The sequence below is a fragment of the Bos taurus genome, chromosome 19, assembly GCF_002263795.3.
Source record: "Bos taurus isolate L1 Dominette 01449 registration number 42190680 breed Hereford chromosome 19, ARS-UCD2.0, whole genome shotgun sequence".
Taxonomy (NCBI): Eukaryota; Metazoa; Chordata; class Mammalia; order Artiodactyla; family Bovidae; genus Bos; species Bos taurus.
Window position 1 is genome coordinate 24,172,140 of NC_037346.1, and position 143,381 is coordinate 24,315,520.

General features: G+C 45.3%; 5 protein-coding genes across 15 annotated transcripts; 1 reads left to right on the forward strand and 4 right to left on the reverse strand.

Annotated features, from left to right (window-relative positions):
• Positions 1-17,830: 17,830 nt before the first annotated feature.
• OR1E1 (olfactory receptor family 1 subfamily E member 1) lies at positions 17,831-18,775 on the reverse strand. Its single transcript, NM_001390779.1, has one exon. It carries the CDS (start codon positions 18,773-18,775, stop codon positions 17,831-17,833), a length of 945 nt encoding a protein of 314 aa, NP_001377708.1.
• A 6,864-nt stretch (positions 18,776-25,639) lies between these two features.
• Positions 25,640-40,551, reverse strand: SPATA22 (spermatogenesis associated 22). 7 transcript variants are annotated; one of them, XM_059878193.1, is made up of 10 exons: positions 40,432-40,527; positions 39,636-39,714; positions 38,954-39,043; positions 37,774-37,902; positions 34,220-34,280; positions 33,992-34,087; positions 32,232-32,574; positions 31,102-31,234; positions 28,590-28,687; positions 25,640-25,964 (listed from the first exon to the last, which is right to left on the reverse strand). In XM_059878193.1, exons 3-10 carry the CDS (start codon positions 38,994-38,996, stop codon positions 25,773-25,775), a joined length of 1,095 nt encoding a protein of 364 aa, XP_059734176.1. In that variant the 5' UTR covers positions 38,997-39,043; positions 39,636-39,714; positions 40,432-40,527; the 3' UTR covers positions 25,640-25,772.
• Positions 40,552-42,051: 1,500 nt separating this feature from the next.
• ASPA (aspartoacylase) lies at positions 42,052-63,328 on the forward strand. Of its 3 annotated transcripts, none has more exons than XM_010815906.3 (7): positions 42,052-42,150; positions 46,350-46,604; positions 50,446-50,641; positions 52,023-52,116; positions 54,948-55,055; positions 59,629-59,738; positions 62,492-63,328. In XM_010815906.3, exons 2-7 carry the CDS (start codon positions 46,369-46,371, stop codon positions 62,687-62,689), a joined length of 942 nt encoding a protein of 313 aa, XP_010814208.1. In that variant the 5' UTR covers positions 42,052-42,150; positions 46,350-46,368; the 3' UTR covers positions 62,690-63,328.
• A 3,605-nt stretch (positions 63,329-66,933) lies between these two features.
• On the reverse strand, positions 66,934-101,578 carry TRPV3 (transient receptor potential cation channel subfamily V member 3). Of its 2 annotated transcripts, XM_015458625.3 has the most exons (18): positions 101,417-101,578; positions 97,668-97,788; positions 92,859-92,963; positions 92,647-92,733; positions 91,704-91,858; positions 90,740-90,916; positions 87,866-88,006; positions 85,273-85,553; positions 81,827-82,003; positions 80,742-80,900; positions 79,922-80,023; positions 78,820-78,893; positions 76,779-76,944; positions 74,820-74,886; positions 73,017-73,291; positions 71,703-71,815; positions 71,074-71,153; positions 66,934-70,837 (listed from the first exon to the last, which is right to left on the reverse strand). In XM_015458625.3, exons 1-18 carry the CDS (start codon positions 101,433-101,435, stop codon positions 70,740-70,742), a joined length of 2,397 nt encoding a protein of 798 aa, XP_015314111.1. In that variant the 5' UTR covers positions 101,436-101,578; the 3' UTR covers positions 66,934-70,739.
• Positions 101,579-106,258: 4,680 nt separating this feature from the next.
• On the reverse strand, positions 106,259-129,397 carry TRPV1 (transient receptor potential cation channel subfamily V member 1). 2 transcript variants are annotated; one of them, XM_059878467.1, is made up of 16 exons: positions 128,844-129,397; positions 127,943-128,100; positions 127,715-127,867; positions 127,183-127,323; positions 126,747-127,045; positions 125,364-125,543; positions 123,731-123,889; positions 122,254-122,349; positions 120,624-120,694; positions 119,034-119,199; positions 118,575-118,641; positions 116,681-117,000; positions 115,286-115,413; positions 113,945-114,060; positions 113,563-113,625; positions 106,259-107,261 (listed from the first exon to the last, which is right to left on the reverse strand). In XM_059878467.1, the coding sequence occupies exons 1-16, from the start codon at positions 129,146-129,148 to the stop codon at positions 107,089-107,091; spliced, it is 2,595 nt and encodes an 864-aa protein (XP_059734450.1). In that variant the 5' UTR covers positions 129,149-129,397; the 3' UTR covers positions 106,259-107,088. The 2 variants fall into 2 exon arrangements, with proteins under 2 accessions (XP_059734450.1, XP_015314133.1); XM_015458647.3 differs by lacking the exon at positions 113,563-113,625.
• Positions 129,398-143,381: the final 13,984 nt, after the last annotated feature.

The following is a 143,381-nucleotide window of genomic DNA, read 5'->3' on the forward strand; positions in this document are numbered from 1 at the left end:
CACAGGTTCAATCCCTGGATCAGGAAGATCCCCTGGAGGAGGACATGGCAATCCACTACAGCATTCTTGCCTGGTAAATCCCATGGACAGTAAAGCCTGGCAGTCTACAGTCCATGGAGTCACAAAAGAGTCAGACACAACTTAGCAGCTAAACAACAGCAACAACAAATATATACATTTGCAGATCAACATTTCATTGAAGAAATTCATGACCAGACCCCTGCCGCACTCCAAATTCCCTCCACCTCTAGTCTCCCATATCCCCAGAAAAGAGTTTCAGGAGCTCCAGATGAAAACATGAGAGTTGTCTCTTATTCCCTCCTTTCTTTTATCCTCAACATCCAATCTGTCAACACATCCTATATATTAATTTCCTTTCTCACTCATCCATTCTTTATCCCCTTGGGGCTGGTTGATCTAGCCGTGTCAACAGGTTTTACACCAGGACATTGGTACTGGCAGACTTTCCTGGTGGCTCAGTGGTAAAGAGATCTCTAGTCTTTCCCAAGCTATTGTTTTCCTCTATTTCTTTGCATTGATCATTGAAGAAGGCTTTCTTATCTCTCCTTGCTATCCTTTGGAACTCTGCATTCAAATGGGTATATCTTTCCTTTTCTCCTTTGTCTTTCGCTTCTCTTCTTTTCACAGCTATTTGTAAGGCCTCCTCGGACAACCATTTTGCCTTTTTCCATTTCTTTTTCTTTTTGCATTTTTTTCTTAGTCCATCTTAAAGGAGATCAATCCTGAGTATTCATTGGAAGGACTGATGCTGAAGCTGAAACTCCAATACTTTGACCACCTGATGCGAAGAACTGACTCATTGGAAAAGACCCTGATGCTGGGAGGGATTGGGGGCAGGAGGAGAAGGGGACGACAGAGGATGAGATGATTGGATGGCATCACTGACTTAATGGACATGAGTTTGAGCAAGCTCCAGGAGTTGGTGATGGACAGGGAAGCCTGGCGTGCTGCAGTCCATGGGATCGCAAAGAGTCGAACACGACTGACTGACTGAACTGAACTGAAATGAATGCCCATTTCTCAGTCCATGGACTACAAAGTAGTAGCAAGAATACATGATGCTTTAAAAATTAAGATTACTAGACGCTTCAGAAAAATGTAACCACAATCTTTGAGAGGAAGCACATACAAAGCTTTTAAAGCTCCAAGGTGATTCTAAAATAAAGCAAGGGTTCAGAAGTATGGCATCAATTCCTACCTCAAGAGTTTGTTCAGTTCAGTTCAGTTCAGTCGCTCAGTCATGTCCGACTCTTTGCGACCCCCTGAACCGCAGCACGCCAGGCCTCCCTGTCCATCATCAACTCCCGGAATCCACCCAAACCCATGTCCATCGAGTCAGTGATCATCCAACCATCTTATCCTCTGTCGTCCCCTTCTCCTCCTGCCATCATTCTTTCCCAGCATCAGGGTCTTTTCCAATGAGTCAGCTCTTCACATCAGGTGGCCAAAGTATTGGAGTTTCAGCTTCAACATCAGTCCTTCCAATGAACACCCAGGACTGATCGCCTTTAGAATGGACTGGGTGGATCTCCTTGCAGTCCAAGGGACTCTCAAGAGTCTTCTCCAACACCACAGTTCAAAAGCATCAATTCTTCGGTGCTCAGCTTTCTTCACAGTCCAACTCTCACATCCATACATGACCACTGGAAAAACCACAGCCTTGACTAGATGGACCTTTGTTGGCAAAGTAATGTCTGTGCTTTTTAATATGCTATCTAGGTTAGTCATAATTTTCCTTCCAAGGAGTGTAAGAGTCTTTTAATTTCATGGCTGCAATTACCATCTGCAGTGATTTTGGAGCCCAAAAAAATAAACTCTGACACTGTTTCCACTGTTTCCCCATCTATTTCCCATGAAGTGATGGGACCAGATGCCATGATCTTAGCTTTCTGAATGTTGAGCTTTAAGCCAACTTTTTCACTCTCCTCTTTCACTTTCATCAAGAGGCTCTTTAGTTCCTCTTCACTTTCTGCCATAAGGGTGATGTCATCTGCATATCTGAGGTGATTGATATTTCTCCCGGCAATCTTGACTCCAGCTGCTTCTGCTTCTTTCAGCCCAGCATTTCTCATGATGTAGTCTGCATATAAGTTAAATAAGCAGGGTGACAATATACAGCCTTGACGTATTCCTTTTCCTATTTGGAACCAGTCTGTTGTTCCATGTCCAGTTCTAACTGTTGCTTCCTGACCTGCATACAGATTTCTCAAGAGGCAGGTCAGGGGGTCTGGTATTCCCATCTCTTTCAGAATTTTCCACAGTTTATTGTGATCCACACAGTCAAAGGCTTTAGCATAGTCAATAAAGCAGAAATAGATGTTTTTCTGGAACTCTCTTGCTTTTTCGATGATCCAGCGGATCTTGGCAATTTGATCTCTGGTTCCTCTGCCTTTTATAAAACCAGATTGAACATCTGGAAGTTTACGATTCATGTATTGCTGAAGCCTGGCTTGGAGAATTTTAAGCATTACTTTACTAGCGTGTGAGATGAGTGCAATTGTGTGGTAGTTTGAGCACAATTGTTGTTACAAGAGTTGTCTTGTTAACAAGAGTTGTTAGTGTGCTGAAATTACACAATATTGTGGGAATCAATGATATGGTAATACATAAGAATGTTATCATTAATGAAAACAGATCGAATGGGTAAACATTAATAAAAAATTCTCAAAGTTTGGTGGAGGGATGGGTGCAGAGAGGGGGAAAAGAGGAGTGTTACCATACTTGAAGGGCTTCCCTGGTGGCTCAGATGGTAAAGAATCTGCCTGTAATGCAGGAAACCTGGTTTCAATCCCTGGATTGAGAAGACCCCCTGGAGGAGGGCATGGCGAGCCACTCTGGTATTCCTGCCTGGAGAATCCCTGTGGACAGAGAAGCCTGGCAGGCTACAGTCCATGGGGTTACACTTTTGGACACAACTGAGTGACTAAGCACAGCATACTTGGAAAACTCTCCTCTGCAACACCACACGACCTTGGAAGCCCTGATCTGATTCTGTAGACCATTTCTACATTTTTAGTTAGCAGATAATGCCCATGCTGTGGCCCATGGACTATACAATAAGTAATAAGAATAGATGAAGCTTTAATAAATAAGGTTACTAGGCAGTCTCAGAAAAATTTAATCAAAACTTCTGAGAGCAAGACTGTGCAGTTTTTTAAAGCTCCCAGGTGATTCTAAATAAAACAAGGGGATATCTCTGGCTGTCCAGTGGTTAAGACTCCACGCTTCCACTTCAGGGGGCATGGACTCAGTCTCAGGTCAGGGAACTGGGATCCCACATGCCTTGCAACATGGCCAAAAAAAGTAAATAAAAATCAATTTTTAGGAAATAAAATAAGATGCTCAGAACTTTTGTATCAATGCCTACTCCAGAGCTATTATTATGTTGAAATTGTGCAATCTTGTGAAAGTACATTATGCAGTAAGTAATATTTATAAATGCTATCATTAATGAAAAACTAGATTCTAACTGGTGCATGTGTGCTAAGTCGCTTTAGCCATGTCCGACTCTTTGTGACCCTATGGACTGTAGCCCACCAGGCTCCTCTGTCCATGGGATTCTCCAGGCAGGAATACTAAAGTGGCTTGCCAAGCCCTCCTCCAAGGGATCTTCCTGACCCAGGGATTGAACTCAGATCTCATACATCTCCTGCATTGGCAGTGGGATCTTTACCACTAGCACCACTGGGGAAGCCCTCTAACCGGTAAATATTAATAAAAGTATTTCTAGGATGTGGAATAGTTTGGGGAGGGAGAGAGGTGGAAAAGAGGAGGATTATTGTACCTGAAAAACTCTCCTGCAGAACATCACACGACCTGGGAAATCAAGACCCTCAGGTTGGAAAGACTCTAAGGGATTAGTTCATTCACCTTCTGCCCAACTTACCCAGCATGTGAGGGTGACTCCAGGACCCTGACCTGAGATTCTGCTCCCCTCTATTCACTAAGGCATGTGAGATATCAGCCTCTGTAGTCATGACCTGTGTCTTAAACCTCCTCTCACATCTCCCATTCTTTATCCTTGGGCCTAAGGGGCCCTGGATCCCAGAGGAGTCTGGATCCTGGAGGAACTCATTAAAGACAACGTAATTACCCAGGACCTCTTTGGGACAAAGGGCTTCCCTTGTGGCTCAGCTGGTAAAGAATCCGCCTGCAATGTGGGAGACCTGGGTGCGTTCCCTGGGTTGGGAAGATCCCCAGGAGAAGGGAAAGGCTACCCACTCCAGTATTCTGGCCTGGAGAATTCCACGGACTGTATAGTCCATGGGGTCACACAGAGTCAGACACAACTGAGCGACTTTCACACTTTGGGACAAAAGTTCTCAGGGTGCAGGAGCAGTGGCTGATTACAATCACTGAGAACACCTGTCTATACTTCAGGGAATGTAGAGATGGTGAGAAGCTCACATATGGATGCTTAATGGGAACAGACAGTAGTATGTGGGGTTGGAGCTTACATTTTGGAGATGAAGAAGAATGACTGGAGAAACCATTAAAACAGGCAGGAACTAGACTGTGAATATCCTAAAATAGCTTAGGAATTTAGGAGGCTTATTCCATGGCAAAAGGAAGTATTTGGTGGTCTTTGAGCAATGTGATGCATATTTTTGGAAAGATTTTCAGGGTAGTAAATCTTTCACTACCATCCACTTCCCTATAAACACACGACAGAGTAGAGTTAAAAAAGATTAGACTTCTATGAGCCAAATATATGTGCGTATATATATATATATATATATATATATATATATATATAAAGTACAAGAATAAGAGAAAAGTTAAACTCTCCCAGAATATGTTCAATTCTTCTTCTCTTGAAAATAGAAAAGAAACCTAGGTTTTCATTCCACTGAGTTATGTCTAGCTCCTCACCTCCCTAGGAAAAACTTAATAGCACCCTGCCCACCATTGTCTCTGGTAATCTCCATGTGTCAGATTATCTCGGGTCTCTAGCACTTCCTTACCCTGAAATTGACTACAAGGCCATAAAACATTTATAACTCCTTTTTTCACTGCTGATTGCATTTTCTCCTCAGCCGTCATCTCAGCTGTACGGAGTCCTTAGTTGTTTAGTTTCTGAGTTGTGTCTGACTCTTTGCAACCCCATGGACTGTAGCCCTCCAGGCTCGTCTGTCCACGGGACTTCCCAGACAATACTGGATTGGGTAGCCAATTCCTTCTCCAGGGAATCTTCCTGACCAATGGGGCGAACCCACATCTCTTGCATCGGCAGGCAGTTTCTTTACCACTGAGCCAGCACTGAAGCCTTATGGGGCCCTTTACAAGCTGGTATAACACAAACCTTCATTCCTAGGGAACCTGCCTCTTCGTTGGTCTTGCTTTATTGGATTGTTATAGTTTCATTCACGTTTATTATGGTACATGAAAATACAAAGTGGTTCTCAAAGAATTTTCCAGAATTTCAAACATGGGCCTGTCTGCTGCAATTGTGTAGAGCAGCCTAGTTTTCCCTTGGTAATTAATAATGCCACCCCAAGCAGAATGGCAACCCTGTCAGTTCATGTAACAACCACAGTTGTTATATACTAGAAACTAATACAATATTATGTTAATTGCACCTCAGTTTTTAAAAAAGAAATAAGAATAATCATTTTTTTAAATGTCCAGGTGGTTGGCTGAATTTCCAATTCAATGAGAAACCACTGTTCATCCCCTGGTAGAAGGACTCTTCCCTAGAGACCTACATGAGACACTTCTTGTGCACATTTTTAGTTCTCTCAGCCTCATCCCCTATTCCAGGCACAGTTACAGTAACCAACTCTGCACCAGCTTCAGCTAACTTAGCAGAGGCAACCTGATGGCCCCTCACCTTCTCCTCCAAGCTCCCTGCTCTGGGACTTCTCTGACTTCACGAAACACTGTCATGGGAATTTTCTCAGTACTCATACGAGATATTTAGATGGATGATCTGTCTGGAGTGATTTGTTGTTGAGAATGTGAGGTATGGATTGAGGCATTTTATTTTTCATGTGGAAATACAACTTTTTCAGCACCGTTGGTTGAAAAGACTATTTTCCACTGAATTGTCTATACATCTTTGTCAGAAATCAATGGACGATTGAAAATTGCAAATCAATATATTGTACACCTGAAACTTGAGTAATATTGTACGACTGTACCTCAATTTAAAAAAACCAATGGATGATACATGAGTAGATCTCCTTTTGGATTCTATATGCTATTCTACAGTCTCTATACTGATCCATATTTCTACATTTTCACTAATACCACACTTTCCTGATTATTTATCTTAATAGTAAGTCTAGAAATCAGACAACATGGTTCCATTTGTTGTTTCCAAAGTCAAATTTGCTTTTTAATTACTTTGTCTTTATACATTTTACAACAAGATTGTCAATTTGTACCCCCAAGATCCTGTTGGTGTGTTAATTTGAATTGTGTCTAAACTTGGCTGAGTTTTGAAACAATTTCTTAAGAATATTAAGCCTTCAAATTCACAAACACATTCTGTCTATTCACTTCTTTAGACCTTTATTATTTCTTCAATCAGTATTTTGTGATTTTCCACATAGGTCTTGTATATATTGTGTAAGATTCATACCTAAGTATCTAACCACTGGAGGAGGAAATGGCAACCCACTCCAGTATTCTTGCCTGGAAAATTCCACGGATAGAGGAGCCTGGCAGCCTATAGTTCATGGGGTCACAAAGAGTCAGACATGACTAACTGACTGACCGAACACAAGTATTTAATAGTTGGATACTATCATAAAGGGCACTTTAAAGGTTTTTCTTTTAATTTTATACATGTTCATTGCTAGTTGATATAAATATAAATATGTTAATACTATTTTATACACACCCAGGCAATCGCATGTCTTACATTGGTAGGTGGATACTTTACCATTGAACCACCAGGGAAGCCCCATATACTAATATGCAAAAATATAATTTTTAAATATATTGACTTTGTACCTATGATATTATTAAACCCACTTAGTTTAATAATTTAAACTAGTTTAATAAGTTAAATTAGTTACTGGAAACTTTTATTACATTCTTTGGGATTTTCTACACACATAATCATGTTCTTTACAAAAAGAGACGGTTTCTTTTCTTACTTTCCATTCCACATACTTTTTACTTCTTTTTCTTGCCCTTTCTCAATTCCTAGGACTTCTGGTAAAATACTGAATAAGAGTAGTGAGAGTAAACATTTTTACTTTGTTCCTGATCTTAAGGAGAAAAGGACTCAATGTTTTACCTTAACTATGATGTTAGCTATAGTTTTTTTAGAAGTCACTCTTCCATCAAGTTGAGGACATTTTCTTCTATTCCCAATTTGCTGAGAAGTTTTATAAATTTTCCTTCAACACTGCTTTAGCTGCAGCCTACTAATTTTGATATACTGTCCTTTCATCTTAATTCAGAATACTTTCTAATTGTCCTTATGATTTCCTATTTGAACTATAGGTTATTTAGAAATGTATTGCTTACTTTCCAAATATTTGGGATATAACTACTTCATACCAAACAGAAAAACCATTTGTAGGCAAACTGTGGATCTAAAATAAGACTTTCACAGTAGAACAATAAAGCTAATATATAACATAGAATATCATCAGGACTGGGAAAAAGAAAAAAATTTATTACAAAGTAATTAAAAACACTATGACACTAGCAATACAAAGGGATATATTATTTTAAAAAGAATTGCATTTAATTTTTTTTCTTTGTGGAATCTATATTTTGTTTTGTTTTTAATATAAATTTATTTACTTTAATTGGAGGCTAATTACTTTATAATATTGTATTGGTTTTGCCATACATCAACATGAATCCGCCACAGGTATACACATGTTCCCCATCCCGAACCCCCCCTCCCACCTCCCTCCCCGTACCATTCCTCTGGGTCATCCCAGTGCACCAGCCCCAAGCAACCAGTATCATGCATCGAACTTGGACTGGCGACTCATTCCATATATGATATTATACGTATTTAAATGCCATTCTCCCAAATCATCCCACCCTCTCCCTCTCCCACAGAGTCCAAAAGACTGTTCTATACATCAGTGTCTCTTTTGCTGTCTCGTACACAGGGTTATTGTTACCATCTTTCTAAATTCCACATATATGCGTTAGTATACTGTATTGGTGTTTTTCTTTCTGGCTTACTTCACTCTGTATAATAGGCTCCAGTTTCATCCACCTCATTAGAACTGATTCAAATGTATTCTTTTTAATGGCTGAGTAATACTCCATTGTGTATATGTACCACAGCTTTCTTATCCATTCATCTGCTGATGGACATCTAGGTTGCTTCCATGTCCTGGCTATTATAAACAGTGCTGCAATGAACATTGGGGTACACTTGTCTCTTTCCATTTAATGTTTTAAATTCTGTCATCAAAAATACCATAAGAGTGAAAATGCAACAATATATTTACAACACATATAACATACATGGTAATCTACAGCAGCATCCAGAATTAAAAAAACTCCTATAAATCAATAAGAAAAGGAAAGTTTAACAGAAATATTAGAACTGGAGATGAAACAGACTGGTTCTGGACATTAGAACAGTTAGAACTGGACATGGAACAACAGTTCAGTTCAGTTCAGTTCAGTCACTCAGTCATGTCCAACTCTTTGCAACCCCATGGACTGTAGCATGCCAGGCTTCCCTGTCCATCACCAACTCCCGGAGCTTGCTCAAACTCAAGTCTATCAAGTTGGTGATGCCATCCAACCATCTCATCCTCTGTTGTCTCCTTCTCCTCCTGCCTTCAATCTTTCAAAAACATCAGGGTCTTTTCCAATGAGTCAGTTCTTTTCCACTGAGAACCCCATGGAACAACAGACCAGTTCCAAATCGGGAAAAGAGTACATCAAGACTGTATATTGTCACCCAGCTTATATAATTTATATGCAGAGTACATCATGCAAAATGCCAGGTTGGATGGAGCACAAGCTGGAATCAAGATTGCCGGGAGAAATATCAATAACCTCAGATACTCAGATGACACTACTTTTATGGCAGAAAGTGAAGAAGTAAAGAGCCTCTTGATGAAAGTGAAAGAGGAAAGTGAAAAAGTTGGCTTAAAACTCAACATTCAGAAAACTAAGATCATGGCATCTGGTCCCATCACTTCATGGCAAATAGATGGGGAAGCAATGGAAACAGTGACAGACTTTATTTGGGGGGGCATCAAAATCATTGCAGATGGTGACTGCAGCCATGAAATTAAAAGACGCTTGCTCCTTGGAAGAAAAGCTATGACCAACCTAGACAGCACAGTGAAGTGAAGTCACTCAGTTGTGTCCACTGTTTGCGACCCATGGACTGTAGCATATTGGAAAGCAAAGACATTACTTTGCTAACAAAGGTCCATATAGTCAAAGCTATGGTTTTTCCAGTAGTCATGTATGGATATGAGAGTTGGACTATAAAGAAAACTGAATGCCAACGAATTGATGCTTTAGAACTGTGGTGTTGGAGAAGACTCTTGAGAGTCCCTTGGACTGCAAGGAGATCCAACCAGTCCATCCTAAAGGAAATCAGTCCTGTATATTCATTGGAAGTACTGATGCTAAAGCTGAAACTCCAATATTTTGGCCATCTGATGTGAAAAACTTGGAAAAGACCCTGACGCTTTTGAAAGACTGAAGATTGAAGGCAGGAGGAGAAGGGGACAACAGAGGATGAGACAGTTGGATTCAATCACCGACTCAATGGATATAAGTTTGAGCAAGCTCTGGCAGTTGGTGATGGACAGGGAAGCCTGGCGTGCTGCAGTCCATGTCACAAAGAGTTGGACATGACTGAGTGACTGAACTGAACTGAACTGAACAGAAATATTAATAAAAGGTTTGAACAGATGTTTTACAAAAGAGAATATCTGAATGACCAGTAAGCATATGAAAAGATACTCAACTTCATTAAATATCAGAGAACTACAGAAAAGAAACACCACTAAGCACTCACCATAGTAACTAATCAAAAAATATTGTCGATATTATTGTTGGTAAAGATGTGAAGATACTAAACTCTCAGACACTGCTTGTAAGTATGTATTTGGTATGATTACTTTGGAAATACCTTTGGTAATATCTACTATTAGAACATAGGTTCCCTGGTGGCTCAGTTGGTAAAGAGTCTGCCTGCAATGCAGAAGACCCAGGTTTGATCCCTGGGTTGGGAAGATCCCCTGGAGGAGGAAACTGCAACCCACTCCAGTATTCTTGCTTGGAGAATCCCATGGAGAGAGGAGCTTGGCAGGCCACAGTCCATGGGGTTGCAAGAGTCAGACACGACTGAGCTACTAAACCTATGAATGATTTTCAGTCAGATCAGTTGGTTCAGTCGCTCAGTTGTGTCTGACTCTTTGTGACCCCCATGAATCACAGCACGCCAGGCCTCCCTGTCCATCACCAACTCCTGGAGTTCACCCAAACTCATGTCCATCGAGTCGGTGATGTCATCCAGCCTTCTCATCCTCTGTCGGCCCCTTCTCCTCCTGCCCCCAATCCCTCCCAGCATCAGGGTCTTTTCCAATGAGTCAGCTCTTCACATCAGGTGGCCAAAGTATTGGAGTTTCAGCTTTGGCATCAGTCCTTCCAACAAACACCCAGGACTGACCTCCTTTAAGATGGACTGCAGTCCAAGGGACTGTCAAGAGTCTCCTCCAACACCACAGTTCAAAAGCATCAATTCTTTGGCACTCAGATTTCTTCGCAGTCCAACTCTCACATCCATACATGACCAGAGGAAAAACCATAGCCTTGATTAGATGGACCTTTGTTGGCAAAGTACTGTCTCTGCTTTTTAATATGCTATCTAGGTTGGTCATAACTTTCCTTCCAAGGAGTAAGCGTCTTTTAATTTCATGGCTGCAATCACCATCTGCAGTGATTTTGGAGCCCAAAAAAATAAACTCTGACACTGTTTCCACTGTTTCCCCATCTATTTCCCATGAAGTGGTGGGACCAGATGCCATGATCTTCGCTTTCTGAATGTTGAGCTTTAAGCCAACTTTTTCACTCTCCTCTTTCACTTTCATCAAGAGGCTCTTTAGTTCCTCTTCACTTTCTGCCATAAGGGTAGTGTCATCTGCATATCTGAGGTGATTGATATTTCTCCCGGCAATCTTGATTCCAGCTTGTGCTTCTTCCAGCCCAGCGTTTCTCATGATGTAGTCTGCATATAAGTTAAATAAGCAGGGTGACAATATACAGCCTTGACGTACTCCTTCTCCTATAAGGAACCAGTCTGTTGTTCCATGTCCAGTTTTAACTGTTGCTTCCTGACCTGCATATAGGTTTCTCAAGAGGCAGGTCAGGTGGTCTGGCATTCCCATCTTTTTCAGAATTTTCCACAGTTTTTTGTGATCCACACAGTCAAAGGCTTTAGCATAGTCAATAAAGCAGAAATAGATGTTTTTCTGGAACTCTCTTGCTTTTTCGATGATCCAGCAGATGTTGGCAATTTGATCTCTGATTCCTCTGCCTTTTCTAAAACCATGTTGAACATCTGGAAGTTCACGGTTCACATATTGCTGAAGCCTGGCTTGGAGAATTTTGAGCATTACTTTACTAGCGTGTGAGTGCAATTGTGCGGTAGTCTGAGCATTCTTTGGCATTGCCTTTCTTTGAGATTGGAATGAATACTGACCTTTTCCAGTCCTGTGGCCACTGCTGAGTTTTCCAAATTTGCTGGCATATTGAGTGCAGCACTTTCACAGCATCATCTTTCAGGATTTGAAATAGCTCAACTAGAATTCCATCACCTCCACTAGCTTTGTTCATAGTGATTCTTCCTAAGGCCCACTTGACTTCATATTCCAGGATGTCTGGCTCTAGATGAGTGATCACACCATCGTGATTATCTGGATCATGAAGATCTTTTTTGTACAGTTCTTCTGTGTATTCTTGCCACTTCTTCTTAATATCTTCTGCTTCTTTTAGGTCCATACCATTTCTGTCCTTTGTCGAGCCCATCTTTGCATGAAATGTTCCCTTGGTGTCTCTAATTTTCTTGAAGAGATCTCTAGTCTTTCCCATTCTGTTGTTTTCCTCTATTTCTTTGCATTGATTGCTGAGGAAGGTTTTCTTATCTCTCGTTGCTATTCTTTGGAACTCTGCATTCAGATGCTTATATCTTTCCTTTTCTCCTTTGCTTTTCACAGCTATTTGTAAGGGCTCCTCAAACAGCCATTTTGCTTTTTTGCATTTCTTTTTCTTGGGGATGGTCTTGATCCCTGTCTCCTGTACAATGCCATGAACCTCTGTCCATAGTTCATCAGGCACTCTGTCTATCAGATCTAGTCCTTTAAATCTATTTCTCACTTCCCCTGTATAGTCATAAAGGACTTGATTTAGGTCATACCTGAATGGTCTAGTGGTTTTCCCTACTTTCTTCAATTTAAGTCTGAATTTGGCAATAAGGAGTTCATGATCTGAGCTACAGTCAGCTCCCGGTCTTGTTTTTGCTGACTGTATAGAGCTTCTCCATCTTTGGCTGCAAAGAATATAATCAATCTGATTTCAGTGTTGACCATCTGGTGATGTCCATGTGTAGAGTCTTCTCATGTGTTGTTGGAAGAGGGTGTTTGCTATGACCAGTGTGTTCTCTTGGCAAAACTCTATTAGCCTTTGCCCTGCTTCATTCCATACTCCAAGGCCAAATTTGCCTGTTACTCCAAGTGTTTCTTGACTTCCTACTTTTGTATTCCACTGCCCTATAAGGAAAAGGACATCTTTTTTGGGTGTTAGTTTTAAAAGGTCTTGTAGGTCTTCATAGAACCGTTCAACTTCAGCTTCTTCCATGTTACTGGTTGGGGTATAGGCTTGGATTACCATGATATTGAATGGTTTGCCTTGGAAATGAACAGAGACCATTCTGTCGTTTTTGAGATTGCATCCAAGTACTGCGTTTTGGACTCTCATGTTGACCATGATGGCTCCTCCATTTCTTCTAAGGGATTCCTGCCCACAGTAGTAGATATAATGGTCAATGGAGTTAAATTCACCCATTCCAGTCCATTTTAGTTCGCTGATTCCTATAATGTCAACATTCACTCTTGCCATCTCCAGTTTGACCACTTCCAATTTGCCTTGATTCATGGACCTAACATTCCAGGTTCCTATGCAATATTGCTCTTTACAGCATCAGACCTTGCTTTTATCATTAGTCACATCCACAGCTGGGTATTGTTTTTGCTTTGGCCCCATCCCTTCATTCTTTCTGGAGTTATTTCTCCACTGATCTCCAGTAGCATATTGGGCACTCACCAACCTGGGGAGTTCCTCTTTCAGTATCCTAACATTTTGCCTGTTCATAGGTATTTACCCAAAAGAAGTAAAGTGAAAGTCGTGTCTGACTCTTTGCAACCCCATGGACTATAGAGTCCATGGAATTCTCCAGGCCAGAATACTGGAGTGGGTAGCTGTTCCCTTCTCCAGTGGATCTTCCTGACCCAATCAAACCAGGTCTCCTGTATTGCAGCAAATTCTTTATCAACTGAGCTACCAGGGAACCCAAAAGAAATATGTACACATATGCAAGAAAAGACATATACAAAAATATTCATAGTAGCATTATTTGTAAGAGTTACTCAGAAATCAAAAAGAATACATTACCAACACAACAGTATGGATGTATCTCAAAACAGTATACTGATCAAAAGACCACAAAAAAATACAAGGGAGGATATACTATATGACTTTCACTTATATGAAATTCAAAAACAGACAATCTAATCTATAGTGATAGAAAACAGATCAGTAGATGACTGGGCCAGAGGATGGATGACTGATTGCTAAGGATCAGAAGCGAACGGCGGGGTGACAAACACTAGATTTGGACCAGAATTGAGGTCCCCTGAGTGCTCACATTTGTCAAAACTCTTTGAGCAACACCATTAAAAGGGTTCATTTTATTGTATGTAAACTTCTCTTTCAACAAAAATTATCTTCAAAATACATGAGGTTCTGAGCAAGGAAAGTTTTCTGGGATAAAGAGAGGCATTACATAATGGTAAAGGGTCATAACAATCTTAATATGTATGTACCCAACAAAAGGGCATCAAAATGTGTGAGGCAAAAAGCTGCCAGGAACAGTAGATGAATCCACTCATAACTGGAAACTTCAAGATCGCTCTTTCAACATCCCTCCAGAAATGGACAGATCCAGCAGGCATAAGATCAGTAGGAATACAGCTGAACTTGATCAAAACCACCATTGACCAGCTGGATACAATAGGCATCTAAAGACTACTTCATCCAACAACAGCAGATTATACATTTTTCTCAAGTTCATACGGAATATTTACCAAGGTTTACCATATTCTAAGCCACAAAACACACTTCAAAAAATTTTTAAAGGATATGTATCCCACAATGTCTGTTCACAGACTACAGAGGAATTAAACTAGAAATCAACAACCAAAAGATAGCTAGAAAATCCCCAAATATTTGGCAATTAAACACACATTTCTAGATAACACAGGAGTCAAAGAAGATATGGAGAAAGAAATGGCAACCCACTCCAGTATTCTTGCCTGGAGAATCCCGTGGACAGAGGAGCCTGGTGGGCTGCTGTCCATGTGGTCACAGGGAGTCAGACACAACTAAAGCGACTTAGCAGCAAAGAAGATAGCTCAAGATAAATTTTAAAGTATTTTGAACTAAATAAAGTACAATGCATCAAAAACAGAACTTTAAGAGAAGCTTAAAGCACTGAATGCTTATGTTGGAAAAGAAGATTTAAAATCAATAATCTAAGCTTTCACCGTAGAAAACTAGAGAAAGAAGGGCAAGCTAAGTTCAACATATGCAGAAAAAAATAAATAATAAAACTTAGAAGTCAGTGAAATTGAAAATAGGAAATCAAGAGAAAAATAGATGAAATTAAAACTGACTTTATTAAAGAGATCAATAAAAATGGTAAGCCCCTAAGCAAGCTAACTAAGAAAAAAAAAAGAGAGGACATGATTTACTAATTGAGAGAAATATCATTACAGATTCCCTGGACATTAAAAGGATAATAACAGAATGCTATGAATAACTCTATGCCCACAAATTTAATAACCTCAGTGAATAGGACTAATTTCTTGAAAGACAGAATTGGCGAAAACTCACACAAGAAAAACTAGATGGTTTCACTGGTGAATTCCACCAAAACTTAATAAAGAAGAACACCTATCCTTCTGAAAAACTGAAGAGGTGAAGCACTTCAAAACTCCTTTCACGAGGCTAGCATTACCTTGATTTCAAGACCAGAGAAGGACACTACAAGAAAGAAAACTGAATGCTAACATCCCTGATAAATATAGATGCAAAATTGTCAACAAAATATTAGCAAACTGCATTCAATTAAAAGATCATATAATGTGATTAAGTGGAAATAACCCCTGGTTTATTCATTGATTTTATCTCAAACTAAAGCTTCTGCACAGGAAGTAAAACAATCAATAGAGTACAAAGGCATCATGTGGGAAAGGAGAAAATGTGTGCAAATCATCATCTTTACAAGGAGTAAATGTACAAAATGTATAAGACTCTTCTACAACTCAAAATCAAAAAATGAATAATCCTGGACTTCCCTGGTGGTCCAGGGGCTAAGGCTTCATGCTCCCAATGCAGGGGGGTCTGTGTTGGACACCTGGTCAAGCCCCCACATGCAGCCACTGAATTCGCGTGCCACAGCTGAAAGGACCCGCAACTAAGACCTGGCACAGTCAAATATTTAAAAAACAAATAATCCTACTAAAAAATGGGCAAAGGACTTGAAGAGATATTTCTCCAAAGAAGACATGCAAATGGCTGCTACATATATGAAAAGGTGCTCAACATCACTAATCACCAAGGAAATGCAGGTTGAACTATACTGAGATAAAACCACAGATGGGTTGAGATGGATGCTAGTTTTTAAAAAAGATAACAAATGTTGGAGAAGATGTGGAGAAATTGGAAACATTATATACTGTTAGCTATATATCCAAAGGAAGTGAATTCAGGACCTCAAAGTGATATCTGCATTCCAATATTTATTGCAGTATTATTCACAATAGCCAAGATTTCGAATCAACCCAAAGGTCCATCAACAGATGAATGGACTTTTTAAACGCGTATACACATACAGTGGACTATTATTCAGCACTTAAAACAAGAAAGTAATTCTGCCATTTGTGAAGCCATGGATGAACCTAGAGGACTTTATGGTAAGTGAACCTGCTGAGTCATTGGGGAAGCCCATAAGGTGTGTTGATCAATTCCAAATAAGTAAGTAGAGAGAGACACCCTTGAAGAGTGAGGCTGGTAACTAGACTCTGGCTTCCTTCCCCATACCTGAGGGAATAACTTTTAGGACACCAGCTGTGAGTCAGTTCTCAGGTAAAGACAAACTTATAGTAGCAAAGAAAATAGAAAGTTCACTTGAGGTTCAGGTCAGGTCAAAAAGACAATGGAGTCGTGAAAATAAATGAGAGGAGAAAAGGCTAAGAGAGAATAATGTGAACCTTTGCAGAAGAAGATGTAAGGAAGAAACTGTATTCAATAATGAAAAGCTTCTTTTAGCAGAGGAGTGAGAATTTTGAGTTTTGACCTGAGAGGACAGGGTATTATTTAAAGCAGGGTTTGGGTTTAAAAAAAAAAAAAACCACAATAAATTGTAAGGTGAATGCAGAGAAAAAGAGAGCGAGCCAGGCAATCAGGCAAGGAAAGGAAATTTAATAGAGGGAAAAGAGAGGGTGACTGGCTCTTAAGGAGAATCAGCGTCCTCCCTTTCTGACAGAGTCCTTCTTATACCCCACCAACGAAAAATTCTCTGAAAGGATGGTCACGTAGCCAGAGGTCTGGAATCTGGTGGTCTTGCAGCTTTGAGAAGATAGGTGCCAGTGAGACAACAGGATGCCATTAGGGCAATTTGGTCAGTCCTGCAGATCACTGTGATTTTATTCGTTTGCGAGGTTGACATAAGGAGCCATCTTATCAATAAGACCCCTCGAGGGCCCTATCATAAATAGTTGTTTAGTAACTTAAGACAAAGATCAAGTAGAACTTTTTAAATGATGCTTCTTAGAATTACTTGGGAAAAACGAAGAGGAAGCCCTTGCCTGCAGGTCACTGACATCCCCTTTTTGAGTCCAGCTGTTGAAGCCTCGCGTTCCGGGAAACAAATTCAGAAGGACAATGCAGATAGTGGAGTGCAGTTTATTACACCTGCGGGCCTAAGGCAGAGTCTCCTCTTAGCCAAGGAGCCTAACCAGTTTTTCTGCAAACCTTATATACCCTATGTGTACGTGCTCAAACCCACCTCCTCAAATTCCCTGAAACTAGTCTGAACAAAGGAAAAGAAAGATAATATCAAAGTTAACCTGTGATCCATATGCCTTAAGTCTAGGTAGTTGACAATGGACAATTATCAATAGGTCTGTAGTCATACTCCAGTAAGCATAATAGAATGCATGATTCTATTCAGTTACACAGATATTTAGGGCATTCTTCAGAGGGTCTAGGTAGGAGCCCTGGGGCTCTTCCTTCCAGGGGTCCAGTTTTCCAGTTGGTATGTCGTTTTCATAGACACTGGGCATATAGCTCAAAGTCCACAGTCTGGCCCAAGATGGAGTCCTGCTTTCAAGATACAGCCTGTTCTGTCTGTTTCCTCCTTCGAAGCTACATATCTCCACTTTAGCTTTTACTTTGGCAATTTCTAGCTATGTAACTTAACCAAAAGACCATTGGGGAAAACATAAGTCTGGGTTAATATCCCAATTTTAATGTCAATATACCTACTGAATACAATTGTGTAGAAATCTCAGCTCTATCATTACAGAGAAAAAGGAGTTTTCTTTTTGTAAAAAACTCTTCCCAGGGCTCCCTTCATGTCTCTATTCCTCAGGCTGTAGATGAAGGGGTTCAGCATGGGGGTCACCACAGTGTACATCGTAGCCATCACAGTCTCCTTAACAGTAGAATTACTAGCTGACGGGCATAAGTAGAGACCAATAACTGTCCCGTAAAACAGGGACACCACAGTGAGGTGGGAGCCACAGGTAGAGAAGGCTTTGCAGATGCCCTTGGCAGAAGGGACCTTGAGGGTGGAGGACACAATTTGAGCATAGGATGTGATGATGAGTAGAAAAGGGATCACAAGAATGAGCCCTCCAGTGATAAATATCACCAGTTCATTAACTCGAGTGTCAGAGCAGGACAGCTTCAGCAGAGCAGACATGTCACAGAAAAAGTGGGCAATCACGTTGTCTTCACAAAAATGCAGCCTGGACATGAGCAGGGTGTGCAACATGGCATGGAACGTGGTGAGTACCCAGGACAGCACCACCAGGAAGAGACAGAGCCTGGGGCTCATGATGGTGGTGTAGTGCAGGGGGAAGCAGATGGCCACGTAGCGGTCATAGGCCATGGCCACAAGGAGGAAGCTCTCCAGGTCTGCGAAAAACAGGAAGAAGTACATTTGTGTCAGGCAGCCAGCATAGGGGATGGACGGGACATGGCTCTGCATGTCCTGTAACAATTTGGGCATTGTGACAGAGGAGAAGCAGAGGTCAGAGAAAGACAGGTTACTGAGAAACAAATACATGGGTGTGTGGAGGTGGGGGTCCAGTCGAATCAGGAACATTATGAGGAGGTTCCCCAGGACAGTGGTAACATACATGGCCAGGAACAGAGTGTAGAACAGGTCTCGTTGATCAGGTCTAATGGGCAGGCCCAGGAGGAGGAACTCTGAGACAATAGTTTGATTTCTTCCTGTCATGCTCTGTGTTCAGTATCTTTAGGAGAAAATGATGGTGTCCATTAAACACCTGAATAAAAATGAACATTATGTCTGTTAGTTTGTGGTCAATGGTTGATTTCACTGTCATTATCTGTAACAGTTTGTAACCAAAAATACACTACGTCTCCAAATCCAAGCCACTTTTAAGACTTTTCCTTCATTCCTCATCAATTAGCATGTAAAAGAATATTAACTCTAATTTCCCTTCTAAAACACTCTCATCTTCTATATTCTATGTGCTCACATTGGTTCTCCTGATTGTTTCCTTACCATTCATTCTCAGTCACTTTGATTGGTTTCTTCTCCATTCTCATATATTGGTGTTTTCTTGGGTTTTTTCCTAAATACCGTTCTCATACTTTTATATCTACAGGCCTGGAAGAACGCACATATTCCTTTGGCATCCATTACCATCTAAAGCTCATGGGTAGCCTTTTATCACCTTCATCATTGGCTTAGTGATCATGTTCCCCATGGAATACCACAAGGCTCTTCAGCCATCCACAGATCCCATATGAAATTCATGAGCCCACTCTGCCCTTCTCCCGACCCCACTCTGCCCTTCTCCCGACCCACTCCTTCAGGTCTATCATACTTCAGTAAAAGAAATCCAGGCCCAAGATAGAAACCTAGGAGTTTTCTTTCAGTCTCTCCTTTCTGTCACTATCAGGACCCACTCTACCAAGTGCTATAAGATTCTCCCACTCAATTCTCTAATTCATCCACTACTGTCCCAACCCTCACTACCCTGGACCAGGCTAACATTAGAACTTGTCTGTATTACTTAACAGCCTCTTTATCTCCCTGCTTCCATACTTACTCCCCTTCAATCTCTTTACACTGTGGCATTCTAAGATAAAAATCTGATCATTATTCTCATAAGTTCCATGGATTCTCACTGCTCTTTCAGAGTCCAAAAGGTGCTTCATGATCTGACCCTTGCCTCCACATCTTCATCCCATTATGACACACACACCCCACTCTCACCAAGGCTGCACTTAAAAGTTAGTTTCTTGCTCCATCCTTTTGCACTTGCTGTCCTCCTACCTAGCACCTTCCTCCCTTGGCTCCCTCTTCACCTGGTTTGCCTGTATTTATCCATCAGGCATATTACATGTCCCTGGGAAATGGAATATTTCCTGCCATATCAGTAAACAAGGATGTCACAGTCATCAGTAATCCCAGCACCCCAGGGCACTCGGGAAGGAGAACAATACCTGTGCCCTGGCAGCCATCAGGCTTCAGCTACTCCCTATGGTGAGCACTGAAGAACTCAAGATGTGAAAAAATCACAGGACACTGTGTATCCAGATAACTAAGATGCATAAGAAAGGAATGATTTCAGTGAGCCCAGATTCTTGCATCTTCCCATACATAGTTCTAAATTCCTTGAGATAGCTGCTGCTGCTGCGTCACTTCAGTCCTGTCCAACTCAGTGCGACCCCATAGATGGCAGCCCACCAGGCTCCCCCATCCCTGGGATTCTCCAGGCAAGAACACTGGAGTGGTTTGCCATTTCCTTCTCCAATGCACGAAAGTGAAAAGTGAAAGTGAAGTCGCTCAGTTGTGTCCAACTTTAATTCACAAAAATACTTTTTTATTTAAAAATTACTTTTGGCTGTGCTGAGTCTTCGTTGCTGCATAGGCTTTTCTCTAGTTGCGGGGAACAGGGGCTACTTTCTAGCCGTGGTGCATGAGTTTCTCGCTGCGGTGGCTTCTCTTGTTGCGGAGCACAGACCCTAGGAGCACTAGCTTCAGTCATCGCAGCCTGTGGACCCAGTAGTCTCGGCTCCCGGGCTCTAGAGCACAGGCTCAGTAGTTGTGGCACACCATCTTAGTTGCTCTGCGACATGTGGGATCTTCCCGGATCAGAGACAGAGACTGTGTCTCCAGTGTTGGCAGGCAGATTCTTTATTATTGAGCCACCAGAGAAGCCCTACAAAAATGCTTTAATGCTCAGACTACCTGCCCTTTGTTGCAAACTTCTATATAACCTGATTCTTTCTCCCAATCCCCGCCTCCTCAGAGCAGTTCTCTCAGGGTCGCTTAAGATACTGTCTCCTGGGCCTAAAGCCCTAAAAATTCCCACCGAACAAAACGTAATTCAATTTTTAGGTTGTGACTATTTTTAAGTCAACACCGTTTACTCAGCTAAACCCTCCTGTCAGCCTAGACCAGGTAAGAACCGAGTGCTTTGTTTCCACAGCATCCTGTGCTTGTTCCATAGCACACGACGCCCGGGGGTATTATTTGTTTACAGCTGTCTTTCCCCACTGGAGAAGAAAATGGCACCCCACTCCAGTACTCTTGCCTGGAAACTCCTATGGATGGAGGAGCCTGGTATGCTGCAGTCCATGGGGTCGCTAAGAGTCGGACACGACTGAGCGACTTCACTTTCACTTTTCACTTTCATGCATTGGAGAAGGAAATGGCAACCCACTCCAGTGTTTTTGCCTGGAAAATCCCAGGGACGGGGGAGCCTGGTGAGCTGCCGTCTTTTGGGTCACACAGAGTCAGACACAACTGAAGAGACTTAGCAGCAGCAGTCTTTCCCCACCAGATTGTAAATCCCATGCAGGCAAGGCCATATATATGCCTCCACGACTGCAGCAGTGCCGGCATCTGGAATAATGCCTGACTGCAGCCAATGTTTCATTTTTTGAAATATTTATTGGCTGTACTTCAGGATGGGACATGCATTCCTCCAACTTTCAAGACAGAAAACTCCTGTTATTTTAGAGTATCTACTCCTACTTAATCCTCTCAGAACAAGAGCTCACTAGTTTTTTACTTTTTTTTTACAGAATGCCTGGATGTAACCTCAAACTCATGGAAGTATTAGACTATCTCAACCACACTACTCTTTTTTTCTTTTAAACTTTTATTTTGTTTTGGTTTTATAACTGATTGATTCAGCTTCCCTGATGGCTCAGATGGTAAAGAATCCGCCTGCAATGTGGGAGACCTGGGTTCAATCCCTGGGTTGTGAAGATCCCCTGGAGGAGGGCATGGCAACCCACCTCAGTATTCTTGCCTGGGGAATTCCCATGGGCAGAGGAGCCTGGCAGGCAACAGTCCACGGGGTTGCAAAGTCGGACACGACTAAGCAACTAAGCACAGCACAGCACATAACCAATTAACAACCAATGTTGTGATAGTTTTAGGTGAAGAGCAAAGGGATTAATCCATACATATCTATGTATCCATTCTCCCCCAAGTCCCCTTCCCATTCAGGCTACCACTGAGCAGAGTTCCCTGACAGCCATTCCCTGACAGCCTGAACAATCAGAATCTACACCCACACTGTATTCCTTCTATTGATATCCACAGGATTCGGGGAAATCGATTATGAAAAAAAAATTAAATGTGACAGATATGTTAAGTAATTTGGGGAGAAAAGGAAGGAATAAAGATAATTTCTACCCCTGAGACCTTCTTCCAATTTTTTTCCAGATACGATTGTGCCTCAGAGCTGAGAAAACTAAGGAGTGCTAGGAATATGGTTAAGTTCCATCCCTCAAAGAGATCAATTCCAGATGCTGGGATTTCACCCTGCTGATGCTGTTTAATTGAGCCACATTAATAATTTTTTATTTGTGGACTTAATGTGCTAGCTGGTGTGGCAGTAGGGGAAAGCATCGAGTTAGGCTTCATGCACCTGATTTTCCAGAATTTTGCTTCCCTGGAAAACCAGTGCTGCTCATCTCTGGTGTCAAGAGTTTTTATTAGAAATCACAAACCAGAGAGCTGGCACTTGCAGATGCTGCTAGAGATCTAGGATAAGAGCACCAGTGGCTCCATTAACAAGCAATGACTCTCATCTTCAGCGGGTGAATTGGTTCTCAGTCCTTGGTGCCCGTAAGAATCACAAAGGGCAGTGCTTCTAAAAATTAATTTACACATGAATTACACAGGGGTCCTGTTAAATGCTTATTTTGATTTAGCAGGTTTGCTGTGGTGCCTAAAATTCTGTATTTTGAGCACAAATTTTACCTTCAGATCAGATCAGTCACTCAGTCGTGTCCGACTCTTTGCGACCCCATGAATCACAGCACGCCAGGCCTCCCTGTCCAACACCAACTCCCAGAGTTCACTGAGACTCATGTCCATCGAGTCAGTGATGCCATCCAGCCATCTCATCCTCTGTCATCCCCTTCTCCTCCTGCCCCCAATCCCTCCCAGCATCAGAGTCTTTTCCAATGAGTCAAGTCTTCGCATGAGGTGGCCAAAGTACTGGAGTTTCAGCTTTAGCATCATTCCTTCCAAAGAAATCCCAGGGCTGATCTCCTTCAGAATGGACTGGTTGGATCTCCTTGCATTCCAAGGGACTAGTGATTCCCAATTCTGTTGGTCTGTGGACCATGCTGTATTTAAAAGCATAGATTACTGCACCCTCCCCCAGTAAATATAAATCAGAACCTCTGGGGAGAGGGGTTTGCTATCTAAAACTCCTTGCTTGCATGCATGCTAAGTCACTTCAGTCTGACTCTTTGTGACCCTATGGATTGTAGCCCGCCAGGCTCCTCTGTCCATGGGATTCTCCAGGGAAGAATCCTGGAGTGGGTTGCCATGCCCTTCTCCAGGGGATCTTCCCCACCCAAGGACCAAACCCGTGTCTCTTATGTCTCCTACATGGGCAGGTGGGTTGTTTACCACTAATACCATCTGGGACACCTAAAGTTCCTTAAATAATTCCAATAGGTAGTCAAGGGTTATGGACCATTGCATTAAATGCCTGACCTGCAGAGAGGTCTTCTTTTGAAATAATCTGATCTTATGAGTTATAATACATAGTAATATTTATACACTCTATCATTAGTAAAAAAACTAATGAAACTGGTGAACAGTCAAATCATTTCTAGAATGTGGAGAAATCATGGTAAGTTGAGAGGTAAACAGGAGGATTATCATACCTGAAAAACTCTGCTGGAGAACATCACATAACCTGGGAAATCAAGACCCTCAGGTTGGAAGGACCTTAAGTGACTAGCTCATTCACAATCTTACCTAGTGTGTGAGGGTGACTGCAGGACCCTGACCTGAAATCCTGCTCCCCTTTATTCACTAAGGGGCACTATCTGCCCCTGTCGTCATCACCTGTGTCTGAAACCTCCCTTCTCACATCTCCCATTCTGCACATCCTTGGGCCTAAGGGGCCCTGGATCCCAGAGGAGTCTGGATCCTGGAGGAACTCATTAAAGAGAAAGCAATTACCCAGGACCTCTCTAGGACAAATGCTCTCAGGGTCCAGGAGTAGTGACTGATTACAATCACTGATCACACCTGACTATACTTTGGGGAAGATGGTAATGAAGAAAAGCTCCTATATGAAAGCTTGCTGCTGCTGCTGCTGCTGCTGCTAAGTCGCTTCAGTCGTGTCCTACTCTGTGCGACCCCATAGACGGCAGCCCACCAGGTTCCCCCGTCCCTGGGATTCTCCAGGCAAGAACACTGGAATGGGTTGCCATTTCCTTCTCCAATGCATGAAAGTGAAAAGTGAAAGTGATGTTGCTCAGTCATGTCCGACTCCTAGCGACCCCATGGACTGCAGGCTACCAGGCTCCTCCATCCATGGGATTTTCCAGGCAAGAGTACTGGAGTGGGGTGCCATCGCCTTCTCCAATTACTCGCTCTAGGGGAAGCTAACTACCATGTCATGAGGACTCTTAAGCAGCCCTTTGGAAGGCCCCCACAGTAAGGTGCATCCTCTTTCCAACAGCAAGAACCCACCTGGCAATCATGTGCATGAGCCACCTTGGAAATGAATCCTCCTAAGAAACCCAAGCCAGAGCTGCCCAACCAAGCCACTTCATAAATCTTGGCCTACTGAAACTGTGAGATGCTTGTTGTTTAAAGCCACTGATTTGGTGGGCAATTGGTTATGCAACAATAGATAACTAATACATGTTTAAGGCTTTATAATATTTGATAAAACTATCTTCTACTATTCTTTTTCAGAGTATTCCTGACTAGTCTCATTTTCTTATATACATAACTTTTATTATTCATTTGGCTAATGTGTGTGTGTTTGGTTTTGTATACAGAAAGAAAAAAATTACATGTTACAAATTAATCTTAGAAAAATCAACATCTTTGTCTTTCTATCCAAGAAAATGATGTTATTTCTCCATTTGTCCAAGTCTTCTTTTGTGTCCCTCATTAGAAGGTATTCTAAAGTTTTCATATTTTTCCACATTTATTACTTAGTATTGCGGTTAGTCTTAGATATTTTTTAAATGGTATCATTATCCAGTTTACACTCTAATAATGGTTCAGATCATATATATAACATCTACTAATGATTTCTGCATATTAAGTTTTCTATTCCGGTGCCTTACCAAATTATGTCATTTTATAGTAGTTCCTTAGTTGATTTTCTTAGGTTTTCCATATATACAACAGTATCATCTACCAATAGCAATATTTATTATTTCTCTTTTATTTCCCAATTATTTCTATTTTATCTAACAATATTCTATGGGTCCCAGAATATAAATCCCATAAATTCAGAGACTTTTGTTACTTTGTTAACTGCTTTGTTACAAACAAGGACATGAAATAGTGCTTCGCATAGAGTATTTGCCCACTAAATATTTGAATTAAATGAACTGCATAGTCTAGCAACTCCAGTATAATGCTCAATAACAGTACTGACAATGGGCACCTGGTCTTGTTCTTAACTTCAGTGGGAATGTCTGACTCAAATGTATTATTTTCTCATATTGTTAGTATCTACCTATTCCTATTCTTTTGAGCATTTTTATCTGAAATGGTTTTTTAACTTTAGCAAATCCACCACTTTTGTAAAAACAGTAAAATTATTTTTCAAAAATTCTTCCCACATTTAAAAGGATTTAAATATTTTAATTCAACAAGTGAAACACAAAACAGTAGCCAAAAAAACCATGGAGATGATAATTTAAACAATAACAGGAAAATGCTTAATTTATACTATTTAAACTTCCTTCATCACTACTTAAACTTCATTCATTACACTAGTATAATATCTCATTTCAGCATCTACAATTTTAACAAATGCTTGGAAAGTTTTTTGTTCAGAAGCAGATGCTGGTCTGACAGAAACACATTTAAAAATATTCTTTTTCTGGTCGTAGTTTCCAACACATCTATGAACTCGGCCTCTAATCAGTCTGGGAAGTTCACGATCCTGTTTTTCAAAAAATAAATATCGATAAAGTTCATTATTACTCCATTTGAATTTAAATTTTTTTAAACTAATAATATGATCAACTAAATACGAATCACTACAAAATGCCGTTACTTCCCTTATGTCATTTAGGGCCCCCCTGCTGACGAGACATAATAGCTAGGCATAAATGGATGCCCTGTTACAGAAGAAAGACCTTCATTTGGGTAGGGCTTCTTACAAGCAAGTGAGCTGCTGCTTCTTAAACAACTGAATAATTCCCAATATATCAGCACATGAATACTCACTTCTATTAGACTGCCAGAGTTCCTCTTTCAGTAGATGGCAGACAAGCTAGTTCAGACCAACTTTCCCACTAAAACCAATTAGAATAGCTGGATGGAATAATTATTTTAAAATATCCTCCCAGACATCAGAGAGATACCAACGGCAGTGAGGAACTGCAGAGACCCTAACTAGGGGGAGGACAGAAGTCCAGAATGGGCCTGATATCTGGGGATACCTTCCCCCTCTGAGGTAACTGCTGATCACAATCAAGGCAGTTTAAGAGTCTAATACACTGAGCAGAGCTTCTATGGGTTTATAGGGCTAGGAGAAAAAATGGAGTCCAAGGTTCCCCAAAGAAAAGAGATTCTGGAACCATACCACCCCCACCCCAGGCTTAGGGTTGGGAGATTCAAAAGAGCTATGTCCTAAGAGAATTCATAAGCCAGGAAAAGACAAGCCAGCTCCAAAACCTCTCAGTCAAACCACAGGGTATGAGAAGATTTGCAATACACATAATAGACCAAGAACTTGTAGTCAGAACAGATTTTTCAAAAATTCCTACAAATCAGTAGACAAATAATTTATTAGAAAAAAATTATAAAAGACCTGAACAGACTTGTCAGAAGAATGTATCTCACTGGCCAGTAAACAACAAAAGTGCTGAACCTCAATTAGTCACCAGGGAATTGGAGAGAAATGAGATAGCACTAAACTGACCCACTGGAATGGCTAAATTAAAAAAGACTGACAGTACTAAATGTTGATAAGAATGAAGAAAAACTACAACTCTCCTATGCTGATTGAGTTCATAAACTCTTATAACCATCTAGAAATTTCTTTGGCAACAACTCCATGTAGAACATACACATGCAGTACAATTCAGCAATTTTATTTCTAGGTATATACACAATAGAAAGGCATGCATGTGCACACCAAGAATGTTCACAGAGTTATTACTCATAATAACAAAAGAAACTGGAAATCACCAAAAGACATCCATGAACAGTAGAACAGAAAATCAAATTGTGCTATATTTGTATCACATAGAAACATAAATAAAAGAACTTTAGCTACATGCAACAACACAGCTGAATCTTACAACATTTCACTGAGTGAAAGAGATCAGACATATCATATGATACTATTTATAGAAAGTTCAAAAACAAGCAGAATTAACTTATGATATTAAAAGTCACAATAGTTGTTACGTTAATGCAGAAAACAGAGGTAGTGAATGAGAACAGGCACAAGGAAACATAGGGTGAAAGCAATGTTCTATTTCTTAACTTTGGTTATGTTCACTTCTGTGGTAACTTCATAGAATTGTACAGCTTTTCTGTATATGATATGCTTTAATAAAAATCTTTTTAGACTAGAGAAAAATAATGAGCATCAAAGATATTCTAAAAATAACATTCAATTACTATTTCTTGTCATCTGCTATGTGTTAGACGCTATGCATTCATATATTCTATAACCTAATATCCAAAACAACCTTTCAAAGTGGGAATTAGTCTCAATTTACTGATTAGAAAACTGATGCACAGGAAGTGTAACCAACTCACTCAAGGTCATAAAGCTAGTGAATGGTGGGGTACAAACTGGAATCCAAGTGAGATTTCAGAATTAAGCTCAATTTCAGATCTAATACCAAACTCTTTTACAAAGTATGTAAGTTGTATAAGGTTTCCATTCTCCTTTGTTACCAAGCCTCTTCCCTACATCCCAGCCCACTGTTTCTGCCTTCCCCCAAAACGACTACCCTTAACTTACCCTGTCACTTACTAACCGTACACCCTGGTAATTGTAAACTGTTTGCAGTTTCCTGAACAATCTAGGCTTTGTCAGTGCTTCATGTCTTTACAGGAGCTGCTCCCTCAGTTTAGAATGCATTCCTCTCACTTCTTCCCCTACTTTCCAACACTTTGGCTTAATTTATTAGACCTTATATATCTAAGGTCAGATAAGTTACTACATTCTTCAAAAAGCTTTTGCTGATCTCACCTATCCTCCCTATCTACTTCTATAGAACCATGCACACATCTCTGTCATACCACTTATTATGTAAGTGTAATATTTATGTGTCTGTCTCTCTACCTGAGATTATAAACTCTGAGAGAAAGGGCCATTTACCACTTATATTCCACTTTGCACCCCTGCATCTAGCATAGCCCCCATAACATAGTAAGCTCTCCATATCAGTTGAGCAAATAAGCAATTTTAACATCAGAATTGAACCAAACAAAATGTCAAAAGCACTACTAGTTAACAGAATTTCTACTACAGTGAAATTATAGACTGCATTTCTAAGTTTTGTTGGCATAGGCTTTGCAAAGAATACTTAAAACAAATACTCACTATTTCATAAAATACACATGGCAGAGTATGTTTCCCATCTCTCATAAGAAAAGTCTTTGAACAGTATGGGCCAGGTCTAACAGCTGAGTCGAGAACAGCTAAGCAACATTGAAATAGAGGGGGAAAAAATTAGTGCTGGTAAAACACAAATAAAATTTAACAAAGAGAAGTTGATATTTAACCATTCCCATACCAATCTCTCATAGTTTTATTTATACAATACTAAGAAAACATTTTAAAAGGGAAAGATATTCTGAAACCGTTTTATTCTAAGGAAAACAAAATTTCTGACTCTCTCCAACTCGGGAACTGACTATATAACAAAAATATAACTGACAATAATTGGCCATCTGAAATTTTCTCCTTTGTTGTTTGTGTGTTTTTATATTTCTAGTTTTTTGGCCACGCTGTGTAGCATGCGGGATCCTAGTTTCTTGACCAGGGATCAAACCTGTGCCCATACAGCGGAAGAACGGTGTCTTAACCACTGGACCACCAGGAAATCCCTGAAGTTTTGTGAATGTGTTTGATGCAGTGGTTACATCCTCAGACTAATCTACTACATACTACATAACACACATAACAGTGTGTGTGTTAGTTGCTCAGTCATGTCCAACTCTTTGAGACCCCACAGACTGTAGCCTGCCAGGCTCCTCTGTCCATAGAATTCTCCAGGCAAGAATACTGGAGTGGATTGCCATTTCCTTCTCCAGGGGATATTTCCGATCCAAGGATTGAACCCAGGTCTCCTGCACTGCAGGCAGATTCTTTACTGTCTGAGTCACCAGGGAAGTCCACATATTAAATACACACATATAATACATAAACATCATGATTTAATGAAGAAAAAACACTGAATTAGCATCAGAAGTCATGCAATTGAGTCTCAGCTCTTCAACTTACTAAACTGAAAAAACTTAAACCTCTTTCAAATTTGTTTCATTTATAAAATTCAAATGATAATTCAAACTTAATCTTAAGAGTGAGTGAGTGAAGTCGCTCAGTCATGTCCGACTCTTTGCAACCCCATGGACTGTAGCCCACCAGGCTCCTCCATCCATGGGATTCTCCAGGCAAGAGTATTGGAGTGGGCTGCCATTTCCTAGTCACTATCAAGTGAGACCACTATTCATTCCTTTAATAGCCATCTATTGGGTACTGATAGTAAACACTTGTTGTTTTGAGGTCAATCTCCACTTCCCCTAATAATACCCAGATTTTCCTTTAGGAAATTTCCCCTATGCCATCCTTAGCTATATGATTTGGATTAGATGTGTCCCCACCTCCAGACCCAGGAGTGACCTGAGACTAATGTAAGCCAGTCTGTGTATCCCCTTCCCCAGCTACAGAGTTCAGAGTGACAGTGAGAGTCTTGCTGCCCAGTCAGAAACGTTGACATGCAAAGGGTCATTTGCTAGTTTCTGGAAAAGAGCAACCAGAAGAAACTATCAAAGAATGTGACGATGTGGTGTAAAGAAGAATGTATGGTATAGAGAACTTTGATAATCCTCTTAATATCATAAGGGAAGAGTCAGAAGCTGCTGGAAAGACCATAACTGGAGCCTCAGAATGAAGCTAACACTGTGACAGGACAGAAAGATGGTTAAATCTCAAAAACATAATGCCAGATGAAAATGTAAACTCTACAGTTTAAAACACACAAAAACAATAAATAAATATATATAAATTTATGAAATCAGATGTACAGAGCAAAATTATAAAAGCATGGAAAGGCAAGATACCATAGTGACTGTATCTAGAGAAGAATAAAAACAGATGGGGTGTTCAAACACATCTATAAGATAAGATATGTGGATATTTATTATAGTCTCTGTACTTTTCTGTATGCTTAAAATATTTCATAATTTAAATTAAATTGAATATTTTATTTAAACTATGGAAAGAAATGTTTTGAATCTCTACTTGTTGTTTCTCTCTTTATTCTAAGTAAAATTAAATTCCAGAAATTCTATAAAACTCTCCTCCCTTGTGAATATTAATTCAGAAAACTGTAGGGATAAGTTAATTGTTGGGTGTTTACTCATATCAATCAAGGATTCTTCGCAAATGTTCTTTTAGGATATGTAATTTATAATTTAATTTACACAGAAATTGCTACTGGATTTAGGGTAATATAGTAGAAAGAATACTTTGAGAATAAGGAGACTTGGTCCCTAGATTTATTTTTGCTGCTAACTTAGTGATTTTTAGTCAAGTCTATTTTAATTATTTGCCTCATTTCCTCACCTACTTCAAGGGTTGAGCTAGATTACTTGTAAGACTCTTTCCAGTTTTAACATTACAAATTAGAATAATACTAGCATGAATAACCAAGTTCATCTTAAGTCACACAAATCAATGAAGACACCGGAACTGAAGAAAATCCTAAAAAACCATCATCTCCTTTTGTAAAGTTTTATTTTTCTTTAAGAACCCCTAGGTATTCCTAGTAATCATTCAAAATGATTGTCCAAATGATATAACTGAAGTATTTTTGAAGTAGTACACCTACCTAATATTTCAAAAAGAAGTACAGTTTTCTGTACATGTTCACGCCAGTACTTCATGCTTTCAATAACTGCAGATATAATTCTTAAAGAATTATCTTTTTCCCTAAGCTTTAACTGATATGATGAGGCTTCCTTCTGAAAAAAACACAGCAGTAGAAAAACCTGTCATTTTTTTCATCATATTCATTCACTTTCTATGTAAAGATTCTAGGTCCGTATAACAGGCAAAAGTGCAAAATATGTTAATATACTATGTAAAATATGTAAAAAAGAACTACTGAAAATTTTAGTACAGTTACTCCCCTAAATTAAAAGCATCATTAGTACTTTATAAAGGAGAAGAAACTAGAATACATTTGGAGATAATTAAGATTTTTTCTTTTTATCTCTTATTTTACATGAGCATTCATTTACTCATTCATTTGTTGATTCTTTAAATATTTTTAAAGTATCTTGTGCCAATTCTGTGACAAACACAGGTAAGTCAAATACAGTTTCTCTTCCTAACGTGCTCACACTGAGGGAATCCAGACACGTTTATTCATTTATTCCAAAAGCAGTTATTGGCACCTACCATGTGCCAGACATAGCTAATGAGGAAACAACACTGAAGATAGACAACCTATCTACCTTCACAGATTTTACAGTCTAATAGGGGATTCAGAAGATTAATAAAGATATAATAGAATGTCAGAAATTGATATATTCTGTGCATTTTAAAAAAACAGGATAAAAGGATAAAAAGAGACAGGGATTATTATTTTAAATAGGCTGTTGACAGAGGAATAAGGGAATAGTGAGTGTAAAGGCCTTGAGATAGGAATGTTTTGGCACTTTAAAAAATCAACTAAGAGCAGGATGGCCAAGATTGTGGAGTAGGAAGACCCTGAGCTCACATCCTCTCATGGGTACAACAAAATTACATTTATTTACAGAGCAGCCATTCACAACCTTTAAGAAAACATACTGGATAAAAACATCATCTACTCCAGTAGAACTGGCTATTTGTGCTAATCCAGTAATGTATGACATGGAAGTGATTTCAAATGCTCTTATCTCTGTAACTTTCTAAATACTTATCTCACATTTTTTAATTGAAATACAAAAATGCAAGTAATATTGACAAGTTTACCTTGAGGGTGTTTACTTCTTGAAAACCATCCAACATTTTTTTCTTAAATTGATTTTGTTGAAAATTGGGCTTAAATGCCTGCAATGTGCTGTTTTTGTCTAGACTTCTCATTGTGGAGCCAGGTATTTCTGATGACTTTGTTTGTCTGAGTGCTTCACTTTCTCTTTGGTTAGGTAAGTTAGTAGATTCAGATACTCTTAATTGTTTCTGCTGTTGAGCTCCCAAATTAATTGGACCTGAATTTATTCCATTATTTGTCATTAGATTTCTTCTTTTGCACTGAGGCTTAAAATCATTTTTATCCCAAGTTTTTAAACTGGTATTTTTGTTGCCATCTCTGTAGCTGTAATAGTATTTTTAAAAATTGGTATCAGTTTTGTTTCTATATACTTTTTCTTAACTAAGAGAAAATTATTAATTATTTAATTTGCATTTATATGGTAATTTGTACTACTTTGTAACTACTTTGCAACTACTGACCAGTTAGATATTCTAAACACATCATCACAGCAACCCTAAAATATATTAAGCCTCTCTTTTCAGGTGAGGAAACAGAATCTTAAGGAGGAAGTAACTTGCCAAAGTCACATAGCAAGTTACTGACAATCCAAAATCCAGAGAACCCAACTCAAAGTCAAGTGCCAAAGAATTTATTTTTAAACTATACAAGAATATATAAGTAGAAAGATTTTTTTTCAGTGCAGTAAGATTTTGAGTATGTTTGCTTCCTTTTTTGTACATTTATTTTTAAGTTTTCTACAAAATAAATTTTTCAAAAGTTAAACTATGGCTTGTCAGTGATTTTAAATCACAAAGAAAATAGATATAGGCAGGGTGGATAGCTGTCTGATTAGAAATTTTGTACTTTTACTTAATAGCTTAAAAGTCTTACTTATGAATTTATTTCAGCATTTTACTAGCTTCATTAACTTAAGTGAGTTGTACCTGCCAATCAGAACGTGATGCTAATGAGGCTAAAATTTAAAGTATAATTTCAGAGCAGGCTAGGTAAAAGTTCCACAGGAAAAAACTAACCTAAGTCACAAATATCTATTTCTGAATATAATTTTCCTAAAAATATCACAAGTACTACAAGAGGGCAAACAATGCAACCCAACCTTGTTAAGGAAAATAATCCAAAACGATTTCAGTAGTTACCACCTAACCAAGAATACTAAAGTCCAATCTAAAAAACAATCCATGTCCTTTTTCTATCTATTCATTTTTTCACATTATTTAGACATTAAATTTGGATACCTCTGACAAGGGCCCTCACCATCTTAACAGATGCTTATGCATTTCGTGCTCCATCTTTCTTTCTTAATTCCATCCTATTTACCTTGAAGCTGACTATCTTACTAGGGTAAGATTGAGCATTCTATTTGGTTCTCAATTTCTAAATATATCCAACATTTAGATACAGTTATTCTTGACTCTTTACCTATTGTCAATTAGACATTAATGACAAAATCATAAATTCATGGTGATAAATATTTAAAGAAATTTCATTATAACATGAAGTATTCTTTGGAAATATAATCAATGCCAAAGTTGTCTATTTTTAAAGTTTTATATAGCATGTTCTCTTCTCTCATAAAACATAGCTAGTATCACTATAGTTAGTTATTAAGTATAGAAATTTCCTAAATGTCAATTCTGTTTATGAAAGGAAGAAAAGATAGAGGAGGAGAGAAGGGAGTAAAGGAGGAGATGGGACGGAGAAGAAGAAACAGAATAAGAAAAATCTTAAGTAGACTCACCTCCAATCACTCTTGCTGCTCCCAGCATTTGATTGAATAGGTTTAGATAGAGAATCTTGACTTCTCAGGGAATTAGAAACTGAATGTGGTATTTGCCTTTCAAGGAAATATATCTTATTAACTATTAATAATTTGTTCCCCAATTGAGAAATATAAAATATACACAGAAGACTAACATCAATCAGTAACAGACACATGCATTTATTGGTACACATTTTTTTCACATACCCCGTGTTCACTGTTTTTGTTAAAGGAGGCAACTCCGGATTCACAGCTTCCCAGGCCCAATCTCAAAAGATATAAGTAACACAGGTAAGGGTAAGTTAGGTAGTGTTTGGGGGAAATAATTCTTTCATATTTAATTAGTATGTGGGGGAGGCAACCGAAAGCCTGAAGGAGAAAAAAACTTGAATATGTGGACATGTTCTTTAAAAGTACTTTGTTGTGGAATTAGTCACAGTGTGTCTTACTAATTTTTTTAGATATCTCCCTTTCCCACTGTATTCCAAGCAAGGTATTTAATCTGTATATCTTCCACAGTCAATCCTAGTAAAGTATCTTACACTTTGTAACATAAATTTCAGTGTAATCAGTGTTTCTTAATCCCAACCCAACAGCAAGAAATACATCAAAACCCAGAAAATATACACACACAGCATGTGTGTGTGTGTGTATGTGAGTGCCTGTGTGTGTTTGAGAGAGAATATAGCAAATTTACCATCTATTCTTTTTCTTACTTACTATGTATATACACTGACATTTTCCATTTTACTCTATTCCATTCTATTTATTTTTTTTAAAGACTGGTTATTTCCTAAACTACTAATGGATCAAGAAGAAAAATTGAAAAACATTGATCTAGTCCTCTCTCTTACCCATGATAAGATATTTTGTTGTATCTCTGACAGATAGTAATCCTGGTCAGAGCTTGAAAAGTTCAGTACTTCAGGATTATGTACATTTACCTATGCAGCAACTCAAATGGTTATTTTTCAAGATTATCTGTCATTCATGCTACTTATAAAATATTTTAAATAGAGGAACTTTTTTAAATAGCAGCAGATTACCAGATAAATGCCCACTTTCACATATCCACAAGAATTTTTTAACCTTTTATCTATAAAAATGAGAATAATATGAAATTCATACTTTCAATTCCTCAAATGTGGAAGAAAACAAAATAACTATAGATTTAAAATTAGATTAAGGTCTACTGTTGCACACTGGATGAAATTAATAAGTACTGGCATATATATATTAAAGGATTTTTAAATTCTAGTTGCAGAAAATCCTGTTAAAGCATTTTAAATGTGCTGCCGCAAAATGTAAATGTATATAACCAGCAGGTACCAAGTATATTTCAGAATATCTGACTGTCCATGCCTTCTTCCAAACAGAAGTAAAAAGTAAGTAAACATTAAGATCTCCCAGGACAAACCACCACAGCTAATTATTTCAGAGATGAGAGGCCTAACCATAAGGTTAAATTAAAGAATGAAACTGGAACACTCTAACACCATACACAAAAATAAACTCAAAATGGATTAAAGATCTAAATGTAAGACCAGAAACTATAAAACTACTAGAGGAAAACATAGGCAAAACACTCTCTGACATAAGTCACAGCAAGATCCTCTATGATCCACCTCCCAGAGTAATAGAAATAAAAGCAAAAGTAAACAAATGGGATCTGCTGCTGCTAAGTCGCTTCAGTCATGTCCGACTCTGTGCGACCCCAGAGATGACAGCCCACCAGGCTCCCCCGTCCCTGGGATTCTCCAGGCAAGAACACTGGAGTGGGTTGCCATTTCCTTCTCCAATGCATGAAAGTGAAAAGTGAAAGTGAAAGTGAAGTCGTGTCCGACTCTTAGCAACCCCATGGACTGCAGCCTACCAGGCTCCTCCGTCCATGGGATTTTCCAGGCAAGAGTACTGGAGTGGGGTGCCATTGCCTTCTCCAAAATGGGATCTAATTAAACTTAAAAGCTTTTGCACAATGAACTATAAGCAAGGTGAAAAGACAGCCTTCAGAATGGGAGAAAACAATAGCAAATGAAGCAACTAACAAAGAATTAATCTCAAAAATATACAAGCAGCTCCTGCAGCTCAATTACAGAAAAATAAACGACCCAATCAAAAAATGGGCCAAAGAACTAAACAGACATTTCTCCAAAGAAGACATACAGATGGCTAACAAACACATGAAAAAATGCTCAATATCAGTCATTATCAGAGAAATGCAAATCATAACCACAATGAGGTACCATCTCATGCTGGTCAGAATGGCTGCTATCCAAAAGTCTACAAACAATAAATGCTGGTGAGGGTGTGGAGAAAAGGGAACCCTCTTACACTGTTGGTAGGAATGCAAACTAGTACAGCCACTAAGGAGAACAGTGTGGAGATTCCTTAAAAAACTGGAAACAGAACTGCCATATGACCCAGCAATCCCACTGCTGGTCATACACACCGAGGAAACCAGAAATGAAAGAGACACGTGTAGCTCAATGTTCACTGCAGCACTGTTTACAACAGCCAGGACATGGAAGCAACCTAGATGTCCGTTGGCAGATGAATGGATAAGAAAGCTGTGGCACATATACACAATGGAATATTACTTGGCTATCAAAAAGAATGCATTTGAATCAGTTCTAATAAGGTGGATGAAACTGGAGCCTATTACACAGAGTGAAGTCAGAAAGAAAAACACCAACACAGTATATTAACACATATATATGGAATCTAGAAAGATGGTAACAATGAACCTATATGCCAGACAGCTAAAGAGACACAGATGTAAATAACAGACTTTTGGACTATGTGGGAGGTGGGGGTGGGATGATTTGAGAGAATAGCATTGAAACATGTATACTACCATATGTGAAATAGATCACCAGTCCAGGTTTGATGCATGACACAGGGTGCTCAGGGCTGGTGCACTGGATGACCCTGAGGGATGGGATGGGGAGGGAGGTGCGAGGGGGGTTCAGGATGGGGAACACATGTACGTGGCTGATTCATGTCAATGTATGGCAAAAACCACTACAATATTGTAAAGTAATTAGCCTCCAATTAAAATTAGTTAATTAAAAAAAATGATTTCAGTGACCTTTTAAAAACATGAGTTGAAGTAAGGCTCACAGTCTCTAGAATTTGAATCAAGAGAAACAGAGGGCAGCCAACCATGGGCTCTGAGAACTAGAACTAAAAGGCTATGTTAACACCCAGAAAAGGCAACTTAGTTCACATACCAGTGGATGCTAAAAGGAAGCCAGTTGGATGAAACAGTGAAAAGTCAACAAATGAAACAAAGCAAAAATTACGTAAGAAGAGAAAAAAAGACTAGGGTCAAGCACAAGAAATTCCTTGGCTTCTACCTTCTTAAGTTCTATTTTCTTCCATTTTTCCTGTGTTCCCATTCATACCCTTATTCCTGAAGCAACTTGAGTTTCTCCATTCTTTACCACCAAATGTTTAAGTCATAATATCTGTATGTGTTTTGTAATAGGAACAAAAAAAACTCTTTCCAGTATAAGTTACTACTTCACTAGAACAAAGGCTCCAGATTTAAGATACCCCATTTAAATGCTAAGTCACCCTTGTAAACAAGGAAACTCTAACTGTTGTGCTGGAATGCTCAGAAAGAGCCAAGTAATCCCTATAACTGGATAGTGGAAAGAAGAAAAAAATACACTTTCTTTCTGTTTCCATTATAATACAGTAGAAATTGCCATTTTCTATAATCCTCTTATTTACTAAGAATTTTCACTTTATTTTCTTACCTGATGGTAGAGGAGGGAAATCATAATTGTCAGAAGCATTACTGATACCTGGATCATTTGTACATGGATTGGATGTTAACGGCTGTCTATTCCTCTTCTTCTGATTGAATAATGGTACAGGCAAACAGCCTAAATTGAAAGTACCAAAAATTAGTACACAATAGGCAAACAATCAGACCTTAGTTATAGAATAATTATTAGTATATAATAGTATACTATTTGAATTTGTCTATTTCTATATGTTACTTTTATATTCATTACAGATATATTTATATAGATTTGGATTTCTTTTTATACTCTTTTAAAGATCCAAAATAGCCTTATCTGTCTCTCTAAAAAATCCTTTCTTGTTCTATGTTACCATCACCTTAATTCCTCTTATTTGGCAGTAATTCGCATCTCCTTCCTCATCCCCCAACCCTTTCCAAACCCACTTTTTGCTTTGTTTACTTCTCTCCTGTGCCTGCTTATCACCATATCAACTGGAGTACAATACAGGTAAAGGAGAACCAAAATTTGACCTATGCTTTCCAAAATCCTAATCACTCTGACTATAGTAGCAGACCCTTTAAGGCCATGGTTCTTTCACTTTAGTTTGACTAAGATTTATCTGTAATTATGCTTAGCATTCCAGTTCCTAGACCCCACTCTCATAAATTTTATTTCAGTAGATTTGCTTTGGAAGTCAAAACTCTGCAATTTCACCAAGAACTCCAGGGGTCTGTAATATATATTTTCTATGGATCATTCTTGAGAATGACTTAGAGTGATGGTAATATACACAATCTCCCTGGCACATAAATATTTCAAATAAGCACAAAACAAATCAATCACACAGGGTTTTAAAGAGCAAATCCAAGAAAAAATCCAGAGCAAATCCAGGAAAGAGAAAATCCAAGAGCAAATCCACAAACACCTGATTTTACTTACACCTAAGCCAATAAGTGTTTTGTCTTAAGTTATTTCCTTCAACCTAAAAAGAGGCTAGACTATATGTTCATTATTTTTAAAAGTTCCTTCCAAAGTGTTCTATCTATATGTTACACAAACTATATATATATATATATACACAAAAAGTTGTATCTATATAGGCTATATATATATATATATATACACACACACTATGTATATACGCTACATACAAACTACAGAAATTTTAAAAATAAAAGTTAGTCAATACCTGCTGTACTTCGAGTTGAATTTTCATTTAGGTTTCTCTTCATTTCTTTCAATATCAAAGTCTCTAATTTTTATTCTCCAGCACTCCAACCTTAAAACATAAAGTTGTCTGACTAAACCTTCAAAGAAAGAAGGTTTTAGTCAGATACCTCATATTGTATCAACAACAAAATTAAGTGCTCAGCCTAGTAATTACTGAAATTATGGTTTAAAGCTATGACTTCAAACCTGATAAACACTCTACAGAGTCTTTCCCTTTCCAGGTAAGAATGTAAAACATGACACATTTTTTCAAATTAGTTTTGAAGTTAAAACTAGGGTGGCTATAATCTTGTTTCCTAAACATATGTGAATTTTCACAGAGTCTACGTAATTTACTTCAGAATCAAGGACCCAACGTGAGAACAATTCTGAACGAGATGTACATAGAGGAAAATGGACCACAATATTGGCAAACATGCTTACATGGCCAGGGAGGAAACATACACAACTGAACTAGCCATGTGAGAATGTGTTGTCTCACTTTAAAACACCATGCAGATCATGTGCTTTAGTCATTAGTTTGAGATCTCTGGATTATACAATATCAAAGACTAAGGCTTCACTTAATATCCAGAATAACTGTAATGATAAGTTTCAACTCTGTTTCTGTAATTCCAAGTCAAACAAGATCTGTTTTTTACCTTTTACCACAGGATTTCTTTTGTAATTTTTTCCATGTCCAGCCTCATATATTTCAATCTCACTTTAATACACACCTGCCTATTTTGTGAAAAATTAAGATTTAAACCTAAGTAAGATCACTTCCACTCGCAAGGACCACCCCATGAGACAGAGAGACATGAACACTACTGAGAAATAATGCAAATCATACTGGGGTAAATAGCATCAATTATCATTTTTAGAAATAAAATTTGTGAAACATGAGGTTAGGGACTGCCTCGGCTTTGTTTCCACAGCTTAGCCTTGAACCTGGATATAGCAGGCCCTTTAGAGAATATTCCTGACGCCATTCTAGGAAACAAAATAGAAGTTAAGCGACCTTTTCCTAGCCCAGAAATACCAACGCAACACACCTGAAAACTAAAAGGGGCAGCAAGGACTATTACGGTTACTGAGACTTAGGCAAACAAAAGCACCACATCCTCCCGTAGACTACTGGCCCCGGGGGCAGAAGACCCTGAGGGATTCTCTACCCCTGCTTACAACAGGACCCTAATTATATTCTGGCAGGTGGTGACATAGATGGGCAGAAAGTTTGCTCAATGCGCAAACACCCAAGTACACACCCGCCCCAAAAACCGCTGCCTCAGTTCGAGGCCATCGGGCCTACTCGGGCGCCTCGTGGAGAAGAACACAAAGCTCCAGTCAGGGCTCATGTTCTCTTCCAACAATCTCTCCTGACTCGGGAGGGGGTCTGTTTGGTAACTAGGGCTTTCTCTGCTTGGCCTTACTGCCAACACGACGCGTAACTTTAACCTTCAGGTTCCTGGCCTCCGTCAACCGTCGCCCAGTCTCCAGTCAACAACCAGCAGCCTCCCTTTCCGCCTCCAAAAAGCCTCGGAACTCGCTCTGTGCGCATGCGCACTTCGCCACGCCCCCTTCGGCGCAGGCGCAGAGGCTATCAGCTGGTTGCGCGGTAACGTGGCGTCATCACGTCGGTGGACAAGGAGGGAAAAACACGAGCAAGGAAACATGAACGCGCCCCTCCTTGCGTTCTCACACTGTGGGGTACACGGCATAGGGAAGGCTCTGCCTCTTTAGATTTTCACCCATAGAGGGACAAGCCTTTTCTGGTTGCCTGTGGTGCTCAGCCAGTCTTCACCCCAGCTTCGTCTGGAAGTTGGGCCCAGGGCTGGTCACCCAACCCCGTTCCCACACCCCGAGGTCATTTTTTAAGTTCTAGACATCAGTTTGTGAGATGCTGGGGGCTCCCTGAAGTGTGCCTAGAATAGAATAACTCAAGGGCCATAGACCTCAAAGCCGGGTCAGAGGGGTCTTGCTTGGTCTGGCAGAGTTTCAGAGTAAGGTCAAGCAGATGGGACATTAGAATCGCCAGGGGGCTGTGAGAGCTGAGGCCTGGTTTGAAGACAGCCCGGCTCAGGAAGGCAGGGCCAGTGCTGCACAAGCTTGGGAAGGGAAACAGCACATGCCTTAGAGATCCAGGACCCCAGAGAACAAAGGGCAGGTGCAGTGACCCAGGCTCTGGCCCTCAGCTATTGGACTGCCCCTCTCTGGTCCTTTTATCTTGGACAAGTTACCCCCTCTAAACCTACATTTCCTGCCTCAGTAAAATAGTAATGATAGTACTTACTTAATTGCCCTGAAGATATTAAAAGAGAAAATAAATGCACAGTTCTGGCACACAGTAAATGATCAGTAAATGTTAGCCCTTTTTAATAACAGTGGCTGCCATTTATTGAGTACTTACTGGAGACCAGGAATAATAATTCTACTTCTGTCTGGGTTCAAAGACCATGTTTTGCTGTTACCCTGTCTTCTGACCATTTGGATACTAAGGGAGATGAAGGGAAGGAGTGCAGAGGCACCCAGAGATGAAGGGAAGGTTGTTAGTAAAGTCCTAAGAGTATGAGTGAAAGTCACTCAGTCCTGTCCGACTCTTTGAGACCCCGTGGACTGTATATACAGTCCATGGAATTCTCTAGGCCAGAATACTGGAGTGGGTAGCCGTTCCCTTCTCCAGGGGATCTTCCCAACCCAGGGATCGAAACAGGGTCTCCCACGTTGCAGGTGGATTCTTTACCGATTGAGCTATCAGGAAAGACTTCCAGACTGAGTGACTTTCACTTCACAAGAGTATGAGACCATGAGATATATTAGTAGTTTCTTTGAAGATTAGATCAAAGAAAATATTAGGAGATAGGATTAGAGGTAGATTGAGACCAGATGATAAATATTCAACCTTATTGTGAGATAGTGACAGCTAAAAAGAGTCTCAGTTTGTATACTATCAGTTCTCTGAATTTCTCAAAAAGAACTAGACTAATAAAAATTTGTAGTTTTTGTAGGGTTCAGATATTTAGAGTGCTTTGGGAAACAGGGAGTTAAAAATCTTTCGGAAGTTAACTTGGTATAAGAGTACGAAAAGCCTCTGTTGCTCTAGTTCTAAGGAAATGCTCTCCTTTTTTTTCTAATAAAGCTTTCCACAGAAGACAAACTCTGTACACAATAAACAAGGTAAGCATAGGACAGAATTACTACAATTCGTTAACTCTCAAAAAAAGTTATTCATTTTGACATGTAAAGGAAACTTTACGAATGTTAGATGTGCTTCAGAGTGTTGATCTGTTAAAATTCCATAAAACAAGCCTCAAAATGCAAGTCATTTGTGCCAGCTACAAGTACATAGCTGAAGCAGCATTTCCAGAGAGACTGGGGCAAAGGACAGAACTAACCAGAAATTGGCAGAAGAGAAACAAAACATAATCGAGTGTTAATAATTTACCAGTTACTGCTCTTGAAACCAAAGTAACTAAATAATACGATCGTCATCTGTTTACATTTATGCTTGTTTTCTGCATCTCTGCACTGAAGTGTTCAGTGTACATGGATGTGGACAGAAAATCAAAAGCTACAGGGGTTTTTTATCTGAAATTAGAACAGTAATTTCAATGTGTGCATGTTAATTTTATTGTTATGCTTTCTCTGTCTCTGGATTATAATCTCTTAAAGGAAGAAAACAGGTATTGGTTTATTAACTATTTTGAATCATTCACATTTTCTATTTCCATCATGTGTTTTGTTTGTAAGCTTGTTTGTTTCCTGAGCACTGTTGTAACTGTTTATGTGAATTTGGAAAGAGCAAAATTAGAATTTTGGGGAAAGCCAAAAATAACAGGGAACACCCTATTGTTCTGTGAAAAACACTCGACTTGGATTCAGAAAACTTGGATCCAAGGCCTGGTTTTCTCCTAGAAACTCAGCAACTTAACCAAATTAGTCTTTTTTTTCTCTTACCACTGCACTGGGGATGTCAACTGCTAACCCTTCCTATCACCTAAAGTGGATATGTGAATAAACTGAGAAAACAGATGGCTAAAACCTTTTAAATTAAACTACTCTGTAGTTGTGAGGAATCACTCTTGTGGTACTCCTTCTGAACGATCTCCCATCCCTAGTACATAATGTTTTCAGTACTTGAACATATTTGACTTTCTGGGTGATTGAGCATGAAATCAAATCGGATATGGCTCAGACTCATTTCTCCAAAAGAATGTAATCATCTTAGTACAGTATTCTGCATAGTTTCCCCTAATAAGACCCCTTCATGAGTAACACATTCCAGTGGAGAGTCTCTGCTGCCAGTAAATTAGGCTGTGTCGGTATAAACTCATATAATCTGGTTAGTATATAGAGCATGTCTCAAGACATTTTCAGGCATTACAATGTCTTGAAAATTACTAATAGTTGTTTGTCTTTTAGTATAGAGGCAAAAAGTGAGGAAGATCCCTAAGAAAGTTGACACAGAATTACTAATAACTTCATGAGAAAGAAATTAAAGTGTGTTTCCAAAAAGTCTTGTTTCAAAGTAACTTAAGACCCAGTCATCTTTAATTTGGTTCTTGTGTCTCTAACCATGAGAAAGCTTTCTGAAAGAATGGATAAAAAAAACCCAGTGTGATTTATAATCTCCAAAAAATTACATGAGTCAGCTTAATAATATGGTAGTTCAGTTCAGTTCAGTTCAGTTCAGTCGCTCAGTTGTGTCCGACTCTTTGCGACCCCATGAACCGCAGTACGCCAGGCCTCCCTGTCCATCACCAATTCCCAGAATCCACCCAAACCCATGTCCATCAAGTCGGTGATGCCATCCAACCATCTCATCCTCTGTCATTCCCTTCTCCTCTTGCTGTCAATCTTTCCCAGCATCAGGGTCTTTTCAAATGAGTCAGCTCTTCACATCAGATGGCCGAAGTATTGGAGTTTCAGCTTTGGCATCAGTCCTTCCAATGAATACCCAGGACTGATCTCCTTTAGGATGGACTGGGTGGATCTCCTTACAGTCCAAGGGACTCTCAAAAGTCTTCTCCAACACCACAGTTCAAAAGCATCAATTCTTCGGCACTCAGCTTTCTTTATAGTCCAACTCTCACATCCATACGTGACCACTGGAAAAACCATAGCCTTGACTAGACGGACCTTTGTTGACAAAGTAATGTCTCTGCTTTTTAATATGCTGTCTAGGTTGGTCATAACTTTCCTTCTAAAGAGTAAGCGTCTTTTAATTTCATGGCTGCAATCACCATCTGCAGTGATTTTGGAGCCCAAAAAAATAAACTCTGACACTGTTTCCACTGTTTCCCCATCTACTTGCCATGAAGTGATGGGACTGGATGCCATGATCTTCGTTTTCTGAATGTTGAGCTTTAAGCCAACTTTTTCACTCTCCTCTTTCACTTTCATCAAGAGGCTCTTTAGTTCCTCTTCACTTTCTGCCATAAGGGTGGTGTCATCTGCATATCTGAGGTTATTGATAATTTCTCCCGGCAATCTTGATTCCAGCTTGTGCTTCTTCCAGCCCAGCGTTTCTCATGATGTACTCTGCATATAAGTTAAATAAGCAGGGTGACAATATACAGTCTTGACGTACTCCTTTTCCTATTTGGAACCAGTCTGTTGTTTCATGTCCAGTTCTAACTGTTGCTTCCTAACCTGCATACAGGTTTCTCAAGAGGCAGATTAGGTGGTCTGGTATTCCCATCTCTTTCAGAATTTTCCACAGTTTATTGTGATCCACACAGTCAAAGGCTTTGGCATAGTCAATAAAATATGGTAGTAGGTTCAGTATTTTAATTCACTATTTAGAATTCTAGGTCCTTTGTCACAAGAAGTCCACATAGTTTATACTGCACACTGTGTATGGAGGTGCAGAGCCGGTGGTAACTTTGCCTAAAGTTATATGGTGGTAACAAGTTCCAGTCTGAGCACAGGCTGACCAAGGCTTGCATCTGTCCACTCACTCCAGTGTTGCCAGTGAGCACTTGCCAAGTAGGCACTGTGATTGCACACTCCTCACTCCCTGTCATTATCACTCTTCCTACTTTTGTGGTGGCTTATTTGATGCCTTACTAGTTCTACACACTGATAGCTGATGTGTTGAAGTGTCTTAAATGTTGTAAGGGAAACCATGACCCTGCTCAGCTTGACCACTCATCCAGCGGATGGGCCTGTGGCACCTGAGTGGGTTGGCCGTACTTTCCAAAGCACAGACGATGCCCCAAAAATGAGGCAGGTGACATTTACAGTCATGGGTTCTGAAGAGGCTCACTTACTGAAAAGTCCTGAGGTTCTAAATCAAAGTATCTTTAATCAACACTCAAAAACTATGTACTATGCTGGTTGGAGGCCAAAGGTCAGTGTTATAATACTACACTGTAATTGGAGGGAGGGGAGCGCCAGCCAGTCCATCGTGCTGTTGTAAGAAGCCGTTCACATGCACAAAGTTCTTAGATACACAAAGACAGGCTTTGGTAGTGCAACTGAAGAAAGTGTGTACCCAAGCATCTTCACAGCTTCTACTGGATGTAGTTTCTTTTTAGGAATGAAGGAATATTCTCCCATTTTTGATCCATTCTTTTATGTCAGTTCTACAAAATTGCATGTAACTTTATATTTTTAAAAGATTCTTAAGTATTTAATATTCTGCTAATTTGATTTTGAATTATAAATGCCAGTTCAATTGAGGGTTTTGTGTTTTACTAGGTTAAAAAGGAAAAAGTGTACATTTTTAAGGATTTTTTATGAATAAATTTAATGTACTGAAAATAAAAAAAAGAAAGGATAGTGGTTCCAGAGGAGTTCTCTGAGGATCTGCCGTTGGCTGTTTATAGAGCTGAAATTCAGATGCCCTCAGAAGATAAATAGGGCCTGAACTCATTTCAGAGAAGAAATGGTTTTAAGCAGAAATATAAATATTGAATAATAAGATGCATACTATAGGCCAGTCTTTTATTTTATATTTTTGAGGATAAGAAAAGTGTAATCTATTTTTACTACCACAAATAATCATGAAAACACTGTTAGAAAACATTCTGGCTAAAGAGAAAGCAGAAGTTTCGCTTAAGTGTGAGATGCTAACTTATTGCATTTAGGTCTACCGACCATTTGAGGGAGTTAGAAGTTAAAGTAAACAGCTGCATCTCTAGTTGATCTCTGCATATTTTAACCCAAATATGGTAAAGGGCAGGGCTAAAGAAGGGAGTATCCCTATAATAAACAGAGCTCAGAACTTGTAACAGAAAATTAAAATATACTCCACTCAAGAGAAGTCTGTACTTTGCACTTAGGTTAAAGTCTCATTTAGATTTAAGTTTCTAAACTTTGCCTAAGAAATTAAGTTTTCTTTGATCTCCTCTCTTCTGAATTGCCGAAATCAGATAAACCTACTTCACAAAAATGACTTCTTGTCATGTTGCTGAAGACCCTATAAAAAAGGTGGCTATCTTTGGAGGAACTCATGGGAATGAACTAACAGGAGTATTTCTAGTTAAGCACTGGCTGGAGAACAGCACTGAGATTCAAAGAACAGGGCTGGAGGTAAAACCATTTATTACCAACCCAAGAGCAGTGAAGAAGTGCACCAGATATATTGACTGTGACCTGAATCGAGTTTTTGACCCTGAAAATCTTGGGTAAGACTATATTTTGTGTTGTATGTGTGCACATGTGTGTTTGTGTGTGTGTGTGTGAAAAGTAGTATGTGTGAAAGCACATGTGTATACATATGATATTCATGTTCATACACAGAATCGCTATTGTGAATAAGATCACTTTCACTTTTAGTCATACTACGTGATGAATTAATTACCTAAACTGGACATTCATGTACTCTTTTATAAATTTTTTTAAACATCAAATACTTCTTAACTGATTTTTTAAATATATTCTATCTAGACTGGGACAACAAATAACAGAGGTTTTTATTTTTAAATTATGTCTTTAAAGAAACAGATTTAATAAGTCTTTTGCATTAAATTAATATTTGACCGCTACACTTAGATACATATTTTTTAGCTTTCTAGGTGATTCACTACTACACTTTTTGCAACTATATTTTGGTAGCGCATGAAGTTCTAGTTAAGAAAAGTGTAATATTTCAGTTAATGTTTGTTTAATGAAAGAGTGAATAAATGACCATCATCAGAAAACATTAGACTGCTCTGTGATCTGAGGAGTACATGTACTACCTTCAGTAGTGGGTCCTTGAGACCTGAATTTTCTGAATTTAAATTATAGCTGATGATACATTACATATAGTATATACAATCATAATGCTCTATGTCCTTATTATTTTTGCCTTTGTTTACATCATTGTAGCTACTCCTGTAGATATTTAGGCCTCTAAGCTTTTTACCACTTCTTTCATTTACATAAAAATATTATTAAACACCTACTCTTCATGGGGCACTGTGCCAGATACTATGGGAATACAAAGTTATGTACAAAATGATTTCTGCTCTCAATGAGCTAACAGTCGACAAGCTAAGATATAAGTAATGCCCAGCAACAACTAATATAACACTTTTATATACTCATTTTCTATTAAATCCTGTTTTGAGTTTAAAGAGTTACTTTAATCTCATCATAGATCAAAAGATGGCTACTATATTTATACAAATTTGCCTCACTTTATGGAATACAATCTCTGGGGCAATTATACATTAGTCATAGCTTACATCAGAGAAGGCAATGGCACCCCACTCCAGTACTCTTGCCTGGAAAATCCCATGAACAGAGGAGCCTGGTAGGCCGTCCATGGGGTCGCTAAGAGTTGGACATGACTGAGTGACTTCACTTTCACTCTTCACTTTTATGCATTGGAGAAGGAAATGGCAACCCACTCCAGTGTTCTTGCCTGGAGAATCCCAGGGACGGGGAGCCTGGTGGGCTGCCGTCTATGGGGTCGCACAGAGTCGGACATGACTGAAGCGACTTAGCAGCAGCAGCAGCATAGCTTACATATCAAACCATATTTTTACTAACATAAATTTTAAATTCAAACATGCTTTATATTCACGACTGAGGTTATGTCAACACGATTAAGGTTTATCTATTCACCTATAATACCTATTAACTAACTCTTACATTACCACTAAAGATTTCTTGAAGAATAACTTTTAGTTGGCATGTTAACTTGCCAAATAACTCTGAAATGAACTAGATTGAGTTTTCTTATTATGACCACTCAGTGGCTTGCATTTCAATGAGAGTAGTCTTTTAAATTAAACTCACTTTCTACTTCTTATATTTAACACTTATCAGAGGCTGGACAGTGTTTTTTCAGGGTGTTCATGGAAACTTATGAGCTAGATTAGTCAATTACCTTCTCCCATCCTCCTTCTCCTAAACTGTGCTACTTTCCCTGTATTCCTCATCTCAGTGATGTCACCATTACCCACTAAATCACTTATGGAAATCATCTTAGAACCTTCCACATTCTTTATTCCTTACATCTAGTGGGTTACTAAATCTTTCAATTATTCAAATACTGACTAGATGTTTATTACCTTTCAGGACATCATGTCTTGACTCTGAGCACCTGAGTAGCTGGTGGTGTCATTTACTCACATGGGGGAGAGGGAGAAGCAAATCAGTTGTGGCAAGGAGGGAGGAACTTATGCAGTTGTGGCGTTAATTAGCTTTTAAAGTGCATTTGTAGCCTTTGGGCTTCCCAGGTGGCACTCGTGGTAAAGAAAGTGTTAGTCACTCAGTCACGTCCGACTCTTTGTGACCCCATGGACTGCAGCCCACCAGGCTCCTCTGTCCATGGAATTCTCCAGGCAAGAATACTGGAGAGGATAGCCATTTCCTCCTCCAGGGGATCTTCCCGATCCAGGGATTGAACCCAGGTCTCCTGCATTGCAGGCAGACTCTTCTGACTGAGCCACCAGGGGATCAGTGGTAAAGAACTCACCTGTGAATACAGGAGACATAAGAGATGCAGGTTTGATCCCTGGGTCGGGAAGATCCCCTGGAGGAGGGCATGGCAACCTACTCCAGTATTCTTGCTTGAAGAATCCTATGGACAGAGGAGCCTGGAGGGCTACAGTCCATAGGGTCACAAAGAACATGTCTGAAGCAACTTAGCCTGCACACACATACACATGTAGCCTTTAGGAACTATCTGGTTGCTTATAATAGAAATCTGAAAACAATGACTTAAACAAATAAGGGTTTCTTTCCACAAATAACAAGTCCAGAGGTAGGCAGTCCAGGCAGGACTGGATAGCTCAGTGATATTATAAAGGCCACAAACTTCTGTCTTCCCACTGTGCTGTGCTAGTCGCCCAGTGTCCGACTCTGCGATCCCACAGACTGTAGCCCTTCAGGCTCCTCTGTCCATGGGGCTTCTCCAGGCAAGAATACTGGAGTGGGTTGCCATGCCCTCCTCCAGAGAATCTTCCCAATCCAGAGATCAAACCCAGGTCTCCCACATTGCAGGCAGATTCTTTACCATCTGAGCTATCAGGGAAGCCCAAGAATACTGGCGTGGGTAGCCTATCCTTTCTCCAGGGGACCCGACCTAGGAATCGAACTGGGGTCTCCTTCATTGCAGGTGGATTCTTTAACAGCTGAACTACCAGGGAAGCCCCAGTCTTCCCACTGCACTAGCCTTAGTATGCAGCTTTTCTTCATAGTTGAAAAACTGCTGCTCCAATTTCTTGATTGCATTCCAGGCAAGAATTACTCAGGTACAAACTGTAGGTCTTTTGAAGATGCTAACAAAAATAGTCAGAGAATAGAAATAAATGGAATTATAGGGAAATGTTGAATGCTTTCATGAGAAAAATAAATTTAAATTATCATGTACATTAAGAAAAAATGTATCCTAACCATTGAGGTTGGAGGTGGGGGGCAGCAGGTAGAGACTCATTTGAGAATTCAATAAAAAATATCAACCCTCATCCTAGAAAAATGCATATATGCATACTCCTGCAATGTTTTGCATTTTCACAGTGTACCCAGACTCTTCTCTGTAAACCTTGACCCTGGACCACTAGTGGGTCCTAGAATCACTTAAGAATCCCTAATAAGATGATGTGAGCTCCTAAGTTTGACTATTCTTGTGCACTAGAATTAGCTAGGGTGTAAAAAAATAATAGGTGCATTTGATGGTCTAGCTTCATTATAGCCCAGTGCACTTAACTACTAAGGGACTCTTGATTAAATTAATGGGCGAATTTCATTCAGAGTTGAAGTCAAATGATAAAGTGTTTGAAATGTCCTTCCTGTGACCAGCCACATAAATGAACTATTATTTGCAAGTGTGACAATGCAACATTACTTGGAATCAAACAGAGGGGGGAAATGTAATTTTTAATTTGTAAAATTTTCAAATAAAGTTCCCCTTCCCTCAGAGGTTTTTCATATTAAAGGTTTGGTGCCAGGTTTCTAATATACTGTGTTCTCATTGTATATGTATGTTATCTTAGCTCCAGGTGTTGTTAATCTTTTTCTTTCTGCTAATAACAGCAAAAAAAAGTCAGAGGATTTGCCATATGAAGTGAGAAGGGCTCAAGAAATCAATCATTTATTTGGTCCAAAAGATAGTGAAGATTCCTATGACATTATTTTTGACCTTCACAACACTACTTCTAACATGGGGTGCACTCTTATTCTCGAAGATTCCAGGAATGACTTTTTAATTCAGATGTTTCATTATATTAAGGTAATGTCAATGTTATTAATTTACAAGTTAGCCTAGGACCTGTAATTTTAAGTTGATTATAGATGTTGAAACAACCAGAAAAGGGTGAGGAGGGAGGGTCCAAGAGAAATGGGAGACTGAGGGGAGCACCAGAAGAGAAGCAGCAGTGACAGGCAGAAGAAAAGGAGAAGGGATGAGCAAAATAATAAATATAATGAAAAAATAATAGAGCATATGAGTCACTGTGTCTATAAAATTTTAGATCTTTTATTAAGACTATGACAGTAATCATGGGTTTTTCAGTAAAATTAATACCAAAATTTTGAAGTGGTTGAAGTGGCTCAATTACAGTTTTAAGAAGCTTAAAAGATAGTCATTTAATGTTGACTAAAGACCAATGATAAAAAGACTGTCTTTAGCCCTGTCTTTGTCTCCGTTTGGTTCATATACCCCAACATACATCTGATCTTTCGGTACTTCATATAGCTAATCATCTTAAGGCTCAGAAATCTACAAGATGAAAAAATCAGCAGTCCAGTGCCTATAATAAGAAAAACTGCTAGAAAATAACTGTTGAGCAAAACACAAATAATGAACTGTATGGTTATTTCTATGTAATGGATAGCCTTCCTTCCAGAGAGCTAGCATGAGCTAGTATGATTTAATGAAAAGTATGTGACCCATATAGCCAGTACCTGGGTTCAAATCCTGATTTTCTCACTTGCTAACCTTGAACAAGGTAATCAACTTCCTTGCTTTCCTTGTTTTATAAAATTGGCATAATAACAACAGCTACCTGATATGACCATAATAAGCCTTACATAAGAAAAAAAAATTCTTAATGCATTTAGCTGAGTGCTTTGAGCAGTAAGGATTAACTATTATTTTTGTTTCCTTGAATTAGTGACATTGACTAGATAGTAGTTCTGGTAGGAGATCATGATGCAGTATCTTTGCTGCTCATTGAAGGGAGAGCTGAATACTTTGTATGCTGCATTGTCATCAAAACCAAGAGGCTGAATTATTCAGATAAGTGGGGGAGTTACTTGCCATCTCTAGAGACCTGGCCCACAAGGGTAGAAATAGAAATCTTTAAGAACCCATAGTAAGCTAAATACTCAGTGTAACGAGTGATGAAAACAAAAATAACAAAAGCCATTCAGAAGAATTTATTCATATACTTTGTTCGTGGTTCTGGAGAATTGTTTAATATACATTTTATCCAGAAAGTTACATATAATCTAATTTTATATGTAGTTGGAGTTTAGAATGTGTTTCCTAAAGTTGTCTTACTAATCTTAGTGGATGAAGTTAAACATACTGAAGGCATTATTGACTGACAGTAAAGAGAACAAGGCATATGGTCTTTACATAATAAGAACATGTTTTAAATTCTTTTCAGACGTCTTTGGCTCCATTACCCTGCTATGTTTACCTTATTGAGCATCCTTCTCTCAAATATGCAACTACTCGTTCTATAGCCAAGTATCCTGTTGGTAAGTCACATTTCCCACTGTCACAGCTAAACAAAATATGTCTGAGACGAAACTCTAAGAAAACTAATTTAAAGACTATTTGCAGCTACTTTGCTCATCATTATGGCTTGTAATTGTCAAGTAATAAGCAAACTATCCCCAGGCTGTCTCTAGCTATATCAGATTTCCTCACTTTCATTGACCAACTTTCTACATTCCAGAAAGAAGCACTGAGCTAGAGGAATTTGAGTCTTTTATAATGGGTAGTAAGCAACCTGCTTTTTGCTCAAGCAAGACACCAGCCCTATCTTCCAAGGGTATCCACTGTACAAAACTCTTAAAACAATAATCTGGAGCCAAGGCAGTCAGTATCTTGCTGGCAAGACGTGCAGAAATACAGAAGACCCATGGAAAATTCTCTCCCAGCATCCCTCTTAGCATCTGCTTCGAAGTAGAGTCTCTGATAACCTGTGTTTATTATCCATTCACTTGTGTGCCCTGTCAGTTACTGAGCTGTGGATTTGTCTTTGCCTTCTGGTAACTTCCAGCACACAGGCTTGCACTCTCATACACCCTCTCCGACAGTCTCTTTTTTCTACATCCCGTTCTCCTTCCTGAGTGACGTACTAGCATCATTGTTTGCAGACCGCACTGTAATCCTTAAAATTGCTGTTGTCTTGCAGTCCATGGGGTCATAAAGAGTTGGACACGACTTAGAGACTGAACAACAGCAACACAACTTAGAAGTAGATTTAAAGTTATTTTGGTTATTTGGTTTTTGATCATTTTGGTGCATAATCAAGGGGTCCGTTGAGGCAAGCTAAATGACCAAGTGTAGGTAACTATTTGAAACAAACCAAGTGCTTAAAAATAAAGGATAGAGATCTATGACACCAAATAAAGCATAAGATTTACAGGCCTTGGTTTATTACATTTATGGGAAATGTTGCTCTTAGCTAGAATGAATATCTATTGATATATCTGTCTCTTAAAAATAGATCCAGGGACTTCCCTGGTGGTTCAGTGGTTGAGACTCTGCCCCTCTACCACAGGGTGCCTGGGTTTGATCCCTGGTTGGGGAATTAAGATCCTGCATGTAGTGTGGCAAAAAAAAAAAAAAAAAAATCCCACTCCTTTGAAAATAGAGCCAAATCTTTCAAACGTTTCAGTGTGGGGGAATATTAAGATCATTATAAATAATTAGAAATATTATACCTACTTTACTATATTATTTGGAATATTTTTATATCATCCAGTCATGGGCAGAGGGGACACTTAAGATCAGAGAGACACTGTCTCCAGCTCAGTATTTTGTAATACTTCTATGACTTTAGATGGGCATCCCTGGTGGCTCAGCAGTAAAGAATCCACCTGCCAATGTCGGAGTCACAAGTTCAATCCCTGGGTGAGGAAGATCCTCTGGAGAAGGAAATAGCAATCCACTCCAGTATTCTTGCCTGAGAAATCTCCTGGCAGGCCATAGTTTTCTGGGGTCTCAAAAGAGTCGGACATGACTTAGCGACTAAACAACAATGACGTGACTTTAGGTGGCACAAGATGTGCACTGTAATTTCAAGCATCATATGCCAACATGGCAGTATCTGGTGGGAGAAAGGAGAGTCCCAGGAACTCCCCTGTGGACCTTCCATTGTGGCCAGTTATTCAGAACTGAGTCATATATGCATTCTTCAATTAATTACTAGGGCTGATGGAGTACTGTGATTGAGCAAAACTGTTCTGTGTTTACCCCTGAGTTGGAATCCCAGCCAAAATCAGGACTCTGTCAGCAAGGAGTAGATGGAATGAATTTTGGGTAGGAAAGCAATAACACCTTGTACAGAACGCAGACAGACATATCCACAAACACATTTTCACACATTTACAACATCTATGCATCGATGCATACCTTAGCCACACTTATACCATATTCTTAAATATATGCCCAAACATATAGCCAGAAAAGCTAAACACAGAAGTGAAAAATGAAGATAAAAGAGAATACAGTAAGATTTTGTGAATGGGGAAATAACAGAAGTGGGTGAAAACAGGATAGGTGGAAAAGAATGTATATGAATAGATGGAAAGGATTGGATGATGTTATATTGGTAAATAGTTTTATAAATGAATCAGGTGATGATTGTAATGATAACAGAGTGGGAGACTTGGACAGGAGGGAAAGGACTAGATAAGTGGTTTAGAGAAAAATATTTTATAGGTTTATGGAAGAATGCTTGACAGCCACAGGAAGTAGACCTGATGGTATGGGAATTAATTTTATTGCAATGAGAAGAAATGAATACAGGTTTTTTCCACAGAAAATTAAAACCATTGACTATCATGGCAGGTTGGGTTGTTATGTTAAAGGCAAGAATATTGCTCCAGGGTCACACAGATTGTCGTTTGACTTAAATCCATGGCTTGTTTAGTTTAGCTTTCTATTACTAAATAGATGTGTTTTCTCCTACAAGCTGTGTCTATGACAGTTTCTCTTTGTGGTCACTTACTATTTTGTCAATATAAAGTTGTCTGCTCCTTTTACTGTATTATAATTTTTAAATATTTTGTCAACATTGAAGGAAATTTAGAGAAAAAAGACCCACAAGACCTTACTACTATAGCACAACTCTTTGATTTTCTTATGTTCTCTCCCAGTCTTTATTTACTATGCATATACCTTGTAAATGCTCTGCTTTATTTATTGCCTAATATTATGTCTCACATATTTTCCATTATGCTACATGGTCTGCCTTTTTAATCAGTTTTAATGATGCGATTCTAGATCTTGATGTATGAAAATGCTCCATCTTGTATTCTAACACATGAAATGTGACTATCTCCCCTTCTGTACCTAGGTATAGAAGTCGGTCCCCAGCCTCAGGGGGTTCTGAGAGCTGATATTCTAGATCAAATGAGAAAAATGATTCAGCATGCTCTTGATTTTATACATAATTTCAATGAAGGTAAGTAGGAGGCCGAAATTGTTTCTTTCACTGTTAGCTTGTGTGTGTGCAAATAAATCAGGACAGGAAGACGAGATGGAGCGCACATGATGACTAAACCACTCAACACTGAAATAACAATGGACCCCAGGTCAAATTTGCCACGTTTGTGCTATTAATTGTTTTTTTTTGTTAAATGTAATCATCTCAGCCATTCTTCAATGACCAGTGTAGACACATTCAAGAAGAACAGCTACCAAATAAAGTCTCACAAATGAAATCCTCATTTTCCTATTAATGTCCATTTTAAAAAGCAAAGAAATACCAAGAAATATAGATGTCCAATAAACAGATGAAAAGATGTCCAATATCACTAGTAGTTAGAAATGCAAATTAAAATACAAAACCATTTTATCCCATTAGATTGAGGAAATAATCTCTTTTCTGCCTTACATAAACACTTGGGGAGACCTGTGAATAAATTCTGAATGCATACTTCAGGAGAAACATCTTATAGTAGAGGTTAGCTAAGGAAATGGGGAGAAGGCAATGGCACCCCACTCCGGTACTCTTGCCTGGAGAATCCCATGGACAGAGGAACCTGGTAGGCTGTAGTCTGTGGGGTCACTAACAGTCAGACACCACTGAGCGAATTCACTTTCACTTTTCACTTTCATGCATTGGAGAAGGAAATGGCAACCCACTCCAGTGTTCTTGCCTGGAGAATCCCAGGGACGGGGGAGCCTGGTGGGCTTCCATCTATGGGGTCACACAGAGTCAGACCCAACTGAAGTGACTTAGCAGCAGCAGCAGCTAAGGAGATGATTGAGAATGTTGAAGAGTTTGAAAACCATAATAAAAATAATCCCAAGGATGCACATAGAAGTTCAGTTTACAGAATACCTTCACATGTATCCTCATGTATGTGACAATATTTGAGTGCTGGTTGATAAAATTAAAGGCACTTAGACTGGCAGAAAAGGAGTCTTAAAGCCAATTTTATTTTAGAGTTTCAGAAGTGTTATACTGGAAAGGAATTAGACAAGTTTTCTGTGACTCAGAGGGCAGAATAGAATCTGTGGGATAATGTTATCTAAGGACAGAAACTTTTGATTAACAAAGCTGACCAACAATGGAACAGACCACACTTTGTGAGGCTGTTCAAGCAGGAGCAAGATGACCACTTAGCCAGAAAGATACAGAGAATATTCAAGCATCAATGGAAGTTAAGCATTTGAGAGTCACTCCAGCTCTGAGATTCTAAGGAGCAAAAACATGTTCCTTCGTGTTCTACCACTTTCTTCTTTTCTCCCAGTGGACCTTCTGGTTTAAAGAAATGACATCTGATATTTCTGTCTTCATCTTGGAAGATTTGGTAAATTATAAAAATGGCCACAAATTCTTCTCTTCCCTGCTTCCATGTCCTAGCTAGAGATAAAGTCTGTTTTCCTACCACCTGGATCTGGCTTGGCCATGTGGCATGTTTTATACCACAGAAGAGATTAGAAAAGAACTTGCACATCTGGGCTTGCTGTCTCGCTGCTCTAAGGAGCCTTGCACTGTCATTTGTGAATCAGCTCACCTAGCCTGCTGGATGATACAAGACCATGAGGCTGAAGACTGAGACCTCCCAGTCAGTAGTTCTGCAGCTCCAGCTGAGGACCCATCAAATGCCCAGATATGACAGCAAAGCCATCTTAGATTATCCACCTCCTGCTGACCTGCCAGCTCACCGCAAATGCATGAGCAAGCCAATTAGAAATCAGCCGTTCCAGCCTAGACCAGAGGGACTGCCCAACCAAGCCACAGAATCATGAGCTAAACTAGAGGGTTGTTTTATGCCACAGAGTTCTGGCATCACATATTATGCAGCGGAAGCAAACTGGTACAGAAGTGATGGCAGGATATCTGAATTCCACCCTGGCTGCACTTTCTGCACTACGGGGAAAGGAAGATTTTCCTTTGGATTGCAACCATGGCATAGTGTGGGCTCTATGCTGGATGAAAGTTCATCCTGTTTATTCAGAGGTAGCCAGGTACAAACGTAAACTACCCCTTTTCCAAGTTTCTGGGCACTGGGTTGTTTAACGTTGCTGCAGCATTGTAAGTTTCACTCCACTATGGGCAGACTGGCTATATCCCAATATCTCACTGTTCAAGAGCTGCCCAGATGTTTAACATACTTAGTTAAGAGGAGAAGCACAATGGTGAAGTCATCTAACCTGCTGAACGTCCTCCTGAAGTTACACAATCACAGGATGTCAGAGCTGGAAGGGGCCCTCCAAGATGAATTGATGTGAAATCTTCATCTGACAGGTAAAGAAAGTGAGCATCGAGAAGTTAAGCATGTTGCTCAAGTTGACACGGCTGGGAGATTAGAGCACAGGTGTCCTGCCTGACTCTCATTCCTAGCCTCTCTCTCCCCTGCACTGACTTTTTAAGTTCTGCTTTCCACCTCTGTCCAACCTCTGTGTACTTGTGGACCCAGTGCTGGTAGGAATCATTCGAGAACATCCTTTGGTTTAGTGTTGTTGTGAACATCCTTAACTAAAATTTTACGGAGCAATATAAGACCCCAAATAGCCAAAGCAATCTTGAGACAGAGGAGCAAAGCTGGAGGCATCACACTTCCTGACTTCAAAGTGAAAGTGAAAGTCACTCAGTCGTGTCTGTCTCTTTGCAATCCCTTGGACTATACAATCCATGGAATTCTCCAGGCCAGAATACTGGAGTGGGTAACTGTTCCCTTCTCCAGGGAATCATCCCAACCCAGGGATTGAACCCAGGTCTCCCACATTGCAGGTGGATTCTTTACCAGCTGAGCCACCAGGGAAGCCCCCAACTTCATATTACAAAGCTGTTATAATTAAGCCATATAGTGTTGGCATAAAAACAGACACACAGATCAATGGAATGGAGTGGAGAGCCCAGAAATAAACCTATGTGCTGCTGCTGCTAAGTCGCTTCAGTCGTGTCCGACTCTGTGCGACCCCATAGACGGCAACCCACCAGGCTCCCCAGTCCCTGGGATTCTCCAGGCAAGAACACTGGAATGGGTTGCCATTTCCTTCTCCAATGCATCAAAGTGAAAAGTGAAAGTCGCTCAGTCGTGTCCGACTCTTAGCGACCCCATGGACTGCAGCCTACCAGGCTCCTCCATCCATGGGATTTTCCAGGCAAGAGTACCGGAGTGGGGTGCCATTGCCTTCTCCAAACCTACCAGGCTCCTCAGTCCATGGGATTTTCCAGGCAAGAGTACTGGAGTGGGGTGCCATTGCCTTCTCCAAACCTATGTATATATGGTCAATTAATATACATCAAAGGAGCAAAGAATCTACAGTGGAGAAGGGGCAGTCTCTTCAATAAGGGGCATTGGGGAGATTGGACAGCTAGGTGCAAAGGAATGGAATGACCACTATCTTAAAGACCATACACAAAAATTAACTCAAAATGGATTAAAGACATGAACATAAGAACTGAAACTATAAAACATAAAATAAAACATGGGCAGTGAGCTTCCTGAAATAGGTATAGGTCTTGGCAATTTTTTGAATCTGACACCAAAATTAGAAGCAACAAAGGCAAAAATAAATGAGACTACGTCAGACTAAAATCTTCTGCACAGCAAAGGAAACCATCAACAGAGTGAAAATACAATCTACTGAATGGGAGAAAATATTTGCAAATTATATATCTGATAATGCACTAATATTCAAAATATATAGAGAACTCATACAACTCAATAGTAAAAAAAAAAAAAAATACTGATTTAAAAATGAGAGGAAGATCTGAATAGACATTTTGCCAGAGAAGACATACAGATGGCCAACAGACACATGAAAAAATGTTCTACATCATTAGTCACCAGGGAAATTAAAATCAAAACCGTAATGAGAGGGGAAGGAGGTAGGATGGAATGGGAGATCAGGATTGATGTGTGTACACTACCATGTGTAAAACAGATAGCTAGTGGGAACCTATGGTGTAGCTCAGGGAGCTCAGCTCAGTGCTCCCCGGTGACCTAGATGGGCGAGATGGGGCAGCGGGATGGGAGAGGGAGCTAGGAGACCAGGGCTGTTTGTATATGTAGAGCTGATTCACTTCATTGTGCAGCAGAAACACAACATTGAAAAGCAACTGTACCCCAGTAAAAAATTAAATTAAAATATAAAGTATAAAAAAAAATAAGAAGATATCAGCTCGCTCCTTTTAGAATGGCTATTATCAAGAAACAAGAAATAAGTTATGCTGAAGATATGGAGAAAAGGGAACCCTTATGCACTACTGGTGGGAATCTAAGTCGGTGCAGCTGCTATGGAAAACAGCATAGAGGTTCCTCAAAAAATTAAAAATAGGATTCCCATATGATCCCAGCAATCCCACTTCTGGGTGAAATTGTGTTTTATGTACTTTCTGAGTATTATATTTCACAATGAAAAATGATTTAAAAGCAAAAAAGATACTGTGTTCTCCCTATAGCTGTCTGTTTGCAGTTTTTGGTTCCTTTTTTGAAGTATAAACTTCCCTTTTATCAGGAGTGTTTTTTATTTTTTAGTTGCCATTTATATTTATTTATTTATTTATTTTGCCACAGGAAAAGAATTTCCTCCCTGTGCTATTGAAGTCTATAAAATAATGGAGAAAGTTGATTATCCCAGGAATGAAAGTGGAGAAATTTCTGCTATCATCCATCCTAAACTGCAGGTAATGGTTACTATTTCTTTTAAATATTCAAAATAATGATGCCCTACCTTTCAGGGGAGGGATTCCCAGGTGGCTCAGTGGTAGAGAATCCACCTGCCAATGCAGGAGACACAGGAAACATGGGTTCAATCTCTGGGTTGGGAAGATCCCCTGGAAGAGGAAATGGCAACCCACTCTAGTATTCTTGCCATGGAAATCTCATGGACAGGGAAGCCTGGCAGGCTATACAGTCCATGGGTTTGCAAAGAGTCAGACACAACTGAGCATGCTCGCAGCTTTGAGTAGACCTTTATAGTCCGTGGTGACTCAGACAGTAAAGAATCTGCTTGCAATGCAGGAGACCCTGGTTCAGTCCCTGGGTCGGGAAGATGCCCTGGAGAAGGAAATGGCTACCACCTCCAGTTTTCTTGCCTGTAGAATCCCATGGACCTCAGACCCTGGCTGGCTATAGTCCATGGGGTTGCAAAGAGTCGGACATGACTGAGCGACTAACATTTAACAGCCCATTAAGCATTTTACATATGTGAGTGCCTCAATAGATGTTCTCAAAAACACTGCAGTCTAGATAAGGTATTCAGATCATCGCTGAGTAAATATTTATGGAATAAATCCTGTGCTGGCTCTGGAGGTACATCAACGAATATGGTTTATATTCATGTGGAACTTATAGTCTAGATATACTAAAGTCTAAACTGTGGTCTTCAAATGAAGATAACCAGATGCTATAACAGAATAATGAGATGTGGATGGGGGTCAGAGAACATGAAATTCCTGCGTCAAGTGCAATGGGTAAGAATTATTACATCTACTTTAATATAAGAAAATGGAGGCTCAGAAATTAGATCCTTCCCATAGTCCTGTAGTTATTGATGGCAGATCCAGAACGAAGGTTCTTTGCAGTTGGCCACGTTGCTACCACCTCCCTGTCATCACTACTGTAAAAGAGCAAACCAATCAGAGCCTCCTCCTTTGGGATGTTTTCTGCCTTTTTTCCCTGACCCCTCAAGACCCCAGTATGTATCTGCTGTTTGTCTGGTTTGATCAATAATGGTGTAATGAAGGGGAAGAAAAGGCTCGTAGGAAAGAATAGAAGTTTAAATCTGGAAGAGGCAGAGGTAAAAGCAGAGAAGAGCAAAGATTCTAAAAAGCTAAAACATCCATCTCCCCACACACTAGCAGACGTCAGAAATGGAAGAGAACCAATGGATTGTCTAGCCTGGTGCAGTCAGCCCTGGAGGCACATCGCCTACAGTGCCTTTTAGAAAATAACAGCGCCTGTCCCTGCTCTGGGATAATCTGATCTTATTGGCCTGTGTAATTAGAGTAGGAAACCACTGATCCAGTTCAGACTGCTATTTAATGACCCTAATGATAGTCATTCGGACTTACAACTTAATAAAGCTGCTGCTGCTGCTGCTAAGTCACTTCAGTTGTATCCGACTCTGTGCGACCCCGTAGACTGCAGCCCACCAGGCTCCCCGACCCTGGGATTCTCCAGGCAAGAACACTGGAGTGGGTTGCCATTTCCTTCTCCAATGCGTGAAAGTGAAAAGTTAAAGAGAAGTCACTCAGTCGTCTGACTCTTAGCGACCCCATGGACTGCAGCCCACCAGGCTCCTCCATCCATGGGATTTTCCAGGCAAGAGTACTGGAGTGGGGTGCCATTGCCTTCTCTGACTTAATAAAGCAGCCTGCCCCAAAACACAGACTAGTGGAGCAGATCCAGCTTTGTGCCTTGTGAGATCCAGGTGGAAACTTGAAGGAGCCTGAGGCAGTGTTTTAAAGGATAGAAAGATAAAGATTGTGAACCTCTTAAATGATTCAGTTGTTATCATAATGTGGGAACACGTATAGGAAATATTCATCTATCTTGTGCTTTTCCCAGGCTTTTCCCAGCCTATCCCCACCTTCTCCCACCAATCCCCACCAGAATAGAGCCTTCTAGCATGCAGGCACAAGGTCACTCATTTTTTATCCCCAACAGTAGAATGCCTTATATACAGAAGACTCTTAATGAATATTTCCTAAATTTTGCTGAGAGGAATTTAACTTCAGCTAGCAAGAGATATAATTTGCACTTAAGAATATGTGCATGTAGTTTGGTTTTTGATATTATAAACCTCTTCAGCAACATTCAAGGTGAACTTGATACCAAAGCAGACTCTGATCATGTGGCAGTTATAAAAATAAAAAGGGGAACTCTTAAAACTGCTGCCAAAACAAACTGCTCAATCTCAGTTTAGTCACATACCTCTAACTTGTCTCTTTTAAAAGAAGATAGTGCTGTCATTTTGGTTGTCTAGAGCCTGACATAAGAATGTTTTAATTTATTTTTTATTGAAGTATAGTTGATTTTTTGACGGGACTTCCCTGTAGCTCATACTGTAAAGAATCTGCCTGCAATGCAGGAGACCTGGTTTGATTCCTGGGCCGGGAAGATCCTCTAGAGAAGGGAATGGCAACCCACTCCAGTATTCTTGCCTGGAAAATCCCATGGACAGAGGAGCCTGGGGGGCTACAGTCCATGGGGTCGCAAAGAGTCAGACACGACTAAGCAACTAACACTACTTCTATGTATAGTTGATTTACAATGTTGTGTTAGTTTCTGGTGTACAGCGAATGATTCCGTCACATATATGAATATATAGAGATAGATATACACATATACATCCTTTCTCATATTCTTTTCCATTATACAATTTGTAAAGTAGGAGAGAAACCAAATGTAATTTATGTATGTTGTTTCCTGAAAGGATCAAGATTGGAAACCCTTGCACCCTGAGGATCCTGTGTTTTTAACTCTTGATGGAAAGACTATTTCATTGGGTGGAGACCAAACCGTGTACCCAGTGTTTGTAAATGAGGCCGCATATTATGAGAAGAAAGAAGCTTTTGCAAAGACGACTAAACTAACACTCAATGCAAACAGTATTCGCTCCTCTCTACATTAGAAATCACTTGTGGCTCACTTGTTAGAGAGTGCCTTGAAAAATTCTGCCAGTTTATAAGCTCTTGAAGAGCAGGAGTGTGCCTTACTCATCATCATTTCCACAGCTCCTAGTGGTGCCTTGAACACAGTGGACATTCAGGTAAATTTGTTGAATGAATGAATGTGTTAATGAATGCCTTTCACAGATATCATACTTTATGTATGTAGCCTATTCAAAGAAGTGCATTTCTTATTTCTCTATAGCTTTATATACCTTATACTTTGATAGTTTAACGTTCTTAGTAAACAGCCTTAGAATTGAAATTTTAACATTGAAACAGTCCATGGGATTGCAGGGTTGGACACAACTGAGCGACTCAGTACAGCGCAGCACAGATACTGTATACAAAAAACTATTAACTTGAGCATAGAGTTAAATACTGTATGCTTTTAAGTAATATAGAAATACTCCTAGAAACTAATAGCACAGGCTCACTATTTTAAATTTTTTCACGTTTGAATTAATGCTAAAGTATTAAAGTCAATCAGCAGCAGTTGTGATATCTGTAGATTTTAAAATGCTCTTATGACGATGAAATGTGAATGAGAAATGAGGGCTGATTGTAAAGGTGACATTATGAATAAATCAAGAAACTCTGAATGGTCCTTTGTCCACTGAGAGTCACCCACACAAAGCATCACAAAGCTTCGCGCTCCGGTACGCCCACTTGTTCTGTGCTGACCCCAGGAAGCCAGGAGCCTCCTTCAGACCTCTCACACGCCCCCCCAGAAGCTCATGTTCTTTCCCAACTTGGAAGGCATGTCCTTCCCAGCTGTCCCTTCTACTCTGAAAGAACTCATTTGTCCTTCTTCCTGACCAATGTATAAGAAAGTCTCTGGGCTCCAGCCGTGTAGGTGGTAAAGACAGAGCTGAGGGCAGTGGACGCTAGTAGAAATGTGACCCAAATCCGTCTCTGGTTCACAAATGCATTCTTTTAAGACATTCCCTCCTGTCCTAAATGCCCAAATCCCCCACTCTCAAGATCCTTCTTAAAGGTCCTTGGTCTAATTTTACACCTCCCTCCCTCTCCAATCCTTGCAAGAGCCTCTCCTCCCCTCTCTCTTAGGCCATGGCAGCCAAGTAAAGAACATTTTATCCCATGATTTGGACCCCAAGGAAACCCATGTTTACAGTTTCAAATATATTTACAAAATCATACTAATATTGTCATTATCTGTAACATGTATATGTCTATATATATAATTTCATTCTTGCAAAACAAATCCCATTAAGCCAATTTCATTCCATATTCAGTGCTCTATAGCACACAATTAAACTGCTTTGAAACGTTCAGCATTTATTTTTGTACTTTACCAAAATTATTTTCTTTGGAATAGACTCTCTTCCTTCTAAATTCTTTAGTAAAAAAAAATTTTTTTTATCAATTGGCTTTTGTATAGAACAAGCTTTACCAAGCTTCCTTCTCCCACTGTGAATGTTTCTTTGTGTCCTATGCGCAAGTTCAATTTTTCTAGGTCAATTTTTCCATATATATACTTTGGGGAAAATATTTTCCCATCAAATTTTAGTTAGTTCCAAAATTTACAATGTGCAGTTTAGGCCACTGTGGTTTCAGTTTTTGTATTGATTCTTTCTATCAAGTCTAATTTTCTCTGACTCAATATTTATAGTCTTTAGAGTTTCTAATTAGATGTTATTTTTTTTTAATCTATAACATATTGCTTGCTGTGTGACTTTAGCCACTTTCAGTTTCATTTTTATTATTTCTAACAGTCTACAGATTTGGTTTTCCCATTTATAAAATAGGGATATTCATAATAATAGTGTCCCTTTCATGAGATTGTTGTGAGGATTAAGTGGGCTAATGCATACAAGTACTTACCACAGTGCCTAGCACAGAATAATAAATTATTCAAGTTGAAATTTCTAACACAAAAAGCCCTTTATGATCTGTCCCACGCTCCCCACAACCTCTCTAGACTCATCTGCCTTTAGCTCTTCTCTGTTCCAGTCGGCTTTGCGTTGTTTTATTCCTGTGTGTCTTTACAGAGTTTGGCCCTTCCACCTAGAATTTTTTTTCCTTCCCTTCTCTTCCTCCATCCTTGACACCCACACCAGACCTCACCTTATCGAATTCCTATTTTTTCTTCAAAATGCAACTCAATTCTCATTTCACCTGTAAAACCTCTCTTGACTCAGCCCTCTGCCCCTCTCTGCTTCTGTCCCATCTCAAGGATATTACCCGTGTCTTTTTCAGTACCTGCAATCTGGTAAGTGCCCTGTGAGTTTAGCTGAGTAAATGAGTGTGCTCAGACATTCCTTCTCTACTGAAACGTCATCATGTTCCACCAGCGTCTCTGCCTTCTCTTTGCCTTCTTCCCTTCTTTCCCAGTCACTTCCCGAGTATCTCCTTCACTGTCAGGTGGAAATCTCTCCATTCCACGCTCTAGCCTGTTACTATGTCCCAAATGTTGGCAGATGGAACAATACACCCTTTTAAGTCTGCAACCCTATGAGGGGGAAAGGAAGTGTTCATATCCAATAATACCCTTGTGTGAAACCTTTTAATGGTTCCCCTAACCCTCAGTATGAAATCTCAAAGCCTTCCCCACAGCTGGAGTTCTGTGTGCTCTGGCCTCTGCCTGCCTCTCCAGCCCTGTTCCTAGCAATTTGGCCTCGCAGACTTCTCCATCCTCAAATTCACCCTACTACCTTGGGGTCTTTGCTTCTCTCCATCTATGGTGCGCAGGTTCAGCTGCCCCAGGGCATGTGGGATCTTAGTTCCCTGACCAGGGGTCAAATCTGCATCCCCTGCACCAGAAGGCAGGTCCTCAGCCACTGGACCAGCAGGGAAGTCCCGACACTTATTCTTAAGTGTGATTCAAGGACTTCCCTAGTGGTCCAGGGGCTAAGACTCCACACTCCCAATGCAGGGGACCCCAGTTTGATCCCTGATCTAGGAACTAGATCCCACATGCTACATCTAAAAGATCCACGTGTACCACAACTAAGACCCAGTGCGGCCAGAAAAGTCTGTTTTAGGGTGAGTCGGGCTAGGCTGACCCACTCTGTTACACAAGCTCATTGACACTGCCGGACCAGCACACGCCAGCACACCCAGAAAACCTGGATCCTTGGCCCAGGAAAAAGCACTGCCACCTCAACCTGTCATTCCATCTTTCTAAGTCTCAAATTCCCCAAGTCTCCATTTTCTCTGTTCTATTGAATGGCAATAGAATACTCATCAAACTGTCTACAGAATTGTGGATTAAGATAACCAATATGAGTGAAAGCACTTTATAAATAGGGAATTGTACAATCTCAAAGGCTGAAAAATTGCAAAATATCTTTTGGAAGGTAATTTTTAATAATATCAAAAGTCATAAAACTGTTCATCCTCCTGACCTAGGAATCCCACTTTCAGAATACATCCTATGATGGGGCGCCCACTCTTTCTCTATCAAGAATGTTCCCATGGATGGCACATTCCTAGATTATAGCCTGAAGCCTGTTTGAACTAGCATGTGGATTATGTACAAGTCCCATTTCCTTGCCAGTCAAGAAAACATAGCCTAGTGAAGGGTGTTATTCCGGGAATCGTTTGGATGACGTAATGGACCAAATGCAGCATATTGCTTATTAACAAATTGTTTGCAAGTTCTACAACCCTTCAAGACACAGCAGCATCTTGGCATTCAAGTTGAGAACTACCATTCTTTCAAAATAACACAAAAGAATGAAAAAAATGCATATACATATACATTGGGCAATAATGATAGTAATAATATCAGTTCTTTCCTATCCATTCCCTTATTGCCTCCTTATAAAAGTTTGTGAGGTAAACAGGAGGGATTTCTACTTCCTGGTCTCCAAGTGGAGCCATGAGTTCATACGCATGCAAAGTGGAGAGCCAGCGAGCATGATGGATGGACCCCCTGCTTGAGGTCATATGACCCGAACCTGTAACATTTTCAGGCTGTGACTCCTTGCGCATGTCGCTTCAAATCTCTAGGTCTCCTTTTACTCAAATTCCTCCCAGTTATTGAGTGGTTTAGATGGGGTACTGGATGTGATGTACTTTGGGATGTACAAAGGTGGTATGTCTTAGCACACCGAGCTGGGACCAATAATTGATTCTTTAAGTCCAAAAAGTGACCTTCCCTTTATCCACTCATGTTAAGCAACACCCTAAGATTTCAGTCATCATAGTGGCCCTCCTGAGACAAAGATAAAACATGATCACAACAAGGCAAAATAAATATTTATTAGAAATCATTAAAGCATTTCTTCAATGACACTAAAATGTTCTTACTCCACTTATGACTTCTCTCTTGCACATAGAGTTTCACACACACACAACACTAAAAACAAAGATGTAAATGGAACTCGCAAACATGAGGCACATTCAGTGAGAACAAGGTAACAATTTTATGTTTGGGACCAAGATCACAGTAAAAAAAAAAAAAAAAAGTAAATCGATGCAGAGATCAAGTATGGCTTACAGGCCCACATGACGGTCCATCTATCTGGCCCCTACCCAGAGCCAAAGGACTTAGTCCACCAGGCCTTGTAGAAGGAAAAGAAGGTCAGTAACACTGGGCTCCAGGGCAGGAGCCCTCTAAGAGCTTAGTGACTTCACAGTACAGCCTGGAACTCCTTCTCCCATTCCCCACCCAGGGAGGAAGGTAAGTACCTTTTTTACTCCAAACAGATATATAACTTAATTTCTAGAATAATAGATTCTTCCTGAGGCAGAATTTAGCTAAAGGAAAATTTCTAGCCACAACTATTATCTGAGCATGTGAGATTCCATTCCTGGAAAATGCTTTCCCCTGAAATTAGTGAAATGTGAATCACTTAAGATATCCTTATACACCTGTGGATTTAGTGTGTGCGGTGTGTGTGTATGTGTGTGTGGTTTTGTGCACATCTGTATGCACACACTTGAATTTAAAAACCCACAGGGATCACAGGGACAATGCAGACCGCCAGCATGAATCATCTGAGCAAAAAACCTAATCCCCTGACACATGCCAACCACAAAAGCAGACTCAAATTTACCAAAGAACTGTGCCAAAAAAATAAAATCGCACAGGAGGACATCTGTGATCTGTGGTCCAGAATCAGAACACTCCAGCTTTAACAGCTCTGATACAATCTCCCGCATGACTTTGAACAAGTCCACTTTCCTCTTGGAGCTTTGGTCTCCAGGTGTCAAGTAAGAGAAATGGTCCTTTTAAACCAATGCTCTTTGACTCATCACCTTCCTTGGAAAACCTGCCTAGGTTGAGACTGTCTAGGATAAAAGCCTTTGGGGGACACCACTGTCAGGAGGAAGATTCAGTATAGAAAATGGTCCTGCCAACAAATTCGATCCAGATCCATAGACAGGTCTCCATATGCATACGAAGACAAAGATCCAGTTATTGACTTCTGTCTAACCTCCCAGCTTTTGTTCAAGTGGGAAGTGAAGAGTTATACAGTTTTATCCATGCATATCCAGACCAAAACAATTCTGAATTCCCAGCTGCACAGAGTAGAGCACGGAGCCATGTATCCGAGTTGCTGCCCTTCAAACCAAGACATCTATCTGTTCAGGATAAAGGCAAGAAGTTAATTCCAGATACAGGATGCTACTCTCCAGGCTAAAAGGAGCTTCAAGTTCATCTGATGATGATCTTTAACAATATCCCTCATATATGCTCAACCAGCTTCTGCCTAACTATCCCCAGTATCACAACTTCCCTGGAGGTCCAGTGTTTAAAACTTCACGCTTCCAATGCAGGGAGTATGGGTTCAATCCCTGGTTGGGAGTGAAGATGGCAAATGCTCTTGGGGGTGTGGCCAAAAAAAAACCAAACGTAACATCTGAAGAAGTTGTTGGACTACATTGAACCATAATCGTTTTCCCTGAAGCTTCCAGCTTTTGGGCCCTAGTTCTGTTCATCTGCAACACATCTGGTCCTCCTGCCTCTGTGATAATCCCCCTAAATCTTCCCTTCTGCAAGAAACATGCCTAGCCCCTTCCTCCCCTGCTCACACTTGAACCTGGTCTGACCACTACGCTTGGAGCACTGGGCAGTTCCCTGGGTCATCTGAGAGTACAGGGGCTACTGCAGATTGCAAGGCTGCATCCTCGACTCATCTGTCCCTGACCCAGCCCATCAGGGACACAAGGGCTAAGATTCTGCCCAAACAAGTAAGCTGGTGCACAGAGAGCCCAGAGCAGAGAAATGAGCCAGGAGTGGACTGGGTGGCCCACACTCCTTAGTTTGCTTCTAGTCAGATTAACTAACCAACAGCCAAGTTATCTAAAAGCTGAATGATTTTGTGCCATTTAAAATTAAATTTCATGGTTAATATCGTTACAATTTCACCTTGAAAATCCCACAGGACTGTGATGACCTAAAGGGGTGGGATGTGGGCGTGGGGGGCAGGAAGGAGGTTCAAAAGGGAGGGGATATATGTATATTCATGGCTGATTCACATTGTTGCACAGCAGAAACTAACACGACATTGTAAGGCAACTATACTAAAAAAAAAAAATTCCCACACAAATCTTTCACCAGACAACTGAGTCAGAGTGGATTTTCTGGTTGTTTAGGTTCCAATAGGACTTCTCTACTGGCTCAGATGGTAAAGAATCCCCCTGCAATGCAGGAGACCCAGGTTCATTCTCTGGATCAGGAAGATCCTCTGGAGAAGCGAATGGCTACCCACCCCAATATTCTTGCCTAGAGAATCCCATGAACAAAGGAGCCTGGAGGGCTACAGTCTGTGGGGTCACAAAGATACGGACATGACTGATGGACTAACACACTTGAGTCATCTGGAACATTTCTACTCTCTCCACTTCATCTCTGTCCCCAAACTGAGTAATTTCAGGGAAGAAAATCAGAGGATGAGAATCTAAAAATAAGCCCCATATCTTGGCTCCTCCTCAGATGCCTTCTCCTCTGCTTCAAAATTCACAGTTAAAAAAAAAATATTGAATACCAGAGCATTTCAGATATTCTGTAAAATTCCTCCAATGAAAAATACTGATGTGTAAGAGTAACCTCTGAGATTCAAGACCATATAAATAGAGCAGCTGCTATTTCTGTTTCAGACGAAGCCACTATCCCAGCTTGGAAGCCTGCACTGTGCCAGGGCTGGGACAAGGAAACCAGCCAAGATCTTTCACCCAGATCACAGGACCTGCCTGGCATTTCTCATGTAGTTTTAAGTATGTAAAGAAAAGCTTTTTGTCCTTGTTCTGGCCACCTTGAGGCCAAGTATATAATACTTACATCCAACCCCCAAATCCTAAAAACTATTTCTCAGCTTTTAAAATCACACACTTCATTTGAAGTAATTTTCATTTAAAATGGAAATGTCCTTTCTCTACTGAAAAGAAAAACCCTGTGTTAATTATGCTTCTAGAATTGTCTCTCCGTTGGAGACAGTCTGAGCCTTGAGTACCAAGGCCACTTATTCCAAGGGTGTTTTCCTGCTCCCTGAAGATTCCAGAAGCTCATTCCTCTCTGACCCCAGGATACCAGGCTCAGCTCAGTCCCCTGTACATTCTAGGATGGGATCAAGAGGCCCTTAAATTCAGGAGATCCAATCACAGTAGGGGAGATGGTAGAATATTAGGGCTGGGGCTAGGGGCTGTCAAGACATTGTCAAGACATCGGGAGAAGAAAAACTCCTCTCTGTGCTCCTTGGGCCCCTGTCCCTGCCCTGCCATCCTCTCTCCCAGCCAAGTCGACCTGCAGTTGGTGAACACAGGAGCTTCACCCAGGATTCAGGGCTCCTGGAACTCCCAGGCTCAGGACTGCTGGCCATAGGTTTTTACAAGCTCTGCCAAATAACAAACTCCAGGGTATTGCCCACTCAGACAAACTGACAACTGCCCCTTGGTTCAGCTACCCGCTCAGCGTGAGGGTGCGTTCCTCGTCTCTGCAGGTGGAGCCAGGCTCCATCGCTCTGCAAAGCATGCAGCGCCACGTCCAGCACCCAGGCTCCAGCATCAGATGGCCCACACGCACGTGAGCTCTGGGTCCTGCTTTTACACTGAAGTTTCCGGAAATTCATCTATTTCCTCAAATGCATTGAGGGTGGTTTTGCTGTTGCTTCTGGAAGAATCTTGGATTTTGTTGGAATCTGCTTTAAAGACAAAACACTATTTTACAAATACAGCACTCTGCAAGTTGTGCCTCCAGGTAGGTCTTGGCCCACCACTTGACTTTCAGAAATGTTTCCAACTCAGGTTATAAAATGATAGAGCTGGAAGGGATTAGTTCAACCCTCCTCCCCCACTTTACAGATGGGGAAAATCAGGGTCCCCCGGGGTCACATGGTCAGGTAGGAGTGGGCATCATGCTTCCTGACAGCAGCGGTACCTGTCCGTCTGCCGGGCCCCGGATCTTCATTGAGGAAGGAGACATGAGTTTTCCATTCAGTCCACTTCACCTCGTTGATCCTGAGGGTGTGATAATCATTCTCACTATTTCCCAAGCGCACTTCATGAAATACAAACAAATACACTAGCACCACATTTGGGGTGTCCCCCACGGGGATTGGGAACACCCCTGACTCATGTGTCCATATCAGTGTTACTGGGGCTTGAAGCCTGCCCAAGTACACATCTTCCCAGGCCTCCAGGATCAGTCTCCTCCCAGGATATGGGACTCAGAGAGACATAAGGGGTCCCCTGTGAACCCACACAGGGGAGACAGAAGGAAAAAGGGTGCCAGGCTGGCAGATCTCTTCTAAGGTAGGCACTGGGCGGGGAGAAGCCACAGAGGCACCTCCAGAAGGGCAGAGTCTCCCCGCTCTCCCTTCTGAGGCTCAGGAAGCCTGTCCCAGGGCCAGCGACCCCAAACAAGCAAACTCCATCTTCTGAGGAGGCGGAACAGACCATGGCCATGGTCCGACAAGCAAATGGCATCACCGCTTGGCTAACGTTCACACCGCATGTCTCTTCACCCACCCACAGAGCACCAGCAAAGTGCCCCCCTCCCTCTGTTACCGCAAACACAGCCGGAAATCATCCTCTGCCACTTTACACAGCTCCCCCATGCGGAATCTGCTCCTCAGCCATTCTGGTAATATTTTCTCGAACTCCAAGATGGTCCTGGCTCTCTGGGAACACAAAGGAGCCTAAGTGTGTCACCGAGGAGCCAGCGCCGGGGCGCCGCCTGAGTGTGGGTGTGCCCACACACGTACACACACAAACAAGAACTCGCACACACAGGAACACACACACACACACACACACACACCACCAAACGGCCCACTCCACCTGCACAGAATGCTTACTTAATGCACAGATCCTGACGATCTGGCTCACCTACAGAATTCAAAAACCCAGGGTCTTCCCCGATGGTCCAGTGGTTAAGACTTCACCTTCCAATGCAGAGGGTATGGGTTCGATCCCTGGCTGGGGAGTTAAGATCCCACAGGCCTCAAGGCCAAAAAAAACCACATAATACAGAAGCAATATTGTAACAAATTCAACAAAGACTTTAAAAAAATGAAAGAAAAGAAAGCCCAGTAAGTTTGGGAAAGGTGTTAAAATTATTTTAAACATCACATAAACTATGTTTATGAGAGTCCAGAGTTTCCTAACTGAAAGGTAGGATTCTGAGCTCCTGTGGTGAAAGGAGGTTCAGACATCACACAGTCCTATTCCATCTCAGGCTGGGAATCCCCTCAGCAATTTTCCCAACCATAACTTGTCTAATCTCCCCTGAATATTATTGATAATCCATTAAGAAGGCCCTAACAATTAGTAACTTCCTTGTATCAGATCAAAGCTTTTCTCCCTCTTGTTCCCCATATGTCCCATTTCTGCCTCTGGGATCACAGAAGAAAGCTGCTCCCTCTTTCCCAAGTAGCTCTGCAAGAAGGAATTCTCACCATCTTCAACCCGGTTTCAACACCGTCTGTTGTGAGGCATGGTTGCCAGGCCTCTTGCATGCCCGGGCCATTCTGTGGGTTAGTATCCCCAGTGTGTAAGGCCCACAGCATATAAGGAGTATTGGAGGGAAGCAGAATTGTCACCTCCATTGTCCTATACCCTCAACACCCACATATCACACCATTGACTCTAAGCAGAGCACAGCCATAAGCCTGAGTACCTCTCACACATGCCATTGTCCAGCCACACTCCCTGGACCCTTTACTCCAGGAACCTACCTTCCTTGAACCTGGCCAAGCACAGGGAGCTTATGCAGGTTTCCAGGCCCCAGCCTAGATCCACGGGTTCCGTGTGCTGAACTGAGTCCCCATGACAGGACCCCCCCCACACACACACACACAGAGGGGACTCTGCCAGGCTCACCTGTAGGCGCCAGATGCGCTCACTCTCCTTGGAGACATTCTCCACCGTCTCCCCCATCAGGGCTATGAGCATGTTGAGGAGGAGGACGAAGGTGAGGATGACGTAGGTGATGAGCAGGAACAGGAAGAGGATGGGGTACTTGGAGTTCTGCTGGATGTTCAGGTCACCCAGGCCTATGGTGAGCTTGAAGAGTTCCAGCACCGCGTCGCTGAAGCTGCCGTAGGAGCTGCAGTTCTCATGGCTCTTGGGGCACTTCTCGATCAGCGAGGCCAGAGCTGTGAGGACATAACAGGGTGTTCTCTGCAGCCTTTCTGTCCGGTTACTCAGTGAACTCGTGCATACCTGCACGTGCACACATGCACACGCGGACCTACAGGCACACACACACTGCTGTCTTCCTCTCTCTGGTTATTGAAATCGCATCTCCAGCCTCCAGTTTCTCCAGAAGCCTCATCAGGCTGGTGTTCTGCCTTGACTGACTGCAGAAAGACCTTTCTGCCTAACAAAGCCCAAACTCTTCTCTCCCTTCGCTACCCCACCGTTCAGCCCTTGACCAATCAAGGGTTTGCAGAGTTGAAAATTATAATCTATAATCTGTGTGTCCCTGGCTCCTCAACCAGGCTTGGAGCTCCCAGCTTCCAGTAGCCTGGGTTGTCTCTCCCAAGACTGGCAGGTCCTGAGTCTCCTTCTAATGCTGTGTGGCACGATCTCTGGTCACAGCCTGAGGCTCTTTCTGCTTTTCTTTCCAATGCACTACAGCAGTGGCTCATTACTTAATGAATGGATGGATGGATGGATGATCAAATTAATCAGTGAGGAAATGGGTGGATGAATAAACAAGCAAGTGAAGGAGCAAATGAATAAGCAAACTGTGACCCAGAAAAGGTACCAGACAGATGGAATCAGCTGCCTAGTTTCAAATGCCTGTGATAACTGGGGAAAAGAACTGGCTTGGGAAAACAAAATCATATCTCTTTAGGCAGAGGTTAGAAGCAAAATCAGGTTGTGCTTTACCCTCTGTCATAAACAGACAGGTTTTTAAGAGGGTTTCCCATCCCTGGTCCCCAGCAGACCAGAGGCTCTCACAGATATATCTGAAGTGATCCACGACAGTAACATGACGTGGAGGGCCAAAGGAGGTTACCTCGATACATTACTCTCCTCCTATTTTTCAAAGACTGTCAATCACATTTCTGCAAACTTTAGCTTCCCTATCTGTCAGTTTGAGCCAAAAACACCTGCCAAACCTATCTGAAGCTGAGAGGGACACATATGATGATGTGAAGGTGGGAGGCAGACCACACAGTGTGGTCGGATAAAAGCGACCTCGTCAAATCCTGGCGTCTCTAAGCCTCAGTTCTCTTATGATCAGAGATGATGATGACTCCTGCCTTGGTCAATACATTGTGAGAAGTAAAGAGATAATCAATGTTATTGCTGCTCAGTTGCTAAGTTGTGTCTGACTCTTTGTGACCCCATGAACTGCAGCATGCCAGGCTTCCCTGTCCTTCACTAACTCCTGGAGTTTGTTCAAACTCATGTCCATTGAGTCAGTGATGTTATCTAAGCATCTCATCCTCTGCCACCCACTTCTCCTCTTGCCCTCAATCTTTCCTAGCACCAGGGTCTTTTCCAGTGAGCCGGCTCTTCACACAGATAATCATTGGGAAATGCTGATCACGGTGAGCATTTCACTGGTGACCGATATAATTGTTGCTGAGGCTCCCGCATGCTCTGTCATGCTAATGTCTATATAAAGGGCTTTACAAATGTGGCAGTTGCTATTATTTGTAAATCATTTACCTACTCCAAATCCAAGTAAGAACACGATATATACAAACAAGAACTTCAGAACATCATGCAAAATGACCTACAAAGAAAGAAACATGATTCAAGGGTAAGGTTTGAGTACATATTCGCTATAGATTGATCTCCTGCTTCCCACTGTCTCCCGGATCTGCACTCCAACCATGCCCTCATTCACTTGGGCCACTCTTCCGTGACCCTCCCCGGATCCTCCGGACGCTCCCTCCACAGCTCAGCACTGGGCCCACCTGTTCCAGAAAGACTCTTCTATTCATCCTCTCCACCCTCCTCCCTCATACAACACAGTCTGTTTCTGTCCTTGCTAATACAGGCTGCACATCAGCACCTCTCCTCATAGAATCTCACATCGAGAATCCTCACACTTTCTGGAAGTGGCCGTGTGCTGGGGACTGCTCACACCAGTTCACAAGAGCTGACTGTCACACTCTCGTGAATTTCCTGAGCTGGTTGCTAAACAAGCCATGACTAAGAATTGGATTGTGTAAACATAATTAAATAAATTACATTAGAAACAAAGATAATAAGTAGTCAACACATCACTTCCAAATGACTTTACTACATTTTACAATTATTTAGGCTTTTTTTTTTTTTTTCTTTTTTGGCCACTCCATGTGGCTTGCAGGATCTTAGTTTCTGGATCAGAGATTGAAATCATGTCCTCCATAGTGAAAGCCCAGAGTCCTAACCACTGGACTGCCAGGGAAGTCCTAACAATTACCTAGAATTTTAAGGCTATTTACATCTATTGTAGCTATATGTTGAAAACACTATATAATGATGCTTTACTGTGCATCCTTGCCCGATTCTGTACTCATGTTGGTAACTGGAAATCAGCCATGGTGGGTGATTTATGTCATAGAAACTGGTGAAAGCTACAAGTCAAAGATTGTTGATTGTCTAGATCTGGACCTAAGACAATGATGGAAAAAATGTTAAGGCAGATAAAACTTTAAAAATATATACTATCCGTGGCTGTTATATTGTGAATAGTACAAAAACATTGATGAAATATTCTTCTAGTATTTGAAAACTATTATTCAATTCAGCAAATAAGTGTCTCAGCATCACTGACAAACAAATTCAATTTCAACACGTCTTCATTGTTTCCTTTTCATCTTCCTCCTTAAAGCAAAGGAAAGGACTTCCCTGGTGGTACAGTGGATAGGAATCCACCCGCCAATGCAGAAGACACAGGTTGGATCCCTGATCCTGGAAGATCCCACATGCCGTGGAACAATTAAGCCCGTGTGACAGAACTACTGAGCCCACACTCTAGAGCCCACAAGCCACAACTGCTGAGCCCACATACCGAAACCACTGAAGCTTGCGTGCCCTAGAGTTGGTACTCCACAAGAAAAGCCACCGCAATGAGGAACCCTCACACCAAACTAGAGACTAGCTCCCGCTCGCTGCAACTAGAGAAAGTCTATGCACAGCAACAAAGACCCAGGGTAGCCCCCCAAAAAATATTTTAATTAATTATTTATTTTTAAAAAGCAAACGAAAATTCCAGGCAACATTTATATTGGCACAATGTTCACATGTCAATTGCAACCATAGGTTGGCAACAGATACGAGTTAAACCAAAATCAACAAATTATTTGGTGAGATTCAACTAGCCATGTGGAATTTACAACAAAAAAGTATTGCGTATTTTATTATTATTTGTAACTTGCATGCTACACCATCCTTTATATGGTAAACATCTATAATAAACATACCTACATATATATATATATATTATACATGCATATTTTTCCTCCAAGACCATGAGCAAAGGCAAAGGAAGACCATGACACTGAGAGAAAGAGCAGTGGCCTGTCCCTTGGGTGAGTCTCTTTTCCTCTCCAGACCTCAGTTTCCCCATCTGAAGAGTGGGCCTTCTCTGAGGGGCCCCTCCCTGCCCATCTCTGATGCTCAGCATCCCCAACGCACCTTCTGGATCATGACGCTGTACATGCCCATGGACTGGAACCCCCGCGTGTAGTAGAGCATGTTCGCCCAGCCCAGGGCCATGGCCAGCACAAGGCAGGCAAGGTACTCTTTGTAGGCAAACAAGTACAAGAAGACAGACAGTATCACAAGCACAGCTTGGGCAAAACTGTTCAGGAGACACAGGAAACAAGGGCCTTACTTACTTCTCCTCGGCATCAGGGCAGAGATGTCCAAACCCTCCAACCTCCCATAAACCCTGAACAATGACCCTGGTAGGTGGTACCGAAGAGACAGCCGAGGCTGCCCCAGACATGCTGGACCACGTCTAAAACCCAGCTTTGCAGACTGCATTGCCAGATGCAAGTCAGGGCTGGTTGCAGTTGACAAGGACTTTTTAAAGATAGAGTTCCCCAGGGCCCAGTAGATTTTGGTTCAGATGGCCCAGGGTGGTTGCCAGGAGGCTGGATGTTTTTTGAATCACCCATGTGACTTGTGATTCCCACAGAGATTGAGGCACTCTGGAGTAGACGAAGGATGCAGTGAAAGATTCCATTTTTAATCAAAATGACAAAGCTGACAACACGTATACTCAAACGTCAGTCATAACAAAAGTCCCCCATAATCTACTTTGAGAAGTCTTTTAAAAAACTACAAGACATGCCATGTAATAGATACGCTAAAAGGAGATTGCACACCAATGCAAACGTACCTAACAGCACTGAACTTAAAAACGGTTAAGATGGTTTAACTTTCATGTTACATGCATTAAACCACAATTTTAAAAATTTAAAGTACAATATCCACCAAACATACAAGATCAAAACCTACTCCTAAACATTGTCATCAGTTAGGCAGACATCTGGACAGAAACCCTCTCTTGCTTATAGCATCAGGCAGTCTCCGCGATTATGAAATACCTAACTAGTTAAAGTTGGGACACAGTCAATCTCGATTTTGTGCAGTGAAAAGCAAACATTTGGGTGATCGGTGTATTTGGCACTGAAGTGAGGAAGCATTTTAAACACCTTCCTCCACACAAAGAAAACAACAGAGAAGGAGAACAAGGCCTTTCATCCGCACCAAAGCCAGTGGCGGTACAAATGGATTTTTCTCTGGGATCGTCACACTTTGTTGAAGGTGTCAGGCTCACATGTGACTTGCACTGTGGGTAGGACTGCACCTGGCCTATTCATTCACTGCAGTGTCAGGGTGCCCCACCCGCCCACAGGGATGGAGAACTCGGTTCATACTTCTGGAAGGCACATGCCTACTTAATAAGACAGCTGTTAATAAATAGGTATTCAAGGTGCTATAGACCCACCCAAAGGCTCAGAAAAGGGACTTTGGTGGGGTCCACAGAACCCTGGAGCCCAACGTGCTTCACCCCAAGCCGCAGATCCTGTTCCTTTTCATGCAGCCATGATGCTGAATCAGCCTTCTGTTGTTTAGAGACAGGGTTACGTAATCCTCTGACATCGGCTGCACATGACCTCATTCAGAGAAGCTGCTGAGCTGGGCTTTCTGACTGAGGCCTACAGTAGTTGACCCCAGACTAGCTTGGGGTGAGGATGACTGGGACACTGGGCTGGCTTCGACATGCCCGAAGCTCCACGTGACTCAGTGATTCACTTCCCTCCTCTGTGCCTCAGTTTCATGAGATCAGACACGGTGATTTCTCAAGTCCCTTTCAGCCCTGATCTGCCAGCGTCCAAGACAGCAGCTGGGAGGAACTGGCTTGGAATGTCCCTTCAATAAAACATAAACATGCTTTCTCTATGCTGCCTGCCCCCCAGGGCTCTGGGGCAGGGTGTAGTCAGCTCTCCCTGTGACCAGATGGTGGGCACTGTCCCAGTGTTTTCTGGCCCTCCCCTCTGTGCCTCTCTCAACAGAAGGGAGGAGGAGGTCCCTGGCCACATGCCTTGGCGTAAGGACTGGGACAGGGTGACAGAGTAGGGTGGCCATTGCAGAGGGACTTAGCAGTCCTCATACAGGACTTCGGCCCTGACTGTGAGGTGGTAACCAAGGCGACAGACCTACTTACAAGACAAAGTGAAACCAGGCATCAGAGAGAATGGACTGCAGATCTGACGGTCTCAGCAGGAAGATTGCGATGCCCTGCGGCCAGAAAGGAAAGAAAAGCTGCCCCCTCTTCGTGCCCCTCACTGGAAGACCTGGGGAAGGGGGCGTCTCCCCAGGACTGAGACTCAGGAACCAGGGGAATGTGTGAAGGCCCAGTCAGAGCCCAAGTGAGGGATATGGAAAGGGACTGGTGCCCGGGGGACAGAGACAACCTCAGGGTAAGAGTGGATGCTCCCCCCAGTCTTCTTGCGTCTCTTACTGTCATCCCCATCATCACTCCAGAACCCACAAAGCAGCAGGGCCACACAGTTGCCTGCCATTCCCCAAATATGGCCTGGCCTCCCAGCCTCTGAGCCTTTGTACACTGCTCCCCACATCTGCCCTGTAATGCCTTCTCCCCAGAGTCCTCATGCCAACCCCACCCTACCACAGTTGGTAACATCTCTACCTTCCAGCCTTCCTAACCTCCCCCATCCCCAAATAAAAGTCACCTGTCTTCTGAACATGGGTCTGACCCCAACATCAGGCCCTTTTCACAGTCTATCTTACAGTCTTGATATCTGTGTCCATCTCAAATTCCTACCAGACTATGACCTCAAAGAGGGCAGACTCCCTCATCCCTATTAGCTCCCCCCAGGGCCCCACAGGTTGAAGGTGTTCAGAATACACCTGCTGATTCATCACCTGGATGGATGAATGGATCAACTGACAAACAGATGGAAAGACAGTTGGATGAAGGACTGAAGGACAATAAGTGGGTGTCTGAATGGATGGATGAGCAGTTGGGTGGATGAGAGATGGCAGGTGATTGGGTGGATGGATGGAGGGGAGGGGAAGACGGGAGGGACACTGAGTGGCTGGGAGTGTAGATAAATGGCAGAGAGATGGACAGATGGATGGAGGGATGGATACATGAAGTAGGTAGGATAAGCCTGCTTATTTATGTAAATCTAAAATTAAACAGGAAACGGGTCCCACAGTCCCCCAGCAGCAGTAGCAGACAGAGCTTGCTGCCCCCCGCCTGCCTCGCAGGCCAGACCAGGAGGGTTCAGTGACCCACTCACCTCTTTCACAGAAATGAACATGGCCCAGATGAGCACAAACATCCTTCCTAAGAGCTGCAGCCACCCCATCTTGTGCGTGAGGGCCAAGGGGTGTGGCAGGGCCTACGGAGGAAGGGAGAGGAATGGATAGGTGCGGGGTGCGGAGTGAGGAAGGCAGGGGTAGCACCCACCCTGGGGCGACCGTGCACATACGCATGCCGGGCCCTCGAGCTGGACCAGAGGCCAGCATGAAGCCCGTTCTCTGTAAGAGCCAGTGCAGGAAGGGCAGCCCCCAGCCCCTGCCTACCCCACCTGCGGTAGGAACCCAGGATTCTACGGTGAGAAGCATGATTCAATCCATGCTAACAACTTCCTCATACCTCTTGGCATTTGTCTGTCCCATCTGTATCCAGACACTCACAGAGCCCCACCACACAGTCAAAGCCAAGACTCTGTGCCTCATGTGACTGGACAGGAAACTGAGTCCCAGATTGGTGGGAAAGCTTCTCCAAGTGACCTCCACCTCCTCGCGTTTCCTCCCACAGCCGAAACACCCAATCGGCTCCAGATTGAGACCTGGAGCCTGGGCCAGGCCTGGGGCTCCTAATTCCCTGAGCGCTCCTCAGCAGGGGTCCGCCTGGGACTAAGCACCTGGGGTTGAGCTCCACTCAGGGCTAGAGACGTATTCCATGTCCAAGACACTGTAAAGCGTGACAATCAGGGGACCCCACGCAAATCTCTTGGCTTCTCTGGGCCTCAGTTTCCCCATATGCACGTGGGGTGGATCCCATCTCCTGCAGCTCTAACCACCTCATCCCCCACTTCAAGGGGCCCAACGTACCTCCTCCTCGCGGGGGCGGTAGTAAGAGACGAGGGTCAGGGTGATGTTGTAGAAGAAATAGAAGCAGAAGGACAGGAAGAACATGTACTTGGCGAACTTCTTCCACTTCATATGCAGCAGCGTGTGCAGGGGCTCCAGGGTCAACATCTCGTGCCGGTTCTGGGGATAGAACAGCACCGGTCACCATGGAGATGAGAGGGAGGGAGGGACCATTTTCAAAGGGCCCTCATTTCAAAGGGAACTCTGAGTCAGCAGTGCCCCCGGCAGAAGGGGCCAATGAACTGGTTTGGCTGGAAGTGTTGGGAGGGTAATTTCCAGCTCCTGAGGCCCCAGTGCAACCAGGCATAGCCAAACACCACAGGAGCCTGGTGCTTTTGGCAAGAGGATCAGATGCACAGTGGGGAGTGAGGGCCAGAAGTGGGGCCAGGGCCACGACTGGGGTTCTGGCCCCGCCTGGGCCCCCCTTCACTGTGTGACCCTTGGAAAACCCTTGACCCTTTCTGGGCCTCACTGTCCTCTTCCATAAAAACTGATTTCAATCCCTGCCCTACCAGTCAGGCTGCTGTGAGAGGCCAGGGAGACCCCAAGCAAGGCATGCTCTGGGAGGCACGAGTCCTGGTAAAATATAAAAGATGTGTTGCCTCTGTTCCCCCAAGAGCCAAAAACTTCCCCCTGAGCTGATCCTTTCTTTTCTTCTTCAGCTTCACTGACCTCCCTGCCTTGCCTCCTCCAGAAAGACCTCCCTGACTGCTCCAACGGTACACTCCCTGACCCCCATTTGAGGCCGGGTTTGGGGATGAGGGGATTCTAAGCTCAGCCATAAGGAACCAATAAGAGGAGTTGGGGGGAAACAAGATGGAGAAGATCTACACCCCCACCCCCACCCCATCCAGGATTATGGGGCCAGGAGACCCCTCCACAGGGTCAGCTGGGAACAGGTGTCCCCAGCACCTGCCCCACCCACTGAGGCTAAGGAACAGGGGTGGCAGACACATCCAGCAAGTAGAACGGGGTCTCCCAGGGCCCCTGGCCTGAGGCCCAGCCTGCCGCCTCCTGTCTCCCCCCAGCCCAGCCGGGAGACCCACGTCAATGTTGGTGTTGTAGACGATGATCTCCAGCACGGAGTTGTCGGTCGTGGTGTCCACGTTGGTGAGGTCGTACAGCGAGGATGACACAGGCCCGTACGCCCAGTCGGTGAACTTCCTGGACAGGCTCCGAAGCCGCTTGTCCTTGATCTCACGGCTGAGAATGTACTTCAGGATCTGGGGACAGGAAGAGGAACAACTGTCAGCCAGTGGACAGGGCTCGGGCCAGCACAGCTTGGCCCTCCACCCCCACAACAGACAGGGCCTGGGAAGAGTCTCCCACGAGAGCCTGGCCGAGCGCCTGTTACTGTGACCCCTGGGCCCCGCTTTATCTGTGGAATGAGTACAAAGCTTGCTGACCTGTGCATTGCACCAGAGACTGTGAATACCAGAGACAAAGGGGTGAAGGCCCTTTGCACACTTTAGAGAGTTGCACAATCAGCTCACAGATCCTTCCACCGGCTGGGGAGTCTGTTCAGGGAAGAATCTAGGAACTGACCATTTTGAGAAGTAATTTCTGTTTGACCTGAGCTTGAGTTAGAAGTTTCTCCAGCTTTCACATCCCACTCTCAGTCAAGACCCTGCCAATTGAGGCTCACTGCCCTGGCCAGTCAGGGACTGGTGCAAGACACCAGCCTTGGGAATTCCTGGGCAATCTAGTGTTTAAGACTCTGAGCTTCCAACACAGGGGCATGGGTTTTGCTAGGCAGGTAGAATAGGAAAAAGGAGTCCAAAATGGCGGTGGCTAAAAGACAAAGAAGGGAAAAGCCCGTGAAAACAGAACAAAAGAAGGTCCGAGGACCGGAGTGAGGACCTCAGGTAAAACAAACAACACTCTTGGCTGGCCCAATTTACATACAACAGGCCCAGGGAGAGATAAACATATAAAAAGAGGAACCAAAGCTAGCTCTCTCTCTCTCCCGTGCGCTGGGGCGCTCTTCTCCTCGCATCTTTGGATCGACGTGCCCTCGTGCCTCAGAGACGGATTTTCCTGCTATCTTCTAAATAAAATAGAGCTGTAACACTGAGCTGTAGCACTGATTTGTCTAACAAAAGCTATAACATGGTCCTTTCGAGACCTGAGAGCTATAACACAGTCTATCCAAGACCCAAGAGCTGTGACATGCCAAGGGGGCTATAATGTCCATCACTCCAAATTTTTGTTGTGACAAGACAAAGAACCAAGGAACGTGCACTCTCATGACAGTTTGATCCCTGGTCAGGGAACTAAGATCCCACATACCACATGGCACAGTCAAAAGAAGATTAAAATATTAAATTTTTTTGAAAAATTAAGAAGCACCAGGGCTTCCCTGGTGGCTCAGACAGTAAAAGAAAGTGAAAGTGAAGTCGCTCAGTCATGTCCGACTCTTTGCAACCCCATGGACTGTAGCCTACCTGGCTCCTCCGACCATGGGATTCTCCAGGCAAGAATACTGGAGTGGGTTGCCATTTCCTTCTCCAGGGAATCTTCCCGACCCAGGGATCTAACCCAGGGATCGAACCCAGGTCTCCCACATTGGAGGCAGACGCTTTAACCTCTGAGCCACCAGTGGAAGTGGTGTGACAGTAAAAGAATCTGCCTGCAATCCAGGAGATTCGATCCCTGGATCGGGAAAAGGGTATGGCTAAAGGGTATACCCAAAGAAGGGTATGGCTACCCACTCCAGTATTCTTGCCTGGAGAATTCCATGGACAGAGAGCCTGGTGGGCTACAGTCCACAGGGTTGCAGAGTCAGATATGACTGAGCAACTAACACACAAGAAACCACCAGGCTTTTTCAGAGAGATTCGTGAAACCTAGGTCAGCTAGCCTCGCTCTCTGCTGAATGTTAGAGTTACTAGGTCAATTTAAAATTCCCACACCACTGACTAATTCAATCCAGATCTCTAAGGGTGGGGACACCCAGTCATCTGCATGTTGTAAAGCTTCCTGGATGGTCCCAAAGTCCAGGCAAGATGGAGAGTTTACTAGTTCCCCAAAATGAGCCCTGGGAACCGTAAGATGTGGCAGGACTTCCTGGGGCACCAACCCAAGGCCCAGGAAGAGAGTCCTGATGGGGAAGACAATGTCAGGGCCCTGATCTCACGTGACCTAATGGGATTCCCACGTCATCCCACATCTCTCACATCTCTACAGACCAGGCAGGGAGCTTCTGGGGCCAGGGCACATCTCCCCTTCCTGCACCCCAGCCTAGAAGAATCCAAGGACAGGGACTGTGTCCTAAGCATGTCCTAGGCATCTCTATTCCCAGCAGTGACCAACTTGAGCAGCATCCAGAAAGACGTCCAAAGAACAGTGAGTGAAGGAGAGAAGGGAAGTGGGAAGGGTGCGGGGGATTCCCCAAGACTGACAAGGCGTGGTTGGGGTACGGGGAGGGCATATTTTCCTTCAGGGAACCAGGGGGTCATGGAGCCAGACTGCATGCAGGAAGCTTCATCTTGGGCTCCCCAGGGACCTCATATGCCACAGCGGTCCTTGGAGAAAGTTCCAACTTGGCAACCACAATGTGACCCTCCTCAAAGCCCCCAGGAAGCTGTGTCCTTGGGGTGGGCAGGAGACCGGGGAGGCAGGCACACACACAATTGCTCCTTTATCCAAGCTGTTCTTCCTCCCCCCTGCTCCCGCAGAGAATGAAAAGGTCCCTTGTGGGCACCAGCCCTGAGCACTGGGACGGGACCCAAGGCCCTCAGGGCAGCGCCTCCCTCAGCAGCGGCCCTGAGGCTGGCACAGCTGTGCCACCAGGGCTGCTCAACAGCTTCTCCCCCACCTCACTCCCACCCCCAAGCAGCACCCCCTTGCAGCCTCCTCAGAGCCTTGGTCCCCTCCCAGGGCTCAAGATATGAAGGCAGAAGAGGCTCTGCTATGACCCCAGCCCCAACCTGAGTCCTGCCCTTGAAATCAGACCAAGCCACGGCTCCAGCCACTTGGAGAGATGAAAGCCCTCCCCAGCTGAGTCTTCACCAAGGCTCCCAGTTAACCTGAGTTTCTTGGCCCACATCTCAAGGGCGCAAATGGCCACCAGCCACCGCATCCTCCACTGGGGACTTGGCTCCATGTTTCAACCTGACAGACAGCCTGGGATCTCCCCAGAGTTGGGGAGAAGCAGCACATTGGCTCTATATCCAGAGCAGACATTCTGGGCCTCCTGTCCTCACAAGAGACTGAAGGCTCTGAGGGTCAGACACTCAGCCTCCGCTGAGTACCTTGCCACACAGGAATCCTCGGCCACAGAGCTTACATCACTGCAGCCCTAAGGCTCCTCCACCCTGGCCCAGGCAACAGGGTCCCAGGACAGGAGACAGAAACCCAGAGTGTCAGGGCCTGAAGTCCCGAGGGTGGGCCCACGAGCTGCCTGGCCAAGCAAGGCTCTGTGTGCTTAGCCACAGAAGGGCCCCCGGGGGGCTGTGCCTGGTGCCCTCCCGCCTGCCCCCACCTCACCCACCTCGGCCTTGCCCATCTTGGCGGCCAGCTGCAGGGGCGTGAGGCCGTCATTGTTGCGTGTGGTCTCCAGCTCCCAGGTGCGGCTCCTCAGCAGGATCATGTCGTACATGCGCTTGACGAAGTCGTTCTGCGTCTTGAAGTCCTCGGCCACGGTCACCAGGGCATGGAGGATGTTGTTTCCCCGTGAGTCCTGCGAGGTGATGTCCGTCTGCTCGTTCTCCATCAGCATCTGCACAATCTCGGGCTGGTTGGTACAGGCTGCCAGGGCCAGGGGTGTCTCGCCTAGGGGAGCGGGGCACAGGGGCTCGGTTCTCTCCTGGGCCAGATCTTGACTTGGATCTTAGTCAAGATCTCAGATCCAGACCTTCGATCACGGTGATCGCCAAGGTCTAGGACTGGGCCTTCTCCTGACCATCTCAGTGGGAGTGGGAGACTGAAGTTGGATCATTGCTTCAACCTCCTAATGGGTCTCCCTGCTACCACCCTGGCCCTCCAATCCTATCCTCAGCACAGCAGCCAGACTGATCCTGTTAACACAAAAGGCTTGCCTCACCCAGAGCTAAAGTTCAGGTTCCAACAACAGCTTACAAGGCTCTACACCTTCTGACATCATCTCCTCCACTCCCTCCTTACTCACTCCCCTCCAGCCACAAAGGCTTCTTCCTTTCCCCGCCCCCTCCCCAGCACACACAGTTGTTTTTCTACTTCAGGGCCTTTGCACATTCTGTTCCCTCTGCCAGGTGTGCTGTTCCTTCTGCTGCATCACTTCCTCCCTCACTACCTCTGAGTCTTTGCTCAAACATCACCTGTTCAAAGAATCACCCTAACTGCCCTGTTAAAATTGAAACCCACTGCCTTCCTGCCCCAGAACTCCTGATCGCCTTCCCTTGCTTTGCTTTGCTATGCCGTGCTCAGTCATGTCCGACTCTTCTAGACAGCATGGACTGTAGCCCGCCAGGCTCCTCTGTCCATAGGATTCTCCAGGCAAGAATACTGGAATGGGTTGCCATGTCCTCCTCCGGGGGATCTTCTCCAGGGATTGAACCTGCATCTCCTGCATTGGCAGGTGGATTCTTTACCACTGATCCACCTGGGAAGCCCTCCCCTTGCTTTACTTTTTTTTCAACAGCACTTATTATTTTCTAACCTATTACATAACATTCTTAGTTATCATGTTTATTATTGATGGGCTCTCTTCCATCTAGAATGGAAGTTTCATGAGGGTAGAGATCTTGGTTCTGTTCACAGATATATTTCAAATACCTAGAACAATGCCTGGTGTATATAGTAAATGACAAATATTTACTGAGAAAAGAGAAGGCAAGTGACTTACAGATGGTCACACATCAAAGGGGGGGACAGAATCAGGGCTGGACATCGAGTCTTATGCTGTTTCCCTGCCAGTCTCCATCCTGTCCCCTCTCCTCACCCCACCGGACGAAGGTTTCCCAGCCAGGTCAGACCAGAGGCTGCCCAGACCCATCTAGTCCTGTAGGCTAACTAGTCCTGCAGGTTAAAAACAGTAATAATAACAAAAAACACCCAGAAGAGAAAACGGATCCATGGCCATCAATCAGGGCCTTCTAGGAAGAGGCGTTAACTACAAAGTTGTACTTGGAAATTTTTTGGTGGGATGAAGCTCTTTGTTCCCTGTCCTGATCATAGTGGTGGTTACATAACTGTATGCATTTGTGGAAATGAACAGAACTCTACATTAAAATGAGTAACTTCATTGCATCTAAATTACATATATTAAAATTTTTATTTTTCATCTGGGATAAGGCTTCCCTGATGGCTCAGATGGTAGAGAATCTGCCTGCAATGCTGGAGACCCAGGTTCCATCCCTGGGTTGGGAAGATCCCTTGGAGAAGGGAATGGCTACTCACTCCAGTATTTTTGCCTAGAGAATTCCATGGACAGAGGAGCCTGGCGGGCTATGGTCCATGGGTCACAGAGGGTTGGACACGACTGAAGGACTTAACGCAACACAGCCTAACCCCAATTGTTTTTGGACTCCCTAGAGTGTTAGCCAGGGAATTTTCATCTTCTCACTTTTTCCTCCCTGTTGCAGTCCTGAGAGGCACTAGATATAGGGAACAGAGGCAAGAGCTGGCAGCCTGAACGCCTACATTAGCTCCTTGCTACACAGGGACAAGTCATTTCCTTTCTCAGAACCTGTCTCCTCTCCCATCAACTAGGGTTTAAACTGGGTTCTCTTCGTGCCCTCCCTCCGGGTCCTGGTTCCCTGCAGAGGGCTGCTCAGGTGAATGCCTATGTCCCCTCTAAGACCCCCAGGGGACACTTCTGGAATGCAGGCTCCCCCATCTTCCCCACTACTCCGCTGCTTCCTCTCTGGTCCAGCCTGGTGGTCCCATTCGGATACATCAGCCCCTGCCGCCTCCCTGGTCACAGCTCTGTCCTCCAGGGTTCTCCCACACAACCCAGCAGGCAGAGGCTGGCAGTGGGGTCTCCAGCGCTCAGTCTGCTAGCGCCTTTCTCAGGGAAGGAGCCCCGCCCCGCCCTCTGCCCCATCCCGAACCCCGGATCCCGGACCCAAGACCCTGGACCCCAACCCGGGCGGGGGCGCACCCACCGAAGTAGAAGCCTTCGTGCTGGTACTTGGGGTTGAAGAAGACCCCCTTGGCGTGGGCGTTGACGTCCGCCCCAGCCGCGATGAGCGCCGCGGTGATATCTCCTTGCCGCCGCTCTATGGCGATGTTGAGCGCCGTCTGCCCTGTGGACCGGTCGGGGTGGGTGAGGGGCGCTCAGCTGCTGGGACCCGGGGTACCACGCGCTCTGTGGCCGTTCCTTTCTCTAGCCTCTGTACCCTCCATGGATCATTGAGAAATACTAGCTGCCTGTCTGGTCGGCGTCGCCCAGCTACCAAGAGTCCCAACTTCATTCTTTGCTTCATTCTATCTTGCCTGGAAGCAAGGATTATCCTTGGAGCATCTGTTCTGTGCTCCAACGGGAACACAACGGGACAGGGCTACAGTTTTAATTCTGGTCCTCTGGAAGCTCACAGTCTCCCTGAGAATTTAGTGCTACGATGGGGGAAGTACAGGGGCTGTGGTACCCAGAGGTGCTCTTAACACAACCTGGAGGACTGGGGTGCTTCCCAGAAGTGGCCTCTCAGCTGGGATCATGAAAGTGTAGCCAGGCTGGATGGGGCCAACTCAAAGCCTCCTAACTCAGGATAAGAGGTTAGAACTTCAGGGACTTCACCAGTGGTCTGGTGGCTGACTCCATGCTACCAGTGCAGGGGGCCTGGGTTTAACCCCTGGTCAAGGGACTAGATCCCAAATGCTACAACTAAGACCTGGGGCAGTCAAATAGGTAAATATTACATATTTTTTTTTAAAAAAAAGAGATCAGAACTTTATCTTAAAGGCTACAGGAAGGCATAAAGGCACTGAAGCAGAGAAGTGACATGACCGAAGTTTGGGGGTTTGTACATATGTGTTTCAGATCACTCTGGCTGCAAAATTGGAAGATGTGTAAAAAGGAGCCCAGACATGTGAAGAGCTGTCCATCCAGTGCACCCAAAGATCCTTAGGAGGAAGAGTCCTCAGGATGGTCTGTGGGGTTTGGAGGAGGCGTGCCTCTAGCCTGGGTGCTGGGTGCACAGTGCCCTGATGACTAAGAAAGAGAACAGGGGAGAAGAAGCAGGGAGGGAGCAGGGGGACATTGACCTTGTTGGTGGAGCCTAGAGAACCTCCAGACAGAGGGGACTGGAAGCCGGGGGGTAGGGAGGTCTCAGAACTTCCTACCAGAAATAGCATTTTCCAAAGAGCTGTAATCATGCCATACATAAAAATTAAGCCTGGTGGATTAAAAAAACTAAGAGTTTTAAAAAACCAGTAAATTGTTTGTAAACTAAACTTTTAATTTATTTATTTTAATTGGAAGATAATTTACAATATTGCGACTTTTTGCAGTGAAAACCTTCTTAAGCAAAATCCAAAATGCAGAAACCATAAAGAAAAAAAAATATTTTCTTACATAAAAATTAAACACGCTTCCATAAAAATTAAACACATTTCTGTGTTTCAAAAGACATCTTAAAGAAAGTGAAACAAGTGATAGACTGCAGGAAATATTTGAGATGAATAAAAGAGGCAATGTGTTTTTAAGAGTCCATAATGGATTAAGAGCTGCTACAAATCAATAAAAAGACAAGAAGCCTAAAAGAAAACTGAGAAAAGATTATTAACAAGCACATCACAGGGAAGAAAATACACACAGCCAATACAGAAAATTAAAGATATTTGGAATCAGTGGTAATCAGGAAGAGGAAATTTTGAACTTAATGATTTAACACTTTTCACCCACCAGACTGGCAAAAACCAATAATAGTAATAATATATATATATATATATATATATATATACATAAATAGATACACATAAATAAACTTACTTTATCCCATGAGAAAAATAAATTCCCAAGCAAGATTCCCACCTGCAAAAAGCTGACATGTTTAGCACTCATGACATATCAGCAAAATGACATCAAGTTATTCTTGGGCCAGTCATTTGTGTCACAAGCATATCATAAGATCCTAACAGGATGTTTATTGACTCCAAAAAATCAAAGACACACCTTACTGATAATCCACAATGGATTTCCTGAGCAGGAAACATCCCACGTTTGGTCTCACTGCCCCCTCTCCAGCCCACCTCAGACAGAAGCCATAAAACCAAGACCCACATGGGGCTGTAATAATGCTAATGGTGATTTGACTTCCCCAGTAGTCCAGTGGCTAAGACTTCATGCTCCCAGTGCAGGGGGGCCTGGGTTCAATCCTTGGTGGGGGAACTAGATCCCACATAGACCACAACTAAAGATCTCACATGCCACAACTAAATTTCCCATGTGCTGCAACTAAGACCAGGAACAATAAAAATAAATATTTTTTAAAATGGAGTGTCTTATATTTTAGACATGGTGCCTATGACATATTTTTTTGAAAAAAATAATGATGATGACAATACTACCAGTTGCCATGTGCTAGCCCTGCCCAGTTCTCTAACCTCATCTCCAGCCTTCTTGCCATCACTCAGCTGTGTCAAGTTCAGTCCTGTCTTGGGCTTTCGCTCTTGCCTTGTCCTGGAGCCTTATCATGCCAGCTTCGGGTGCCCTCTGACCACCCACACTAAAGTTGCCCATGCCCAATCACTCTTGATGACATTATCTTTTCTGGTTTTTTTTTTTTTAAACTTTCCTTTTCATAGAGATTTCCATCAGTTTTGAAATTACCTTATTTAGAGCCAAGAAGCTTCAATCTGGTCTTATTCAATCCTGTGTTCTGGGGCCAAAAGCACTGCCTGGCACATGGTCAGTGCTTCAGATTGTTTGTAGAATGAAGGAAGGTGCTGGGCACCATGTTAAGTGCTTTGGGCTTCAGAGACAGCACTGCTTGTGTGTGGCATGATTCCCGCTCCCCTGCCCCCCCACAGGCAAGTACCTTCATAGGCCTCCTCCGTGTACTCGGCATTGATGAACCTGTCTAGGATGTCATTTTCCTCAGCAAAGGCGAGAAGGATCCGCACGATCTCCTTGGTATTGGGGTTGATGTTTAACAAGGCCTTCATCAGGCAGGTCTTCCCTGTGTCCAAGGCTGTCAGCTTGTGCATGAGGAAGTCTGCAGGCAGGAGGGCAGGATGGAGCCACAGTACAGTGGGGCCCCGGCTGCCCTGGGACCGCCCAGCCCGGAGGAGGGGAGACTGGATTGTGGGGGCTGCAGCCCCAGACCGCAAGACCCTGCCCAGTCCCTCCGCCAAGCTCCCTGCCCCAAGCTCCTCCCCTCCCTCTTTCCTGTCCAGTTCTTCCTCCTCCAGCCCCCTGGCTGGCCCTTCCTCCCAGGTGAGTTACCCAAAGTCTTATCAGAGACCTTTTGCTCATGGCCTTCTGTACCATCTCCCTGGCAGGGGGCAGTCCCACCCACTGCCTGACTTCCCATTGTCCACCTCAGAAATCTCAAGCCCACCACCCCTCACCCTGGTTGCTTACACATGGAGCTAGCCACCTGCCTTTAACTCGCTACTTCCCTGGTCCTCAAGATGGCTCAGGCCCCATCAGCCACCAAGTCTCCCAAGTCCAAGTGGCACCACCCTGGATTCACTCCTCAGGTCTTGGAGTCCACGAAGAGCTGTTCTCTGTCTCCCAGGCCTGCTGCTGGGGTTCCAGCTCTGCCTGAACAGCGGCCTTCTCCAGATTTACCCCCATCCTCCGCCGAGTAGCCAGACCATGATCACAACCTGTCTAAGCCCTTCCATGGCTCCCCACTGCCCTCAGAATCAGGTTCGAAGTCGCCAGCCCAGCATTTAAGGCTGGAGGTCAGGGCAAGTGGTGGGGGAGAGAGGGAGGTGGACGGCAGGGGCTGAGCAGGAGCCCCAGCCCTAAGCCCTGGGCCACGGGCGGGCACTGACCAGGCACGTCCAGGCTGTGGCGCCGCTTGCAAAGCTCCTGCAGCTCCCCCAGCAGCTCCAGCAGCTCCTCCACGCAGCCCTCCGACACCGCCGTAAAGATGCGTTTCTTCAGCCGCTTCTTTTTGCGCCTTTGCTCTTCCTTGGCCAGGTTTGCACTGAGGCCAGAAAATGTTTCCAGCTCACAACGTGTGCATCGCCCCTCCCCAGGGTCTCACCTTCCTCCAACAGAGCCACTGTGCCCACAGGCTCTGCCCACAGGGCGCTGCACCAGTATTTACATCTGCCCTTCACAATGCCTGACGTCCCCTCCCTTAGTGCTGGGGGAGGGGGTGGGGGGATTCGTGTGCTGCTCCGCTTCTAATCCAAAGGCAATCACGTTTTAGCAAACTATATCTCTGGTTCCACATTGTAATGATCAGGAAAGATTCGTACCTAACCGTTCATCGTGAAGACCTCGAAAGCACGAGATCACAGGAAGAGAAACTGCACCTTCATATTTTGTGTTGTTTGAATATTTTTAATATATTCAAATATCTCTCTCCCCACCCCCACACTCGAAATAGGCAGCTGTAGTAACACACTGCTGCATAATCCTTCTCTGTGTGTGTGTTCTTGTAAAACACACACTGATGTTTGATGGTTGCATGCATGTATTTTTAGTTTAAGTATATGGCATTGCATTAAGTTCTCATTCTATTGCGTGCTGTTATTCTGGTGTTTTATGATGAATGGATATTACTTTTATAAAATGTAATACTCCTTCCCTTCCCCCCAAAAATGACCTACAGGCCACTGCCATGGGCCCAGACATTGGGCCCAGACATTGGGCCCAGACATTGGGCCCAGCAGTAGCGGCCTCTTTCTCTCTTCTGCAGGGTCCTGGTGCCTGGCCCCTCTAGCACTGCCTGGGGGCACAGTGGGAGGAGGGGAGGCCCCGGCTCACCTGGGACTGTTGGGATTGGACGGGGTCTCTGTCACATCATCCTGAGGAGATTGTGGGGAATCCATGTCATCACAGTTGCCAGAGACACTGGAGAGGAGTGGGGAGGGACAAGTTTTTAAATGGACAATGGTAGCATGCCACAGCCAGGCCCGGCCGTGTGGCCCAGGGCAAGTCCCTGCCTACCCGCTGAGGCCAAGGGCTGGAGTACTCACCATTGCCGGATGTTGGAGTCCATGGGCTTAGAGAAGATGGGGGGAGAGGTCTTGGCAACCGTGGGGTTGGGCTCAAACCCTTCTATCTCCAGGAAGAAGTGTGCACTGGAGGGACACCCAAACAAGCCCATTAGAGCTGGGCAGGGCTTGTTCACCTGTGTGTCCTGCAACCCCGCTGCAAGGGTGCCCACCTCGCTGAGTGCTCACTCCCGGTTAGGCCCAGACAAGCCTGGAAGGCCCAGAGCTAGTCCAGAAATGAGGCATAAGCGAGGTGAGGGCAGGGCTCACTCATACATTGGGCCCCACCTTCCTGTCTCCTGCCCATCAAAAGCCCCTCCGACTTGACCTAAAATCAAATCATTCTTCCAAAAGAGAGGAGCAAACCCCTAGTTGAGAGCCTAAGGCCAGGCTTCTAGGCTGCCTCTGCCTCTCCTATTGTGTGGCCCCAGGTAGTCACTCACTTTCTCTGGGTCAAGTGTCCTCCCCTAGAGATACTGGGCTAGATGCTCCCTAAGGCCTGGACTCAGGAGCAACGCTGCTCCAGAGCTGTCTCCTTATGGACCGTCCAGCTGAAATGGGCATCAGCGATCACCCTATGCGATCGATCACCTTCCTCTGCACCCCTGCAGTCCCCCAGAACTATCATCCCAAAGTTGTCCCCATGCCACTACGGCAGCTCTGACCCAGCGACTGAAGACACATCTGCTAGCAGCTCAGCCCCAAAACATCCTGGCTGAGATGTGCTGACTGTCTCCAGGCAGAGCCGGACGACTCTCACACCAGCAGCTCTTTCCCCAGTTGGTCCAACCCCTGCCCTTCCTCCATCCCACCCTACCTCTCTGGGCTCAGTAGTGCATTTACTAACAAACATTTACACGTACAATCTGCCAAGCACTATTTTAGGAGCTGGGGAACACTGTGGTGAACAAGTAGACAAAAATGCCTCCCCTTGCAAAGCTCCTGTCCCAGTGGGCTGGTAAGAAGAGACCAGGTTATAGCACAGGGAAGCCATTGCTTTCCTTGCTCTAGACAACAACACACTGTCTTTCATCTGTAAGTTCTTCAGTGGCGGGAACTACAGTTGCAGCATCCTAAGTCTCTAGAACACAACCCTGATCGTGATACTCAGAAGACCTAACAATGGATGAGTGTAAGGATGGATAGGTGAAAGATAAATGAGTTGAAAAAAAAAATGACTGGTTGGACAGATGAGTGGATGGTTGAATAGGTAGGTAGATGATGGATAGTTTGGAAGGATGAATGGATGGATGGATGGATGGATGGATGAGGAATGAATACTTGGCTGGTAAACAGGTGGACAGATGGAGAGACCAATAAGGAAACAAACCAACATAACCCTAAACTGTAAACTGTGGGAGGTTGCTTCCCTCAACAGGAAGCTGAAGGCTGTGACTGAGAAAGGTCTTCAGTGTCGGGAAGGAGGGTAACGAGAGTTGAGCTGCAAAGGACCCAGTTGTGGGTCAGGAGCTAACTCCTGGGACGGCCTGTCCCACACCTGCCCTGCCTGCCGCTGCACATGCCGTATCTCACCCACCAGCATGAGCAGACGTCAAGGTCTTGGCCAGGTGACATCCTGGCTCCTGACCCGCAGCAGCTGCTCTTTGTTTACTCCTATCTTTGACCCAGCCCAAAAGGAGCCACCACCCACATGCCGTTAACACAGGCAGGCAGACAGCCCTGCATCATTTCTCCTGCATTTCTATTCCTCTGAAGGCAGAGAACGATCCCTAGGCAACCCCTGGGCTGGGGAGGACTCTCTGTTACTTTGTCCCATGGAGAGCCCAAGGGCTCTGAGCTTCAGGGCCCTCTATAGCCTTTGTCCTGTGCCTGTGTCCCTGGGTAAGGCAAGGCCCAGGGGACAGGAACCCCAGCAGCCTCTCACAGAGAGGGGCATGATGCTTCAGGAAAAGCTCCAGGTCCAAAAATTTCTCTCAAATCTGGAGTTTTTGGTGCCTCCAATTTAACTGTTAGTACATATTTCCTTAGCAGTCAGAGCTGCCATCTTTATTTATGTATAATATTTAATTTTCTTTTTCTTTGTAAACCTGAGTCCTATACTCAGTTCTGAGGGAGATGCCTAAATCTTTGGGGTCTGGGGAGAAGTAGGCACGTGAGGGCCCTCAAAAAGCCTTGGGAAGGAGAAGGGATCACCTATTTGGAAGACCAAGGTCACACCTCACCCCAGGCCCTTGGCTGGGCAGGGGTCATGGGCAGAGCTGAGCCTGGAACTAAGTTCATGAGCCAGGCTGGGCCCAGAAGGGCAGCCTGACTGCACGAAGAACCTGGGATTTTCCTAGAACGCTGTCCTCAGTCCTTCTGAGGTCCAAACCTCCCCTGGGAAAGTGAGAGGGGAGGGAAGGGGGACGGGAGGCAGGAAGCTTCAAAGTTATCGCTGCTCTAGGACTGGCCTGGAGGACCAGGGGTTAAGACTATGCTTAATGCAGGGAATGGGTGTTTGATCCCTGATGGGGGTACTAAGATCCCACTTGCCATGAGGAAAAAAAAAAACCACGCAGGTATCTCTGCTCCTACTCAGGCAAGCCTCTCCAGAAACAGGCTTCCCCCACAGGCCTCTGACACCTGTCTGATCTCCATGTCCACCCAGTCTTCTCTCTTATGCTCCAGATTGGAGCTTCCACCTGTGTGTGCCTCTAGTACCTCTCAGCCAGCATTTCACACCTGAACTTGGCTCTTTCCTCCTGACCTTGCTCCTGCTCCTCTGAAGTGCTGATGTCAGAGACAGCCCTGTCATCCATCCGGATCCCCCCATCAGAACTGAAAATGTCTCTCCGTCCTCCTTTGCCCTCCCCTCCTATAGTCGATACTTCAGACTCCATGATGCTAATACCTCTTTGATCCCTGCCTGCTTCTCCATGCCTCACCACCAGGCTAACCACCTATCACTGGGGCAACAATCACAACAGACTCCCCTCTGATCCATCATCCACACAGATCACCCAGAGTATCATTGCTGCTGCTGCTAAGTTGCTTCAGTCACGTCTGACTCTGTGCGACCCCATAGATGGCAGCCCACCAGGCTCCTCTCTCCCTGGGATTCTCCAGGCAAGAATACTGAAGTGGGTTGCCATTTCCTTCTCTAACGCATGCATGCATGCTAAATCGCTTCAGTTGTGTCCGACTCTGTGTGACCCTACGGACAGCAGCCCACCAGGCTCCTCCGTCCACAGGATTCTCTAGGCAAGAATACTGGAGTGGGTTGCCATTTCCTTCTCCAAGAGTATCATTTCCACAATGCAAACCTCGCCATGCCCTCCCTCTCACACAAAAGCCCTCCATAGCTCCCCACTTCCCCCAAGATATCCAATCTCAACTGACAGCCAAGACCCAGCCTCAGAGGGGTTCATCTCCCCCACCCACCCAACATTTTAGCCACATGGGACTCCTCACTGGTTCCTGCCCCAAGCCCTGCCTGGAATGCTCTTTCCCTTCCTGTCTACCTGCCATCATCCACAGTAATACCAGCTCTTCTACAAAGTACCCACAGAATCAGAACAACCCTCCCCTCCTCAGGCCCAGACCACCCTCTCTCCAGGCCACTCCCCGAATTCTCCCTGGGGGCCCCCTCACCATCCAGACTGTGAGCAGAGGTGGGTGTTCTTTCTCTCGTGTCCCAATCTCCCCAGCCTGGGCCCAGCCCTGGGCCTGGTGCTCGAAAGACCTCAGCAATTATCACTCGAACCAACAGAAGGGAAAGCACCAAGCTCACCTCGGCCTAAAACAGGCCTGGGACGGAGTAAAGGAGGCGGGGCAAACGGGCCAAGCTAGACCAGGGCCCACCCGGGGCCAAGGGAAGCACAGCTGGGGTGAGGGAGGGCGCTCAGGTTGAAAGTGAGAGAGTCAGTCACTCAGTCGTGTCTGACTCTGCAACCCCATGGACTGTAACCCACCAGGCTCCTCTGCCCATGGGATTCTCCAGGCAAAAATACTGGAGTGGGTTGCCATGCCCTCCTCCAGGGGATCTTCCTAACCCCGGGATCAAACCCAGGTCTCCCCCATTGCAAGCAGATTCTTTACTAGAGCCACTACTCAGGCTGAAGGGCACCAAATCAGCTGAGGGGGCAGGGGGACTGCAATGGGGTCAGCTCCAGGGCCAGCTGTGACCCCAGAGAAGTACTTTCTCTGCTCCCACCTCCCCCGCGTCCTCACCTGGGAGTGGTCATAACTGTCCCGGCCCTGCCCCATTCCCAGGGGCCCTGGGGAGTGACAATGACAATAACAACAAGAAAGACAAAGTTCAAGGCAATAAAACACCATCGGGGCCAACAAGTTTGGTGCCAAGCACCTTGTTGGCACAACTGCAATTAACCATCACTCTATGGACTGGTGCCCCCCTTACACAGGTGGAGTTGGAGAGCTTGAATTACCTGGCTGGGCACCCAGTGGCTATGAAATCCCCCCAGGGGACATGGAAAGTGTACCCAGGAGGGAGCCCCTGCTAACCTGGAATTTCCACCCACTTTTCAGCGCCTTGTCTCAAGATGACTTCCAGCAACTCCCTGCCTCCCCAGAAACCTTTCTGAATGTTTCTGCCTCAGTGCCCCAGTCCCTCCAGTCGTACTGACCTCTCCAGCTCAGCCCCAGAGTATGCAGGGCTCCCCGCTCCACACACATACATCCCCACTTATACCTGGCTGGGCACCGGGCCACCCAAGGTGAGATAAGAATGGCGTCTCAGGTCCACCCCCAGCAAGTGCTCCCTGAAAGTGGGCGCCAGGCCCCTCCCATGCCTCTCACCGCAGCACCCAGGCCCACATCTACTGGCCCTACCTCTTTTTGGTGGGGGTGATCTCAGATGGCCTCTTCTCCTGCATGATGGCAGGGTTCACAAAGGGGATGGTGGCTCTTCTGCCCGTGAGGGGCACCATCTCCTTGGGGTGGGCTTTCATGGCTGGAACACAATTGCAGTGCAGATGCTCAGGTTGAGGGGACACGGAGGAGCTTCAGGGGGGTTTTCAGACCATGTGGCCCCTGCTCATACTCCCTAGGATGGAATTCTCCTTCTATCTTTCCAGGCTGCCAACCCTGCATAAGGTTGACATCCCTGGTGGCTCAGATGGTAAAGAGTCTGCCTGCAGTGCAGGAGACCTGGGTTCGATCCCTGGGTCAGGAAGGTGCCCTGGAGAAGGGCATGGCAACCCAATCTAGTATTCTTGCCTGGGAAATCCCATAGACGGAGGAGCCTGGTGGGCTACAGTCCATGGGGTCACAAACAGTCAGACACGACTGAGTGACTAACACAACTGTGTATAGATGGTCCCTGCAGTTTCTCTTGATCCCTGCTTCAGCACCCCTGCTCCTGGGAGTCCTAGGAGAGCCCATCAGCGCTTCCAGGTAGAGACCACCATGCCCTTGACTTCTCTCCAGTCATCTGCCCCAGCCCCACCCATCTCCAGGTAGATTCCTGAGAATTAACTCTGTTTTTTAAGTGTCTCAGGATCTGTGTTCAGAATGCTCCTTGACAGAGCAGGACTGTCACCTCCTTTGTTCTAGACACTATGCTCCTAGTAATACAGCCCAGCTCTCTCTGGTTTTTTAATTTCTCACACCCCCGGTGCTCTCCTGCTAACACACAGGTCATCTTTCTCCCCTCCCCAAAGCTGAGTGTAACCAGCCTAGTGGCTATCTGCCCATTGGAGGGAGCAGCTGAGCCTCACCCCGCTCAGCACAGACCTGTCTCACTGATGCTCATATGGGCTGGACCCTATGTTGGGCTGGAGGGAGTACAGGAAAGAGGAACTGCTACGTCTTCCAAGAAAACTGAAAGGAACTTAGAGGTTTCTGTGTGGATGGGGAGGCCTGTCCAGGCAGAGGGGATAGCCTGAGCAAAGACCAGGGGTCAAGAAAGTTCAGCAAGGAACAAGGAGCTGGTGTGACTGGATCCCTGGGCAGTAAGAGGCTCAAGAGCATGTTGGGCCTGGAACAGCAGCAGGAGTTGGCTGAGCCTGAGGGCAGGGGGGACATGAGAGGGATCTGGGTCCTATAGGAGACAGCACGAGGGAGAGGGAGGAGACCAGAGGCCAGGAGGAGGCTGCCGCCGGGGCCAGCAAGCTGGGGTGGTGGGCTGGCCCTAGAGGAAGGGGCGGACAGGGGAAAGGGCTGTGTGGATAGGAGGGAGATGGAGGAGACCAGAGGCCAGGAGGAGGCTGCCGCCGGGGCCAGCCAGCTGGGATGGTGGGCTGGCCCTAGAGGAAGGGGCGGACAGGGGAAAGGGTTGTGTGGATAGGAGCTGACTCTGCAGTTAGCTTGAGCCACCCTTGGAGACACGGAGAGGCCAGAGGGGGTGATTTCTATAAGAAGAGCCCAGCTGGGTGGAGGGAGGCCATTGGTGATCCTGACCCACATAGGAGAGCTCTCTGGAGGAGGTGTCTGGATTGTGCTGTGTTCTGACTGTGTGTATTAGTGTTAGTCGCTCAGTCATATCCGACTCTTTGCAACCCCATGAACTGTAGCCCACCAGGCTCCTCTGCTCATGGAATTCTCCAGGCAAGAATACTGGAATGGATGCTTGGGACTAGTGCACTGGAACGACCCAGAGGGATGGTATGGGGAGGGAGGAGGGAGGAGGGTTCAGGATGGGGAACACATGTATACCTGTGGCGGATTCATTTTGATATTTGGCAAAACTAATACAATTATGTAAAGTTTAAAAAAAAAAAAGAATACTGGAATGGGTTGCCATTCCCTTCTCCAGGGGATCTTCCCAACCCAGGGATGGAACCCAGGTTTCCTGCATTGTAGGCAGATTCTTTACCATCTGAGCCACCAATGAAGCCTGATATGTAGAATTACACTATTACAATGATTTTATGTTGTATTTTTAGCCATATACATTTTGTTGGAGGCCTGGTTACAGACTGGGTATTGTAAGAGACCACAATCCTATAAATTAGACAAGATGTAAGTAATGGATCTAGCGACACTGACAAAGACATAGAGCAGACACAGAGGCACAAAGCACAGACAAATTTGAAAACAAATTGAAACAGCGATTAACCAGTTTCAGGGGAAGATTTTCCTTAGCCCTGGAAAACAGATTTAAACCAGTATTTTTAAAGATAGAAACCATAAGATTATAATCACATCTACCAGTTCACTTAGTCCTCTATACCTCATTCTTTCTGTTAACAGCTTTATGAAGCCATCAGGTTTCCCATTAAAATTATTTGCACTGCTCCAAAAGTCCCTTTTATAACTCTTCTTGAAGGGGAGGCATTTTTGCAGAGGCATCAGAGTGAAACCATAGCTATCTAAAGTGACAAAAAGACTTAAGAAGGCACGTTTAAAGCAACCAGGTTACTGCTGATGCAGATATTCTAGATTATATGGAATTCTGATGTGTCTTGGTAAAGCGTTCAGTCATAATTCTAGTTATTATCTGAAAGTGCTGTGCATCACAGCAGTAACCTGGTTGAGACTGTAGTGAGGTTTAGAAATGAGAGAGCCTCATTACCAACTCCACTCCCCCCCGCCCCACCCCACCACCAACTAAACATGAGCAGCCCTGGAAGAGGGGAAGAGAAGGGGGTGGGGGCAGGGAGCATCAGCCCTGGAGTGCAGGCACCCTGAGGCAGGGAGCTCCGAGGGGGGGCCTCAGGCATTCCATTAAGAAAGACCCATCAGCACCAGGTCCCTGGCCATATCCCCAGTCATACCACCTCCATCAGCCCAAAGCGGCCTGTAGACAGATGGGGTTAAAGGCTGGGCTGGGCCAACACTGGAAGAGAGGAATGGAGGGCAAGTCCCTTATCCCTCCCTGAGACTCAGTTTTCCCTTCAGAGAAATGGGCTAAAGGATCTTTTATATCTCTCACCTATGACCTTTGGCTGCTCCATCTTCTCTGCCCTGGCCAGTGAGTATAGGGCAGTCCCTGCCTGAGCAGGAGAGGGTCAGGAGAACTGTGGCTGGAGAGACTGCAGCAGCTATAATTAGCTGCCTGAGTCACCTCGTAAACCTGTGTTCTCACCTGCTGGACTCTCTCACAGGCCTGGCCCTCCCTCTCTCAGGGATTCGGCTTCCTCCCCTGGGAAGTGCCTCCCAAGCCCCGGCACTGACTGGAATGGCCTTTCCTGGGAGATGGTGCTGGCCTGGGGCCACAAGGCCCACCCCCATCCAGGGCTTGCTGGCTCAGCCCCTGTGAGACACCTGGGCCCCATCCCTCTCAGGCTCTGGGGCCTTCTCATCCCATCCTGAGCCCCCATCACACTGCTGCCCTGGAGTTCATGTCCCCAGGGCCTGCTAGAGGCGTCAGGAGCGTCACCTCTGCCCTGGGCAGCTATGAGTGTCCGCCCTCCCTGAGACCCCCAAACCTCGGTGGAAGGTGCCCACTTCCATCAGAGCCTGTGCTCTCACACACTCCCAGTGGCCAAGAGCTCACATCCAACTTTGCCTCCCCTGCTGGGGGCCCAAGCTTTCTCCCAGTCCCAGCTGAGACCAATCAGCAAAGGGCAGGCAAGGCCCAGAGGGACCCCTGAGGTCCTCGCTCTGGGCCCCCTGGGACCTTGAAGAACACTCGATACCTGTGCGGCAAAGACTCATCTGGTGAAGTCCAGGTGTGGCAGTGGCTGCCTTCCTCTCAGATCACCGCATGTCCGGGGCCCAGGGCCCCCCGGCGGGACTACAGCCAAGGCGGCGAGAGGCTCTCATCGTAGTCAGAGGGATGGCTGGAATGAAGTGTCAGAGGCAGAACTGGCTGGGTCACCTGCCCTTGGTGCCAGGCAGGCCACGCCCACCAGCCACAGCTCCAGCTCCAGCCCACCGCCCACGTGTGCTGCCTGAGTCACCCACGCCCACAGGGCAGCCTCACCCCAACCCAGGAGAAGACGGGGAGATGGCAGGTACCAAGACTAAGGGTCTGGTCCAACTCTTCTCTGGTATTTGATGCCTCACATCATGACCCTCATCACATTTACTTCCCAAGGATGCTGTGAGAAGTCAGAGATCCTGCTGGTAGGAAGGCCAAATGAACTGAGTGCTCAGGGCCAACACTGGGAGGCAAGGCCACCACCAAGGGTTGGCCCACTGACCCCATAGTGGCCATCTCCAAGGCTTGGTTTCCATTCTTCAAAACCTGGGATCAAGTCCCCTTGGAGACAGAAGTCTCCATTCAATGCTTCCCAGCAGAAATTATGCACCACAGACCTGGGTGTCAGACAGCTTCACCCCTAGACACTATGACCTTGGGCAAGTCATTTCTCATGAAACTCCATTTCTTCATTGTGAAATGTGCATAATAAACCCACCTTGCAGAGGTACCACACAGCTTACATGCAACAATACGTAGAAAGGGCTAGAACAAGGACCAGAGCACAGAAAGAACTCTATAAACAATGACAGCTATGAATTGTTATTGTTTTATCCTGCATTCAACTGCCAGGCCACCTGCTTCCAAGGCCGGAGCATCAGGGGAGACTCTGAGCCCTCCCTCCTCGCCCAGGCCACAGCTGTGAGGAGGGTGGAGCAGGGCTGGGGCAGCCCTGACGGTCTCTGCATCACTCAGGAATTACACACCTGTTCCCGCAGGCAAGACAGGACTGGGATGGAGCAGGAAGTCTCTGCTGACAGGGACAGCGCCGGTGAGCCATGTGGCAGGGACTTCCTCGGGTGCCATGGGGACAGGGCCCTCCATCTCTCATCAACACAACCTGCCAGGCCTGGGCCGAGGCAGGAGGCAGGCCAAGCTTCTGACCATGGACAGCAGGACCTGTGGCCAGTAAGGGGCAGAAAAGCTGGATCCGTGGCTGACAAGCTTCAGGTGTGGGTGAAGAGGGGGCCCCAAAGCTTCCCAGGTGATCCAGTGGTCAAGAATCTGCCTACTAATGCAGGACACACAAAAGACACGGGTTTGATTCCTGGGTCAGGAAATTCCCCCAGAGTAGGAAATGGCAATTAACTCCAGTATTCTTGCCTGGAAAATTCCAAGGACAGAGGACCTGGTGAGCTACAGTCTAAGGGGTTACAAGGAGTCAGCACAACTGAGCACATGCGTACACGCACACGCGCGCACACGACCCAAGCACACATCCCAGCTTCATCACTCCCTGAAACCCCATTAAAGCCCCATCTTAGATCAAACATAGTCTGTCCTCTATTACTCCAGTAATTGCCCCTCCTGACTCAGCCCCCACCCCTTCCAGCTTGCTCCTCCCTGACTGCCTCTGAGCCTAAGGGTGGAGCTGTTGCCCAACTTGAGTATTTGCATTTTCCCGTGTGTGTTAGCACATTTTCTCAAAGGCCAGACTGGCTAAAATGGCCCCTGTCTCCCTCCCAAAGGCAAGCAGTATGCCCAGCATGGAGAAAGGGGAGCCCCCCTCTGCTGTGTGTGGAGTAGGGGCTGGTCTGCATTCAATTCCATTTAATCCAACACATCATGGGAGCCCACACTGGGAGGTCAGGCAGGAAGCCAGGGCTCAATGTAGGGTTCAGAACTGGGGAAAGTGGTCTCCACCCTCAAGGAGCTGTGAGCCACAAGGGATCCAGGCTCAGGTAGAAAATCTAACCCCACCAAACAGGTTAGAGGACAAAGAGGACTCGGGCTACCCAGGAGGAGGAAGCGCCTCTAATGGGGGATGGGGGAGGGATTCAGTGAAGAATTTTGGGGTTGGACTTGGAAAGAGGGAGTGATAGGGACAGAGTAAAAGGACAAAGTAGGTGATTAAAGCACCTCCCTGGTGGCACAGTGGTAAAGACTCTGCCTGCCAATGCAGGAGACTCGAGAGATGTGGGTTCAATCCCTGGGTTGGGAAGATCCCCTGGAGGAGGACATGGCATTCCCCTCCAGTATTCTTGCCTGGAAAATTCCGTGGACAAAGGAGCCTGGTGGACTACAGTTCATGGGTTTGCAAAGAGCTGGACACAACCGCAACTGAGCACACACAGCTGATTAAATAGTGAATCCCACTGGGGGACAGTAGGTAGAAAAAATATGGGAGACCCCTGTAAATGAGTGATTACTCAAGAAAGGTTTGCTTAACCACAAAACCAAGCAGGCTTGCTTAGCAACAAAACCATGCAACAGAAGCATGAGACGTGCCCCCAGACAATTAACAAAGGTGGCATGAGCCCCACATCCTGCCCAGTGTGCTTAGTAAGTTCGTGATTCCTAGGACATGCTCTCTGTATACATAAAACACAGTAATCTGTGGGCCTAGCTTGACAAGGAACAAGAAAATTCCCTTGCTCAACCTGGAGAAGGAGCTGATGATGGAAGCATGATGTCTACTCAAGAAAGACAAGGAAGTTTTCCTCCCTACTTTTCCTTTGATTATTAAACTGTAGCCCACTAAATTCTTGGGGCATGGTGTCTCTCGCCTGCCAATTTGTAAACCTCAGAAGCCTCCTATGCTAATAAATCACTTCTTATCGATCACTTTGCCTCTAGCCAAATTCTTTTCTGTGCAGAGACGTAAAGGACCATGGTACTGAAATGACACCTAATGGTTTCTGGACGACAGTCTAAACAGATGGAGTCACGGAGTAGAGACTTGGAGGCAAGAGACTCGGGCACGTTGAAGGAGTGGTGACAACCCTGGGGAACGTGGCTCTGCCAAGTCTGGCTTTAGCCACTGAGTGGCCCCAGGGCACTGAGTCAGGCCTGACCCCTTGAGCAGGTCTCTTCCCCACATCTTCCAAGCCCTGCAGACATCAGACCCAGGTTGTGGGCTCGCAAGTATCCCCTTCTCCAGGAAGGAGAAGGGAGAAGGGGATCTCTGTGGGGTGGGTGCAGCCAGGGAGGGACAGACCTCTTAGCCTGTTCTGGGAAATGCCCCACTGGGTGCAGTGAGGGGAGGGGGTGGGGACCAGGAGCCAAGCAGACCTCCATCAACAGCCTCAGGCCTGAGTGGACCCACCTGAAGGTCAGTGGAGGGTCTGTCTACGTCCTGATGGCCACAACTGTCTCTGGGCTAGCAGAGCTGAGCAGCCTGCCCGTGGGGGATTCTGGGTGGCGGTGATTCATGCTACCTCTGAGTGATAGAGAGCAGGGGACATGGGAATAGAGAGAGATCAAGAGACAGAAACAGACACAAAAAGATCAGGCTGGTTGCAGCTGTGTCCTCCTTTAAACAATGCAGGTTCACACAAAAGGTTGTAATCATTCCTTTTACAAAAGAGCACCCACAATATCCCTCTAGAACTAAGTCTGAAAGTTGATCCAATTTGCAGAAATTTAAAAACATCTGACATCTACGTGTTTTCTGAGGAAGGCCTACAAGTAAAGCAAGGATTCCCAAACCGAACCAGGAAGCAGAACGCCGCACGTCTCCCTTCTTACCCGGGGATAGGCTGGCATGCCCCAGCTGGTTCTCTGCCACTCAGCCTAGCATCACAGTCAAGTTTGAGCTTTGGAGTCCAATTTGCCTGGGGGTCAGACCCAGGCATTGCTGTTTACTGGCTATGTAACCTTACTAACAGTCCCAGTCTCAGTTTTCTCATCTATAAAATGGAAGTAATAATAAATCTTCATGGGCTGTTAGGGCTTAAAGGATAATGAACATTGAGCACTTTATATAAATACTCCACGAGTTCGAGTCAGCAGTATTCCTCCACTGAGCTCTTTTGCTGTGGTCTGGCCAAGGCTCACTTCACGCCCAGCCCCTTCATCAACCAGATCCAGACTCCTCTGCTGGACTTGTGTGTGGAGGTGGACGTGCTGCCGCAGAATTTGGAGGAGGGTGACCCAGTGTTCCCTCTGGGTAGACCTGTCACAAAAGGACTGAAGCCTGGCCTCAGCTAATGTCACCCTTCATCTTATGGACCAACACCCAACAAGTTAATGACTGGATAGCTCATTCCACACTCCACAGACAACAAAACCCATTGGTGTCTGGGACAAAGTGCTTTTCTAGATCATTCCTTCTTAAATTCTAGTCCATAATATAGGGGTCCTCAAAATTTTCCAGAAAGGCCCAGCTTTGCAGCTATTTGCAGGCTATTCAATCTCTTGCAACCGCTCAGCTCTGCATGGTGGCAGGACAGTGGCCAGAGATGGTATATAAATGAATAGCTACATTGTTTGCTAATAAAAGTTTGTTTAAGAACTTCTCCAGTACTCCAGTGGTTAAGACTCCATGTTTTCAAAGCAAGGGATGTGTGTTTGATCCCCGGTCAGGGAACTAGGCTCCCACATGCTGCAGGGCACTGGCCAAAAAAAATTTTTTTAAGTTTACTAAAACAGGTGGCAGACCCAATTTGGTCCACGGCCCACAGTTTGCTAACTACGGTAGGAGGAGTGCCCTCACCCACAGGTAACAACTAAAGCATGACCAGAGGCCCCTAGCCACATAGGGTTCCACATACATGCACACACAGACCACATGGAACCAAAGAGCTACCCTGGCCCAATGACTGACACGAAGTTCACACTTGATATGACATATATGTTTATTTCTATATTTATTTGATGGATGGCAAGTTGAGTGGAGATGGAAATAGGTACCACTGCAGGCAAGCAGGGACTATGGCCGTTATAGATGGAAGATTATTAAAAAAAATTCTTGCCACATGGTTTTGGGACATGGTGCCATAATTTTATTTGAACAGCAGGGACGGGGGAGCCTGGTGGGCTGCCATCTATGGGGTCACACAGAGTCGGACACGACTGAAGCGACTTAGCAGCAGCAGCAGAGCTGATATTTTTGGAACTATGATGCATCACATAGAAGGAGGGAGTCACTCCAGAAACACCCGGTTCTGGCAGAGCTGGGAAGGGGGCCAGGTTCCCCCACCTTCTCCAATTGAGCAACCATCACCATCCCAGACCACTATGGACAGGGGAGATACTAAGCACGAAACAGACAGGTGCTTCGGCATTTTATCTCAAAGGCAGCGTTTTGTTCTCAGAGGTGTTTCCCTGGGCTTCGCTGCCTTTCACTCCTAGGAATAGAAAATCAAAGAGGCATTGCATACGTGCATGTGGAGACTTCTCATTCGCATGTTTGATAAAGTCAGTAAACCCCAGAAAGCGAGATCCTTTTGTCTTAGGAGATGCAGCTGGGGACAGCGAAGGTTGGATGACTCTTCCTGGGCATCCAGCAACACCTCCCACAGCTTGTCCCGTGCGGTCCAGTAAAGGCTGGGAGGCAACGCTGGTGGGGCCAGGCTGCTGAGACATTCCTAGAGGCCCCTACACGCCATCACCAGGGGCAGTGGGGTCCCCAAGGCCCACAGGGCGGAGAGCACCCTGTGCAATCCCTCACTTCTCCCCTAAAGCCACAGAATCGTTGATGATCTCAGCATCTTCGGGCTTGAGGGACCCTGTGAAGTGCCTCAGGTGAACTTCTTCAGGCTGGGCAGGGTGCCTTTCTCGAGTACTTGCGTCTCTTAAGAGGGGAACCAGGGCAAAGTTCTTCCAGTTCCTCCCTGCAACTGAACGATGACGAAACACTATTACTGCCCTCATTGTTTAACAGCTTCGGTTGTATCTGACTCTTTACGACCCCAGGGAGTGTAGCCCGCAAAGCTCCTCTGTCCATGGGACTTCCCAGGCAAAAACACTGGAGTGGGTTGCCATTTCCTTCTCCAGGGGATCTACCCGACCCAGGGATGGAACCTGCATCTCCGGCATTGCAGGCGGATTCTTTACCGCTGAGCCATTAGGGAAGCCTAATACTGCCTTGGAGGCAGCAAAATGATACCAAAGAGTTGTTTGGCATTACCACCCTCTAGATTAAGTGGGGTGTAGGCACCTCAGTGCTTCCGAGACACAGGGATGGGGGCCGTTTCCTCTTCCCTCAGCTGCTCCAGGAGCCTCATCTGCTCAGGCAGCTCCTAAATTCCCCTCCTCGACTCCACCCTGACTTGCTTGTGGCCCCAGGAGAGTCCAGGGCTTGCTACTCTCAGCCTCTGTTTCTTCCCTGCCCAAGTGGGAGGGAAAGAGGCACTGGGGCTGCCCCGAGAGCGGCTCCACACCAGATCAGCTGCAGGGGGATGAACGCCAGCCAGAGAATCAGGATCTGGAGCCCAGACCCCACCGGTGCACAGCGGATTGGGAACAATGCCAAGGGGACCATAATGACATTGGGTCTTGACGTGGGCTCTCATGCATGGCCTGAAATCCCAGGAAAGCCCTGAGGAAGACCCCATTGTCACCCTCATTAGGATCTCCAGCCGCTCCCCCCACCCCCGCCACAGGGTGACCCTCAGAGAAGTGACAGCCAAGAGGGACAGCTGTACAAGCTTTCCTCCCACTTGCCAGAGCCCCGGTCAGCCAAGGCCTCTGGCTGGCCCTCTCGGGTCTGATCTCTCTAGAAAGCCAGCCTAAATCATACCTTCTGCCCTTAGGCCACAGTTCATTCCCCTCCGCTGGTGTCCTGTCCTGGCCACATCTCAAAGGCATCAGGATCATGGGAAGCTGGGCCCAGCTGAATTCTCCAGGTCCTGGGTTTCCCCTGGGCCCACAAGCTGACCCTGGCCTGCTCCCCAAGCCCCGGCTGATACCAAGTAGATGGCTGGAGGAGGTTTTAGGAAAGGCATAGAAGCAGGGGGGCTCCATGGGGAGACAGGCCAAGTGCTCGTTGAGACACCATCTCCTTCCTGCCTGGCTGGCTGATTGGTGGGGAAACCCAACCTCAGAGACTGCTTGGCCCAGCTCCAGTTCCTGGGCCCTCAAAGAAGGCGTGGGGCTCCCAGGGCCCACTTCCCTCAGTCTTGATGCCAAGACGCCCTCACATGCTCTCCCTGGCTCAGCCACTGACCACCATCTCCCCTGCCCTTTCTCTGATGCATTCCCCCACCCCTTGACAATCACATGGGCTAAGTGGGTGGGGAGAGTTCCTCATTATTAAATGATCTCACTACTCATTACGGGAGTTTCCACTGTTACAAAGTTGATTAGGAAAGCAAAATCTTCAGGAAATGCTTCCTAATTAATCACATGTGTGAAACCAGGGAACCTCTAACCATCTCCTAGCCGCACCCCAAGTAACATGAGTTGTGTGTGTATCCCTGCCACTGGGTCAATGGCTTTATTAATAGCACAGTGAATGAGCAATGAACAATGTCATGCAGACATAACTGCAAAGTGAAACAGCAAATCTTGCCAAAGGTGCGTAGTTTTGTGGAATCAAAAAGAGCAATGTCAGAAAACTGTTCATATCACATGCAAAGCCATCTCTGAATGGCTCTGTGGTGAACTTGGACCAGTTAACAATTGAAAAAGAGAGCATCAATAAGTACTCTGACATGACACAGGGGATGCTTCTAATGAAACTCGGGGTGGGCAGGGGGAAGTATAGAGGCCTGAAGGAGGCCCTTGGGAAAACCGATGAAGTCCTTAAGTAGTTTTCCAAAAGTAAGCCTCTTAATAAAATAGATTTCCACTTCTAGCTCTGATGGCCAGCCATCCTGCTGTAAACAGCTGTAAAACAGGACAAAATACATGCAGCAAATGTCTTCAGGCGTAAGACCACAGACTGAGAAGCGGCAATTGCTGAGAGAAGTGAAATTCACAAGGTGAGCCCTGTGATCGCCCTGAAGTACTCTTTAGGGACTAGTTTTCAGACTGTAGTGCCGTGAGTTGGAGTCTCAGCAGAGTGTGGAAGTGCCTCTGAGCTAAGGAAGAAGAGAGCAGAGTTTTGAGCAGCCGAAGCTGCTAGAATCCCTGGGACAGGGTGCAGGAGAAGAAGAAGGGAGCTGTGGGGGTAGAGGTCCAGAAGTCTTTGGGATGGGGTTCCCCTCAAGTACTTGGCTCAGAGTTAGTATACTTGGAAAATCTTATCAGAGAGTGGCTGTTGTGGGGTTGAAAGTGGGACAGAAACATCAGAATCTGAGCAGTACTGAGCGATATTGGAGATCCAGTCCAACCAGGGGACAGGCCTCCTTACACCCTTTTTCTACTCTGAGGATCAAGCTAAAATACCAGAAATGCCCTGCTTACTCTATACACACTAGAATAAGGTCTACTCAAGACCCACCCTAATTCCGAGGTCTAGTGGTTAAGACTCCTTGCTTCCAATGCAGGGGGCATGGGTTTGATTCCTGATCATGGAACTAAGATCCTACCTGCCCAGAAGCTCAGCCAAGAACAAAAAAAAGAGAGAGAGAGACCCACCTTAAAAAACCTAAAGTCAAATGCTGACAAGATCCACAGTGGAGAGAGTCTGGAGGTTGAGTCCCACAAGTTTGATGGGATTGGTAAACATCTTGACATTTCCACAGATCTACCATAATTAAATGCTAAAGCTAAGCATACACAAGTTCAAAGTGATTCATCAGTAACTGAACTGCCAGCTAGAATGAAAATTCAATCAAAAGTCTCTACAACATATTATTACAATGCCCAGTATACAATTAAAAGTTACCAGACATACAAGAAACAGGGAAATGTGACTCACAGTCAAGAAAAAACCAGTCAGTAGAAACTAACCCCAAGATGGCCCAAATGTTGGATTTAGCAGATTTAGTAGGTGGAGAATCAAAAGCAGCTATTATAAATACATTCAAAGAACCAGATGAAAGCAATCTTTTTTTTTTTTTTGGCCACACCACACAACATTTGGGATCCTAGTTCCTAACCAGGGATCAAGCCCGTGTCTCTTGCATTGGAAGAATGAAGTTTTAACCACTGGACCACCTAGGAAGTCCCAAGAAAACAATCTTAATGAAGGAACAGCTAAGGAATCTCAGGAGAGAAGCGGAAACTATTTTTTTAAAGAACCAAATAGAAATTCCAGAACCAAATAGTCCATTCACTGAACGGGCTTAATAGCAGTTTGGTGATGACTGAGGAAAGGGTCAATGAACTTGGAGACAGATCAGTAGAAATTATCAAATTTGAGGGAAAATGAACAAAGCCTCAGAAGCCTACAGGACAATATCAAACGGCCCAACGTGCCTGTAAAACAAAGAACATAGGGAAAATAAAGCGAAGTGTATATAGTCTCCAAAATTTGATGAAACATATTGATGTACAGATCCAAGAATCTCAACAAACCACAAGCAAGATAAAACCAAAGAAAAGCATACCTAAGCACGTTTTAGTCAAAATGCTGAAAACCAAAAAGATGAAGAGAATATTTTGAAAGCAGTTGAGGGGAGACACACTACAGAAAGGAGAACAGCAGTGCAAATTACAGGTGATTTTTCATCAGAAACAACAGAGGCCAGAAGACAGCAGAGAATCATAGTTTAAGTACTGAAATTAAAACCAACAAAAGGGGACTTCCCTGGAGGTGCAGTCGTTAAGACTCTGGGCTTCCGCCGCAGGGGGTATAGGATCAATCCCTTTTTGAGGAACTAAGATCCCATACACCCTGGGGCACAGCCAAAAAATAATTTTTTAAAAATTAAATTAAGATACACAATTAAAAAGCAACAAAAACCTATTAACCTAGAATTCTGTATCTGGGAAAATATCCTTCAAACATGAAGAGGGAATTAACATTTTCAGGTAAACAAAAGCTTATGTAAAACTGATCAATAGAGATAGAAATTAGATAGTTACCTGGGATGAGGAGGGTGGAGTTGACCACAAAGGGGCATGAGGGCCTTTCCAGGATGATGGAAACAGTCTACATCTTGAATGAGGTGGTGGTTGCCTGAGTGTGTGGTGGTGGCTTAATTGCCACATCCTGTCCAATTCTTTTCGACCCCATGGACTGTAGCCCACCAAGCTTCTCTGTCCATGGGATTTCCCAGGCAAGAATACTGGAGTGGGGTGCCATTTCTTTCTCCAGGGAATTGTCAAAACTTATCAAAGTGTACACATAAAATATGTGCATTTTACTGGATGCAAATTGCATCTCAATAAAAGATATTTTTTAAAAGTTTGTAAAATGGAAAAAAATGAGCTTCTCTATGAAGCAATAGCAAATCTAAAACCTGCAGTATCGTGCTATCAGGCAAGTTTGCCTGAAAAATCATGCCTTTCCCCCAATGAACCAAAACAAGAAAAAAAAATCTATGAACATTTGATTCATTCTTTGTTCATTTAAGAATTAGCAACAATAAAAACAAAATTAGCAACATCAGCAAAATGGCAAAGTAGACAGCTCCAAACATGCATGCTGCCACAAAAACATTTTTCTAAAGGCAGAAACTTTAGAAGCAACATAGTCAGAACTCTGGGAAACAGCCCAAGGTTTTCAGAAACCAAGAACATGCTGACTCAAGAAAAAGGCAACTTAAAAATGGTAGGGAGTTACCCACTTGAGGGAGCCTAAGTAGGGAGCCACTTAGGAAGAAGGCTCAAGAGGGAGAGAATATATGTATACTTATGGCTGATTGGTGGTGTTGTATGGCACAAACCAACACCACATTGGAAAGCAATCATCCTCCAATTAAAAATAAAAAATTAAAATTAAAAAATTAATTTTTAAAAAAGAAAAGATATAGAAAAAATGGTAAGGAGCTAAAATTAGAAAACTCTCAAAGAAAAAAACAAACCAGAGGGAATAATCTTCCTGACATTGGACTGGATTTGACAGTGATTTCTTGGACATGACATCAAAAGAACAAGTAACCAAAGAAACTAATAGATAAATTGGTATGTATACTGATAGCTGATTCACATCGTTGTACGGCAGAAACTAATACAATATTGTAAAGCGATTATCCTCCAGTTAGTTAATTTTTAAATATAGATAAATTGGGCTTCATCAAAATAAAAGCTTTTGTACATCAAAGGGCAATTCACAGCATAGAAAAGATATTGGAAAATTATATATCTGATAAATAATTACATTTGGCAGATACAAAGAACTCCTATAACTCAACAATTTAAAAAAAATTTTTTTAATGGGCAAAGAGCTTGAATAGGCATTTCTCCAAGGAATATGTATAAATGGCAAATAAGCGACTGAACTGAAGTACTTGAAAAGATGTTCAAAATCATTAGTCATTATGGAAATGCAAATCAGTGAGACACTACTTCATACACGTTAGGATGGCTAGAATCAAAACGAAAACAGGAAATAACGAGTTGCAGGTGAGGATGTGGAACCCTGGTACATTGCTGGTGGGAAGGTGAAATGACTCAACCGCTTTGGAAAACAGTTTGGCAGTTCCTCAAAAACGTTAAACATAAAATTAACATATATCCCGCAATTCCACTACCATCCCAAAGACTGGGAAGCAGAGAATCAAAAAGAATCTTGTACCCTAGCCCGTTCACAGCATTATTCACACCAGTCAAAAAGATGGAAACAATTCTACTGTCAGTGAACAGATGAATGGATAAATAAAATACATTATATACATACAATGGAGCACTATTGAGTCAGACACAAAAGGACAAGCGTTGAGTAATTCCTCTTACATGAAGTACTCAGAATAGGAAAACTCCTAGAGACAAAAAGTAGGTCAGAGATTACTAGGAACTGGGAGGAGGGGGAAATGGGATTAATTGTTGAATGGTACAGAATGTCTGTTTGGAATCTTGAAAACGTTTTGGAAATAGATAAGGGTGATGCTTACCCAACATGGTGGATATAATTAATACCACCAAACCATACGCTTTGAAAAAAAAATGGTTAACATGGCAAATTTCATGTTATATATATTTTACCACAATTTAAAAAAAAATAAAAGAATTAATGCAGGGTTGTAATTATAACTCAACATGTGTTCAATATAAGAGACTAGGTGTGCCTCACTATTAGGTGAATGTCTTCCCCTGGACCTTTCATTTCAAGTCTACTCTTAAAATGTTTGCCATTAACGGTTTAAAGACCTGGTTTCTGGTAGTGGTTCTCCGCAGGGCTCCTCTGCTCCCACTCTTCCCTCCTCTGCCTGCCTGCGTGTGAAGAGCCAGGTGAGAGTCCCTGTTTGCGTCCGTAAGCCTCACGTCGCTGAGTGCAGACGCTGGGTGTGAGGACCGGGAGGGCGGAGACAGGGCAGCCCACCCGAGGCTGGATGTGGGCTGACAGCTTCCTCTGGGGCACGGATGACCAGGGACCCTGGCAGAGCCAGCAGGTACGGGGCCATGGAGCTGTGGGTTGTGCGGGCATGCGTGAGCCCCTGTGACTGAGTGTGCGGGTGGCTGACCCCCGAGGCTGCTCCAGGGGGTGGGGGACCCCAAGGCTTCACCTGCCCCGCTTCCCCTCGCACCTCACCTCGGCTTGACCGCAAGGAGAAGCTCAGGGTGCGCTTGATGCCCTCGCAGTTGCCCGGGTCTTCGTTGATGATGCCCACGTTGGTGTTCCAGGTGGTCCAGTTCACCTCGTCCACCCTGCGAGGAGATGGGGCAGCAGGGAGCTGGTGGTCCACAGCCCCGCAGTCCCAGCGCCCCCGTAGACCAGGACGGGGAGACACAGCTGGTAAGAGGAGGGCCCGGAGAGGCCTGCCTTTGGTGTTTGCTTTTGCCAAGCGCATCCATGCTAAGTCATCTCAGTCATGTCGGACTCTTCTTGACCTCATGGACTGTCCCCACCAGGCTCCTCTGTCCATGGGGATTCTCCAGGCAAGAATACTGGAGCGGGTTGCCCCACCCTCCTCCGGGAGATCCTCCAGACCCAGGGGTCAAACCCGGGTCTCTGGTGTTTCCTGCCTTGGTAGGCAAGAAGCCTGCCACACCAATCAGCTTGCTGCTTCTGCTGCTGCTAAGTCGCTTCAGTCGCGTCCGACTCTGTGCGACCCCATAGACGGCAGCCCACCTGGCTCCCCCGTCCCTGGGATTCTCCAGGCAAGAACACTGGAGTGGGTTGCCATTTCCTTCTCCAATGCATGAAAGTGAAAAGTGAAAGTGAAGTCGCTCAGTTGTGTCCGACTCTTCGCCATCCCATGGGCTGCAGCCTACCAGGCTCCTCCATCCATGGGATTTTCCAGGCAAGAGTACTGGAGTGGGTTGCCATTGCCTTCTCCGACCAAGCAGCTTACAGGATCTTAATTTCCTGACTAGGGATCGAATCTGGGCCTGCGGCAGTGAGAACACAGAGTCCCAACCACTTGGACTCCCAGGGAATTCCAGGGAGGAGGGGACCTGCCTTTTGGACACCATCTCTGAAGATGTGTCCTCTGACTACACCTTGGGGCCCAGGGACTTTAAAGACTGGATTCCTAGTTCTGACTCTGATGGCTAGGTGACCCCTTCTGGACACCCTGTTTTCCAGTATTTCACGTCTGGGTCCCACAGTCTGGGATCTATGATGGGTCCCCTGTACCCACAGCCAACCCCAGGGGAGCCCCTATACCTATAGCTGGCCTTGGGAGAGCCCCCTATGATCATGACTGGTCCCAAGAGACCCTAAGAAAGGCTTCTGTTCCCACAGGTGACTCTAGGTGGTTCCTCAGGTTCATACTAAGCCCCAGAATGGCCCCCTGTACCTACGGCTGGTTCTGGGTGGGTCCCCATGCCCACAGGTGAGCCCTGAGGCCGGATCTCTGTCCTCACAGCTAGCTCTGGGTGGGTCCCCATGTCCGTATCCCCAAGCTTTGACCCCTGCCTCAGAAATTACCTGAAACACCACCTGTAGTCGTCCTTGCCATCAGGCGTGTACCCCACCTGCAGCAGCTTGCCTGAGCGAAAGGCCTTCCTCATACACTTGAGGAAGCTCTTCTCCGTGTCTAGGATGGTGATGGCTCTCTGCAGGAAGGAGACACGAAAAGCAGAGGGCAGAGGGCTCATCCAGGGGCCACCCCTGGCTGCCAGTGCCGCCTGCCAAGATCAGTGTCTTCAGGGGCTCTCCTGTCCCTGTACCTCCAGGATGGACTTCCAGTCTTAGCCCAGCAAGCGCACACTCCGTGGATGGAGCTCAGACCTGCACAGGCACAGCCAGCCCCAGACCCTTTCCCCGAGGAGCTCAAGGAGGGGCAACATAATGTAGCAGTTAAGAACAGAGCCTGAGGGTGAGACTTCCCAGGGCTGAGTCCTGGCTGGGCTACTTACTGGTTGCCTTGGAGACAGATAGCTAACTTCTCTGTGCCGCTGTTGTTGTTTACTCACTAAGTCATGTCTGACACGTTTTGCAACCCGCATGGACTGTAGCCCGCCAGATTCCTCTGTCCATGGGATTCTCCAGGCAAGAATGCTGGAGTGGGTTGCCATTTCCTACTCCAGGAGATCTTCCCGACCCAGGGATCGAACCCACATCTCCTGCACTGGCAGACGGATTCTTTACCACTGCACCACCTGGGAAACCAGTGCCTTCATCCAAAATCGGGAATAGTGAGAGTGCCCTCTTGGTAGCAGTGTTATAGGATTAAAGACAGCATGTAAGTGAGACACTTAGAACAGTACCTGGTGTAGAGCCAGCGCTACTTAGTAAGAATGGTGCTTTTATTATTAGTTGGGAAGGCAGAGGTGGCCTAGGAAGCTCAAAAATGCACTTGTCAGGGGACGTCCTTAGTGGTCCAGTGGCTAAGACTCTGCGCTCTCAATACAGGTAGTCCAGGTTCGATCCCTGGTCAGGGAACTAGATCCCACATGCCGCAACTAACAGCCTGCATGCCGTGTGCAGCAACTAAGACCCGGCACAGTCAAAAAAAAAAAAAAAAATATATATATATATATATATATATACAGCTCTCAGGGCCCATCCCATCTTAGCTGCTCCCAGAGTCTGGCTTCTGGTGCCCAATCGAGACCGAGATCCTCTGCGACAGGCACCCCTTGGGGCTAAACCCTCTGTCTCCTCCTCCCAGGGACTGCCCAGCCCACAGTAGATATGGAGTCCATGAACACCAGCTGGTGACCCTGGGCAGAGGAGCCAGAGGGGAGACAACTGAGGGGAGGCTGCTGCCTGAGCCCCCGGTCTGGCTGGGCTGTCTGCCCCCTCCCCAAAGAGTCCCCCGTGCACCCAGCTGTGTTGAGCAGCAGCCAGAGCAGCTGACCCCCTGGTGCTGCAACTCACCTGCAGCTTCCAGATGTTCTTGCTCTCCTGCGCAATTTTGTTGACCGTCTCGCCCATGAGGGCGATCAGCATGTTGAGCAGGAGGATGTACGTGAGAATCACATAGGCCAGCAATAGGATGACAAAGACAGCCTTGAAGTCATAGTTCTCGGTGAATTCCAGGTCCCCCATGCCAATGGTGAACTTGAACAGCTCCAGACACGTGGAGTACAGGCTGTTGTAGCTGTCGGCCGACCGGCAGCCGTGCCCTCGCCACCTGTGTTGCGACAACTCGACCGACACAGAGTCATTCTTTTCATCCTCAATCAGTGTCACCACCGCTGGAGGGCACAGGGAACATGTGGCCGGATGGAAGCCGAAGACCCCAGGGTCCCCAACCCGCACACCCACTGCCCCAGGATGGGTCCACAGCAGGAACTCTGGCTTGGCCATGTGGTTTTTGTGTGAATTTAAAGGGGGAGAAAAAAAGGTACTGCCTTCTTCAGAACTATCAGTTTGTCATAATCTGCTCGTTGCAACTAGAGAGAGCCTGCGTGCGGCAACGAAGACCCAGCACAGCCAAAAATAGATGAATTGATTTAAAAAACCACAAAGTTAGCATCACTAGAAAGGGATAGACAGACATCATGGGATACCTGATATAAGGAAAACACACATTCCTTCCTTGATATTTTGACCAAAAATGCACACCTGAATCTAACTGTGAGGAAACATCAGCCAGACCCAAACCAAGAGACACTAAAAAAACTGCCCTTTACTCAATAAAAATGTGAAGGTCACAAAAGAGAAGGAAAGATTGAGGAAACTGCTCCAGACTGAAGGAGACTAAACAGGCTTGACAAGTGATTGTAATGTGTTATCTGGGATTTTCCTTTCTATAAAAGACATTATTAGGACAATTGGTGAAATTTGAAGAAGGCTGGAAGATTAGCTAATAGTCCAGTATTGATGTTAATTTCCTGATTTTGATCATTATGCTGTGTTTATGTAAGAGAATGTTCTCATTTTCAGGAAATACACACTGAAGTATTTAGTGGTAAAGGACTGATCATATCGGCAGTTCTGTTTTTTTTTTTTTTTTTTTAAGTATGGTGTAGTGTGTATCCGCCTGCAACACAGGAGACCCCGGTTTGATTCCTGGGTTGGGAAGATCCCCTGGAGAAGGGATAAGCTACCCAGTTCATTGTTCTTGGGCTTTCCTGGTGGCTCAGATGGTAAAGAATCTGCCTGCAATGCAGGACACCTGGGTTCGATCCCTGGGTTGGGAAGATTATCTGGAAGAGGCCATGGCAACCCACTCCAGTATTCTTGCCTGAAGAATCCCCGTGAACCGAGGAGCCTGGTGGGCTACAGTCCATGGGGTCGCAAAGAATCAGACACGACTAAGCAACTAAGCACACACTATGTATGTGTGTGTGGTGTGTGTATGTGTATGTAGTGGAAGAGAAAGCGATTTTTTAAATGTGGTACAACAACCAGGGGAATCTGGGCAAAGAGTATAGACATTTTGCGCCTAGGGTGGGGAGGGAGGTTCAGGAGGGCAGGGACACATGTACATCTATGGCTAATTCATACTGATATATGGCAAAAACCATCACAATACTGTAAAGTAATTCTCCTCCAATTAAAATAAATCAATTAAAAAAATTTTTTTTGAGTCAAGATGCAACTATACCACAAGCAAACAGCACTTTATACCTCTAAAATGACCTAAAATCTTTTATGAATCAATTTCCAGGTTCTCCGCCTACTATTAGTGTGCTCCTTGTCCATCTGCTCTGTCACCTGCAGACACACCCCAGTGGGCCTCTCCCCACGCGACCCTGCAGAGTCCTCAGGAAGCCGAGGTCAGCGGGAGCCCCGGCCTCCCACCAGCCCCGACCATACCCGTTACCTGTGGAAAACCCGAACAGGAACACGAGGTACACAAACATGAAGCGACACAGGTCTCTGAGGATCATCTGCAGGAGAGAGTGGGCTTGTCAGACCTTCCTCCAGGCCCAGGAGGGGCCAAGGCTGTGTCAGCCTGGGGGTCTTCCTTGAGCCCATGTGAAATCAGAGGGCAGACAGCTAGGTGTGGTTCGGTGGTTTTCAGCTCAGGAGTCATGAGGGACTTACTTCTGGTGAGAGAGGGAGCCTGGCAGGTGGGGGTGGGGGTCAAGTTTCAAGGGCGCCCCCAACCCTGGGTCAAGGCCAGATTGCCTGATTGTTGGGGAATTCTCTGGGAAAGTGGGTCTTAAAGCAGGACCTTCCCAGACGATGCAGAGAGGAGGGATGGAGTTTGTGGGGCTGGGTCCCACACCCCCAGGAGGTAGTCAGGCTCTGCGGAGGAGCCTGGGGCACCGGCACCCACCTTCTCGATCATGACGGCGTAGATGCCCATCTGCTGGAAGCCGCGGGTGTAGTAGAGCATGTTGGTCCAGCCCATGGCCAGGGAGAACACCATGGAGGCCACGTACTCCTTGCGGTGGCAGAAGTACAACACCACGGTCGCCAGCATGAACAGCGACTGCATGAAGCTGAGGAGGAGGGACAGCAGGCCCTGTCCACAGGCACCCTCACAGACAAGACCCCAGATGCCCGGCGTGCATGCGTGTTAAGTCCCTTCCGTCGTGTTCAGCTCTTTGAGAACACATTCAGCTCTGTAGCCCAGCAGGCTCTTCTGTCCATGGGGATTCTCCAGGCAAGAATACTGGAGTGGGTTGCCACGCCCTCCTCCAGGGGGTCTTCCCAATCCAGGGATCAAACCCGCATCTCTTATGTCTCCTGCGTTGGCAGGTGGGTTCTTTACCACTAGCGCCACCTGGGAAGCCCCAAGATGCCAGGACCTCCCCTCAAAGGCCATAGAGGAAGGTGGGAGAGGGGATGGCCATCCTACCTCCTTTAGCCCATGAGTCTCAGTAGGAGCGATATTGTCCCAAAGAGGCAAAAATCAGTTCCGGGTGCTGGTTGGGGGATAGGAGGAGGGGTGCATGTGCAAAATCTTATTCTCTTTACACACAATGCACAGATATAAAGATGGTACCTCCCTGGTGGTCCAGTAGTTAAGAATCCACCTGCCAGTGCAGGCTCAGGGGTTCAATTGCTGGTCAGGGAACTAGATCCCAGATGCCACGGGGCACCACAATTAGAGAGTAGCCCCTGCTCACTGTAACTAGAGAAAGCCTGAACGTAGCAGGACCCAGCACAGCCGAAAGTAAATAAATAAAATCTTTAAATAAATAAATATAGTACATAAACAGATACACAGCGTATCTGTGGTAAGACAGTTCATGGGAGGAGCAATTAGGAAAAAAGAAAAGGAATCTAAAGGCAACAATGTAAACAGGCTGAAAAACAGGGCTTTAGCTCCAACAACCTCCCTACCCAGTTCCTGGGAACAATAGCCTCACTGTCAGCAGATAATCTAGAAGGCCTAGGCCCATGAGGAGAACAGGCTGTGCGCTCCCAAAAAACCACAGGTAAGAATCTGCTGGTCACCTCCTCAAACTCAGGAGCAGAGCCAGGGAAGGTGTCCTTTCTGCTCCTCAGTCTGGTGGGGGCTGCCCATCAGAGGCCTGGACAGGCTTAGAGGACATCTGGGCAATCCCATGACAGGGTCTGCTCAGTGGTGCCTTCCCAGATGGATGGATAAAAGGATGGGAAAAAGGAACAAGGGTACATCTAAGTCTGACTGTAGACCGCGGGAGCCTGGGGAACAGGTTGGTCATCCCCTAGTACCTGGAACATACCTGGGGCGGAGTGGACCCTCAGTATTCACTCCCCCAGCAAAGGTTTACTGGGTGCCTTCCATCATTCATTCAACATGTTTGTGAAGCCCTACTAGGCTCCAGGCCCAGTGTATGTGGGAGAATGAGTGAGAATGAGCTGACTGCTGTCATCCCAGGTCTCATGGCCAAAAGATGCCATTTGCTACAGAGGCATAAGAGTCAGTATCACTTACAAAAGCATCTCACTATAGCTGTCCACAAACAAGGTCTTCAGCGACGGCCGCCTTTGCAGGAAATACTGAATCTGCAGGTAAACAGAGAACAAGATCTCAGGAAAGATTAAACACTGAGCAACTAGAATGTTTTCTAAACAGCACCATGATGTACCACAGAAGTGCAGCGAAGCAAAGATAATGAAGACAGTGGAGCAGCCTGGGTCAGACTAATGGGGTAATGTTGTATGACTCGGTCAGGAGAATTTTTTTAAATAGAGTGAAATTACAACTGTATCTAGAAGTAAAGATGGGAAGGAAAACCACCAAAATAGTATCAATCGCTATGCTTGAATGATGGGATTGGGCGATTTTTCCCCCTCCTTTCTAATTTGTGCTTTTTCTAAGTTTGAATTGAAGTAAAAGTTCTTTAACCAGCCTCCTGAACTAGCTCATTGGATAAACCAGTGCTCTTCACTCTGAAAACATTTTGCCTGATGCCGATGGTGAATGCTCCTCTCCAGGACACTCACATGCTCTGTGCCCTCCCAGTGGTTAATCCTGTTTGCCAAGAAAGTGGCCTTTGCAAAAAGTGGCCTTTTTGCCCACTGCACTTACTACTCCAGTTTCGTACTTTACGGTAATATAAACCATGAGTGTGAAAATAAAGACGGTTATTTCTGTGAAGACAGAGTCCAATGATTAGGAAAGACTCCTTAAAGATGAGCTACTAAAAAACAGAGTGTGGCTTAGATCAAAAAGATTAAGGGGGAAAAATCATCATAATCTCAAATTCTGCATTCAGAATCTTTTGTGCATGAAACAGTGGTCCCACATGAATTAGAGGAATGGCGCAGGAATATGCATATTTGGGGATTTTAGTTAAAATGATTCCAGGGACTTCCCTGGTGGTTCAGTGGTTAGGACTTTATGCTTCCACTGCAAGGGGCACAGGTTTGATCCCTGGTCAGGGAACTAAGATCCCACAAGCCACATGGCATGGCCAAAAAAAGGGGGGGGGTCTTTTAAAAATAAACAAATAATAAAATGGTTCCAGTATATACATATTTCATTCTTCTGAGCTTTACTGAACTGTTTCAATTAATTAAACAGCTACCAGTCATGATCCCGTCTCTTAAGAGACTTGCACTCTACCTCTGTAATTAAGTATTACATTCAGTGGACAGCCCTGACTGCCTGTCTTCAAGTGTGACTGACCTGGGCCTGCAGGGGAACACACTGCGCAAACCAGTACCCCCTCCCTAGCCGTGAATGCCTGAGGGCTCTCATCTTAACACATGCATCCCTAAGTTTCTCAAGCAGGGCCATTACACGGTTGATGCATTAAAAAGTGGGGGAGCCACTGCTATATTTAAAATGGATAGCCAATAGGGACCTACTGTATAGCACAGGGAACTCTTCTCAATGTTATGCGGCAGCCTGGATGGGAGGGGAGTTCGGGGGAGAATGGATACAGGTATATGTATGGCTGAATCTCTTCGCTGTTCACCTGAAACTCTCACGTTGTTAATCAGATATACCCCAATACAATATAAAAAGGTTTTTTAAAACAGTGGTGAGCACTGAATGAGTCTCTTGGTTTTTTGTTTAGGTGATAATGGAAACTCACAACGTGGGAAGGAATGCTTACCCCTCGGGAAAAAAAGTAGATACCACCTGCCACAGAAATAATCTCTCCAGTGATTCGGAAATAGTCCCCTACCGTGTGTTTCGGCTTAAAGGGAGGCTGCAAAGGACAAAGAGATTAATGATTCCACTCACTCACTCATTCATTCATTCAACAAACATTTACCAGGTGCAAAGCCTTGTGATTAAGACCCAGCCCCTTCTGGAGAGGCTTAGTCTCCATCAGGAGAGACCCAAAGACAATGCATTACTATGGGGACACCTGCAAGGAGACGGGACCTGATTCCCAAGTGGTAAGAGGAAAGCCTCCAGGTGGTAAGAGGAGCATCCCTGATGTACTGTGCTGTCTCTTGGATGATGCCCTAGTCTAGAGGTCTGCTTGGCTGGGAGGACAGTGGTGGCATAGGTGGAAACACCCTTACAGACACATGCCATGTGCTTCCTGCTGTTCCCACAGCCTATGGTGAACCCCTGATCTCCCAGGACTGTCAAGGTTTCCCTCAGATGATGAAAGGAATGTGTGTGTTGTCCTTGTGTTTCAGTCACAGTGTTCTAGAGTGGGTTTCCTTTCAGCCTACCATCCATATTTCATAAGCACTGGTTCACTGCTGCTGCTGCTGCTAAGTCACTTCAGTTGTGTCCAACTCTCACTAGCTCATTTCATTAGCACATTTCTCTTTTCTCTTAAAGTCAGCCCTGGAAGCCCAGTGATTAAGACCCTGTGCTTCCACTATAGGGAACGAAGGTCCAATCCCTGATTGGGAAACTAAGATCTCATATGCATTCAGCAAGGCCAAAAATATAAATAAATAAAGTAAACTCGTTAGATGGCCTTAATAGATGTATAGAAATCAGATTCCACCTAACTAGGAAGTTGAATTTTTCAACCAAATTTATAAGCAAGGCACTCTGGAAATAAAGGCAGCAAGTTAAGTGCTGGGATATTGAATGAAGGACTCAGTTAAGAAACTTGAGGTAGCCTATGGCTTCTGATAGCAGGAAAAATCTGATCTTAGGTTGATCTGATGCATGGTCCAGGGCCTTGCAGTACTCAAAGTCTGTGTCCAGGGAATGAATCATGTGTGAATGAGTGAACAAAAGCGGGCAGAAGAGAGAGTTGGCAATGTGCTCAGGGCTTGCACCACCCACGACCCTGAAGACACCCAGCATAGCAGAGAGCTGCTTCCAGCCCCCTAATTCCTGCATCCTTTCCAACCTAGTCCCCCCCACCCCCGCCCCTACAATCAGGTACCTCAGCGACCACAGGCTCAGCCTCTCAGAACCAGGAGGCCGAAGAAGGGGCTGAGAACACGAAGCAGGTGCAGGACAACCAGGAGAAGGAAGACTGAGAACAGGAATGTAAGATCTCCAGGCGACCCTTCCATGTCTCCTGGGCCCCGCCTGGGTCCAGGGTCTTGGGGTCTTCTAGGAACGCCCATCCCCTGCCCTCTTCCCCCTTGAGGCCCAAGCCTCAGGCGCACCCGGCCTCCCGCAGGTCTGTAGTAGGCGACCGTGGTGAAGATGATCATATACAAGCAGTAGACGAAAAAGTTGAAGTAGAAGATGCGCTTGACAAATCTGTCCCACTTGTCCTGCAGGAGGCGGTTCAGCGGCTCCACCAAGAGCATGTCATGGCGATTCTAAGGGAAGCAAAGAGAGGTGAGGCCCACTCCTCCCAGTAAGATCTGCCTTTCAGGCCCCCTTCAGCCCCAGGGACTCTTCATACCCACTTTCTGAATGACCACGCCCTTGGCCTGAGCAGCAGCAGAGGGTCACAGGTCTGGACCAGCAGGCTGCTTGAATGGTCCTCCCTCTAGCTGTGTAACCCCTACGGTGCAGTGAAGCAGTGAAGCAGTGAAGAAGAGGTATGATTGGACTAGTGACTCTAAGATGGACCCAAATGATGCAAATGAATTTTGTAAGAGTCTAGGGGACTAGGAGAAAATCAAACATCTGAAACATGTGCAGTAGAGAAAGGAGCAATTCATTTTATAACAGGAGCCTCTATGTACTAAAAGGATGAGGCAAATGATCCAGTAGAAAAGATGGCAAAGGATAATGAATGTTGCTATTCTGCCAAAGAAATACAAATGGTTGAAAACCTATGAAAAAATTCTCAACCTGACAGCAATCAAGAAAACAAGAATTAAGACATCAATGAAATAGCTGTTTGGGCTCCATGGACTTAAACTAGTTTTGGAAAAAAAAAAAAAAAGAAAGGTAACACCCAGGTTGGCAAGGACTTGGGTAGACGTGTACCTACTGATGGTAGGCAAGTGCACTCATGCAATCTTTTTGGAGGACGTTCATTCTGATTTAGCAATTCCAATTCCAGATGTCCTTCATAGAAAAATTCTCAAGCCCATGCCAAACAACCTGCAGCATGTAGTAGGAAAAAACTGGAAATAACTCGGAAGGCCTCCTATGGATATTCACCCCCATCCCTACTGACTGCAACAGCAGCAGCACCAGCTACCGTGGAACACTTACAGTGATGCTGTTGCTCTTCAGTCGCTAAGTTGTACCCAACTTTTTTGTGACCCCATGGACTGTAGCCCACCAGACTCCTTAGTCTATGGATTTCTCAGACAAGAAAGAATATTAGAGTGGGTTGCCATTTCCTTGTCCAAGGAATCTTCCCAACCCAGGGATTGAACCCATGTCTCCTGCATTGGCAGGCAGATTCTTTACCACTGAGCCATCTGGGGAGCCCCGTATTTGCAGTCATTTTTTAAAAATAAAGTAGACCCATATGTGCTGATGTAAAACTATCTATAAGACATGCCACTAAGTGAAAAAAAAATGGTTGTTCTGTACTATATATAGTATGATCCCATTTATATAAACAAAATGAAGCTACATGTTTTCATGTGGTATAAATGGAGGATTCTTGTCTATGTACTTTTGAAATGCTAAAGTTTTATTGTAATATTATCATGTATAGAGTGTATGATACAGGAAGACATTCAGTGGGAATACATGGGGTGGTGAGGGGGCAGGGTACAAGCCCCAGGTAGCAGGTGATGGGAGGACCGGCAGAGTCAGACCATGGGCTAGAGAGGGGGCTGGGGTTGCGGTGAGACCGCAAGCTGGGTCCCACCCCAGTCCACTCACAGGGGTCTCGCTGCTACTGTAGGCGATCACCTCCAGCACCGAGTTCTTCTCACAGGTGTCGATACAGGACAGGTCGTAGAGTGAGGAGTGCACAGGCCCGTAAGCCCACTCGGTGAACTTTCTGGACAGGTGCCTGCACTCAGGTTCCTGGATCTCCCTCTGGAGAATATAAGCCAAGACCTGCCCCAGGGACACAAGAACCTGTTAGAGGCCAGCCTGAGGCCCTGAACAGGCCACTAGCTCTGTTCCAAGAATAATTCTGCTTCTGAGTCCATTGAAGACCCTGCCCAAGGCCCAGGAGGGTCCCCACCCACATTCAGCAATCTCTTAACTGCCTTCTAGATCAAGCTGCCCAATGCCTCAGACCTATCACCTGATCATACCTGGCCCCCCAGTTCTCAGTGAAGGACTGCAGTGGTCCCCTCTAGAAAACCTCAAGCCAAAAGGAAATAAAGAAAATTCGAGAAATACAACCAAAGTTATAAAGCTAGGTTTCTCGTCCTAAGAGACTCAGTATGGGCAGGGACCAGCTCCCAGAATCCCCTGGTACTGAGAAACTCCCACCCCACCCCCAATTCCCAGCTGCCCAGCCCCATCTTCAGCCTTCCGTGGCCTGACATCATCCACAGACTTGGAAGCCTGTCCTACCCCATTAGGACTCCCTATCACCTAAAAGTCCTGTCTTGCATGAAAAAGCACCAACAGTTTCTTTTTCCATTTCACTCTTGGCTCAGCCCACCCTCACCCCATGGTTTGTTGGTGATGCTCAGAGTTGAAAATCAGAAACGGCCACATGTGGGCAGCCTGGACGGGAGGGGAGTTTGGGGGATAAGGCATACATGTATATGTACTCAGCACAGCTGAGTCTCTTCACTGTTCACCTGGAACTATCACTGCTTATTAATTGGCTGTGCATGCTTGTGTGCTCAGTTGCTTCAGTCATGTCCGACTCTTCTTGACCCCATGGACTATAGCTCGCCAGGTTCCCCTGTCCATGGGATTCTCCAGGCAGGAATACTGGAGTGGGTTGCCGTGCCCTCCTCCAAGGGATCTTCCCAACTCAAGGATCGAACCCATGTCTCTTGTTTCCTGCATTGGCAGACAGCTTCTTTACTGCTAGCACCACCTGGGAAGCCCTAATTGGCTATACTCCAACACAAAATAAAAAGTTTAAAAAAAAATAGTATAGGAAAGAGAAAAGAACTGGCCATATGTGTGCTGCTGGCTTCTGCTCAGCGCCTCACAATTCCTCTGGCTTACTTTAACGCCCCCACCCTTCTAACCCCCTACAGGCTGATGTGGAAGCTTCATCTGATGCCAGAAGTTCAGAAAGGCAGGCAGACCCCCTCCCACCTCATCTCAGGCATGACTCCCCCTCCCTACCCCGATCTTCCCACTCCGGGCGGCCAGAGCCAGCGGCGTCAGCCCCTTCTTGTTGGTGAGCTCCTCCAGCTTCAGCGTAGGGTGAATTTTGGCCCCCAGGATCAGAATCTCATTGTACATGCTCGTCACGAACTTGGTGTTGTCAGCCGTGTTGTCGGCCACCTCCACCAGCGCATGCAGAACCGTGTTGCCCACTGAGTCCCTGGCACTGATGTCGGCTGGCTGCCAGGAGTTCTGCAGCAGGAACTTCACGATGCCCAGCTGGTTGGTACACGCAGCCAGGGAGAGGGGCAGCTCACCTGCAGCCAACCACAGGCACACGGTGGGCCTCCCTGGAAAGAGACTGGCTTGGCCCTTGCACCACCCAGCCTCCAACTCCCTCTGTCTCCACCCCAAACTTCCAAGATGCTAAGTGTCTACCACATGGTCTCCCTACCAAAATAGAAGCCAGGTCGCCCTTTGGTTTTCTTAAAGAAGTCCCCGTTGGCTGCAGCCTGGACATTGGCCCCATTCTCCACCAGCAGGGTCACCAGCGCCATGTTCCGCCTCTCGATGGCTATGTGCAGTGCTGTCTGGCCTGTGGAGGATGCATGCTCTTGGCTTGGGGCTGGTAGTCCTGAGGGGGTGACTGGCCAGGTGCTGAGGGAGGGCCTGGACAGAATGTGTGGGATGATTCCCCCAACAGAGCAATCCAGGATCCCCTAAAGATGCTTAAGGAGTCCCTGAACAGGAGTAGAGCCTCCCACGAACAGGGAACACCAGACTGGGAGCTGAAGGACTTACAATTTCCCAAGAGCAAGGAGCAGCAAGCCAGAGGTGGGAGAGGTAGGGAACCCCCAGGACCAGGAGATCCTGATTCAGTGGCTGGGAAAGGGAGTTAGGGGCTCAGAGGCTTGTCGGGGTGTGAGGGTGCCCCCTCGCTCCAGGAGAGCATGTGGGCAGAGCTGTGCTGGCCCTGGCCGCCTCACCCTTATAGTAGCTGTCCGTGTAGCTGGCGTTGACAAGCTCCTTCAGGCTGTCCGTCTGCCGGGCTATCTCCAGGAGCAGGGGGATGGTGTCGTTCTGCCCGTTGTGAAGGTTGAGCATGGCTTTCAGCAGGCAGGTCTTCCCTGTCTCTGGGTCTGCAAGACAAAGCAGGGGTCAGAGCAGGCGCTGCGGAGAGGCGCCTCCCAGGAACCCGACGGCCTCGGGGCCACCTTTGAACTCGCTGTCCATGAGATGCTTCTTGCTCTTCTGCAGGAAGAGCAGCAGGCTCTCCAGCTCCTCACAGTTATTCTGAGCAACTGCTTCGAAGATCTTCCTGCGATCGTAGAGCTTGAGGTTCTCAGTGGCAGCAGAGTCCTGGGACAGCTGCCTGTGGACCAGAGAACACCTTTGTCTCATATTCTGGTCTCCCCTCGGCCTTGAGACCTTCAGAGCTGGTCAGGGAGAACAACTAAATCCCGAGGCAAACCGAAAGGGGGAAAAATGTGATAAGAAAGCCACCCTTCAGTCCAGGTTGTAACAGGGAACAGTGGGACACATGTACCCCCATTCTGTCTGTAGGCATCAGCTAGAAAATCTCTGCAGCCACTACTTCCTGCAACACCCAGGCCACTCACTTCTCTGCCCGCTTGGAGACTGGGGTAGCCTGGAGGGGGTTGGGGACAGGGGTTCAGCTAAGGGAAAGAGCATCCTCATAGGGCCCCAGGAGTCAGCCAGACCAGGGGATCCCCTGTCCTGCCTTGGAGGTGGTGGGAGGTTTCTGAACACTCACTGGAGCAGTCTTGTACTCTGCTTAAAAGCATCTTGCCCTTGAGCTTTCCAACTTGAAGTCTACATGATTGAGGCTGGTGTGCCTTCAAAGCCTGGACCCAGAGATCAGCCAACAGCTAGGATCAGCATACATGCCAGCACGTGTGGCCACATGTCCTGTAGCTTCTGTGAGTACAGATGCTGGACCAGGTGACCTCTGGAGGCCCCCTCAACTCCCCAGCTCTATGACCTTCTGCCCATAAACTCAAGTATCACATGGAGTCACCATGGCTAGTATCTCAGCCAGCTGGGCCAGTTAGGCTCCCAGTGAAAAGGGAGGAGGGGGCTTCACATGCAGCTTACCTGACACAGGTGGGGCCATCCCCAGACCTCTGGATGATGACTACAGGGCTGATGGTGATGGCTGGGCAGGATGCCAGCTGGCCTTCCTCATAAGAGCAGTCCATGAGGGATGTGTCCTCCGAGTCACCCTTGCCAAAGAGTCGGCTGCGACTCTTGGCTGTGGGGAAGCTGTGGGGCTTGGTTGGAGCTGGCCTGTAGTTAGGGTCTCCATCTAGGGGATCTGGGCAGGAGTCCTCTTGAGGCAGGTCCTGAGATTCCCGTGATTCTGAGCTCCCCCATTTCTTCATCCGTGCCAGATTCTCCATGGCCCAGGAGGCAGCCTGTGGGCAGCCACCAAGATCAGGCTTGTTCCCAGCTGGAGGACTGCATGACCCTGGCCCCCACTGTACTTGTTGCAAAGGCCGCTGTGAAGCAGGAACCCCCAGAAGTCCAACAGCTGCTGCTCCCAGCCTTCCAGAAAGAAAGCTTTCAGGGTGTAGTAACTCGCACCCCAGAGGCCCCAGTGGGGAGCAAACCTAGCAGACCCCTGTCCATCAGCCTCCAGAGATGCAAGAGCCCCCAGCTTGGATCCACCAGGATGGGTGGATCACTCACCTTCTCTGGGCCTCAGTTGCCTCATCTGTAGAATGGGGGTGCTAACCACTGCCCTGACTCCCCCAAGATCAGAATAGGGGAAACCGGAAGGAGAGTTTATTGCTGGCTATGCATTTGGGAAGGAACTCAGCGATGAAGATGGCTTAGCCCCAAAGAGCCAAGTAGTCTGCATTCCCAGGAACAAGGTGGCTGGCGGAGACCAACACTCATACTCCACAGTGTCCACACTGCATGGTCCCTCGGGTGCCGTGTGTCCCTGCCACCAGTTAGGCACTTGCCTGCCTTTGCTGTTTGACCTGGCTGCTGTAACTGTAGAGTTTATAGGGAGTTTTTTGCACTTTTTGTTATTTTGTAAAATTAGTATATTTGAAGCATCCTGGGGCTGAACTATGGACAGAGGTTCGTGACATTGTACAGGAGGCAAGGATCAAGACCATCCCCAAGAAAAAGAAATGCAAAAAGGCAAAATGGTTGTCTGAGGAGTCCTTACACATAGCTGAGAAAAGAAGAGAAGCTAAAGGCAAAGGAGAAAAGGAAAGATATATCCATTTGAATGCAGAGTTTCAAAGAATAGCAAGGAGAGATAAGAAAGCCTTCCTCAGTGATCAGTACAAAGAAATAGAGGAAAACAATAGAATGGGAAAGACTAGAGATCTCTTCAAGAAAATTAGAGACACCAAGGGAACATTTCATGCAAAGATGGGCACAATAAAGGACAGAAATGGTATGGACCTAACAGAAGCAGAAGATATTAAGAAGAGGTGGCAAGAATACACAGAAGAACTGTACAAAAAAGAGCTTCACAACCCAGATAATCATGATGGTGTGATCACTCACCTAGAGCCAGACATCCTAGAATGCAAAGTCAAGTGGGCCTTAGGAAGCATCACTATGAACAAAGCTAGTGGAGGTGATGGAATTCCAGTTGAGCTATTTCAAATCCTAAAAGATGATGCTGTTAAAGTGTTGCATTCAATATGCCAGCAAATTTGGGAAACTCAGCAGTGACCACAGGACTGGAAATGGTCAGTTTTCATTCCAATCCTAAAAAAGGGTAATGCCAAAGAATTTTCAAACTGCCCCACAATTGCACTCATCTCACATGCTAGCAAAGTAATGAATGCTCAAAATTCTCCAAGCTAGACTTCAACAGTACACGAACCAAGAACTTCCAGATGTTCAAACTGAATTTAGAGAAGGCAGAGGAACCAGAGATCAAATTGCCAACATCTGTTGAATCATAGAAAAAGCAAGAGAGTTCCAGAAAAACATCTACTTCTGCTTTATTGATTATGCCAAACCCTTTGACTGTATAGATCACAACAAACTTGAAAATTCTTAGAGATGGGAATGCCAGATTATCTTACCTGCCTCCTGAGAAATCTGTATGCAGGTCAGGAAGCAACAGTTAAAACCGGACATGGAATAACAAACTGGTTCCAAACTGGGAAAGGAGTACATCAAGGCTATATATTGCCACCCTGCTTATTTAACTTATATGCAGAGTACATCATGTGAAATGCCAGGCTGGATGAAGCAAAAGCTGGAATCAAGATTGCCAGGAGAAATATCATAACCTCGTATACGCAGATGCCTTATGGCGTAAGCGAAAGCGAAGAGAAACTAAAGAGCATCTTGATGAAAGTGAAAGAGGAGAGTGAAACAGCTGGCTTAAAACTCAACATTCAAAAAACTAAGATCATGGCATCTGGTCCCATCGCTTCATGGCAAATAGATGGGGAAACCAGTGACAGACTTTATTTTCTTGGGCTTCAAAATCACTGCAGATGGTGATTGCAGCCATGCAATTAAAAGACGCTTGCTCCTTGAAAGAAAAGCTATGACCAACCTAAACATCATATTAAAAAGCAGAGACATTACTTTGCCAACAGAGCTCTGTCTAGTCAAAGCTATGGTTTTTCCAGTAGTCATGCATGGATGTGAGAGTTGGACTATAAAGAAAGCTGAGCACCAAAGAACTGATGCTTTCGAACTGTGGTATTGGAGAAGACTCTTGAGAGTCCCTTGGACAGTAAGGAGATCCAACCAGTCCATTCTAAAGGAAATCAGTCCTGAATATTCATTGGAAGGACTGATGCTGAAGTTGAAACTCCAATACTTTGGCCACCTGATGTGAAGAACTGACTCATTGGAAAAGACCCTGATGCTGGGAAAGATTGAGGGCAAGAGGAGAAGGGAATGACAGAGGATGAGATGGTTGGATGGCATCACTGACTTGATGGACATAAGTTTGAGCGAGCTCCAGAAGATGGTGATGGATAGGAAAGCCTGGCTTGCGGCAGTCCATAGGGTCACAAAGAGTTGGACATGACTGAGCGACTGAACTGAACTGAACTGGGGCTGAACGTTTAGACTTTAAGTGATTCGGGGCTGGTGGGCCTTGGACATCTGAACCCCTGGAGTTAAAGTGGGAGCTGGTGCCAGCATCTATGGCTGTAAACTTGTGTTGATACTGTTTCTACTCCCTAACCTCTTCTCCTACTCTTCCCCTCCCAGCTGGGCATCGTCACTCCCTAGTACCCAGTGATGTCCCACATCTTAGGGGCCTTGACCTCCACGGTGCCTCCACATGAAAGCTTTTTCCTCCTTCTCTTTTCCAAACCCTGTCATCTCTCAGATGCCACCTCCCCACTGATGCCACTTCCTCACGCCCCTAACTCTGCATTGATGATGCTCCCCTCCCCCTCCAGGGTGGCCCAGCTCCGTTCATCCATCCTCATGACCCCCTAAAGCACCACATACCTGCAGTCTAGCGATTTCTACCTGTGGCTCTCCCCCCTGCCCTGTGAACTCCTGGGCAGCAAGCTTGCCTGATCCATCTCTTTATGTAAAAAAGCTGTGCTGGGAAATGAGCAAGATCAGATACAGACCCTTCTAGCTCCCATTTCCAAAGGGAGTTAGAGAAATTTATGTTCCAGCAGCGGCTGGATTCTGGAAAAACAGCCACTGAAGGAATGGAAGGCTTCTTCAGCCTGCATGGTCAAGTGAAAGTTCAGGCAGTGAAAACTCAGAGCACGTGGCTGGACTGTGCCGATAGATCAGCTATGATCTGATGCACAGATTCACGCAGAAAAAAAAAAGGCAGCCTCACCTGCAAGCAGGACAGGCACTGACTGTTGGCTCCTTTCCCCTCCTGCCTGTTGTTCTGCGTACAGGAGGGCCTGAGTCTTTCTCTGATTCATCCATCAGGTAGAAACCTTGCTGCAAGAAGTATGCCCGGCCACACACAACCGCACTTCCAACCAACACCTACACATGCATCCCATCAGTCAGCCTCCATCCACTGACCCTACCGGGTGGCCAGCCCAGTGCTGGGGGCACAGAAAGGACCAAGACCCCATCAGAGACAGAATCCAGGGGCTGGCTGGGGCAAGGGGAACCACAGGAGGGCCCAGAGTGCAGAAGACAGCATTGTGGAGGAGGTGACAGATGAGCTGGGCCTGGAAGTGAAACGAGGCTGGGCTGGGACTAGGGGAGAGGGTGAGGAGCCACAGAGTAAGTGATGAAGAAGAAGTCAGCGGGGTCAGAACCAGATGGCTGTCGGCCTTGAATGCCAAGGTGCAGGATGTGGACGTTATCGCTCAGATGGCAGGAAGCCATGAGAAGCTTCAGAAGCAGGGACACAAGGCACTATCTGTGCTCCCAGGAGACAACTTCCCATCGAGACCTGTTCGTAGTATGGGGGAGCCTATTGGCAATTAAAGGGCACAGGAGGCTAATGAGAATAAGAGCAGTTGATGATTTGAGTGCATGCTCTGCAAAGGAAAGCACTGCTCTAACCCTTCACATGCACTCACTCACTTTATTCTCACATCTCTAAGAGGTAAATGCTTTACAGATGAGGGAACTGAGGCACAGAGCAATTATATGACTCACCCGAGGTACCCACAGTTAGGAAAATGTGGAACCTGGATTTGATCCCTGGCCCCAGAGCCTCTCCAGCACTCTACCACCCTTCCCAAAGGCTCAGGACGCTTTCTCAGACATTTAACTCAGCCCCAGACCTCACACTAAGACCCAGAGGCCAATCAAACCTGGTCCTCCCAGCCCTGGGGCCAGGCAGGTGGGAACAATGCTCTTCCACTCAGCAGCCCCAATTCTGTAGCACCCTCCTCCTCAAAACAAGCATCCTACAAAGCTGAAAACCTCAAAACAATACAAATCAGCCTCAGGCCATATGCCAGGCCTGGGTCTCCCAGGAATGTTTCCCCTTGGACAAGGCTGGCTATAGAACCAGGAATAGACCTGCTTCCCAACTAGCAGCTTTAACAGCTCTTTAACGAGAGCACTCGTTAGCAGGAGCCACCACAAACCTTTCAATGATGTTCTTTTATACACCTTTGCCTGTTTCTCTGACTGGTCCATATCTAACCAAATGTAGTAAGCGTGAAGCAGCCCACACAGTGCTTCCAGTCAGTCAGTCAACAGACTCTGAATCTGCCCTGCAGGTACTCCACCTGATTCCCTACTGGAAACCAACCTTCTCCCTAGACAGAGGGCAGGACAGGAACTAAAAGGTCAATTGCTCTAGACTAGGAGGGTGAATAGGCTTCTCTGGTGGCTCAGATGGTAAATAATCCACCTACCATTCAGGAGACATGGATTTGATCCCTGGGTCAAGAAGATCCCCTTGAATAGGAAATGGCAACCCACTATAGTATTCTTGCCTGGAGAATCCCATGGACAGAAGAGCCTGGCAGGCTACAGTCCATGGGGTCACAAAGAGTCAGACATGACTGAGTGGCTAACACAACACTTAAGAAAGTGAACAGGGACAAAATACTTTGCACTGCCAGGACTGGGGTGTGCCCAGCACGGATCCCCAGAGCCATGCACCTGTCAGAGTCAAACATGCTACAGAGATGGGGGAATTTCCATATTTAAGGGTGTTTGATGGAGATGGTGGTTCTGTTTAACACAAGATTCACAAACTCACCAATCAGGACTGAAGAGTGGTCTTGAGAAAATGACCCTCCCAGCAAAGATCTGGTTTGGCTTCAGGGTCTTTCTCAACTCCAGAGCCAGGAAGGACACTGCCCACCAGCTGGGACAAGCCTCCCTTCCTCTCTACCCAGTCTAGGTGAGACATCCTGGGATACAGGTCTCCCCGTCACCTCTCTGCCCAAAGCATCCCTCTGCATCTGGCCTCCCTGCAGGCTCTTGGGAGCCGGTCCAGGGCCCAACCCTGATCATGCTCATCCCAGCATACTACCTAGGCATTTCCTAAGAAGGAATGCAGGGCTGAGGACTTTGCACCCATGGATGAAGAGCCAGAGGAACCCAACCAAAAACAGGTTAGACAAGAATCCAGGACTCCTTCCTCCTGGCCCAGAATTCCTTCACTTCAGAGAGGACTACACACTGAATTCTCCAGCCACAAACCAACTGCCAGCCTCTGCTGCAGCCAAAGCCTCTTGGCCCCAGGATGCCCCTGGCACAGACAATAGCAGCCTCCATTGTCACTTACCAAGTGTTCACGACTAGGCAAGCCAAGTGCCCTACTGTGCCACGGCCTTTGAGGAAGCCACTGTTATTACCCCCAATTTTCAGATGAGGTGCCGAGAGGCTCATTGAATGACCCATAGTCACACAACTAGAAAAGGCACAGCCCAGCTTTAGACAGCTCACTGTGCCATTTCTGAAAGCAAACGTCTGCATTGGCCATCCCACTACAAAAGGGACTCACCAGCTGGACGCAGGCACACCCCAGACCCTGCGGGTGCAGCGAGCTTGAAGGCTGTTGTGCTCCAAGGGAGAGCTGAGCTGGTGTGGCGAGAAGAGCCGCCCCTGCCCTGCCTCCGTGAGGGTCCTTGGCCCCTCCCCAGGCCACGGCTGCTCTGACTGGCAGGGACGGGCTGTGGGTATGCTCTGGCAATCAAAGAAAATGTTTCCAGCAACAGCAGCAGCTGCAGTTGCCGAGGCTCCGATTCCCAGAGGACCCCAAAGCCTTTCCCATCATTTTTGCCCTTTGTTCAGAAACCACTTAGCTGCTGCCCCTCCTCCAGCCGTGCCAGGGCCACAGTGCACTCAGCCACACACAGCCCAGCACCAGCTAGAGCTGGTGACTTCAGCTCTCAAGGAAGGAGGGAGGTGCTCAGGCCTCCCAGATCTACTAGCCTGGCAGACAGGGTGGTCTGGGGTAACAGCTCGACAAACAGCATGACCAGAGATCTCAAAGCCAGGGCTCTAACACTGCTCCATTTCCCAAATGCGGAAGGAAAGGAAAGGGTCGTGTCACCCATCACACAATCCTGACCTGGCAATCAGGGATCTCCTGGTTTTGGGTGCTGCCTTTGCCACCAACACTGAGTGACCCAGAGCCAGTCCCTGCCTCTCAAGGACCTCTCATTCCCCGTGTGTCCAAATTTGAGGTAGGAACGGCAGCGGGAACACTTTTGGGTCCAGCCTTTCTTTCTCGACTGGAGTTCCTCCCGGAACCACGGAACACAGAAAACGATGAGGGTTTATTTTCTGTTTCCTAGTATGACCCTAAAGGAACAGGAAAAAATTCATCAGGTCCAATAGGGCTTAATTCCCTTCCAGAAACTGCCTGAGGAAAACCTCAAAGTTTTTCCCAGTGTGCATACCTTATAAGGTTGTATAAGGCTCACTAGGGCTTCCCAGGTGGCTCAGTGGTAAAGAATCTGCCTGCCAACGCAGGAGACGTGGGTTCAGTTCCTGGGCTGGCAAGATCCCCTGGAGTAGGAAATGGCAACCCACTCCAGTATTCTTGCCTGGAGAATCCCATGGACAGAAGAGCCTGGAGGGCTATAGTCTATCGGGTCGTAAAGAGTTGGACACAACAGAATGCTCACACAAAGTTTACACAGGCTACAGCCCCAAAAGCCCAAGAAGCTGTCCTAGCAGCTACCCATGGGAACCCTACAGGACTCCAATAAGGTTCAGGGGAGACACAGCCTGAAAAGAGCAGCCACATGCCAGAAAAGTCCATTGCAACAAGCTCTGACCCCTGAGTCAGGATGGAAGCGCAGACACTACGTGGGTCCTGCATGAGTCTCTACAGTTTACCAAGAGCTCTTACCGACCCCTTGCCCAGGCCACGCCACAGCCCTGCATGGCAGGAGGGTGGAGCCTGTCGTACCCACTTTACAGATGAGAAATCTGTGACCTCTAGCAGTTAGATGACTGCCCAGGTCCCTGCCTTGGTCGGGCAAGGAAGCTGGGCCCATTCCACTATGCCCTACCATGTCCCCTGCTTGCACACTTTTTCATGTATATCATTTGATAGATGCCATTTTAACTTCAATTTTAAAGAAACTTGGAACTAATAAGGACCTACTGTATAGCACAAAGAACTCTACTCAGTACTAGTTAATGACCTATATGGGAATAGAATCTAAAAAAGAATGGATGGGACTTCCTTGATGGTCCTGTGGTTAAGAGTCTGCACTTCCAGTGCAGGAGATGCAGGTTCAATCCCTGGTCAGGGAACTAAGATCCCACATGCCACATGGTGCAGACAAAAAAGTTAAATAAATAAATAAGTGCATATGTATGTATATATAACTCATTCACTTTGCCCTACAGCAGGAAGCTAACACAATGTTGTAAGTCAACTATACGCCAATAAAAATTAATTTTTAAAAAGTGAAACTTGGAATTCATTCTTTTCTTTGACAATTGTGATAAAACATGTACAACATAAGTTACCATTTTAATAACTTTTAAGTGTACAGATCAAGAGTATTAAATACACTTCAGTATGGAGACTGTGACGTACCGACACTGGATGAGGTACAGCCCTGGCTCACACACAGCCTGGGCCCAGCTGGGGTCCCAGCCGTGGGCAGCCCCCGGGCACGGGTGGGACACACCTGAGAAAGATGCTGAGAACACTGGCCAGCCAGGAGCAATGTTGAGGAAAGTTGGGGGAGAGGAGGGAAGGGGTTACTCCTCTCCTCCGGGCCCATCCCCTTAGTCTCCAAAGTGATTTCTGCCTCCAGTGAGGACAGCATGGATCACTAAAGGTGTTCTCTTCGCACAGAGGCACTGAAAGTTGACAACATCCTGGTGCCTACGCGGTACTGTGCAGGCCCCGAGAGCTGCAGGAGAAATCCCAGCCCTTCTCTTCCTTCCCTGACAGCTCCTTCTCCATCTCCTTGGTCTTTTGTTGCCAAGCCCTTCTTTGCACACAGGGACCTTACCTCCTCCTTCTCTGAGATTCTCACCCCTCCAAGAACCCATCTGACATTCCCAAGACAGCAACTCCACCCAGGGGTCCACCCCAGCCCTCTCCCCCGAGCTCTGTCCCTGCCTTCAGGAATCTCCAGGTGAAGACCCTGAGCGCCTTCCCCTCAGCACCTTCCAAGGTGGCCTCCACTCCCCCCACCTCCCCACATCCCCTTGCCTCCATGCTCCTGCCTGAAAAGGCACCATCTTCCTTCTGGTCACCAAGCCCAGCATCTTCGTCCTCTCCTCCTCTGCCCTCGCTGTCTGGGCTAAGGCAGAACATCTAAAAAAGAATGGATGGGACTTCCCTGATGGTCGAGTGGTTAAGAGTCTGTACTTCCAGTGCAGAAGACACAGATTCAATCCCTGGTCAGGAAACTAAGATCCCACATGGTATATGGTGCAGATAAAAAAAAAATTAATTAAACATCATCCTGATCTTGCCTCTTACCCAACAAGACCCCACCCCTCCACCTGGCACCCTGAGTTCACAGCCCCAGTCCCCTCCACCACTGTGGCCCACCCCTCCTATCACCTAGACACACCTCCTCCCCAGCCACACTAATGGTGCCTGCCCTCCCTCTGCTCAAGACCCATCCCACTGGACCCAGGTGGCAGGTGAGACCTATAGATGCTGACATTCTATCATTCAAATCCCACCTCCTCCAAAGGATGCTTTCCTGGGACTATTGGTGCATCTGATCTCAGTGCCAACAATAAAGGCAGGCAGAGTGTCTGGCACTGGGATAAGCAATTTCTATGCACGATCTCATCTGACCCTTGCAAAATTTCATGAGGTGAATACAACTTTGTGCCCACTTTACAGATGAAGCAATGAAGAGCAGACAGGCCATGCAAACTGCCCAAGGACAGTGACAACTGTCTCACCCGAAGCTTCCTAAAACTTGTACTGTGCTTTAACTTCTCCGATGTTTGTATCTGACTTTGCAGATTTCAGTGGCTCCAGGGAGAGACAGTCTCTGGCATCCATTTCCCTTCTCCAAGCCTAGTTCCATTCCTTTCCCAAAAGTGCTTCTTGGCCTGGCCTTATCTGAACAGCACCTGCCCTGAGTGGTTCCACTAAAGCTCATAAAACAGCATTGGGACAAGACCTCAGGACTGAGCCTGGCCACCATCAGTGTGGTTTCTGAGTCATTATTTGAAACACAGTGTTCTTGGATCTACATAATGATGTATCCATTAAAACTCCTTGTAAGTAGATCACGTTTTTGTAAGGGCGCCCCCTCCCAGTTCCAGTCTGATGGGGACTAGAAGCAGCACAGAAAAGTGCTGGAGGTCTCACAGCACACGGCTGAGCCCAGTCTCGTGTGGCCTAGGCTAAAATTACCGGCATCCCTAATGGCCACAGTTCTCTGTCTATGTTACCACCATGGGGCACATTGACCCCAGCAGTTCAGTGGCTCAGTCGTGTCTGACTGTTTGCGACCCCATGGACTGCAGCATGCCAGGCTTCCCTGGCAATGGGAGACCCTAGCAATGGGAGACTAATATATTTTCTTCACTTACCTGGGTTCCTCTCAGATTTGAACCCAGATTTTCTGGCACAGCTAAAAATCAGCAAACTTCCATGTTTTGCTAAAGTCCAGACCTGTCAGCCTGGCACCTCGGGAGGAGCCAGATGGGAAGCAGAAAGACTAGGGAAGGCACTACTGTAGGTGCCTATAACACCCAAGGACAGTGACGACACTACTAGTCTTGTCTCGAGCTTTCTAAATCTCATCCTGATTTATGAGTCTTGCCTCCCAAATTTTGAATGGCTTCAGGGTCCCAGATCCAGAGGGAAAACAGCAAACCAGGAAGAAAACGACCTTCTTTTCTGCATTTGGTCGCTGAGTGAGTGTCCCCAGGGACCCACATGAGTCAATTCCCGTGGAGGATGGGAATCTGTGAGAGGGGTCTGCAGACACAGATGGAGCTGGCCATCTGAGCTGGGGAGCGAGCAGACAGCCTCTTGGCTCCCCACAACTGAGCCCTGCCCTGCAGAGCTGGGGCCCTAGGGAGCAACCAGAGTAGAGTGAGAAGCAAGAAGCAGTTGGAGGGTCAGGGATGCAAACAGAGAATGGAGGCAGGAGGGAAGAGGCCCAGCTGCACCAGACGCCAGCTGCATGAACTTAGGTGGTAGCTGAAGCTCCAGGCCTGCTTCTTCAGCCACAAAACAGGTGAGAGCACCTGCCTGGCCTGCTTTCCAGGGCTTTGCTGGGGATTAGCAAGGATACTGATGTGAATGGGCTCTGTGAGCTGGTATAGCTCTGGGCAGCCCTCGGGGTTGTACATCTCATTATTTAAGCATCTGCTGACTGCTAAGCTGCATCCGGCCATTAGCTTGAGGCGGTGACTAATTGTTTTCTGGTGAAAAAAAAAAAAAAAGATTTCCGTAATGTTTCATGAGTCACGCAATGAACATCTCTAGGCCAAGAACATCTCAGTTTAGAGATGAAGCCTGTTCGTCTAATCATGCCTGAGAAGCAGTCAGGCATAACCGACCTTCCTTCCTGAAGCTCTCTGTGTGCTTTGTGAGCCCAGAGTGGTGAAGAGGGTGAATAAGATCATCTGTGCCCTCCAGGAGGCTGGCACAGATAAGGAGGGAGACCTGCTAGGCTCTCTCTGATGCTTACAGGGTGGGGCTCCCTGTAACCGACACAAGCCAGGGGCCACGAGGTCATGCCAAGAGCAAACACTGAGCGGTGTCCTGGAGGCAGTCTTGTGTGTGTGTGTGTGTGTTAGTTGCTCACTCATGTCCAACTCTTTGTGACCCCATGGACTGTAGCCCGCCTGGCTCCTCTGTCCATGGGATTTCCCGGGCAAGAATACTGGAGTGGGTTGCCATGCTCCCCTCCAGGGGATCTTCCTGACCCAGGGATTGAACCTGGGTCTCCTGTATTGCAGGCAGATTATTTACCGTCTGAGCCACTAGGGAAGCCCTGGATATGGTTGTCACCAGTGACAAATACGCCGCAGGGGGGCTGCAGCAGTGAGATCAGATTCTGCCCTGTGAGGTGGACATCAGGAGGAGAAGGCAGAGAACACCTAACAGGGACCCTGCCACCGAGGGACTTTCTTGAGGAAAAAAAAGAAATACAGGGAACATGAAAGACACATAAATGTCACGTGCATGTAGCCAGAGGCCAAAGGAGCCAAGTGGGGGAGGCGTGTGGCCCTGGGAAGGGAGGTGAGCATCAGGAGAGCTGGCGTTCACTCCTCTGCCCCTGGCTGGTTCCGGACTCACCATCTCTCACAGGCTGTTTTCTTGGCCCCTCTAACTGGGACCCACCTCCTATAACACCCAGCCTCCAATTCAGAGTCCATGCTGCTGGCTATTCTCCTAAAGCCAGAGAAGCCCCAGTTGGCCCCTAATCCCGCTACAAGGAGAACGTCCAAATCCTCAGTCCGGCATCCACCACCCTTACCAACATTCCTAGCCACCCCTCCCACGACACCCTTGCATTTGCCCTACAACCAGGTGACACCAGACAATTCATCACACCCTGGTCAGGCCGATCACTTGAACATAAATACATTTCCCTAGCCAGACCTTGCTGCCTAGAATGCTGAAGAAAGGGGGCTCTGGGCTTGGAATCCTAGCATTGTGATCTTAGGTAAGTTACTGAAAGGTTCTTGTTGAATCACGTGGAGACACCGGGATTCTTGGCCCCCGGAGGAGAAGAGTTCAATCCAGGGCCAGAGATGAGGCTTGATCGCTCAGAGCTTTTGTGTAATAAAGTTTTATTAAAGTATAAAGGAGATAGAGAAAGCTTCTGACATAGGCATCAGAAGAGGGCAGAAATAGTACCCACTTGCTAGTGTTAACAATGAAGTTATATATTCCAAAGAGTGTCTGGAGGTTGTAAAGACCTCATCAGACCTACTCCCATAATTTACATTTTAAGATAACAGAAGGTTTAATCCAAAGACTGTCCTTAGGCAGGATACATTCTTGTTATATAATCCTAAGGAATGTGGCGAAAGAAAAAAAGTTTGTCCTTTCTTCCTCCTTGAGAATTCCAGACCCCTCTCTCCTTGGGGACCCCTAGACTCCTTATCAACCTGCCTAGGAACTGACTCTCTCAGTTACTTAACTTTTTGTGTCTCGGTTTCATCATCTGTGAAACAGGGATAATATACCCACCTTCTAGGATTATCATGACGATCAAATGAGTTCAAACAAGTAGAGTCTAGATTAGCTTCTAGTCCATCATAGGCACTCTAACACTAACTGGTGTTAGTATCGATGGACTGAAACTCTCTGAGGTTTAGTTCAACGTTGCTTACATGAAGAATGAATTGCTCCTCCTTCTGTGCATTGGGTAAACCTGTTATGGCATTTATTTCATTCTCTAGTGATGGGAATTTGACAACAGGTCACCATGCCTGATAGAACCCCCAGCGCTGAGTAGTTGATTCATCTGGGTCTATGATGTTGACAGTCTCTACCATGGCTGTAACGGTCAGGAAAAAGTGAGTGAAGCTGTGGTAACAAACAGCCCCCAAATCCCAGCAATATTAAACGTCAAAGGTTTACTTCCTAGTCACGCCTCGAGTCACTCACTGAATGAGGACTGCACACCACATTGCCCTCACATGGGACCCACGCCAGCAGAGCCTCCTCTCTGGGACACCTGGGGTCACTTACTGCAAAGGGAAGGGAGTGTGGCAAATCTCAACACTTGTTCCAAAGGGCTTCTGCCTGGAAGTGACACACTTCTGAGAGAGTCAATTCCTAGGCAGGTTTATAAGAAGTCTGGGATCCCTGAGGAGGAGGAAAGGTTCCAGAGCCCTTGAAAAGGAGAAAGGGGTGTGGGGCTCTCAAGGAGGAAAGGACAAACGTTTTTTTCTACATCCCTTTGTCTTAGTCAATATAACAATGTATCTTGCTTGAGCACATGTTTCTCCTTAACAAGAACCTTCTGACTAATCCTGTCTTCTTGAAATGTATATGATGGGAGTGGGTCTGATAAGATCTATATCTTGGTGGTTCTAATCCCATTATCTTAAGACATGTGTTGTGGGAGTGGGTCTGGTGAGACCTATATGTTGTTAGTTCTAATCTTGTTAATTTAAGATGTATGTTGTGGGAGTGGGTCTGGTAAAAGTATATAAGGCCTTGATAAGACTAGCTGGGGGCACTCTCCATCCCCCTTCTGATGCCTATGTCAGAAGCTTGAAGATTTCTCTGTCCCTTTTCACTGTAATAAAACTCTGCTATACAAAACTCTTGAGTGATCAAGCCCGGTCCCTGGTCCCGAAGCTAAATCTTCTTCTTCAGATATCATGAATCCAACGTTGTTCAGCTTTCATCTTGGGGGCTTGTCCAGGATCTTCAGGACAAGATAAGAACGCTCAGAGCTCTATCCTCTCTGCTTTCTCAGTATACATGTTTTCTGCTTTACTTTACTAACTCTAAGGTGTGTTTGTGTGAATGAATGACATGCCCTGCTCGAAGTAAGTGATAAGCCCTGCTCTGTGGTTTTGTGGTGCCTCGTAATGACTGAAGTGAAGTCGCTCAGTCGTGTCCGACTCTTCTCGACCCCATTGACTGTAACCTACCAGGCTCCTCCGTCCATGGGATTCTCCAGGCAAGAATACTGGAGTGGGTTGCCATTTCCTTCTCCAGGGGATCTTCCCAACCCAGGGATTGAACCCGGGGCTCCCGCCTTGCAGGCAGATGCTTTAACCTCTGAGCCACCAGGGAAGCCCTTTATGACTGAAGGCAGC

What these genes read in the sequence shown, in the direction of transcription:
- OR1E1 (NM_001390779.1), bottom strand. Translation starts at nt 18,775, where the DNA reads ATGACAGGAAGAAATCAAACTATTGTCTCAGAGTTCCTCCTCCTGGGC.
- SPATA22 (XM_059878189.1), bottom strand. Translation starts at nt 40,534, where the DNA reads ATGCGCACAGAGCGAGTTCCGAGGCTTTTTGGAGGCGGAAAGGGAGGC. An exon ending in ACAAAAACAGTGAACACGGG is followed by an intron (nt 34,088 to 34,219) that starts GTATGTGAAAAA and finishes TTTCCTTGAAAG; the next exon opens with GCAAATACCACATTCAGTTT. An exon ending in AGCAGCAAGAGTGATTGGAG is followed by an intron (nt 32,575 to 33,991) that starts GTGAGTCTACTT and finishes ATACTATTACAG; the next exon opens with CTACAGAGATGGCAACAAAA.
- ASPA (XM_010815906.3), top strand. Translation starts at nt 46,369, where the DNA reads ATGACTTCTTGTCATGTTGCTGAAGACCCTATAAAAAAGGTGGCTATC. An exon ending in AGATGTTTCATTATATTAAG is followed by an intron (nt 50,642 to 52,022) that starts GTAATGTCAATG and finishes AATTCTTTTCAG; the next exon opens with ACGTCTTTGGCTCCATTACC. An exon ending in TATAGCCAAGTATCCTGTTG is followed by an intron (nt 52,117 to 54,947) that starts GTAAGTCACATT and finishes TTCTGTACCTAG; the next exon opens with GTATAGAAGTCGGTCCCCAG.
- TRPV3 (XM_015458625.3), bottom strand. An exon ending in CCACAGCCTGGACGTGCCTG is followed by an intron (nt 90,917 to 91,703) that starts GTCAGTGCCCGC and finishes TCCTGCCTGCAG; the next exon opens with ACTTCCTCATGCACAAGCTG. An exon ending in TGTTCATTTCTGTGAAAGAG is followed by an intron (nt 78,894 to 79,921) that starts GTGAGTGGGTCA and finishes TTCTGGCCGCAG; the next exon opens with GGCATCGCAATCTTCCTGCT.
- TRPV1 (XM_059878467.1), bottom strand. Translation starts at nt 129,148, where the DNA reads ATGGAGAATCTGGCACGGATGAAGAAATGGGGGAGCTCAGAATCACGG. An exon ending in GATGGCCCCACCTGTGTCAG is followed by an intron (nt 128,101 to 128,843) that starts GTAAGCTGCATG and finishes TCTGGTCCACAG; the next exon opens with GCAGCTGTCCCAGGACTCTG. An exon ending in TCTACTTTTTTTCCCGAGGG is followed by an intron (nt 120,695 to 122,253) that starts GTAAGCATTCCT and finishes GTTTACCTGCAG; the next exon opens with ATTCAGTATTTCCTGCAAAG.